Below are 144,179 nucleotides of genomic sequence, written 5' to 3'. Positions count from 1 at the left end.
AATAAAAACAGAAAATGCTGGAAATACTCAGCAGATCAGGCAGTATCTGTAGAGAGAGAAACAGAGTTACAATTTCAGGTCGATGACCTTTCATCAGAACTGGAAAAAGTTAGAGATGTAACAGATTTTAAGCAAGTGCAGGGGCTGGGAAAGGGGGGAGGCGATGGAGATGGAGAAATTAGGAGAATGGAATAGAGTCCTTTCAGGAAGCAGGGTGGCAGGAAGTGTAGTCCAGGTAGCTGTGGGAGTCAGTGGGCTATCGACAAACATCCACTATAAACCCATTAACTCCCACAGCTACCTGGACTACACTTCCTCCCACCCCACTTCCTGTAAGGACTCTATGCCATTCTCCCAGTTACTCCATCTCCATCGCATCAGTTCTGATGATGCCACCTTTGATACAAGTGCTTCCGATATGTCTTCCTTTTTCCTCAACCGAGGATTCCCCTCTACCGTGGTTGACACAGCCCTCGACCGTGTCCGTTCCATTTCCCGCACTTCTGCCCTCACCCCTTCCCCTCCCTCCCAGAACCACGATAGGGTTCCCCTTGTCCTTACCTTTCACCCCACCAGCCTCCACATTCAACGAATCATCCTCCGCCATTTCTGCCACCTCCAGCATGATCCCACCACCAAACACATCTTCCCCTCCCCTCCCCTTTCAGCATTCTTCCGCGACACCCTGGTCCACTCCTCAATCACCCCCAACACCCCCCCCCTTCCCACGGCACCTTCCCGTGCAAGCGCAGGAGATGCATCATCTGCTCTTTTACCTCCTCCCCACTGTCCAGGGCCCCAAACACTCCTTCCAGGTGAAACAGCGATTTACTTGTACTTCTTGCAATTTAATATACTGTACTCGCTGCTCACGATGCGGTCTCCTCTACACTGGGGAGACCAAATGCAGATTGGGTGACCACTTTGCAGAACACCTCCGTTCAGTCCGTAAGCATGACCCCGAGCTTCTGGTTGCCTGTCACTTTAATTCTCTGCTCCAGTCCCACTCTGACCTCTCCGTTCTCAGCCTCTTACACTGTTCCAACGGAGCTCAACGTGAGCTCAAGGAACAGCACCTCATCTTTCGATTAGGCACTTTACAGCTTTCTGGACTCAACATCGAGTTCAACAATTTCAGATCGTAACCTCAGCCCCAATTTTTTCAGATGGCAGCTGTTGATGATTCTGCCATTCCCATTCACACCTCTTCTAGACTCATCTTTTGTTTCTTTACTTGTCCCATTACTATCTCCTTTTGCTATGTACGATCATACCTTTTGTCATTCAATCTCTCCTGCCTTCCACCCTATCACAGACCTTTTGTTCTTTCCTCCCCTCCCCCCTTTCCCTGCACTTGCTTAAAATCTGTTAAATATCTAACTTTTTCCAGTTCTGACGAAAGGTCATCAAAATAATCCAACAACTAACCTGTAAGTAGTTCATGATTCCTTTAAATAGCACTGGTGGGGGATCCTCCATGCCGTTTAACATTGTGTTCAGCTGTGCGAGCTTAAGACAGGGTGTAGGCTGGAGCGTGGTGCTCCAAAATGGCAGTGCTGGGGTCAAATCAGCGTTACACGCTGAATGACATCATAATCTTCCTGCTCTGCATGCTGTTGGCAGTTGTTAAGTGCGCGCCCGCAAACCTCTTTTTATCAAGATGGCCACCGCCGCACTTCCCATCAGAAGTGTGCGTATGTATCCATTTTCGAGCGTTAGGAGGCCTCGTAGCACCTAAAGAACAGCGCTACAGAGCCCTATTTCTCCCCCATTATTTTTACCTATCACCACCCTGAGTGAACCAGCTTGAGGCGTCAGATTTGCTTGAAAAAGTATAAAGTTATGGATTCACGCATCACTCCGGGGCTTGAGCACATGATATAGGCTGTCACTTCATTGCAGTATAGAGAGACTGTTGTATTCTGGGAGGTGTTATCTTGTGATGAGGTATTAATATTGTCTGCCAAATCTGGTTCAGTAGGGTTGCAGCAGCCCAATTTTCGATTCCTCTTCACCGGCGAGCTGCCTGGATTGATGATAATGAGGCCCAAATCCAAATATCTCATGCGCCTCAGGCCTATCCATTCAGGAGCGGGAATTAATCCCTGTGCCCCCTGTACGCCCATTTTTGGACGCGCTCGAATTTTTAGTCTCTTGTTAAAAAAAAAAACAGGCATGTGTTGGAAAATTCTTTCTCCCAAACTCCTTCAGGCACTCTGCGAGTCATGCCAAAAGAGGAAGTAAAAGATAGAAGTGGATTGTCATGATACTGTGCATCCGCCCCGCGCCCCCTTCACCTAACCCTTCAGTCTCCTGGGCCCCATGCTCTGAAACTCCCTCCCTAAAACCCTCTGCCTCTCCCCTCCCTTTCCTCCATAAAACTCACCTCTTTGACCTAGCTTTTGGTGACGTCTTCTAATATTTCCTTTTGCGGCTCGGTGTCCAATTGTATTTTCCGATTACGTCTCTGCAAAGCTTCTTGCGATGTGTCTCTATATTAAAGGCTCGAGATAAATGCAAATTATTATTGTTGTTGTTGAGAGAATAAACTGAAGGTACTAATGGGCAAGCTTGACGAATATTTCAGACTTCATAGAATAATACAGCACATAAGGAGGCCATTCAGCCCATTGTGCCTGTGCCAGCTCTTTGAAAGAGCTATCCAATTAGTCCCACTCCCCTACTCTTGCACCATAGCCCTGCAAATTTCTCCTTTTCAACTATATATCCAATTATCTTTTGAAAGTTATTACACTTAAAGAATATTGCATATGAAAGTTGTTTAATACCAGGTTTTAAGTGTTAATCGATATTAAATAAGTTTGTGAAAAAGGTTAAGTCTTGTGAATATGGATTCCATGCAGACAGGCTCATTAAAGTAGAATAGTATTTGGTATCGTAGATGAAGAAGTCAGAGCCAGATTAGAAGAGTCTTCATCTATAGAAAGCATTTGATATTTGCAGAGCAATAGCAGACAGTAAGACACAGCTAGACCACTTATATAATACCAGTATTAATGTGAGTTAAAAGTAATGAGTGGAACAGAGATGTCCGTTGGTATAATGAAAAAGAAACCAAATCGGGTTGGTCAGCAACAGAACATGGATTGTATTGCAGCAAATCACAGGAGGAAAACTGTCCGGCATATGGCCAAATGTGTATGTGGTGTAAAAAACCAAAAACTTTTTATTGCAATCGGCAAAACCAGAGCAAATCCATCCTCATCAGAAAAGCAAAGGATAGAAAAGAAAATTCACAGAATGGAAGAGCAGTCTGAGTGATGAGAATGAATTTTGTATTGATGCAATTCAGACAGGAGACAACAGAACTTTTGATTTTAAGCTGGAAACGGGAGCCCAATGTAAAGTTGCATAGTCAGGTTACCAAAAGCTAAGTACAAAATTGGGCAAGTCTAATGTAAAGTACTCTGGCACAAAATCAAGTCAACAGGAAAATCTAATATGATGTGTGAATATAGATAAATTCCAAAATCTAACCTTTCAAATTCTGAAACATTGTTTATAGCCTGTGTTTGGACTACAAGCATGCCAAGACTTAGAATTGATGAAAATAATTGATGCAATCACGAACAATAGGTGTATAAAAATGACAGAGACGTATTCTGATGTATTTTAAAGGCTTGGGATGAACTGCAGGAAAGCAGAGCATTCGGCTAAAGCCTGATGTTCAACCAATCATACAATCGGCAATTAAAGTGCCAGTTGCACTTCATGATACAATTTGTGATAATCTGGATAGAATGGATAAACTTGGTGTAAAAAAGAAAGTCAAAGAAGCAAGCCTGGATGTGGGGACTGTAGTGAAGTCAAACAGTGAACAAGTGAAAATAAAGGTGTAAATAAAGCCATCGAAGGGGAACAATATTAAATGCACATCATAAAGAAAGTTATCAAATGCTAAAATCTTTAGCACACTTGATACAAACTGTAGCTACTGAAACGTACAATTGGATGAAGCTGTGCACATTTAATGGACCTTTTGGAAGATCTGTATGTACCAGAATGCCTTTGGGATCACCTGAGTTTCAAAAAATTTCCAACTCTTTGGCCGCGATTTTGTTATTGGATGCAGGTTGGGAGCGGGTCAGGTGGCTTCCGGGTTCCAGTCCCGCCCCCAACTGCATCCGGCCCACGGATGTGATTTTACGTTGATTGACCTTGTTAAGCCCGCCCTGCGGGCTTGCTGGCCAATTAAGAGGAAGCCAGTCAGATGATGTCATTTGATGACGCGTCATCTGCCGGTTTTCTTAAAGGGACCACGCACAATTTTTTTTGACAGCTCATTTCTCAGTGTTTGACAGCATTGAGGTGCTGCAAACACTGACAATGACTGTACAAAGGTGAGCACTTGCACCCAGGCTCTCCAATGACTCCTTCCATAGGCTAGAATAGATGGCAGCTGCAGGTGAGGTGACAGAAGCGATCCGTCACTGGTGAGAGAGGTTCTCCCAATGAGATGGGAATAAACATCGATTTCAAAACTTGTTACCTACAGAAAAGTGTAAATGCATTAAAAATGATTTCCCCAACATTTTCTTACCTCTGAAACTCCCCAGTGCACCATTGGATCCTTCACACCACTTCTGCAGCTGTCATCAATGCAGAAACATTACAGCAGACTCACAACACGCCACCTGGCGTGGTATTCGGAAGTTGGGAAACCCGAGGCAGAAGCGGCAAAATTGAAAAAGAGCCTGTCAACTACTATCACGTACCTGTTAATAGGCAGGTAAGTGGCTTTAATCCTCTTCCCGCCGCTAGGTGTTGGGTCCATGCGCAAATCGGGGACCCTACACTTGGGAAAATTGTTTGGAGGCGGGTTGACGGCGAGTTCGGAACCTGCCGTCAATCAAAACAATGTTAACCCTTGACCCACCTCCAAACCCGCCCTCTCAGTGCCGATAAAATCGCGGCCTTTAAGTCACAGATGCTAGATGACCTTAAAGGAGTGGAAGTAATATACAATATCCTGAGAGAATGACCGGAAACATGACCAAAGGTTAGGAAAAGTCGTACAATGAGTAAGAGAACACAATGTGAAGCTGAATATGAATAAGTGCAAATTCAAAATACAAGAAGTCAGTTACACATTCACTCGCAGCAGGACTCGAAGCTGATGGAAAAAGAGTGGAAGCAATTAAACATGAAGATAACAAGCAGCAAAAAAGAGATGCAATAGTATCTTGGCAAGTAAGCTAGCACAAAATTGCCAAGAAAGCTACTTGGAAAAGGCATAGTGTGGCATTAGTCTGATGAGTGTGATGGGAATCTTCAAGAGCTGCAACATGTAGCAATAGAACACAAGTGCTGAAATACTATAATGCGATCAAGCCGATGTGGATTAGCGTCAACACCTCCAGTTGAGACATATACAAAGTATTACTACAGGGACAACTCAAAGCATCCGCCTCATGAGCATTTAAACCAAATACAGAAAGAACTTTAAGCTATGGTATTTGGGTGCAAATATGTATATTGTAGAAATTTTGTGATGGAGAGTGGTTGTAAATCATTTGGGACAATTATGATAAAGCCACTTCATGAAAACTCATCAAGACTTTAGAGCATGTTGCATCTACAGTTTGACAGTAGATTGATTACACGAGAGGTACAGAGCTGTACTAGATGCTGCATTGAGTCAGAACTATCTAACTAAAACAAAAGGGATAGACAGCAAAGATGACCAAATAACCGTATGCATGGTATAATGTCACAAGCAAGGCTTTGTAAAATGATAACAGAAATTGAGAATTTAAATTACTGATCTTGGAAAGATTTCCAGACACAAAATCCAACAGTATTAGTATTTCTGATGAAATGATTATTGAGGAGAGGTTTATCTTTAAAAGTCACAAAACTTCTTGGGGTGGAAATTCGGTATTGCCCCGTTTGGGGCGCAATTATCGGCCGGGCGCAAAGTTTAGCCTCCGACTGCAAACTCGGCTTTTATCACTCCTGGAGGTGATTGGAGCACTAAATCAGGCGCTGCACACCTGTCTTAAGATGCAAAGGCCGAGGAGCAAGGCGCTAATTCAGAGCGCAGGCGCAGCGCAGGTGCTGTCAGTTATTGATAGAACAGACACACTGGTGCCGGACAGTTCCTAAAGGGGAGGGTCGATCTTGCTCTCCAGCCACACCCTGCTCATTGGAGCCTTGAATCTCGGCCTGGAGAGACCTGTGACTACATTTTCCAGCCAAGGACTATGGCGAGGGTGAGAGAACGAGCTCAGCGCTTCAGCGAGTGGGCCTTGGAGGCTTTGGTTGGCGCGGTGGAGCGCAGAAGATCTATACTCTACCCTGAAGGGTGGCAGGAGGCCTTTACCGCACGACTACAGAAGAGTGTGGAGGGAGGTGGCTCAGCACGTCCCCTCCAGGAGCATGGTGCCCAGGACCCTTACTCAATGCCGCAAAAAGTTCAATGACCTCAGTCAGGTCGTCGAGGTGAGTGGCCTTTTTTCAATACCTCTCCATCCCTCCATTTCAACCTCACTCTATGGCCAGAGGGTCTTAAAACCCCAATGCCCAACACTCATCCAACATCTATGGCCCTCTCATAAAACATACACACGCACATTCCACACCTTGCATACAGTAAGGGCTATTCAACTATGGGAGGCACATCAGGCAAAACGATGGCTGCATACATTAAGGGCTATTCAATTATGGGAGGCACATCAGGCAAGAACATGGCTGTATATTGTAAGGGCTATTCAACTATGGGAGGCACATCAGACAAGACCATGGCTGTATATTTACTCAGACGACGTCCTTTTTCTTGCAGGCCAAGCTATCTCATAACAGCAGCAACGGACGGGTGGAGGGTGGCCTCAGCTGCAACCCCTCAGCGATCTTGAGGCGCGCGTCCACAGGATTGTGGCAAGCCAGGTGATCGGTCCCGTCGCCCCTGGAGAGGGCGACCCCGTTCGGGACAGCAATGGTAAGGTCATCAGCTTTCTCTCCTCTCATTCCACTTGCCTCTCACAACACCAGCCTTTGACATTTTCAATCCAACTTACTAAATCGTTCCACTCCTTCCTTACTGCCTCCCTGCTTTCAGATGGTGATTCACCACCTGAGGAAACGGGCCCTTAAGCTGCCAGTGGGAGCAAAGCCTCAGGCAAGGAGGAAGAGGAAGCCGGAGTATCAGCCACACCCTCTCCCGAGGAAGCCCATGCCCAGACTAGGGCCACGTCTTCCCTGGAGGGGAGCAGGGGGGAAGGGTCTGATAAGGGTGAAGCTCCTGGACCCAGCGGGCTGCAGCAATGCGATGTGGCTGGAGAAGCTCGGGGGCCTTCTCCCCAGAGGGAGAGTAGGCCAGCGAGTCCTGCTGCACTGGACGCAGAGGAGGAGCGGCTCATCGCTGAAATGAACAACCAGGCGGTGGACTTGCACACTCAGCTCATGGGTGCAATGGGAAGGGTGCCCGAAAGCATTGATGGACTGGCAAGGAGTATGGAGCACTCCGCTGTAGCACAGGCTGACGCAACGTAACTGCTTAGCGCTGCAATTCAGTCACTGACTGCCATGATCCAATCTCAGACTGGTCTCATGCAGTCTCAGATTGAGGCCACGCAAGCACTGACTGCTGCCATTGTCGCTGGTTCGGACACATTTCCCCGGGGCTCTCACCGCGCCACAGAAGGCCAGCAATCTGTGCTCCAGCAGATTGCTCCGAATGGTGAGGTGCTGCCCCGTGGGAGTGCCAGTGTGTCGGTTGAGCAGGGAGGTGCTGTCCTTTCTCAAGATGACCGCATTCCTGCTGCCACCACTGTCACTTCCCCATTGCACTTCCACCACCTGTAGGCCAGACTGCTGCCGCCCATGCAGAGTTGGTGCAGTCTGTAGCCGGGCGCTCCAGACCCAGAGCTGACCGAGGCCGCCCTTCAAGGACATCTGTAGTCTCAGGTTCTGACAATCAGCAGCCTTCCACCAGCCTTGCTGCAGCCACTGGGGCCCCATTATGGAGGAGCAGTAGGGTGGGTAGGGGGGAGGGGCGCAAGGGAAGGAGATCGCCTCAAAGGGCAAACATAAAAAAACATAGAAACATAGAAGATAGGAGCAGGAGTAGGCCATTCGGCCCCTCGAGCCTGCTCAACCATTCAACGAGATCATGGCTGATCATCCAAATTAGGAGGTGTGACGAAATTTTGGGAATTTTATTATTAAAGTCCGAAGTTCGTGTTCAAACTTTTGTTTAGTGTTTTGGCCATTATCGCCAGGTTGTGAGAACCAGTTATGTTAATTAATGATTTTTTGTGTTTGTTTCTATTAGTTTGTCATGAAGAAATGACACACGCAGAGTTTGTAAAATAAAAAAGTTTTTGTATTCAAAATGTACAGGTTTGGCCTTTGGAATCATTGCAGCCTTGGTCGGCTTTGGGGTTGCGGGTTGCTTTCATTCATGTTGTTCTCCATGCCAGAAGCCATTTCCTCAGTAGGAGCCTAGAAGCGGCTTGTTATCAGTCGTTGACGGACGGCCCTTGCAGTTTCAACATTGTGGGCCTCCCTCCTGCCTTGGTGCTGCTGCTGATCATCCTCCTCCTCTTCCTCCTCCTCCGGTGGTGCACCAAGGCCTGGTGGCATTGGCTGGATCCTGAGGTTTGCCAGGTTATGAAGAATGCAGCACACAACTATGAAGAGGGAGACTCGCTCAGGCGAGTACTGCAGGGCTCTTCCTGAGTGGTCCAGACAGCGGAACCATTGCTTGAGCACGCCGATCGTCTGCTCAATGATGTTCCTGGTGGCGAGATGGCTCTCATTCTACTGCAGCTCAGCAGGGGAGTTGGGGTTATGGGGCGGTGTCATCAGCCAGATGCAGAGTGGATAACCCTTGTCCCCAAGGAGCCAATCACTTGGCTGATGCGCTGCCTGGAAAAGCTCTGGCACACCATTCTGGCGCAGGATGAACGCATCGTGGCTGCTGCCAGGATAGCGGGCATTGACAGCGAGTATCAGCTGTCTGTGGTCACAGACCAACTGGACGTTTAAGAAGTGGAACCCTTTGCGGTTTCGGAAAACCTCTGCATTCTCATGCGGTGCCCGCAATGCCACATGCGTGCAGTCAATGGCGCCCTGCACCATGGGGAAGCCTACTATCCTCGCAAAGCCCAATGCACGTTCATGCTGTTTGGCCCGGGTCATCGGGAAAGAGATGTACTGGCGTCTCCTTTTATAGAGGGCATTTGTGACCTGCTGGATACAGCAATGGACCGCGAATTAGGAGATATTTGTGATGCCCCCAGTAGCTGCTTAAAAGAAGCTGGTGGCATAAAAATTCAGAGCCACTGTGACCTTCACTGCCACCGACAGAGACATCCTGGTCCTCAGTTGAGGCTGCAGATCTGGCTGCAGCAGGTGGCAGAGCTCAGTGACCACCTCCTTGCTGAAGCGCAGCCTTCGCAAACACTGCTCCTCAGACAAATTAATGGAGGAGAATTGTTCCCGGAATATCCCAGGAGGGTAAGGTCTCCTATGCAGAGGCCTGTTGGCCCTCCTCCGTCTGGTCATGATTGCCACTCTCTCTCTGTGTCTCTGTTGCTTCCGATTCTGCAGGCGCAGGATGACACCCCGAATCAGTGCAGCCCCCATAGTCTCTTGACAATCGAAGTAATGAAGGTCAAATCCAAAAGTACCTGCAAAGTGATGCTCAGTAGCCAAAACTACTTCACACAGCATTGACTCTATGCAGAAGTCTCTCTCTCTCTCTCTCTATCTCTCTCTCTCAGAATCTCCCTCTCTCTGTCCGAATGAGTGGTGCAAAAATGTCTACCACAGAAAAAGGCAGGAAGAGGGCGCCTTTAAATAGCGCCCCCCGAGCCCCTCACCGACTGGGAAATGTTCCAGTCTCCCTGTCGTTGCTTGCGGCAGGTGGAAAGGAGGGGGCACCACTCAATATCTGGTCCGGGACGCCACCAGGGCGTTGCACACTCGACTGACGTCACGATTTCGCGAGTGGCGCAAACATTGCCGCACCCGGGCGCTCGTTGCTTTGCGCCCCAAACGGGAGGCGCAAACCAACAGAATATTTTCCCCCTTGTGCCTGCCAGCCTGAGAAAAGTTAAATTGGGAAAATCATATAACAGCCACCAAGGAATTGAAAAATCTAAAAGGTTAGCCAGATCGCTCTGGTATGTCGGCACAAATTGCAGATGTGGTCAGTCAATGTCCAACATGCAACTCCTACAGAAATAAAGTGTGCAGACTAGCAGGAAGTTGGGATTGATATATTTGACTTCCATTCCAATCAATATTTAATAACTGGACTATTTATCAATTTGCTATTTCAGTTTTCTAGAATCAGTATCATAGATTAAGTAATTTCAGATAATAGTCTTCAGTTTGCAAGTACTGTATAGAGTTCAGAAATTTAGCAAAGCCTTGGAATTCAAACAGATGCCTCATTATCAAAGTATCCACAATCTAATGGGAAAGCTGAGAAAACCCTTCAAATTGCAAAACAATAAATTGTTAAAGCAAGTAAAAGGTCAAAACCCTGCTTAATTATCAACATGCTGGATGGGCCTTAGAGTGCAAACAACACTTCATTCCACAGAACGACTGCTCAGACTAAAAATCATTAAAGGAGTTTCACAACAGCTCAAGCAAGAGTAAGCAGAATATGCACCATAACCAAAGATCTCATCCTTTAAAACACTGCCACCAGAAAATGCAGTGAGAGTCCATGGCCTAGAAATTGGGTTTTGGCTTAGCCAGGGCTTTAGCGCCGGAAATTAGTGCCGGCGCTAAGTCCCCTGCGCGCGCCAAAAATTCAGTGGCGCCGCGCCCAAACGGCTGCCGGCGCTACTGAAGGGTCTTAGCGCCTGGAAAAGGGCGCTAACTGCCGTTTCGCGCCGCAATTCCGGCGCTGCGGCACCCGATGCGGTGCGGCAGGCTGGGGAAGCGCAGGCCTCCTCCTTCCGTTAAGGAGGAGCTGCCTGCACCCGGCCGCGGCCCGCGCAAATCTGCTTAAAAATGAGCCCGGCACCTCGAACAAGTGCCGGGCTTGCATCTGTTCCGGGGGGGGGGGGGGAGAGAAGTCCGGGGAGGGAGCTGCGGGCAGGCGGCCGGCGGGAAAGCGGCCGGCCGCCGCGGGGCCTTTAATGCGCCGGCGCTAACTGCAGTAAGGCACCTCTGACAAAACGCTGGTTGCGGCTGCCACGGGCGAGGCGGCCGCAACTCAATTTCGGAGTTCGGGCGGGTTACCACGGCAACCGGGACGCTGCGCACACCGATGACGTCATCGGTGCCGGCGCAGCGCTACCGGAGCAACGCCGATTTAGGGCCCCAGGGAATTTCACTACTGGCCATAACTCCGGCGCAAGGCCCTCTAGCGCCTCAAATGAGGCGCTAAGGCTACTGAATTTTCAGCCGCATGTGTATTAGCAAAATAAATGGAAATCAGTGACTGTTCTGCATAAGAGTGGCGAGCCAAGATCACATATCGTAAGAGCAGGTGATCAACAGTTAGGGAGGAACAGGTCAGATCTCATCAAATGTCTGAAAGCTGGAGTCAGTACGAGAAGAGTCGATTGAAGAAAATAAAACATTGGAACAACAAGCTAAATCGAGATTAGTGAGTGAACCAGAACGAAGATACCTGAGCAGAATTCAAAAGCCACCTGATTAGATTTATAAAGGCCAATTTTAGGAATGCACGCTCCCAACAGGGATAAATATTGGACGGGTACTAGAACAGGTGAGCAATCCACTCTACAGGTTAGCGCCCAGGCGATGCAGGTGAAATTGAACCCCAATGGCCCTGAAATTCCACATAGGTTCTCCAGGTCTCCTACCGTAACTTCAAAAGTTTTTGTGAGGTTCCATTGGTCTCCCACTGAAGTTACAGCGGGAGACCGGAGAACCCCCACAAAATTTCAGAGCCCATGTGCTCCAAGACAGCAGTTAGCATTTTATAATGAAGTGTGAGACCCAACACAGACAATCTCCTGAGTGTTTATTGTTAAAATAGACAGATCATTACAGATCAGGTGCAAAGCACTCTTATAGTGTGAAAACGGATAGTCACTCATGCAGCGGTTGCCTGTAATATCTTAAAGTGACAGATCATCTCCATGATTCTGCCATGTTAGATTGGCTACTTTACCGATGGAATTATGAGTATTACGACCGAAGAAAAAGATTGAATGTTTTCAGAACAAGTGCTTTTAGAAAGAGCACTATTTGAACATGTAGGTTTTATAGTTTCTATTTATGCCTCAGGTGTAAGCCCTTATGGGGCAACTTTGGAATAGTATAGCTTTAACTGTGGCCGAATTCCAAGGTCAAAGCCTCGTATTCCTTTGGCACGTCACTGTACTGGATTTTTATTTCAACGCTATTCTATTTGTTTTAATAATGACACTTCTTCGTTTAGAATACCATTACCTGCTATGAAGGAAGAAGGTCCATCTCAAATTTCAGTAATGCATGTGTTACATAATTTGTTTTTTCATTAGTACATAATCTTCCTGAAGTGATAAATGACTAGTTCTTATTCCACACTTATGAAGGTAACTATAGATATAAAAAATCAGTTAACTGTGAACTCCATTCACTTTTTATTATCAGTACTTCACAGGGCCTGAGATTTTGTACAATAAGGCCGTCAAAAGCAGATAAAGTTTTTTAAAAAGTCAAAAGGAATCTTTAATGTCAGTTTACGAACCACTGTTTAAAGCAACGAGGGACAGAATAAGGAATGAGCATGTGCTACAGACACAGATATATCTTTCTGATCCCAATGCCTTGTGTGTGATAATTTTTGGTGCATTAATATGAAGAAAAAGTTTTGCTTCCTCCAGGCCAGGGCGCTGGGCTGAGGAAGCTCCCACCTGAAACAAGCAAGTGCTTCATTAGATGATTTAAATGATACAGAAGCAGCACTCTGATGTCTCCAGTGTCTTTTTCTGCTCTTAGAGGGGGACTAAGAAAGGGATGCCATGCAGGTTGAGATGCATGTTCTCACCTGCCGGTACCGACACAGCCAAATCTACAGAATGAGGTGACCAGGTCCCACTTTGGCAGGCAATTAGAGCATATGGATGTTCCAATTCTCAAGGTGGATAGTACCAGCAGCTATAACGGCACAGGTTTTTTTTTTAAATGTCCAAAGACTCTGGGCAATGCTGATATTTATAGATTATCCCAAGTTACCCTGAGAAGATGTTGTTGGTGGGCATTCTTCCTGAATTGCTGTAGTTCTTGTGGTCATAGTGCCCCCTCAATGATGTTAGATAGGGAATTCCTGATTTTGAGTTAGCGCTGATGAATGAATGCTGACACATGTCCAAGTCAGAATATGTCAGCTGTGGCTCAGTAGTGTCCGCGCCTTAATAATACACGGACTGCAGGAGAACAATAAAACAGGTATTTACTGAACAGAGGGTAACTTAAGACGGAAGTACAGACGCCTGCTATGGCTTTATATACAGGGGTGGTCACTGCCGGTACTGCAGTATAGAATCAGTTCTTCTCTTAAAGGTACATACACAACAATTCCTCCCCTTTTAGATAAACAGTACATAACATTCATTTAACAACTAAATAATAACTAATTACAATTACAATTTTCTCTGTACTATATACATCAACTGAAATAATCATTTATAAGTTCAGTCTTTGAGGAGGCTTCCTGATCCTGACTGGATAGCGCGTTTCTCGAGTATCCTGTTCTTGCGGCGGAGTTGATTCTGGCTCATTGTCATTGGTTGGTTCATCAGCTTCCAATACCATTGCTTCTGAGGTAGACGCAATCTGTACTTCGGGTTGATTACCAGGTGCACCTGCTCGTGGTATGGGTTTGGCTTGTTCCTGTGACTCTAGAATCTGGTCAGCATGGCGTCTCACGATGCTCTCTCCAACATCCATTGTGTACATTAGTGGTCCCTGCTGTGTGCATATCGTTCCTGGCTGCCATTTTTCTGTTCGGTAGTCGCGGGCCAAGACGGGTTGCCTATCTTGAAGCTCCTGGTTGGCTTCTCATTTATGTGCTGGAATTGCTTATCCTCAACATCTCGTCTTATGTTTGGTTTGAGCAAATCCAGGCGACATCTTAGCCTTCGGTTGAAGAACATTATGGCTGGAGCTTGGTTGGTGACTGCATGTGTCGCATTCCGGTAAGCAAACAAGAAATTATCCACCTTGTGTTGTAGTGGTATGTCGTCATTATACATTGCCTTTATTGCCTTTTTAAAGGTCTGAACAAACCTCTCAGCCAATCCATTTGTGGCTGGATGATATGGGGCAGATGTGTAATGTTTCACCCCATTATTCCTCAGAAACCTCCGGAAATCCTCGGACACAAACTGTGGCCCATTGTCGGAGCAAATCTGTGCTGGCAAGCCATTCCTGGCGAAGATGGTCCATAGGACTGCAATAGTTTTCTCCGTGGTGGTGGAGGACATTTTGATGACCTCTGGCCATTTCAAATGGGCGTCCACGGCGATTAGGAACATTGAGTCCACAAATGGACCAGCAAAATCAATGTGTACCCGTTGCCATGGAGATGAGGGCCACTCCCATGGATGTAGCGGGGCCTGTGGTGCAGCGTTTTGGACCTTCTGGCATCCTGTGCATCTCTTGGTCATTTCCTCAATTTCTTTATCGATTCCCGGCCACCACACAAATGCCCTGGCTAGGCTCTTCATTTTTACCCCTCCCAGATGACCCTCATGAAGCTCATTGAGCAATCTATCTCTCAACTTGGGTGGAATTACCACTCGGGATCCACACATCAAGGTCCCCCGGCACACTGACAGATGTTCTCTCCTTGGCGAGAATGCTGGCAACAGTGAGTCACCATGTGCTGGCCATCCCTTCACCGTCAAATCATAGACCCGAGAGAGTGTCGGGTCATTTCGGGTTTCCTTCTCTATACTTGAGTTTGTAACAGGGAGACATTCGACTATGGTCGCATGGAATATCTCAACAGGGTCCACTGCAGGTACTTCCTCTACCGTAGGCAACGGTAGGCGCGACAGCCCATCAGCGTTTCCATGCTGTTTCGTACCCTTGTACTCTATGTCATACTGATGTGACTCTAGAAAAAGTGACCATCTTTGCAGCCGTTGCGCCGTCATCACCGGAACGCCCTTCTTCGGGTTAAAAATGGAGACCAGGGGCTGATGATCAGTCAGTAGGGTGAATTTCTGCCCATGCAGATAGTGATTGAACTTTTTCACCCCCCACACCAGGCTGAGGGCCTCCCTGTCGATCTGGGCGTAGTTACGCTCGGCTGAGGTTAACGAGCGCGACGCAAAGGCTATTGGCCTCTCTGAACCGTCAAGGAATTTGTGTGACAGCACCGCTCCGATACCGTAGGGAGACGCATCACATGCTAACCGAATCGGTACTGTTGGATTGTAGTGGGCCAATACTTCTTTTGAAGTGATTAGGCATTTACATTTCTGAAAGGCACGCTTACACTCATCACTCCATTTCCATGTTACTCCAGTTTGCAGCAGGGCGTTCAGTGGGTGCAGAATTGTAGATAAATTTAGCAAGAACTTATGGTAGTAGTTCATCAACCCCAGGAACGACCTCAGTTGCGACACATTTTCCGCTGCTGGAGCCTCAATTTTGTCCGGCGACTTATGCAACCCTTCCTCATAAATCATGTGGCCACAATACGAGATTTGTCTCCTGAAGAACTCACATTTGGGGCGGTTGGCTCGTAGCCCATATTCCTGTAATCTAGTGAGCACCTGCTCCAGGTTGGCAAGGTGTTCACTGTCATTTTCGCCCGTAACCAGGATGTCGTCCAAATAACACTGGGTCCCCGGGATCCCTTGCAGGTCTTGTTCCAACGCCCTCTGCCAAATAGCCGGGGCTGATGCTACCCCGAATACCAGTCGATTGTACTGGTAAAGGCCTTTGTGAGTGTTTATCGTGAGGTATTTCCTAGATGCTTCTTCCACCTCCATTTGTAGATACGCTTGGGCCAGATCAATCTTTGTAAAGCGTTTCCCTCCAGATAGTGAGGCGAAAATATCTTCTATCCGTGGAAGTGGATATTGTACTGTGTGCAGGACTGGGTTCACAGTTACCTTGAAGTCCCCACAGATGCAAACCTTCTTCGGCTCCCCAGGCGTGCTGCTCAATGATTACTTCATTACAAGAACAATGGGTGTGGCCCACTCGCTCCAGTCCACCTTGGACAGCACACCCGAATGCTCCAGACTCTCCAGCTCTGCTTCAACGGCTGGGCAGATCGCGTAAGGTACTGGTCTGGCCTTAAAAAAATTTGGGTTTGCGTTATCTTCGATTTTTATCGTTGCCATTACTCCTTTTAGAGTCCCAAGTCCTTGTTGGAACACCTCTTTCGCGTCAGTTAGAATTTTTGACAGTCGTCCAGGTGTGACGTCATCATCCTTTTTGTCAGTCACAGTTAGCGCCTGAATGGAATGCCAATCCAATTGTATTTTTCGGATCCATTCACGTCCCAATAATGGTGGTCCTCCATCTTGTAGTATATATAGATACAGTTTCTGTGTTTCCTTGCCGTTGTATTCAACTGGCACCCTTATTTTTCCTCTGGGGTAGACTTTTTGCCCCGTGTATGTCTTCAATACAATGGACGTGTCCTTCAAGGGTATGTGTGAGAATAGCCGCTCATAGTCTCGTCGATTCATGACAGTTAGGGCTGATCCTTTGTCCAATTCCATCTTTACTGGGGACGCTGCTATCATGAGGGTGACCCAAATGGTTCGGTGATCATCCTTTGCGATCACGTTGTGTAACTTTAGACAACTTAGTCTCCTGCTCCCGGAGTCCTTATCACTCTCCTGATCTTCCGAACTACTGTCTGTCAATTTCTTTACTTTCTTGTACTTTTCCTTAGTAGTTCTTGTAGTGTTGGTTTTCTTTCCTGACCCGCAGACTCTTGCTATGTGTCCCATTTTCCCACATTGCCTGCATACTTTGTCCTTAAACCAGCAGTCCTTCTGATCATGGGTTGTTCTGCCGCAGCGATAGCACTTTTCTGCTCCATACGCCATTTCGTTAGCGCTGTATTCTTGTGGTTTCTGTTGTATTTCCACAGCTCCTCGTGTTGCTGCTTCATAGGATACTGCCACACTGAAAGACTGTTCTAGCGTCAGGTCCTTTTCTGAAAGTAGTCATTTCTGGGTTCCTTCACTCTGGAGCCCGCAGACAAACTTATCCCGTAAGGTGTCTGCCAGGCTGCTCCGAACTGGCAGTGCTTCGATAACTTGCGTAGTTCCGTAAGATAGTCAGCATTGCTCTCATCTTTGTGCTGGTTTCTTTTATGGAACTTGAATCTTTCTGCTATCAGCAGCGGTGTAGGATTTAAGTGTTCCTGTAAGATATTAACAATCTCTTCAAAATTTTTCTCCATTGGTTTAGCTGGGGTAATTAAATTCCGCAATAGGCCGTACGTTCTCGCGCCCATCAAATTTAATAATACCGACGCCTTCTTTCCATCGGCCACCTCATTTGCCTTGCAGTACACTTCAATTCTTTCCACATACGTGGTCCAGTCTTCCACCTCGTTGTCGAAAGCAGTGATACTGCCACTTTTCGGCATCTTGGGTGATTTAAAATGGCGCCTCCTGCGCATTTCCTTCTTCACCAATGGATTAAAATGGCGCCTCCCGCGCTTTTCCTTCTTCCCCAATGGAATAAAATGGCACCTCCCGCACTTTTCCTTCTTCCCCTTGCTGCCACGCTGCTCCTAGCGTTCTGCAGGGTAATGGCGGCGACCCGCGGCTTCGGCGCGTCTCACTTTTCCTTCCCCTTGTTTTATTTTCGCTACGCTGCCCGGCTCTTGAGCACCGACCGCGCCCTGTGCGCTCCACCCTCCCTCTCTCTCTTTTCCTCCCGACGACGCTGCACGGTCCCTTTGCAGAGCCGCTCGATCGAGCTCGAGCCCACCGCAGTCTGGAAGGGTCAGCGCACTACCTGCTACCAGCATGATTTGCTAGAACACCTTGACTGGGGAGCCAAGCCCAGCTCTCCACAGCCTCTCCTGCAACTCTCCGAACTCCGAGGGATCCTTGGGTGGTTGCCCGCGGTCGACGCCCTTTGCTCTGACTTCGACCTCCAAGAAGCTTCTTCTCAGGGAAAGATCCCCGTGAGGTGATGCAGTACTGCAGGTGAGTTCGAACCTATTCGTCGCCAATGTAGTGTCCGCGCCTTAATAATACACGGACTGCAGGAGAACAATAAAACAGGTATTTACTGAGCAGAGGGTACTCTTTTTGTTTGGATCCAAAAAAAAAACCAATTGGTCTGTAAATAAACAAAAGTTCAACTAAAACTTAACAAATCAAATTAAAATTTGGTTTTCCGAGTTGATAATGCACTCCAGTCCCCGCGGCGCCCACCAGTCGCGGAAATACTCAAGCGCGCCGGCAGACACCGCGTGCTCCATTTCCAGGGCCACCCGGGCGCGAACATGGCCGCGGAAGAGAGGCAGGCAATCCGGCTGGACGACCCCCTCGACCGCCCGCTGCCTGGACCAATTGATGGCTCTTTTAGCCAGGCCTAGGAGCAGGCCCACAAGGAGGTCCTCCAACCTGTCCGCTCCCCTCCGCACCGGGTGACCATAGATCAAGAGCGTGGGACTGAAGTGCAACCAAAAATCGAGGAGCAGCCCCTTCAAGTAGTGAAAGAGGGGCTGCAACCTCTCACACTCCATATAAACGTGAAACACGGACTCCTCCAGGCCGCAAAAAATGCAGGTGGCCTGGGAGTCCGTGAACCTACTTAAAACCTTATTGCATGGGACCGCTCCATGCAACACCCTCCAGGCCAAGTCCCCGATGGAACACGGGAGGACTCCCGCATAGAGAGCCCTCCATTGGGGACCTCCGCCACCGCCAGTCGGCAAGACGCCACGCCAAGGCGTGTCCGGACGGTAGACGAAGATGGCAAAGTGGAGAGTGTGCAGGAGCAGCCCGTACAGGAAACCCCTCCGCGTGGAATGAAAAGGCACGGAGGGTATTTCCTCGAGACGGCTCAAGTTGTGAGGCGCCGGTTCCCGAGGGGAGTTTCGGGGCTGGGCGCCGATGAGGAATTCCGTCCGAACGGGGGTAAGCTCGGACGGGATCGCCCCACGTGCTTGAGCCGCCTCGATACACCTAGTGGAGTCGGGGCCCAGTGCCGCTTTCACCGATTCGATGGCTTCGACTGCGAGCTGGTCATTGGCCCAGGACAGGCGCCACGCCAGCTCCTCCGGCGCCATCCAGCCCGCTCCTCCGCCATCGAGCAGGTCCCCGACTCTGGTCACCTTGCCAAGCACAGCCCTGCCCTCCGCCAGCCGCCCGAACCCGCGTTCATGGAGGTGCGGATTCCTGAGCAGCAGCTCCCAAAGGAGAGCCGCCGCTCCTGACGGGGGAGAGCTCCGCCTGGAAGCGACGTAGTTCCAAACCCATAGCAGTTCCTGGTAGAAGACAGGCAGCTCCCACAGGCCGGCACGCCTGCCGCCCACTTTCGCAAACAGGAGCTGCGTGTCGTAATTGAGGCCGTGCAGCTGGCGGAAGAAAAACGTCGCCAGCGCACACCATCTCGGAGGATTCTCGACGTACAGGTATCTCTGCAGCGTCTGAAGACGGTAAGTCGCAGCCTGGGTGCGAAGGCACACCAGCACCTGACCGCCCTCCCTAAGCGGGAGACACAGAACCGCGGCAGAGACCCAGTGCTTCCTTTTGTCCCAGAAGAAGTCGATGAGCTTCTTCTGCATCTTGGCGACAAATGCAGGGGGAGGGATCAAAGTGACCAACCGGTACCACAACATGGCGGCCACCAGCTGGTTTATGACCAGCACTCGACCCCTGTAGGACAACACTCGGAGCAGTCCTGTCCAGCGTCCTAGGCGAGCGGTGACTTTGGCCTCCAGCTCTTGCCAGTTCGCCGGCCAGGCGTCCTCGGCAGGGCTAAGGTAGACTCCCAAATAGAGGAGGTGTGTGGTGCTCCAGGCGAAAGGCCTGAACTCCTCCGGCAGGGAGTCCACCCGTCACTGCCCCACCAGGAGTCCGGAACATTTCTCCCAGTTGATCCTGGCGGAGGATGCGTCCGAGTAAATCTGCTGGCATTCCCGCATCCTCCGCAAGTCAGCGGGATCCGTGACCATGAGGAGCACGTCATCGGCGTAAGCCGAGAGGACCACCTCCATGCCCGGCCCTTGCAGAGCCAGTCCCGTCAACCTCTTCCGCAAGAGGCGCAGGAAAGGCTCCACGCAAATGGCGTATAACTGACCGGACATGGGGCATCCCTGACGCATCCCCCTCCCAAAGCGAAGGGGCGCCGTCAAGGACCCGTTAACTTTAATCAGACACTCCGCGGCGGCATACAGAAGTCGGATCCGGGCGACGAAATGCATCCCGAACCCGAATGCGTGCAGAGTCCCGAAGAGATACTCGTGATCCACCCTGTCGAACGCCTTCTCCTGATCCAGGGAAAGGAAGGCGACCGACAGACCAGCCCTCTGGGAGTGGTGGACCAGGTCCCGGACCAGATGGATGTTATCGTGGATGGTCCGGCCCGGGACCGTGTAGGACTGGTCGGGGTGGATCATGTGGGCCAGCACGGTGCCAAGGCGAGCAGACATGGCCCTGGCAAAGATTTTATAGTCCGTGCTGAGGAGGGAGACCGGGCGCCAGTTCTTAAGGAGGCGGAGATTGCCCTTCTTAGCCAGCAGGACAATGACCGCCCTGCGCCAAGAGAGGGGCATCTCCCCGGTTGCCAAACTTTCCCCCAGGACCCGCGTGTAGTCGCCCCCCAAGACGTCCCAGAACGCCCTGTGGAACTCCACGGTCAGCCCGTCCAGCCCCGGGGACTTTCCCCTAGAGAGCTGGCGGAGGGAGCCGGTCAGCTCCGCCAGGCTAAGCGGAACATCCAATTTTTCAGCGCCCTCCGGGCTGACCTTCGGCAGGTCCTCCCACAAAACTCTGCGCGCATCCTCGCTGGACAGATCCGAAGAGAACAGAGCCCCGTAATAGGCGCGGGTCTCCGCGCTGATTCCCTCCGGATCCGAGACCAGTGATCCGTCGTCGGCCAGCAGCCCCAAGAGCTGCTTACGGACCCCCCGTCTTTTTTCCAGTGAGTAGAAGAAGGGGGAGCCGCGGTCCAGGTCCCGCAGGAGCTGGATCCGCGACCTCACGTACGCGCCTCGGGACCCAACGAGCTGCAGGTCCTTCAGCGCGCCCTTCTTCTCTTCGTACACCTTCCGCAGGGCTGGGTCCTCGACGACCTGACCGAGACGGGACTCCAGGTCGAGCACCTCCTTCTCCAACTGCCCGACCCGGGCCTCCCGCCTCTTGGTCGACTCCTTCGCGTACTCCTGACAGAAGAGACGGATGTGAGCCTTGCCCACGTCCCACCATAGCCTCAAGGAGGGGAAGCCCCCCCGCTTCCTTCTCCAGTCAGCCCAGAACCGACGAAACGAATCCCGGAACCGCGCGTCCTCCAGCAGCAGTTTGTTAAAATGCCAGTACGCGGACCCCCCCGCGCGCGCAGCGGAGTGAGCTCCGCCCACACCAGGTGGTGGTCCGTGCACGGCACCGGCTGCATGGAAGCCGCCGGAACGCAGGAGACGTACGCCCGGGAAATGTAGAGGCGGTTGATTCTGGATCTTCCTCCCCCAGACCTCACGCGAGTGAAGGCACTGGAGTCAGGGTGGAGATTTCGCCAGACGTCCACCAAGTCGAAGGACCCGACCAGGTCCCTCAACTTCTCCATCACCGCCGGGCTTCGCGGGGGACCCGAACGGTCCCTCGCCTCGAGGGTGCAGTTAAAATGCCCCCCGAGGATGATGCACTCGCCCGCATCGACGGAGCCCAAAAGAGCGGACACTTCTTCGAAGAAGCGCACTTGCTGCGCACCGGTCTGAAGGGTGTACACGCTCACTAGATGGAGCGGCAAGCCCCCCAGGCGAACAGTGACCTGGAGCAGGCGGCCCGGCACGTGCTCCTTGACCCCCAAGATCTCCGGCTGAAAATGCGGGGCCAGCAAGATAGCCACCCCGCTAGAATTGTTGGAGAGGTGACTCATGCTGACCCCTCCTTGCCACTCCAGGAGCCACGTGGCTTCATCTCCCGGAACGGTGTGGGTTTCTTGCAGGAAACACACCGCATACTTCCCGTCCCGAAGGACCGAGAAGTTGTTGAATCTGCGGCGCGCCTCCCTGCTGCCGTTGATGTTGAGGTTGGCTATGGTTATCTTCCTGTCAGAAGCATAGTGCAACCTCTACCTACACCTAACGGGGAGAGGGAGCACAGCCGCTGGTCAGCCGCCACTTCCTCAGCAGCCCATTGAGAAACGTTCTGAGCCGACGCAGCTCGAGCGGGTCCACGCCCTCGTCCGCGCCCATGATTTTAACGGCGGCGCGGACGGAAACGATGAGCAGCGCCAGCTCCGACCACCTGTCGAGGGCCAGCCGGATCTTATTTTGCCGACCCCAGCACGTGGCCATAAAGTCCCGGAGTTCCCTTACGGGAAGGAGGAGCGACTCGGTGAGGGGCACGAGGTCATCCAGCGCCTCGTGGACGGTGGAGTCCAAATCGTCCTCCGTGCCCATCACCGAGTACCCATCCTCCTCCAGGGGGGCGTCACCAGTGGCCGACCCGTCCATCGCGCAGTGCGCAGCGAACGGCTCGGCCGCACCAGCCGGCCCCGCCTCTGCCGGATCCCACCCCCAGGATCGGCGGCAGAGGATTCCTCCCTGGGCTCCTCTAGGGGCGCTGGGCCAGAAGACGGCGGCGGTTCGGAGTCCCCCCCCCCCGCCTCAGACGCCAGAACGGCCAGAGAAACCGGGGAGAGAACAATTCCCAGCTCCTCCAGTAGGTCCGGCACCAGAGACGCAGCTAGGGGGCCATCCTCCTCCCCGCCACCAGCCTCCAACCCAGCGGATGGGGTGTTTTCAATTAAAACCTCTACCGGGACGAGCAGCCCCTGGGAGATGTCCAGGTCGCATTGGGCGAACTCATTTTCCTCGAGCTCGCCCAACCCAGACCCCAGGCCGCCCGACCCGGCGAGGGGTAACGGCACCGATAAAATGTCAATAGCCGCGGGTTGTTCCGCGACCCCCCCCACGGGCAGGGTCCATCCCCATCCCCGGGAGTCATGTACCGGACAGACACGTCTGCCTCAGCCTCCCGAGGGACAGGCGACCCTTGTCAATCGCTGGTGATGACGACAGCGGGGGGGGGGGCGCAGTACCCGCGGCGGGCGACGACTCCCCCTGCTCGGAGGGACCTTCCTCCTCCCAGTCCTCCTCCTCTTCCAGGGGGTCGCGCCTTCTTTTTAGCACAGAGGGAGCGAGGGAGACCTCCATGTCTGCAGAGGCCTCCTCCTCTGCTCCCTCCAGCGGAGCAGGTTTGTCGGGTTCCTCGGGCCCGAGCCCGGCCGCAGGTATTGGCGTTACCGCTGCGGCAGTTGCGGCCACAGGCTTGGGCATGAGGCTCCTCCCACTCGTGTCTGCCCCGATTAACTCCGCGAGGAGCGCGGGTGTAAGGGGCGCAAGGGGCAAGGGCTGGCCATCCACGGGGGGACCCGCCCTAAGGTGTTTATTTTTCCACCGCTCCTTCTTTCCGGCCGGATGCGCTCCCTCCCCCCCGCCGGAGGCCTTGGTGGCATCTGCCCCCGACATCGACCGCGCATCAGACGTTCCCGACGCGCGGGCAGATCCGGGGGGAGGAGCGTCAGCGGCGCCAGCCTCGGCCGCACGAGATGATCCGGCGGCCTTGGAGGCGGGGCAGTTTTTCCGGATGTGCCCCACCTCCTTGCAGGCTTGGCACCACACACCGTCCGACGTCCAGAAGACGCGATAGGCGGTCCCCTCGTGGTGGACGACGAACGCCCTGTCGGTGTCCTCCTCCCGCGCCAGCTGGATAAACAGCTGGCGCCGGAAGGAGAAGACGTGGCGAAGGCTGGCTTCCCAGAAGCCGACTGGGATGGGCGTAATCCCCCACCTCACCTCCCCAAGTTGGCATAAATGGGGGAGGAGGAGCTCACCAGGAACATAGGGCGGGACGTTCGAGATGACGATCCTCTGCGCGGTGGCCTCGAGAGGATCCACCGGCAGGAAGGTCCCACCCACGGTGAGCCCCTTGGCGATGGCCAGGGACACCGCCCGCTCCGACCCCAGGAAGAACACAGCCTTCCCGTACATTTTTGAGGCCGCGACGATGGCTGAGGGGCCGACAACCCCAGCCATGGCTTTAACGCAGGCCTCAATGGTCATAGTGGGGTGAGTGTAGCTCTTCACCCCAAGCTTTTTTGTCATAAGTTTAAAAGGTGACGGGGCAGCAGAAGCAGCGGGAGCAGCTGTGGCTGTGGCTGCTACTCCCGCATAAGTCCAGGCTGGCCCCACCACCGGCAAAGATGCAGTCGCCATTATGGGGTGTTTCTATAAGGGCCACACTCACCCCAAGTCACAGGCCTGAAGGTGTTAATGGCCTCAGGTATTTTTTGGTCCTCTATTGAGCAGAGGGAGCTGTTTAAAATGAAGACACTCCTCTCCCCTTATTGATTGAAATTGGGAGAGGGGCCTTCTCCCCTCTGCTCAATAGGCAATTAATAAAAAGAGATGAAATTGAGGTGCCTCAGAGAAATAGGCAGAGAGAGACAAAGAGAGAGAGAGAGGGGGGTGGGAAGGAGGGAGGCTGCAAGGGCAGGGTTGCCACTCAGGATGGTGGGTGGGTGGGTGTTGGCAGGGGTGCACTCTCCGATGGGAATTTAAAGTCTTTGAAGGTGGTCTTCTGGCAGGGGGAGAAGATGTCTTCACCTGGGAAAGCTGGAGATGCCCCAGGCTCAGTCCCACACCAGGTCTTAACGATGTAATTGGACTTCACCTTGGCAGCTCCAGCTGTCCCAGGTCAGGCAATAGAAGGGGTGCTTATTAGTGGTGTGTGTGGCCCAGTTTTTAACAAGAGCCACACACACACACAGACACCCCTTGATGATCCGGCCTTGTTTCTTCTTTTCTCCCCCCACCTAAAATACAAAGTCTTTGGGAGAGTGCACCAAATAACACCCACCTGAAAGATGATGCTGTTCTTCCCTCCTTCCAAACAGTTGGTGGTTGTTGGTTGTTTCTCTCCCCTCTCTCCCTCTCCTGAAGTGGAGGCCAATTTGGGGAAGCAGTAATGGAAAGGCCTCTCCCCTGGTTGGTGTTGTTGCTGGCCTCCCTTCTCCTTCTCCTCCTCTGTCCTCTCTCTCCAGGTACCTCAGTTGCTGTGATGATGGTGGAGGTGGAGGTGGTGGTGGCCTATCGATATCCTCCTCTTCCTGGTCAGGAGACGACCACTTTCCACTCTCCTGATTTGGCTTCTCCTTCTCCTCCTGCTGACTGAGTCTGACACACTTAAGACGGAAGTACAGAAGCCTGCTATGGCTTTATATACAGGGGTGGTCACTGCCGGTACTGCAGTATAGAATCAGTTCTTCTCTTAAAGGTACATACACAACAGGTAGCACTCTTGCCTCTGAGTCAGAAGTTGTGGGTTCAAGTCCCACTCCAAGGACTTGAGTACAAAAATCTAGGCTGACACTCCAGTGCAGTGCTGAGGGAGTGCTGCACTGTCGGAGGTGCCATCTTTTGGATAAGACGTTAAACCGAGGCCTTGTCTGTTCTCTCAGGTGGACGTAAAAGATCCCATGGCACTATTTCGAAGAAGAGCTGGGGAGTTATCCCTGGAGTCCTGGAAAATATTTATCCCTCAATCAACATAACAAGAACAGATTATCTGGTTAGTAGAAACATAGAAGATAGGAGCAGGAGTAGGCCATTCAGCCCCTTGAGCCTGCTCCGCCATTCAATGAGATCATGGCTGATCATCCAAACTCAGTACCCTGTCCCTGCCTTCTCCCAATATCCCTTGATCCCTTTAGCCTTAAGAAATATATCTACCTCCTTCTTGAATATATTTAATGAATTGGCCTCAACTGCCTCCTGTGGTAGAGAATTCCACAGGTTCACCACTCTCTGGGTGAAGAAATTCCTCCTCATCTCTGTCCTAAATGGCTTACCCATTATGCTTAGACTGCGACCCCTGGTTCTGGACTCCCCAGCCATCGGGAACATCCTTCCTGCATCTAGTCTGTCTAGTCCTGTTAGAATTTTATAAGTTTCAATGAGATCCCCTCTCATTCTTCTAAACTCCAGCGAGTACAAGCCCAGTCGACCCAATCTCTCCTCATACGTCATTCCTGCCATCCCAGGTATCAGTCTGGTGAATCTTCGCTGTACTCCCTCCATGGCAAGAACATCCTTCCTCAGATAAGGCAACCAAAACTGCACACAATACTCAAGGTGTGGTCTCACCAAGGCCGTGTACAACTGCAGCAAGACATCCTTGTTCCTGTACTCGAACCCTCTCGCTACGAAGGCCAACATACCATTTGCATTCTTAACCACCTGCTGCACCTGCATGCTTACCTTCAGCGACTGGTGCACAAGGACACCCAGGTCTCGTTGCACTTCCCCTTCTCCCAATCTATTGCCGTTCAGATAATAATCTGCCTTCCTGTTTTTGCCACCAAAGTGGATGACCTCACATTTATCCACATTATACTGCCTCTGCCATGCAGCTGCCCAATCACCCAACCTCTCCAAATCATACAGGAGTTTCTCGGCATCCTCCTCACAGCACACACGCCCACCCAGCTTTGTGTCATCTGCAAACTTGGAGATATTACATCTAGTTCCCTCGTCTAGATCATTAATATATATTGTGAATAGCTGGGGTCCTAGGACCAATCCATGCGGTACCCCACTAGTCACTGCCTGCCACTCGGAAAAAGACCCGTTTATTCCAACTCTTTGCTTCCTTTCTGCCAACTAGTTCTCTATCCAAGTCAGTACCTTGCCACCAATCCCATGTGCCTTAACTTTACACGCTAATCTCTTATGTGGGATCTTATCGAAAGCCTTTTGAAAGTCCAAATACACCACATCCACTGGTTCTCCCTTATCTATTCTATCAGTTACATCTTCAAAAAATTCCAGTAGATTAGTCAAACACGATTTACCTTTTGTAAATCCATGTTGACTTTGTCCGATCCTGTCACTGTTTTCCAAGTGCTCTGCTATTACATCTTTTATAATGGACTCTAGCATTTTCCCCACTACCGATGTCAGGCTTACCGATCTATAATTCCCCGTTTTCTTTCTACCAGCTTTTCTGAATAGTGGAGTAACATTAGCTACCCTCCAATTCATGGAAACTGTTCCAGAGTCTGTCGAATTTTGGAAGATGACCAGCAATGCATCTACTATTTCTAGGGCTACTTCTTTAAGTACCCTAGGATGTAGATTATCAGGCCCTGGGGATTTATCAGCCTTCAATCCCATCAATTTCTCTAACACCATTTCCCTACAAATACTGATTTCTTTCAGTTCCTCCCTCATTAGACCCTATGTTCCCCGACATCTCTGGGAGGTTATTTGTGTCCTCCTTTGTGAAGACAGAACCAAAGTATGTATTTAATTGGTCTGCCATTTCTTTGTTCCCCATGATAAATTCCCCTGATTCTGACTGCAAGGGACCTACGCTTGACTTCACCAATCTTTTTCTTTTGACATATCTATAGAAGCTTTTACAGTCAGTTTTTATGTTCCCTGAAAGATTACTCTCATACTCTATTTTCCCCCTCTTAATTAATCCCTTTGCCCTCCTTTGCTGAATCCTAAACTGCCCCCAATCCTCAGGTTTACTGCTTTTTCTAGCCAATTTATATGTCCTCTCCTTGGATCTTATGCTATCCCTAATTTCCCTTGTTAGCCATGGTTGAGTCACCTTTTTTGTTTTATTTTTATGCCAAACAGGGATGAACAAATTCTGTAGTTCATCCATGCGATCTTTAAATGTTTGCCATTGCCTATCCACCGTCAACCCTTTGTGTAACATTCCCCAATCAATCCTACCCAACTCGCGCCTCATACCATCGTAGTTTCCTTTATTTAAATTCAGGACCCTAATCTCATTATCACATTGCTGTTTGTGGGAGCTTGCTGTGCGCAACTGGGTTGCCGTGTTTCCCACATTACAACAGTGACTACACTCCAAAAGTACTTCATTGGCTGTAAAGCACTTTGAGACGTCCGGTGGTCGTGAAAGGCACTATATAAATGCAAGTCTTTCTTTCAATGTGTGTCACTTGGTGGGAACGAGGAGATGATGGTATTGCAATGACATTGCTGCTCTTGTTATGGAGGCTTGACTAACCTTCATGCTAGATAATTTTTCATAGTATGTTATATATTACATGATACTACATGAAAGAAGGTGTACCAGGGTGATCATCAGTCAGCAAAGCCTAATTGGCTGCACCTGCCAAGATGCTACCAACCATATTGGCAGGCATTGTTACACCTCCCTATTAACAGAGCTGAGGCATCTGCTGCTAACATGAACCCCAGGGCTGGCATAGCCCATCACAGAGCTGTTCAGCTGCCACCTCAAGCCTGAACATGGGGCTTCCTTCCCCTTAATTTCTGTCTGTCAGTTTTTAATCTGTCAGTTTCTCAGGGCAGTGCCCTAGGCCCAACCATTTTCAGCTGCTTCATCAATGACATTCCCTCCAACATAAGGTCAGAAATGGGGATGTTCGCTGATGAATGCACAGTGTTCAGTGCCATTCAGAACTACTCAGATAATGAAGCAGTCCATGCCCGCATGCAACAAGACCTGGACAACGTTCAGGCTTGGGCTGATAAGTGGCAGGTAACATTCGCGCCACAGAAGTGCCAGGCAATGACTATCTCCAACAAGCGAGAGTCTAACCACCGCCCCTTGACATTCAATGGCATTACCATCGCCAAATCCCCCACCATCAACATCTTGGGGGTCACCATTGACCAGAAACTTAACTGATCCAGCCACATAAATACTGTGGCAACAAGAGCAGGTCTGTGGCGAGTGTCTCACCTCCTGACTCCCCAAAGTTTTTCTACCATCTACAAGGTACAAGTAAGGAGTGTAATGGAATACTCTCCACTTGCCTGGATGAGTGCAGCTCCAACAACACTCAAGAAGCTCAACACCATCCAGGACAAAGCAGCCCGCTTGATTAGCACCCCATCTACCACCTTAAATATTCACTCTCTCCACCACCAGCGTACCGTGGCTGCAGTGTGTACCATCTACAAGATGCACTACAGCAACTCACCAAGGCTTCTTCGACAGCACCTCCCAAATCCACGACCTCTTCCACCTAGAAGGACATGGGCAGCAGGTGCATGGGAACACCACCACCTCCAAGTTCCTCTCCAAGTCACACACCATCCTGACTTAGAAGTATATCGCCAATCCTTCATCGTCGCTGGGTCAAAATCCTGGAACTCCCTCCCTAACAGCACTGTGGGAGTACCTTCACCACACGGACTGCAGCGGTTCAAGATGGCGGCTCACCACCACCTTCTCAAGGGCAACTAGGGATGGGCAATAAATGCTGGCCTAGCCAGCGATGCCCACATCCCATAAACGAATAAAAAAAATCCCTGGCCCCTTCAACCTTGGCAAAGGTTGCTAATGGGTTGAAATGCTTATTAAGTTTTTCTGAAGGCTTTCAGATTCTGCTCCTCCCTTTATGACCCTCCCCTTTAATTGTCTCCATCCCTGTAAATTTGACACACAAAATTTTCCTATCCCACCATATATGTGCTCGATACACTTGCCCTAGTTTGCATCTGGATCAGTCAATAATGATGCAAATGAGTTGACCTAGGAAATTTATGGCTATTAGCACATCATCACTCAGATGGGATTAGCATCAATTCTTAACCTTTTAGATATAACTTGCACCAGCAGAGGAAAATCAGCCCTTCAATATCCAGTGTAGAGCATTGCAAAAGTCACAGGCAGTTTTAAAATTATAAATCTTTTTATCTATGTTACCACCTGAATATTAAACTTCCACAAGAGACATAGGGGGTGAAATTCAGTATCGCCCCATTTGGGGCGCAATTATCGGCCAGGCGCAAAGTTTAACGCCTGGCACTAATTATCGCCTCCGACTGCAAACTTGGCTTTTATCGCCCCTGGAGGTGATTGGAGCACTAAATCAGGCGCTACACACCTCTCTTAAGGCGCTGACAGCGAGGAGCGAGACGCTACCTCAGAGTGCTGGTGAAGCTCACGTGATGTCAGTCAGTAATGGAACACAGACACACTGGCGCCGGCCAGTTCTTAAAGGGGAGGGTCGATCTTGCTCTGTATCCACACCCTGCTCATTGCAGCCTTGAATCTCGGCCTGGAGAGACCTGTACATCAAATCTGCTGGAAAGAACAATGGAGAGGCCCAGGGAAAGAGCTCAGAGTGCAGCCCCCACAGTCTCTTCTAAATCGATGCAAGGAAGGTCAAATCAAAATGAACCTGCAAAGTGCTGCTCAGTACCCAAAACTCCTTCACACAGCGTTGAATCTCTCCAGAAGTCTCTCTCTCTCTCTCTCTCAGAATGTGTGGTGCAAAAATGTCGCCGTCAAAAAAAGGCAGGAAGCGGTCGCCTTTAAATAGCGCTCCCCCAGTCCCTTCCCGACTGCAAAACGTTCCCCTCAACCTGTCATTGCTAGTGGCAGGCGGAAAGGCAGGGGGCGCCACTCAATATTTGGTCCGGTGCGCTACCGGGACATTGCATGCTCGACTGACGTCACAATCTGCGGGTGTAGGAGATCGTGGCGGTAGTGTTCAGCACCGCTGCAAAATGTCTGGTCAATATCGCGAGAGGCACAAACATCGCCGCACCGGGGCACTAGTTACTTTGCGCCCCATTAGCACCCTCTTAGAAATTTTTCCCCCATAGGCTGTGAAATTCCTGTGGACCCACTCCATCCTTGGAAGTGCTGGGCTCCTGGCTACCCCTTGGTTGCAGCTCTGACCCCAGTCCATTACCTGGGGTCAGAGGCATTTAAATATTGTGGGCAAGTGCCAGAGCACCAACTTTATTTGGGGAGAAGGATAATCACTATGAAGCCTTGCCGTGCACCCCAGGGAGTACTTTTAAAATCCCCAAAAAGTGGCTCGTTTTTAAGAATGCCGGTTTCCCTAATGTAATCAACCACAGTGTGGAAAATAACGTCTTAAATATTAAATCCTCTCCAAAGCCCTTAGCATTGTTGGGGACCAGTAATGCATAGGTGTCGCTTGTGCCCAGTATTGATATGGTGCAATTGATGGTAGTTGGACAGAGCGTGTAAATGTAATTCAGGCACTTTTAAAGTAAATCTGTCCTTACTTTTATATAATACTTTGATTTTATATTATTTATAGCTAAACTTACGGCAGTTTGTGAAGCAGAGATGTAGAGTTGGTTGCAGCATATGACTTTGTCTTTGGTGCAGGCTGTGAGATGCAAAACTGAGATGCTATGACAGGAGGGTGTAATTACAGCGTGATGAGTTTACATAGGAATTTAAAATTGGAAAAGGTTGACATAAAAGTGTGACAAAAATGTGACAACAGGAAATTAAGTTCTGAAGACAGGAAATGTGCACAGACGGAGGAATGTTATTAAATTATTATAGTGGTGTTAATTAAAGCAATGATATTTTTTCAGTTACATAGGAGATAAAAATGGTCATCATTACTGATACCATGCTAGTACTGTAATGGGAAATAGCAGGGCCAGTAGCCCAGATGGTAACATTGTACCTTATCATATGATTCCAGTTAACAACCCAACTCTCTGTTTTAATAAATCCCACCACAGTCCAGTTGTTATCATTTGTTCATAGTCTAGAGTATTCAGAATCTCAATTCTGCTCTTGTCCTACCAGTTAATTCAGTAAGAAAGTTCAGAATACTTACCAAAGTGAGGCAAAGTAACAATGTTGAATAATTCACATTTTTAGGAGAGGCATTTTTATTATTAAAAGTGCATAAGAAATTTAGCATACAGGCAAGCTGACAATAGTTTGTAAATATGTACAAATATATTGCTCATTCTTCTGATCGGATGTGGCCCAGTATAAAATGCTGTATTATGTTCTGTACCCTTAGCTGTAACCCTTTACACCACACAAAAGAAAGTGTTTTCTTTGAGGGCAAAAGGTTAATGCAGTGAACTAAACTGATTATCTGGAACCGACTAAACATAGTAAATCCTCCTGGATATGTGAAAAATTGCATATTACCAAAATCAGGTAATATTCAAAGGCTGCTGTATTCCAGGACAAGATGCTTTTTCTCTGGCTTCATGCCCACGTCAGCACACAAACTGCTGATGCTTCCTATTCCAGTCACGCCTCACATTCCTCGCCAATATATCCATCAGAGTCAGAATGTACCATTGTATCAGCACGGCAGTAGCTAGTTGGAAGCAGTGCTTAAATCTATTTATTTCATTTTATTTGTCTTGTACGTGCAAGTATTAATATATAGTAACAGATAAGGAAACCTTAAATATAAATACAGCAGGTTTAGCAGCCTTGACGGGCATGTATTGTTCAGAGAATGAAGATGCTGTGGCTCTCGCTCACAGTGGTGCATAATTTCTCACTTTGGCACTCTTTATGCAAAGCTGCATCCCCCTGAGAGAGCCACTTACACAGCTAATACCAACCCTTTTCACATTTCATCCATGTTTTCAGGCCATTGATGAGTAACCGCATTAAACATAATCACATTTCAATCCCCATTTTTTTTTCACCCCCAGACAAATAAAAGTGCAATTTACTCTGCTGCTAGGGTGTGTCATAAAATAATTGATCTTCACACAGGAAAAGAAAATCATTAGCTCGGAATTCCTTCCAGAAGCAAGAATCTGCCAGGTCAAAGCAAGGAGAATTATGGTCCTGAAATTAACTGGCTCTTCGTGTCCAGCATCTTGAAGCAAATGCAACAGCCCTGTAATCTTTCCCAACACAGTCCAAAAGCTGATTTATACCTTATTCTGGTGGCCAACATAAGCTGCATTGTAGAAAATATCAAATATCACCACAATGAACCTTCTTACATGACTCAGCATTTTAAAGCAGTACTAATGTTCTTACAGTGAATATTTATCACAAAATAATTTCTTCCTATTTACCGCTAGGAAAGATAGCATTCAGACATTCAGTTACAGTTCCATGAATAGTTCTGCTTCATCATCAGAATGTCGCAGAAAAAAACTGGGAACTGCTGCAAAAATGAATCAGAACTAGTAAGATATGCTTGGCTAATGTTATAATAAACTGTTCAAATATTACAGAAGCAGGAAAACTTGCTGACTTTTTTAAAATATGGTAACAATGGCACGTGAACTTTCCATGCTAATTATTTTAATACATATTTTGACATTCCCCTCAGATTTTCCCCTCTTTTCTGTTTAAGATGCTGGGGTACAGATCCATAGACGCAAGATGCCTTACAGTTCCTTGTCCAAGCGGCCATTCTGTGAACGTGTGAACTTACACAAGTGTCAGATGGTTATTTTATCAAGAAGGTACCATAGCTGAGTCCAATCCTTCCTCACCCGGGAGTTGGATAGTGATCAAGAGCAGGAGCTCTGGGTGCTTTTCCCCCATTCTAGTCCAGGAGAATGGAAACCAATTTTAGCACCCCTTGCCTGTTATCAGATAACTCAGCATAGACAAGAACCAAATCTGGAACCTTCCAAGTCTGTATTGTTCAATGTCCCAATGAGCAGCAGCACACTGAACAACTAAACTTTGTAGGTGGGCTTGCTTTGTTTTGGTAAACACATGTTTCAGCAGAGTGGCAGTATGAGGAAAATGTCAATTTGAACTGTGATCATTTGAAATGATTTGACAAAATAACCACAGAGTACTGTAACATCACATCAGCATCTGATCATCATCTTTACAATGCACTCAAATAATTTCTGATTACTGTACTGCTGCTGCACAGTTTAAGATACTGTATTACATCAGAATATTACTGCATTCATGAACTTGGTAGTAAGGCCTTCCTGAAACTGGCTAAAATGACTGCGTTTATATTATCAATGTTGCACCAGAATCCAATTAAATACATAAGGGCATGACAGATTGAGTTCATGTTAAAATAGTGTCCATTAGGGTTGTAAAAGAGTTTTAAAGCCTGCAGGTTCTGTCCTTTCCCCTGGGGTTCCCACATTAAGATTTGTCTTTGTCAGTCTTCTGACCCACTTTTTTGCCCTGAACTTGCATTCCCCACCTACAATTTTGATTCCCTGAAGGATTCAATTTTGTTTTACAGTAACAGCGAACGATTCAAAGCATCGCTTATCTGTGTGGATGAAGCCTCAGCTCCAGTGATCATAGTAAAGTTTGTGACATTTGATGGTAAAGTAAGGTTATTTGTTACCTTTAGACTTGACTATTTCAACGCACTCCTGGCCGGCCTCCCACGATTTACCCTACATAAACCTGAGGTGTTCCAAAACTCAGCTGCCTGTGTCCTATTCACCCATCCCCCCTGTGCTCGTTGACCTACACTGGCTCCTGGTTAAGCAACGCCTCGATTTTTAAATTCTCATCCGTGGTTTCTCGTCCCTCCACGGCCTTGCCCCTCCCTATCTCTGTAATCTCCTCCAGCCCCACAACCCTCCGAGATATCTGCGCTCCTCTAATTCTGGCTTATTGAGCACCCCTGATTTTATTCACTCCACACTTGGTGGCCGTGCTCTAAGCTCTGGAATTCCCTCCCTGAACCTCTTTGCCTCTCTACCTCTCTTTCCTCCTTTAAGACACTCCTTAAAACCTACCTCTTTCTGCCCTGATTTCTCCTTTTCTGGCTTAGTGTCAAATTTTGTTTTAACACTCCTGTGAAGCACCTTGGGATGCTTTACTACATTAAAGGCGCTATATAAATACAAATTGTTGTTGTATTTTGAAGGCCTTTCATATTTTATTGAAGATTAAAACAATGTGGATACAATGATTTTCAACGTGGCTGCTAAATTTTCCATAATGGTTGCACACTATGAGAAGTGCTGCAGATTTCATCAGTACATGATGGGTACACCCAGGATAACAATAAAGTGCTGCTGCATTTGTACTGCAACAGGCTTATATGTCATGAACTTTAATCAGCAAGGTGATGCCAGATAAACACATGAGGGAGAAAGGAATAGAAGGTTAAGCTGATAGGGTTAGATGAAGAGCGGTGAGAGGAGGCTTGTGTGAAGCATAAACACCGACATAGACCTGTTGAGCCAATTGGCCAGTTTCTGTGCTGTAAATTTTATGTCATTCTTTGTGAGGATAAATGTCAATTGTGACAAGAATGTAACGTGTGATTGCTACTGTAAGTAACCTGAATTAATGTAAAAATTGCTTCCAGATCCCAAAAAGGTGACCGCAGTACTAAACAATTCAGAAGGATGTAAAATCTGGCCACTCTGAGATGCTGAATTCTTGGCACCACATAAAATGGTCACTACCTCATCGGCATTGTCCATTGCAGTTTTTAGAATTTGACCATTATTAGTTAAAAAATAAACATAAAATAGTAATGACAGAACCTTTTTAAAAAAAAATCAATCAGGTCCAGGGGATTTATCAGCTTTCAGTCCTATTAATTTCTCCAGTACTATTTTTTTACTAATACTAATTTCCTTCAGTTCCTCATTCTCACTAAACCCTTGGTTCTCCACTATTTCCGGGAAGTTTTTTGCATCTTCTTCCGTGATCAACAACATCACTTCATATCTTGAACTTCTTGCTGCTTCATACCCCCAATATTTCTTAGTGTAAAACACACAATTGGTATGAAAATTAAACTGATGTTTCAGCAGCCTTGTTGTTACCAATAGCAATAGATGCCATAAAACGGAAGTGTCTTTCACTCTCCTTCATCTCAGTGTTCAGAGATGGGGTGTTATCATTCAGCAGCATTCAACAGTACCATTCTTTCTAAGCATCACAAACACTGATGTCCCTTTTATTTAGAAATTCAAATTTCAGACTGAAACAGAATTATTATAACTTACATAAGACACAGAAAGATGCTCCTTGGCTTGCCAGCAGAAATTCTACAATTTGTGCTCTCTCAATAATCAGAGTCAATTCTTTTATTTTGTTCTCAAGAAGTGGGTAAGATTGGCAAAGCCACATTTTTATTGTCCATCTCTAGTTGCCTTGAGAAGGTGGTAGTGAACCTTCTCCTTGAACTGCTGCAGTTCTTGTGGCGATGAGGCTCCCACAATATTAGGTAGGGAATGCCAGGATTTTAACTCCGCATCGATGAAGGAACAGCAATGTATATCACAGTCAGGATAGTCAGTGTGTAGCTTGGAGGGGAACTTGGAGGCGTTGGTGGTGTTCCCATACTGCTCTGGTCCTTCTTTGTGATAAGACGTCACAGGGGAGCGAGATGTTGTCAAAGTAATCTTGGTAAGTTGCTGCAGTGCATTTTGTATACAATACATTCTGCAGCCATAATGTGCCTATGGTTGAGGGGATTGGTTACGGAATCTAGTGGCAGGCTCACCAACCCAGCAAACTGCTTTGTCCTGGATGGTGTCATGCATCTTAAGTGTTGCTGCAGCTGCACCTCTGCAGGTGAGTGGAGAGTTTTCCATTACACTCCTGAGTAGAGTCTAGTAGATGGAGAAGATTTCTGGGATCAGGGGTTGAACCATTCATTGCAAAGTACCCAACCTCCACGCTGATCTTGAAGATATAAAGTCGGAAGGGATAGCGTGAAGGACTATCAGGTGATTCATCTGATTTTTACTCACTTTAGGCAGTTGGTGCTCCAGAACACACAGCAACCTAGCTTGCAGCCTCAAATCGGGAGCCAGGAGGACTCAATCAGAGGTAAGTATATAAAATATATAGGTATATTTTTAAGCATTACAGGCAGGCATGACAAAAATAGGATAACAAAAATAGCATGATGGAAAAAGTGACAGAAAGCATTCTAGGGAATACACTCTGTAGACATGACTTTTAATAGATAGGTATATTAGATAGATTAATATACATGTCCACCAAGTTATATGACACAGTTCCAGTGGGAGGACAGTATTGTACTACTGGCTATAACAAATACCCTTCGCTATATAGCAAATGTGAGATGAATAGTTTCACTGGTGTTTAACTAGGTTACTAGGCCAGGCAGCCCCATTATGAAGAGAAATTCACTGTCAGTGTACTGATCTCAGAGAGGCTTTAGTATCAGTAACTGAAGAGTCTCAGTCTGAGTATCAATGAAAGTGGGAGGAGGGAAAGTGAGTATAACGTACCAACCTTCACACTTTTGCTTGAAGCCCTGGACATGAATAATTATGTGTCTTTATTCAATTTTTAACATGTAAGAAAGTGAAACGCTAGAGTAAAAATTACTTATTCATACTACACGCTAATGAGTACCAGCAGTGCTTAAAAAGCAGAAGTCGAATACTTCGTTCACAGGAAGGGAGGTGTGGTATCAGCAAATGGAGTTTGCATTTACGACAACAGAGGAAATTGGAGGCTTAGATGTCCTTTATATTTCATATATTTCAAAGTCCAAATTCCTCTATTAAAGGGGAATGTCATTGCGAATAGAAATGCACATAAATATGCTTAAGCACTATGAGATGTACAAAGTGTACACTAACACCACATCTCAGTGGCAATCATGAAAAGCTCCTTACTACTAAGACATGCAGAAGTTTCTATTTTAGCCTCATTGCTAATTAGCTTTGCAAAGGCTGGTATAATGTAGTTTAAACACCATGGCGCCTACACAAAAGTCAGTGGCCATGGTAGGTAAACACTACTGAACAACAAATCAACAACAGCACTTCATATATTGAACTTCTTACTGCTTTCATACCCCAGTATTTCATACTGTAAAACACACAATTGGTAAGAAACTAATACTGATGTTTCAGCAGCCTAGATGTTACCAATGGCATTGGATGCTGTACAAGAGTCTTACACTCTCCTTCATCTCAGTGTTCAGAGATGGAATGTTATTATCATTCAGCAGTATTCTACAGCATCTTTTTTCTGAACATCATAAACACTGATGTCCCTTTTATTTGGAAATTTAAATTTCAGATTTGAAACTTATATTAGACCACAGGTAGGTACCAGGTTGCTCCTTGGCATGTCAGCAGAAATTCTACAATTTGTGCTCTCTTAATAATCAGGGTCATTTTTTAAATGTTGTTCTCAAGAAGTGGGTAAGATTGGCAAAGCCACATTTTCATCGCCCATCTCTAGTTGCCTTGAGAAGGTGGTGGTGGACCTTCTCCTTGAACTGCTGCAGTCCTTGTGGCGATGATGCTCCCACAGTGATATTAGGTAGGGAATTCCAGGATTTTAACTCTGCATCCATGAAGGAACAGCAATGCATATCAATCAGGATGGTGTGTGACCTGGAGAGGAACCTAGAGGTGATGGTGTTCCCATGATGTTCTTGTCCTTCTTTGTAATAAAAGGTCACAGGGGAGAGAAGTGAGATCAAAGTAATCTTGGTGAGTTGCTGCAGTGGTAAACAGTGTGCATAATCCAAAGTAATTGTTCTCTTGCCTGAGTGATGTACAGCACCACTTTTCAGGCACTACAGAGGTACCTTTCATCTTCTGGTTATTCTTCAGTGATAGATGGCTGCTCACAACCAACACTGTAGAACAAACACTTAAAGGAACAAACACATAGGGGGAAAAATTTGACCCCTTAGCGCCTCCCGTTAGTGCTAGTAGATGGCGCTAGATCAGTATTGCTGGGGCAAGGTGAATCCAGCGCTGCACACCAAATCCGCCCACCCCCGTAGCACGACTGGTAAGAGGTATCGCCGGGATGTCAACGCCAGATAGATCGTGGCATCAGTGAATGTGCAACACTCACTGACCGCCCGATTTGCAAAATTGATTCTCACCACTTACCTCACCACCTGAAGTAAGCATCGACGGGAGAGCTGGGGTTCAGCACCAAGAAGCCAGCTCCAGGGACAATATTTAAAGGGATCATCAGTAATCACTTGCAGCTATCAGGTTAGTGCAGTTTCAGTGTTTTTTTTGTTAGTTTCATCCACTGCAACAGTTTCATTCAATAATTTAAAGGTTCTTTTGTATCAGGAATCTTCTGGCAACTAAAAAGTAGCTACATTTATTCTTCAAAGATTCAAACTGCTACACTTGGTAACATTAATGGGGGCTGTACTGGTATGCCACCTCGCCCTCCAGGATATACGGCGGAGGGAGCGTAGCAGCCAATTACTCAAAAGACTGAGGTTAAGCGAGTAACTAACAGGCTTTTATTAACAAGAGAATGAAGGTGTGCCTCGAGTGGTCGACCAGTCCAGAATACAGAGGGACTGTGGAGCAGTCACCTTTATACCTGGACTCGTGGGAGGAGTCAGCCGAGGCATGTACAGACATGTACACAGTGGAATACAAATACCCACACAGACAGGTACAACAGTGGTTTACCACATTCACCCCTTGTTTAAAAATGAGTCCGGCGGGGTGAAGTGTATTAAAAGTTTGTGTATTGGAGTCTCTCCGGAGGTCTTGTCTGCCGCTGTGATCGATGTGGCGACGGCAGGGGTAGTGAAGCTTCCGGCGTCGAGTCCCGCGTAGGCTGGGGCACTGGTGTGTAGTCCTCGTGGGTGTCGAGCGGGTCACGGGGCCCAGGCGTGCTGTCTGCTGGGGTTGGATATTTGATCGTGGGGGGGGGGTGGTAGTGGGTAGTGGGTTACTGGGGCCCCCGAGGGTGCGAGGTCTCGTATGGAGACTGTGTCCTCCCGCCCGTCCGGGTACGCAATGTAAGCATACTGGGGGTTGGCGTGGAGGAGGTCGACCCTCTCGACCAGGGGGTCCATTTTATGGGTCCTCACGTGTCTTCTCAGTAGGACCGGCCCTGGGGACGTCAGCCATGGCGGTAGCGATGTCCCCGATGTGGACTTCCTTGGGAAGACAAACATTTTCTCATGAGGGGTGGCGTTAGTGGCAGTGCAGAGCAGTGACCGAATAGAGTGGAGCGCATCGGGGAGCACATCCTGCCAGCGGGAGGTCGGAAGGCCCCTAGGCTTTAAGGCTAGCAGGGCAGCCTTCCAAACTGTCGCATTCTCTCTTTCCACCTGTCCGTTCCCCCGGGGGTTGTAACTGATGGTCCTGCTTGTGGCAATACCCCTAGCGAGCAGGTACTGGCGGAGTTCGTCGCTCATAAACGATGAGCCCCGGTCGCTATGGATATAGCTGGGGAAACCGAACAGGGTGAAGAGGTCGTTCAGACATTTAATGACCGTGGCACTGGTCATGTCCGGGCAGGGGATGGCGAACGGGAAACGGGAGTACTCATCAATAATGTTGAGGAAGTACACATTGCGGTCGGAGGAGGGGAGAGGCCCTTTAAAGCCAACGCTCAGGCGCTTGAAGGGGCGAGTGGCTTTTATCAGGTGAGCCCTGTCTGGTCTATAAAAGTGCAGTTTGCACTCAGCGCAGACTTGGCAGTTCCTGGTCATGGTCCTGACCTCCTCAATGGAGTAAGGCAGGTTGCGGGCCTTGATGAAGTGGAAGAACCTGGTGACCCCCGGGTGGCAGAGGTCATTGTGGAGGGCCCGCAGTCTATCGATCTGCGCGCTGGTGCAGGTGCCACGCGATAGAGCATCCGGGGGTTCATTGAGCTTCCCGGGCCGGTACAAGATCTCGTAATTGTAGGTGGAAAGTTCGATTCTCCACCTCAAGATCTTGTCGTTTTTGATTTTGCCCCTCTGCTTGTTGTTAAACATAAAAGCAACTGAACGCTGGTCAGTGAGCAGGGTAAATCGTTTTCCGGCCAGGTAGTGCCTCCAATGACGCACAGCCTCCACAATAGCCTGGGCCTCCTTCTCAACAGCGGAGTGTCTGGTCTCCGGGCCCTGGAGGGTTCGTGAAAAGAAGGCCACGGGTCTCCCCGCCTGATTAAGGGTAGCGGCCAGGGCAAAGTCGGACGCGTCGCTTCCCACCTGGAAGGGGATGGATTCGTCCACTGCGTGCATGGTGGCTTTGGCAATGTCTTCCTTGATACGGTGGAAGGCTAAGCGGGCCTCTGCCGTCAAGGGAAAGGAGGTGGACTTGATCAGCGGACGGGCCTTGTCCGCATAGTAGGGGACCCACTGGGCGTAATAGGAGAAAAGCCCTAGGCACCTCTTCAGGGCCTTGAGGCAGTGGGGCAGTGGGAGTTCCATAAGGGGACGCATCCGGTCGGGGTCGGGACCGATGACTCCGTGTTCCACAACACAGCCAAGGATGGCGAGGCGGGTTGTGTGGAATATGCACTTCTCCTTGTTATACGTCAGGTTCAGGAGTTGGGCAGTGCAGAGGGATTTTTCGAGGTTTGCGTCATGGTCCTGCAAGTCATGGCCGCAGATGGTCACATTGTCCAGATATGGGAAAGTGGCCTGCAACGCATTTTGATCGACCATCCGGTCCATCTCCCTTTGGAAGACGGAGACCCCATTGGTGACGCCAAAGGGAACCCTAAGGAAGTGATAGAGGCGGCCGTTTGCCTCAAAGGCAGTATACTGGCAGTCCTCAGGGCGGATAGGGAGCTGGTGGTACGCTGATTTCAGGTCAATGGTCGAGAAGACGCGGTACTGCGCGATCTGGTTGACCATATCAGCTATGCGGGGGAGTGGGTAAGCGTCCAGCAGGGTGTAGCGATTTATTGTCTGGCTGTAGTCGATGACCAGGCGCTGCTTCTCGCCGGTCTTAACGACCACAACCTGGGCTCGCCAGGGGCTGGTGCTGCCCTCAATAATCCCCTCCTTCAGGAGCCGCTCCACTTCGGTTTTAATGAAAACCCTGTCCCCGGCACTGTATCGCCTGCTCTTTGTGGCGATGGGCTTACAGTCGGGGGTGAGGTTAGCAAACAGTGGGGGGGGGCGGGGGGTGACTCTGAGTGTGGAGAGGTTGCACCTGGTGCGCGGCGGGCAATTTGGAAGCTGCTGGCTGCGGACTGTGAGTGGGGGGAGGGGTCCACCATACGCCATCGTAACGCTTTTAAGGTGGCACTGAAAATCTAACCCCAGTAGAACGGCAGCGCAGAGGTGGGGCAGGACCAGAAGTTTAAAATTATCGTACACAGTCCCGTCTACTAAGAGTGTCACCACGCAGTAGCCGCCAATGTCCGCCGACTGGGACTCGGAGGCCATAGAAATCCGCTGGTGCGCAGGCAGGACTGGGAGAGAGCAACGCCGCACCGTGTCGGGGTGGATGAAGCTCTCCGTGCTCCCAGAGTCAAAAAGGCAGGTTGTTTCGTGACCATTTACCTTAATGTCCATTGTGGACCGGGCCAGTTGGTGCGGTCTCGCTTGGTCCAGCATAACGGAGGCCAGCGTAGGGGTTGGTGTGTCACTGCGGGTATCAGGTGAGGCGGTGTTGGGGGCCTGCTGCGTCCCGGCTGGCATCCAAGATGGCGGCGTCCATGATCCCCATGTGGCTGGAGGCGTCCAAAATGGCTGCTGTTCCGGTGGTTCGCACATGGCTGGGGAGGCCCAAGATGGCGGCCCGCACGGCCCACACGCGGCGCTGCTCGGGTTCGGGGTGGCTTTGGCCCTGCAGATGCTGGCGTAGTGTCCCTTCTTCCCGCAGCCCGAGCAGATCGCATTTTTCGCCGGGCAGCGTGCTCTGGGGTGTTTGGCCTGGCCACAGAAGTAGCATTTCTGGCCTTGGGACACTGCTGCGGTAGTTGGGTCGTTGCTGGGATGTGACTGGGGTGGCACGGCGCTATGAGACGGTCCTACCGTGTCCCAGGCTGTCGTTCCCCGCGGCGTCCACGGTGCAGAGGAGTAGGCATCCATGCCCCGGTAGGCTGCGTCCAATGATAGTGCGAGTTCAGAGGCCTTGTTGAGGTCGAGGTCACTCTGCTCCAACAGTCGCTGTCGGGTGTAATTGGACCTGTGGCTCGCTACAAAAGCGTCCCGGATAAGTCCCTCTGTGTACACGGCGGCCTTTACATCCTTACAACCACAGGCCCGGCCAAGCACAGACAGTGCCTGAAGGTATTCCTCGGTCGATTCCCCAGGTTGTTGTTTACGACCCCCCAGGAGGTGCCTGGCGTACACCTCGTTCACTGGGCGCGTGTACTGGTCCTTGAGGAGCTTGAGAGCAGCCGTGTACGAGGTCGCGTCCTGGATGACCGAGTACGCTCGGTGGTTCACTTTGGAGGTCAGGACATCCAGTTTGTCCTCATCCGATTTGACCGTTGCAGCGGAGGCGATCAGGAATTTTTCAAAGCACCTAAGCCAGTGAGCAAACTTGGTGGATGCGTCCGCCTCCCGGTGGTCTAAGTCCAGGCATGCTGGTGTGAGGATCTTCTCCATTATAAAAATCTTGTTAATAAAATTGATGCGCTATCAATTACTCAAAAGACTGAGGTTAAACGAGTAACTAACAGGCTTTTATTAACAAGAGAATGAAGGTGTGCCTCGAGTGGTCGACCAGTCCAGAATACAGAGGGACTGTGGAGCAGTCACCTTTATACCTGGACTCGTGGGAGGAGTCAGCCGAGGCATGTACAGACATGTACACAGTGGAATACAAACACCCACACAGGCAGGTATAACAGTGGTTTACCACAAGTTTCATCCACTGCAACAGTTTCATTCAATAATTTCAAGGTTCTTTTGTATCAGGAATCTTCTGGCAACTAAAAAGTAGCTACATTTATTCTTCAAAGATTCAAACTGCTACACTTGGTAACATTAATGGGGGCTGTACTGGTATGCCACCTCGCCCTCCAGGATATATGGCGGAGGGAGCGCAGGCAGCCAGAAATATGGGAACATGTGCGCAGAGAGATGAGGAGGGACATCAGTGCTCTCACCAGGAGGCCTTACCCTCCGAGGGTATTCCGAAAGCACTTCTCCTACCTTCAATTAAGTGAGGAGCAGTGTATTAGATGGCTCCACCTCACCTAGGGAGTGGCCACAGAACTCTGCCACCTCCTCCAAACAGACCTCCAGCCTCACACCAAGATGAATTAAACCCCAGATCCCCGTTGCTCACCACATCCCCATCATTCCATCCCTCTCGCAGGCAATGTCATAGCGCAAAGCTGAAATGAGACACACCACAAAAGAATGGTAAATGAAGTAATAAATTTATCAAAAAGTAGTGGACACCAAAATATTAACCCTTGTCCAATGCCTTAGTGCCTCCCGTTACTGTGCCTTTGCCTACTCTAGTGCTCCTACAAAGTGTTGGCCCAGTGGCTGCAGCACAACTGGTGGAAGGCTGCTGAGTGTCCGTGCGGGAGACTTCAGATGGCCTAGCAGGACGTCCTCAACCAGCTCTGGGCCTGGAAGGCACGGCTGTAGACTGCACCACCTCAGCATGGGTGGCAGCAGTCTGGGCTGGCTGGATGACAGGCAGTGACAAGGGCAATGGTGAAGTGGCAGTGGTGGGAGCAGTAATGCTGTCATCCTGATAAGAGGACAGCAGGTTCCTGCTCCACTGACCCACTGCCACTCCCCCAGGGCAGCACCTCAGCATCCCTAGCAATCTGCTGCAGCACAGATTGCTGGCCTGCTGTGACACTGTGGAAGCCCTGGTCAACGGTGGTAGACCCAGTCATGATGGTAGCAGTCAGAGCTTGCGTGGCATCAAGCTGAGACTGCATGAGAACAGTCTGAGTTTGTATGCCAAGCATAGACTCCATTGCAGAACTAAGACGTTGCGTTGCTTCCGCCTGTGCTGCAATGGAAGCTGCCAGATCGCCCATCACACGCCGCACCAGGTCTGGGTCGCCACGGTCTCTCTGGGAGTCTACCAACCTTTGCAAACTGAAAATGATGGGCTCCATGGTGTGCGCAGAGCCTGGTGCAATGTTGGAGGTGGACTCCTCCACGCTCCTTACCATTGCCAAGAGGCTCTCAGGCACCCTTGCCATTGCACCTATCATCTCCGTATGCATGCCCATCATCCTTCTTTTAAAGGCCTCCCCATCGAGGTCATCATCTGAGTCCTGTGCAGCAGAACTCGCCGTCTGGGAAGTTGGCCCCCGAGCTACCCTTTCCCCCGGCCTTTCTGCAGCCCACTCATCTCCGGTGCCTCACCCTGTGCAGATCCCGCTACTATACCAGCCTCTAAAGAACGCATAGTGCCAGTATCTGAGCTGGTGTCTGCGGGTGAGAGATGCAGTGATGTGGTGTGTTCTTCCTCCTCCTCTTCTCCCACCTCGCTCTCTACGGTGCCCTCAGGGACAGGCTGCTCAGGTGCTTGCTGATTATCTGAAAGCATAAAGGCACAAGAGTCGGGTTAAGGCTGAGGGGAGGGGGGCAGGAAGGGAGAAAGGCATGCATACAGCATGATTAGCTGGAAAGTGCAAAATGCTTGTGGGGTGAGGGGGAAGTGGGATGTGAGAAGGAGTAGGGATGAACATACCATTGTTGTCCCCAAGGGGGTCAACGTTGCCGGTGGCCACGGCACCCAATGATTTGCAGCACTTGATTCTCCAGCGCAGACAGTGGTTGGATATCGGCTTGTTCCCCGCCTGTGCGCTCCTGCTCCCTCCTGTTGTGCGCCACCTTGGCCTGCAAGAGAAAGGAAAGTGTTTGAGTGTGGAGCAATGTGTTTGGGTGATGTGCCTGCCGTAGTTGAATAGCTGTCATTGTGTGCAAGGTGTCAGATGTGGGTGTGAGTGTTGGTAGGTAGAGATTGTTGGTGGGTGAGTGCTGGGGGTGTGCTGCTTTGGCCAGTGTATGCAGATTGTGGTACAGATAGTGGTATGTAGCATTTGTTGAAGCATTCACTCATCCTGACCACCCAAGTGAGGTTGTTAAATTTCTTCCTGCACTGTATGTGGGTCCTGGGGACCACAGTGCTGCCCAAGATGTGCTGCGCTACCTCCCTCCACATGGTGCGGAAGACTTGTGGCGAGGGCCTTCTGCCACTTGCTGGGTAGAGCACCGCCCTCCGTCTCTCCACATCAAAAACCAATGCCTCCAATGCTTCATCGCAGAATCTGCGGGCTCTCTCCCTGGGGCATGGATCTGCCATGAGCACACCTGGTTCAGTCCTCTGGTTCCTTCTCCTTGTTCTTCTTCTGCTTGCTGAGGCAACTGCACAGCCAGCAATGCTGAGAATGAGGTGCTACAGCATCAATGAAACTCCCCTTTTAGTAGTGAGAAAAGCCTGTGGCAATGATGAGTTGCGATTAGACTGCACCCGGTATTGGTCCACCCTTTAAGTTTAATGCCAAAGAGCTTGGGTTTTAAGACTTGATTTAGGTCTCCAATCATTTTTTTGAGCAGTGAGCACAAATTTTTCATTCAGTTTAAAGCATTTGTGCCTGGTGCTAATTCTCTAACATTTCTACCGACACCGCCCATTCCTTGGCTATAACTAATTTCTAGCCCTTAATGTTTAACATAGTCACTCCAACTATGCACGCACACACACTCACGCTAGCATTCCATATAAAAAATAATTGCCCTCGGGAAGCAAGTTCCAGTGACAGAATTTCTCTAAATTAGTCTTAATTTTCCCTTTTTTTATTATTTATTTTTGACAGTGAAACTCAGCAGCAGCAAAGAACCCTTGTCTACAGCATAATGCCATTGTGGTCTGTGTGGCTCAGATTGACTGTGAAGTAAGATATTAAAAAAATTGGATTTAATAGGGCAAGACAAACCAGGATTCACTTGTAACACCAATATACAAAGTGGAGGGAATGGGTTAATTCATGCTCTTGAGTTGGACAATAGAAGTCTGTAAAATTGTATAAACCCAGATAAGTTTAAACAAGACTAAGGGTCAAATGCTGAGAGGTTAAAACTGTCAGAACAACCCCTGGAAAGATGGAGAGATGTATGGGTTCGGCCACGCGAGTCGACACCTATGCACTTAAGGGTCTGTTTAGTGTAAAGCACAACAGAGTTCTATTCTTCAAAAAATACTTAAGATTAACTAAAGTGTTTTTGCCTTGTAGAGATGACCCAAGAGAGAGACAGAGGGTCTGCAGATTGCCCGCTTTGGAAAGATCTACTATCTTAGAAAAACACTTAAAAAGACCGCACCATCTGACCACGGCCAAATGGATGGGTGTAAAGTAATTAAGATGAGGCCCAGGGTCACAAGGAGTGACGAGACCAACTGATAACGAAATGTGAGATTTGTAAGCGACTGGAAGGATGGAATGTCACGGTTTTATAATTACAATTTAGCTATAACTCTGTATATGCTAATAAGCTTATCCCCGCCTCTAGGGCAGGGCCTTAATTTTTGTATAACTGTGTGGACTTTGAGAGGCTTGTTAAAGTTCGGTTCAGACGTGATCTGAAGGCTGTCCTCAAGCCTGAGTAAACCGTTTTGACTTCAATTAGCGGTCTGTCTTTCTTTCAACCAGCCAGTGACGTCGACTTTGTATATCACTTAGTCCGCACTTTGGGGGCTTACATCAACTGAATCTGCAGGCTCAAAATGAAAACTTGCATGGCTGTTCATCCATTGCATGTTTCAGCACCGGCTACCTATCACCAGGCGAGGCGATAACTTCTGGAGGCGATGGGAGTGACAAAAGATTGCCAACTTCAGGAATTGTTTACTGAAGACCATGGGGAACTTAAAAGATAACCACCAGTCAGGCTAGTGACTACTCATCTTATGACATCCCAAAACAAACTCTTAGGCCGCAATTTTACCGGCACTGAGAGGGCAGGTTTGGAGGCGGGTCAAGGGTTAAAATTGTTTTGATTGACAGTGGGTTCCGATCCCACCGTCAACCGCCTCCAAACAATTTTCCCACGTGTCGGATCCCCGAATTGCACATGGACCCGACACCTAGTGGTGGGAAGAGGATTAAAGCCACTTACCTGCCTGTTAAGAGGTACTTGATAGTAGTTAACAGGCTCTTTTTCAATTTTGCTGCTTCTGCCTCAGGGTTCCCGATGTCTGGACACCACGCCAAGTAAGTGTGGCATGTTGTGAGTCTGCTGTAATGTATCTGCATTGATGACAGCTGCAGAAGTGGTGTGAAGGATCCAATGGTGCACTGGTGAGTTTCAGAGGTAAGAAAATGCTTGGAAAATCATTTTTAATGCATTTCCACTTTTCTGTAGGTAACAAGTTTTGAAATCGATGTCTAGTCCCACCTCATTGGGAGAACCTTTCTCACCAGTGACAGATCGCTTCTGTAACCTCACCTGCAGCTGCCACCTGTTCTAGCCTATGGAGGGAGTCATTGGAGAGCCTAGGTACAAGAGCTCACCTTTGTACAGTGATTGTCAGTGTTTGCAGCACCTCAATGCTGTCAAACACTGAGAAATGAGCTGTCCAAAAAAAATTGTGCATGGTCCCTTTCAGAAAACCGGCAGATGACGCTTCATCAAATGACGTCATCTGACCGGCTTCCTCTTACTTGGCCGGCAAGCCCGCAGGGTGGGCTTAACAAGGCCAATCAACCTAAAATCACGTCTGTGGGACGGATGCAGTTGGGGGCGGGACTGGAACCCGGAAACCACCTGACCCGCTCCCAACCCACATCCAATGACAAAATCGCAGTGTTTGACTTTTTAAAACTTACCGTTCCAAAAAATGATTTTGCCCATAAGTTGCATGATTTTAAAAACAAAATCAAATTACTTCTGGGCAACATCAGGGAGAAGTGAGCTGCTGGAGCCAGGACTGATATCAGTAGTCATGTGGGAGGGAGCGCTGGGAGCTAGGACTGAGGTCAGGGGTAAGGTGGGAGAGGGCAGCCAGTATCAGGACTAAAGTTGAGTGGGAGAGAACAGCAGGAGCTAGAACTGGTGTTTGTTTGGGAAAGGTTTTTTTGCCGAACAGATAAAGTTGAGCTGGCTTCTTGCTGTGATGAATTAGTTGAGTTGGTTTGCAGAATGTGAGACAGTAACATAGAACCGCTTCAAGAGGAAGTGATTCTGCATACTTTAGCTCTCAATGCTCTGGATCCACCACAGTTTACACTATAAAGAGGATTCCAAAGCACCAGCAGCAATACAAAAACTGTAGAGCAACAGTACTGTAATGTAAATGCAGTATTGGTATGTCTGCTCAATAGTTCACAGGTGCAAATACATAAAATGGCAGATAACAGAATTAAATCTGATTACATCAAGCAGGTTTTATAGGCAATCAATCTCTAGAGATAACTGTTATCTCCATTTACTTTCAGGGTGCCTAATCTGGCAAGTTCAGAACTTAAAGTAACACAAATACTGTACATCACATGCAAGTTTTCCTTCATGAAATCAGTTTTTTTTTGTCATGACAAATTTTAAATAACTAGCAGTAAAATTTAGTTGCCTTAGCTGAAGTTGCTGATAATTCATAAATCTAACAAAATTCAGTTAGTGTGAAGTTTGGGTGAGAACGACGAGAAAGCAGTTTAACATTCAGTCCTGAACCCTGGATCCCATTGAGATTCCCAAAACATGATCAGTGGGATTTTCCAGTCATTCCTTAGAGATTTTGCTGCGGTTTTCTCTGTACACCCAGTTTAGTACGAGTACATCAAGCAAAGTGATATAGGATAAAATAATGAAAATGGAGGCATTTTGAAAAATATTAATGAAGCACATCGTTTATCTCCACTTAATGCATTGTATTGATTTTAGGAGTCGTCACACCTCGGACTTTGCTTCCAGTTTGGGCATGAGTCAAGTTTCTCTGCTTTGGTCTTGTATTTTCATAAAACTAATGTGTTTAATTTAGATTAATTTGCAGAATAAATGTGAAGGAGAGGGTACAGATATCATAAATTGGTCAGTAGCAAAATACTGCAGATGCTGGAGATCTGAAATAACAACAGAAAATGCTGGAAACACTCAGCAGGCCAGGCAGCATCCATGGAGAGAGAAATAGAGTTAACGGGCTCAATTTTGTCAATGGGGAGCTTCTGGAGGTGGGACTACCCACTTTTTGGGTTGTACTCCCACCTCCATCGACTTGTGGCCAACCCACGCTATTTTCCCTTGATTGACCTTGTTAAGCCCGCCCAGCGGGCTCAGCAGGCCAATTAAGGGACACCTGGTTACTGGTGATGTCAGCGATTGACAGATGAAAAATCAGCGTTTGACAGCTCTGTGCAGCTGACAACCACGGACAATCTGTCTTCTAACTTGAGTCCTTCCACTCAGACTCAGTTAGAGAGCTCTCCAGACCAGAAAGCAGAGGCTGCAGCTTTTGACATTTCAGCGGCCATTCTGCTTTCTGTGCCGGTGAGCTGAGGGACCCCGAGAACTGAAGGAAGGAAGCCTGCAGGACAAAGTAAAGGTAAGTAAAACTTATTGGGCCAGAAATTCGGGTCCCCACGGGTGAGTATGCGCTGTGTACTCACGCGTAGGGCCAACGAAGGTGCTGGTTTCGTGCATGCACTGCGCATGTGCTGGAAACCGGAACTTCCGTTCCCTTGAAGGAAGGGGTTCACAGGTCAAATGTGTGCGCCGGAGAGGCGGCGCGTAGACCTTGAACTTCCGTTTTTTTTACAGGTTTCTCCGAGAGGCTAAGTCTCTAGCAGCTGCGCATTTAAAAAGCAGGCGCAAGGCCTGCTTTTAACAAGGTAAGTGGTGAATTAAGTAAAATTAAAACATTTTTTCCACAGGTTTATTATTTTTAAATACTTTAAAGAAAGGTAAGTTTATTTTTAGCCCCATTAAAAACTGTAATTAATTTTTTCAAAAATTTAAATTATTGTTTAAAATAGTTATTTTATGTAATTTATAGTTATTTTAAAAATGTGATTTAAAAAAAAAATTATTTGAAGTTTTAGTTAGGTTTTGGGGCCAATCTCTATTCATAGATTTGACAGGTCATCCTGTCAAATTTATGAATGGAGATTCCCTGCTACGATTGGCTCTCCATGGCCCACGTGTTCCCAAGGGGATGCTTCAAATTAACTGCACCCCTGGGATGTGTGAGCACTGTGCGCTAGCAGCTGGAGGAGGCCCAGGATCGGAATCCCATGCGGGCCCACAACACAATGGCAGGCGCGCTATGTCAGTGCAGGTCGGGGGCTTGCACCTGCGGGAAGCCTCCGACCCAAATTTCTGGGCCGTTAAAACACTTTACACTTACCTCATACACTTACCTCTGCACACATGCACCCATCACTCACCTGCACAACAGACATCTCGACCCCTCCAACCCCTGCAGTCCGACGGTCCGCCTCGCTAACTTGGCATGGTCCGGAGCTGTCGGACAGCCCACACTTCAGGGTTAAAAATAGGGATTAGGCAAAAAACTGCCTGTTAACTACCTGTTAACAGGCAGTTAATTGGCACTAATCCCCTTCCCGCCTTGCGGAGGCGGCTCCCAGCACAGGTCGGGTACCCGCCTCCTAGGACATTGGCATGGAGGCGGGTTGAGGGCGGGATGGGTTCCTGCCCCCCGATTCTGCAATTTTCCCACCACTCCTGCCTCCAAACCCGCCTCCTCGGGGCTTGGAAAATGGAGCCCAACGTTTCAGGTCTGGGACCCTTTGTCTGACGAAAGGTCATCGATCTGAAATGTTAACTCTGTTTCTCTCTCCACGGATGCTGCTTGGCCTGCTGAGTGTTTCCAGCATTTTTTGTTGTTATTTCATAAATTGGTCACTTGTTTGTGCAGTCCGTTGTACTCAAGAGCACTTATTAGCCTTCATGGCAACAGTAAAGTATAAAGCATTCTCCTCTTACACGGAAGAGACATTCTAACAGTTGAATGTGGAAGACTGGCGAAGGAGTCACTTTTTCAGACCCATTTCATGAACACCGACTGGGCCGGAATTTCCTGGATCGCACTTACACTGAAATTATCACAAAATTTCTGCCCGTTTTTACGCTGACGGCAACTTATGCAAAATTTCCTGAGAATCTCATCAACATATGCCTGGAGGTAAAAGCCATTGTAAAGCAAACGGATATCAACATAAACAATTGGGGCCTGAGGACAGCACGCAACATATGCCATCTTCCATCTTTAAGTCGGGCTTTAATTTATTGATGTTATAAAAATTAAATATGAATCCATCAAACCAGCATTTCTGCAGATTAAGCACTGGATGCTTAAGAAAATGCAATTGTGGAAGCTTTTCTCTTTTTAATCTAACAGATTTTGATGTAACAAAAAAGCATTTAAAGATACAGAAAATATAGTGTAGGTCTCAGCAAGTTTTTTTTAAATAGCTGAAGAAAATTGCTATAAAACACCAGAAATGGTGATTTTGGGTCCTGCTGCACCTAAAATTTTGGGAGTAAATTAATATCCATTCAGAACTGATGTAACTGCAGGAAACTTGCGTTCTCTGATCTTTTGCAGGGGGTGGAGCTATGTTAATGAACTAAGTGGAGTTTCAGCAGACAGAACTCAGGAGAAGCACAAATGAATGAAGACATTCGCCTGTAGAGATGTTTTGGCATAAATCGGTCACGTGTGTATAATGACCAGTAACATGTCATTCTAGAATGGTACACTAGATGGAGCTGTATGTTTAGCAGTGGGCTACCCACAAGGCAGTAGTCAAGATGGATACCTGTACACTAGTCCACTTGGCTGAATAAATGACTAGCACAAGCTAGATGTTCATAATGAAAATGTCTATTTATTTATGAACATAACATGGTACCAGGATTGGTGATATCTGCTGAATATTGTGAAACGCGACATGGAGAATTTGAAGCCACCGGAGGGTTTGAAACTCACGGGGAATGTCGACTGCAATTGGTGGACTTTCAAACAACAATTCAAACTCTACATTGCTGCCATCGGGTTCGGTATGATGCCAGATGCAAGGAAAATAGCATTACTGCTCACAGTTGCAAGCCCGCAGGCGATAGAGGTATTTAATACGTTTGTATTTGATCAAGAGGAGGACAGAGAAAAAATGGACGATGTGCTAAAGAAGTTTGATACACATTGTTCTCCCAAAAAGAACGAGACCTATGAGAGGTACGTGTTCCGTTCACGGACACAGCAGCAAAATGAGACTTTTGATAGCTTTGTGACCGATCTGAAACTGAAAGCACAGACATGTAATTTCTCTGAGCTGAAATCATCCATGATTCGTGACCAGATTGTGTTTGGTATTCATGATAAGAAAGACAGGGAACGTTTGTTGAGAGAAACCAAACTAACATTGGAGGATGCTGTGAAAATATGCCATGCCAGTGAGCTAGCTCAACAGCACGCAAAGACTTTCAGTGAAATTAATAATAATGCGACTGTAATGAGTGACTGTGCTGCTGTCAGTGCTGTGTCCTACAAGGGGAAGAAACAGAGGCAGAACAAAATGCAAAGCAATCGGAGGATGGAATTTTAAATTGTAAACGCTGTGGTTACCAGCACCAGCCAAGACAATGCCCAGCGTTTGGAAAAATGTGCACAAAATGTAATGGAAAGAATCACTTTGCCAAACAATGCTTTTCAAAAGTAAAAACAAAGAAAGGACAACAAGTCAATGTGATTGAGGACACTGATTTTTGTGAGACATTTTTTGTAGGAATGGTGCCATGTGACAATATCGAAAAGGATACAGAAAATGTGCAGCCCTCAGGAATGGACAATGCTGAACATAAAGTTAATGCAGTAAAAGAGGACAAATGGTTGATGCCACTGCAGGTAAATGGAGCATTAGTTACATTGAAACTAGACACTGGGGCAAAAGCAAACTTAATCAGTATGAGTGACATTAAAAATATGAAAGAAAAGCCCAAAATACAGAAAAAGTCAGTACTACTGAAGAACTATAATGGACAGAAAATAGATAGCTTAGGTGTTTGCACACTTAAAGTGACAGTCAAAGACAAAGTGCATCATCTCATGTTTTCTGTTGTGGCTGAAGGGCTTGATTCACTACTAGGTGACAAAGCTTGTGAGGACTTAGAACTGGTCAAGAGAGTCTACCGTATAAACTGTGCCATAAGCAGACCAGATGACTCAGTGGATTCTGTAGTGAGTAATTTCCAGGATGTGTTCAAAGGATTTGGAGGTCTACCATTCACTTACAAGATCCAGCTAAAGGAGGATGCTCAGCCAGTGGTACATGCTCCATGGAGAGATCCAGCACCCCTGCGTGACTGGCTCAAGAAAGAACTGGACAGAATGACCACACTGGGAGTCATCAGGAAAGTCGAAGAGCCAACAGACTGGGTTAACTCCATGGTATGTGTAAAGAAAAAGAACAATGGTCTAAGAGTATGCATGGATCCAAAGGACTTAAATGCAAACATAAAACGTGAACACTACCAGATTCCCAAGCGAGAAGAAATCACCAGTGAAATGTCAGGTGCCAGATACTTCACAAAGCTCGATGCCTCACAAGGATTTTGGCAACTAAAACTGGATGAAGAGAGCACCAAATACTGTACCTTCAACACACCATTTGGCAGGTATTGTTTCCTCAGAATGCCTTTTGGGATAATATCTGCATCTGAAATCTTTCATAGAGCAATGGAACACATAATTGAAGGTCTGGAAGGAGTTCGGGTCTATGTTGATGACATCATCATCTGGGGCTCCACACTGAAAGAACACAATGAGAGACTGACTAAAGTGCTACAGAGCATACGCCGGAATGGACTGAAGCTCAACAAAGCCAAGTATCAGTTTGGTGTCCAGGAAGTCACTTTCCTAGGAGATAATCTATCTGGTAAAGGAATAGAGCCAGATATGGAAAAAGTAAACGCCATACTCAACATGCCCCGACCCACTGACAAAAAAGGAGTGCTATGCATCATGGGGATGATAAACTTCATTGGAAGGTTCATTCCTAACTTGTCAGCCAAGACAGCCTGTCTGCGAGACCTGCTACATAAAACAAATGAGTTCGCATGGACAGAAAGACATGAACAAGAGTGGATGAACCTCAAAACAGTGCTGCCAACCACACCTGTACTCACCTTCTTTGACCCAACAAAGAGAATCAAAGTGTCAATGGATGCATCAAAAGATGGCCTAGGCGCAGTCTTGCTACAAGCAGAGGGTGAAGATTGGAAGCCTGTTGCCTATGCCTCCAGGTCTATGACTGATTCTGAGTGTCGATACGCCCAGATTGAAAAGGAATGTCTCGGCTTGGTAGTTGGACTAGAAAAGTTCCATGGCTACATATATGGACTTCCCACCTTCACAGTTGAGGCAGACCACTGCCCACTGGTTGCCATCATTAAAAAAAATCTCAATGAGATATCTCCAAGGATTCAACGACTCATGATGAAGCTGCAAAGATATGACTTTGAACTGATCTACACACCAGACAAACACACAGTGTTAGCAGATGCACTATCCCGAGCACCCACAATGAGTCATGTGAGCTCTACTAAGGAAGACATGGATGTTCATGTGAGTATGGTCACTGCTGCGCTGCCCATGTCAGACACAAAATCAAACCAAATAGCAGAAGAAACAGTAAAAGATACAGGCCTAGAAATTCACTTTGGGGCGCCCAGCTCGCCTGGGCGCCAGAATTAACGCTGCGCACGGAGCCACCTGCGCCAGCAGGAAATTCACTTTCAGCGCCCCAAGTGGAAGCCGGCCGCTAAACAAGGGTTTCGGCGCCCCGCTTGGGGCGTTGAAACTGAATATCGGTGTCTAAAGTGCCGCAGCGCCACCCGCTGCAGCACGGCAGCCTGCGGTACTGCAGGCCTCCCTCTCATTCTTAAGGGGGAGGTGCCTGCAACAGCGCGATCCCCGCTCGCGAGTGCCGGCAAATGAGCCCGGCACCAAGGAGAAGTGCCGGGCTCTCTGGAAACAGCCGGCAATGCCGCGGTGGGGGGTGTAGGAGGCTGGGGAAGGAGGTGCGGGCAGGCGGCCGCCGAAAAAGCGGCCGGCCGCACCTCCACCTTAACTCGCCACACTACCGGCACAGGTAGGCCCCGTGTACCGGTCGCTGTTTGCGGCCGGCGCGGGGGAGGCGGAAGCTACTAAATATGGCCAGCGGGGCGATAGCGGGGCGCTGCGCACACCGATGACGTCATCAGTGGCGGCGCAGTGCTAATGGCTAACGCCGCCATTAGCGCCCCACTAAATATCGTGGTAGGTTTGCACAGTGGCGCAAAAGCCCTCTTTGGGCGCAAACTGGTGGCATAGGTCACTGAATTTCTAGGCCACAGTGTTACAAATAGTAATAGAGACCATTCATCATGGTTGGCCAAAAGGTTTTTGTCCAAAGTACTATCACATAAGGTCAGAGTTGAGTGTTGCAAGTGGACTATTACTAAAACAGAACAGAATAGTCATTTCACAGGCTCTACGTCGAAATATGCTCAAAAGGATTCATGAGGGACACCTCGGAATTGAAAAATGCAAAAGGAGAGCAAGAGACACTGTTTATTGGCCTGGCATAAGTAAGGACATTGAGAACATGATAGGCAAATGTGAGACATGTCAGAAACACCAAAACAAACAAGCAAAGGAACCAATGATAGTAGCTGACTTACCAACAGCACCATGGCAAAAGGTTGGTATGGACCTTTTTCATTTGAATGGTAAAGACGATCTAATAGTGATTGACTACTATTCTAACTATCCTGAGATGGCGCTGCTCTCAAGCACATCAGCAAGCAGTGTCATAATGCATGTTAAATCCATCTTTGCCAGACATGGAATTCCCAGGATTGCCGTTAGCGACAATGGTCCGTGCTTCAACTGTAAGGAGTGGCAACAGTTTGCAGCACATTATGACTTTCAACACATCACATCCAGTCCTCTGTATGCTCAGTTGAATGGTAAGGCAGAGAAAGGTGTTCAAGTTCTCAAACAGCTACTGAAGAAAGCAACAGAAAGCAAGTCTGATCCTTATCTTGCCCTGCTGAGCTATCGAGCCTCCCCTTTAGACTCTGGTTCTTCACCTGCTGAATTACTAATGGGTCGCAAGTTGCACACCACGCTACCCTGCTGTGCAAAAGAAAAGCAGAGTAAGGAACTGAGACAGAGACTTCAACTGTTAAAGCTGAAACAGAAATCACACTATGACAAGTCATCCAAAACTCTGAAACCATTGACAAGGGATGATGTTGTCAGGATTGAGGATCCAAATGCATGGAACAGGAAAGCTACAGTTCTTGAGGAAGTAGGACCAAGGTCATACACTGTTAGAACTGAGGAAGGACAGATTCTCAGGAGGAACCGCTGTTCCCTCCTGAAAACACAAGAAACTATCCAAGAGCAAATCGATGACAATGCCGCAACTGAATCTTGTCACTCACCACCAGAACAATCTAACACAAACACACATACAGGCTCTCATGCAAACACATCAGGCTTACCTGTGCTGAGAAGATCCACACGTGAAGTAAAAAAGCCTGATAGACTTAATCTTTGAGTACAAAGAAAACTATAATAAAAGAATGAAAAGCTTAGAATTCATAAAGGAAAGCTTTGAAAATGTGTTGACTGTTGTGAAGATGTTTATGTCGTTATGATTGATTGATATTGATTGATACTGATTTTGTTTAACCTCTAAGGAAGGGGGATGTAATGATCAGTAACATGTCATTCTAGAATGGTACACTGGATGGAGCTGGGCCACCCACAAGGCAGTAGTCAAAATGGATGCCTGTACACTCGTCCACATGGCTGAATAAATGACTAGCACAAGCTAGCTGTTCATAATGAAAACGTTTATTTATTTATGAACATAACAGTGTGGATTTCAGGGGAAAAGTGGCACAACTCCGCTGAAACATTCCTGGAAATTCCGGGCCACTGTACATAACAAATTGACAAAGAGAGAAATCTACATCACATGGCAAGCAACAAGATAATGGCCACCTGGCTGCAGTCATCAGAAATCAGATCCTCAAGGGAGCAAGAAACAGCTTTTAATTGTTTTTTTAAATTAATTCTCAGGATGTGAAGGCCAGCATTTATTGCCACTCCATAGTTGCCCTGAGAAAGTTGTGGCACAATTGAATGGCTTGCTAGTTAAGAGGTCAGTTAAGAGTCACATACAGGCCAGACTGGGTAAGGATAGCCTGTTTCCTTCGCTAAAGGACATAGTGGGCTGCATTTTGTCAGTGTGGTTGGGCTGGAGCGTGTCAGGTGGAAATCGTGCCAGGACCCCGACTCCTAATTGAAGTGCTGAAAAAGTGGGATTTTCCCCTAATTGGCCAATTGATTTCCTGCGTGTGGGAACTCCTGGCCCAATGAGTCTTTTTAGACAGAAAGTCGCCTCCGATGACGTCATCAATGCTGCTGGATTTAAGGCCTGCAAGTAGCCTTGCTTCTTCTGGAGACTGCAAACTTTATGGCCATTGCTGTCTTCGCCTTCTTCATCAACTATGTCCAGCAGTAGGCCAAAGTGTGCTCCACGCTTCGATGAGCCCTCCCTCCAAGCTCTGGTGGAGGGAGCGAGATCCAGGAAGGAGGTGCTGTTCCCTTCCTCAGGGAGAAAAAGCCACCCCAGCAGACTAAAGCTGTGTGGCTGCAAGTGGCCCAGGAGGTCAGCTCCATCTCGCTGAGCCGCAGAACCTGGCTGCAATGCAGGAAGAGGTTTCATGATCTTCTCCGAACAGGAAAAGTGAGTATGACTTTCCCATCTCCTTCAATCTGATCCCCATCGCCTCTCCTCACCAGCACTCTGCTTTGCCAACCTCTTCCTCCACATTCCATTTGACACTTACATGCCTGCACCCTTACCCATTCCCTCTCTCTCTAAGGTCACATTCACTTAACTATTCGACCATGCAGCCCTCACACTCCCTATCACTGTGATGCCCTGACAACAACAACTTTCAGCACACAGGGAGGGTCCTTTGTATCCTTCTAAGCATCTATGCTATGGATTCTCTACACTCACTCCTTCATTCTCACTCAAACTCCACTTGTGTCCCTCATTGCAGGAAAAGAGAGCCCACAATAAGAGGGAAAGAGCCATGACCGGAGGAGGGCCACCCTCAGTAGCCCAGCTCACCGCCTGGGAGGAGGCGGCCCTGAATCGAGGAGGATTCCCAAGTGGGGGACGGACAGACGGGCGCATCACAGCAAGCTGGTGACAGAATAGTTTGGCACCTCTCTCACTGACAATGCATGAGTCACTGATAATGAATCTGATGCTCTAACAGATTGACTTATGATCATCTGCACTTTTCAATGTTCATGTAACCTTGACCTCACATCTCTAATTCTTTCCTTTACTCCCCCACAGGACCATCGAGAGCCCCCGTCCCCACTGACCAGGAGGAAGAGCCTGAGCTTCCAGACTCCTCAGCGGAAGCTGCAACCTCTGAGGGCGCAGCGTCAGCAGAATTAAGAGCACCCAGCACCAGCGCAGACACTCACACCTCGGTGGGACCTTCGCGAGATAGAGTAGTGTTGTCACCTGGTGTATCACAACTCACAAGTGAGCATCAGCAGATGGTGGAGACAGGGACAGCAGTGGAGAGTCCTCGTTGGAGGGCGCAGGACTCTGCCACCTCGGCTCAGCTGCATGTCGACCCTGTGCCTCTGGGTCCATCCAGAAGGAGAGCAGTGCTGGAACTCCAGGAACAGGTGCAGGAGTCTCTGGCAGGTTTTGTCTCCAGGGTCGCTGCGAGTGTGGAGCGAATGGAGGAGTCCATCGCGAACATAAGCAGAGCCTTTGTGGAGGCATTGGCGCATGAACGCATCACCGCGGAAAGGATGGCAACCTCCGTGGAAAGGATGGCTACCTCCATGGTAAGGCTGGCCAGGGTCTTGAAAACATGGCCATTGTTCAGAATAGACTGGCATCTATTGAGGAGCGATGGGCAGTTATTGAGCATAGAAACCAGACCTTCATGGAAAATCGAGCCCAGTGAGTCTTTTACTTTTACTGACACCAGCTTTTCATTGCCTTTTTAAAAAAACTGAATTCAAATATTCAAACTGCCATGGGGGGATTTAAACTCACGTTCTCTAGCTTCCAGACCTCTGGATTACTAGTCCAATAACATAACCACTACACTACTGCTCAACTGAGAGACCTCAGTGGGCTCTGAAATCAATGAAGCCGAAGAATCACTGCTGTACTGTGCATGAAATCACACAACTGGTGCTGAAAAATTGGAGTCTTTGACGCCTGCCACGGGGAGAACACACAGCTGAACTCAGTGTGCAGGCTGCACTTCCAATCCTTTCATAATTCCAATGGCCCAGGCTTTGATAGTAGTTCATTAACCCTCTGACTAAGGCAGCATTTTCACATAATGTTAATTAGGCCATGACAGCGTCTTCATATAGTTGATTCCAGTTAAGTGAATAACTGACAATCTACTGGTGTGTTTGAGATACGTGAACAGAAACGAAAATGCCAGTATTATTTTCCACAGTCGCTACAGCCTCTGACATTATCTCAAGTCTCCGGTATTGGATTTTAAGGGGGTGCTAGAGAGACTTCTTTAGAAGCAATTCTGATCCAATATTGAATCATTTTATGACAAATGGAGCAGATCATGTGACATCTGTTTGATGATATCATACTGTGAACACAAGGAGGTAAAAAAAGAGACACTGGAAGTCAGTCAGTTTATTTTAAAAGCAGAATGCTGTAAGGGCAAGCTTTCGCCAGGCACAGAAGGAGAATGCAGGAGGGTAGAGAGAATTTGTACTGTTTAAATCAAGCAAGGTGACCCACTGATGTCAGGAAGCGTAGCATGTTCACTATTTTTGTATTATTATTCAGAGACAATTGTACTGATTTAATTAAGTGAGTCGGATCATAGCTGTTGGTCTACACGTTCATTTGCTGTGAAATAAGCAGGCGTTTTCTTGGTCCGCCCTGAAGAAGATTGGAGAGGTGCATAGGACATGTGCAAAAGACATGAATATGCAGATCAAATCACATGGGGATACTACTGTTTTACCCATGAATTACACTACTGTATAAGTATATATCGGACAATTTGAGTCAGGGTTGTGGGACCCAGTTACGGGAGTGACTGGTGCCACTGAACCCAAGAAGATATCTATAGCAGACTCAAATTTGTAACGTCATTGCTATACCTTTGGGAACTGCAAAATAAAGCACCACTTTCTTTTTATTTAGGTTTGCTTGTTAAAAAACATACAAATCTCTTTATTTTTAAACTATCAATTCAATGACGTGAAAAGCTCTGTTAAGTGAATAATAATTGAATGGGCATTCCGTTACATATAATTTACATACTTGACAAACACACACTTTACATATTGAAAACATATTATGGAGGTAATTTTATGAATTTACATTCCCGGCAGAGAACTTTGCCTGCTGGGAAAGCACATCAAGGAATTCAGACACAGACCCCGCAGGAATTTTCATCCATTTCAATTTGTGAAATTCAATCTGGTAAAGATTCCAGGTGGATGCAATACAAGTGCTGCTTAGGGTATTGTTGCGGGATGCGGATTTAGAACATTTCTACTTTTATGTTTACCTGGTTACTCAATAGAAAACTACACCACAAGGTACGATGTTAACCCCCACAAACCAGGAATCTCTCTGGTTCCATACCTAGTCTGTATTGCACTAGCTGATTGCAGATGTGGTAAAAGTAGGGGCACTACAATCAGCTTCACTATCCCAGGGTTCCTGCTTCTGATTGCTAGCCAGCAACCTGCTGGAACATGCAGATGTTGAAGGAGGATAAGCCAGTGGCCCTGAAATTCCTCAGGTCACAATCGCAGCGGTTACGCCGGGACCCTATCCGAAAGTGTCCACCAGCACTGACCATCACCAGAGTTTGCGGGAAGGCACCTCATTGGTACGGGGCAGACAGCACAAGTGCCACCACGGGCACATCTTCAGTGCCTGCTGGAAAATCTGGTGCTTATCTGCCCATGTATCCCAGTTTAGGTTACCCCCTCCAAAAGAGATGGGGAGAAAATTGTTGTGAGTGAGAGTGGGGTGGGGGTGGAGGGGCAGGAATGTTTATATATTGGGCTGGATTTGCTCTCTGATACTGTTATAGGGAAGCTTCTGGAGGAGCAGGGCAACTCGGACAGCAACTTCCTGATTTCCGTATTTAGCTGCACATGCGCAGTTGCTGGAAGTTGCTGTCCGATTTACTCTTTAATAAGGGTGAGCACCGTTAGCCTCACCGCTATTTCTACAGCAAAATCTGGCCCATTGTACATTCTCTGTGAATAAATTTCAGGAAAAAATTCCAGTAATTAGAGCATGATGCATTGTAATCTGCATGAAATATGAAAGTTATTTAACTAAAATTGCTTTGTCTGCAATGGTGTATGTACAGGATACATCAGGGATTGATGGTTTAGAGAAAACGCCACTTACATCATTGTCAATATAATGCATTCACATTATTGAGGCAACATGAAGTAGTTTAGTTTGTACTAAACAATAGTATATATTGTAAAAACTCAACTTATTATACAATAAAAGCAATGCTTTGCTTCATCACGTTCAAGTGCACTTACTGTTTAAATTTGGAACTTGGGAGCATGGGTCAGAGAATCGGGGCTACAATGATGTAACCCTAACTCTTACCCGTAATCTCTTTATCCGCCACTTCCCTGCTGGGAATGTGGGCTCATAGAATTACCACTATGGTGAGGTCAAATTTGTATTCATCACATTCAATTCATGATTGGTGTTAGCATTTCTTAATGTATTTCAATGCCCCATGCGTTGTTGCATGGCATTACTACATCTGTAACAATTGTAGAAAGTAAAGTACTGTCACTTTAAATCCAAGGTGGAGCCTGCTCTCAGGAAATCACTCTTGTTTCCAATGGTTTAAAATGTTCATTTGTGCTTCAATATCAACATTTTCCTGAACTAGACTCAGTGGCTAGTAAATGATGTCAAGCTCACAGTTGAGAGATTGTGTTCAAGAGTTAAGAGCTTGCTAAAAAGTAAATTGGTTATATATTTGAAGAATATTTTATTAAGAATGGTATATTGTCTACCAGGTGGGTCCTTGGCAAACTGTTTTATCTCTGTGACCATACAAAGCACTGGGGCATAATTTCAGAATAAGGGGGTACCCATTTAAAACGGAAATGAGGAGGAATTTCTTCTCTCAGAGGGTCGTGAATCTTTGGAATTCTCTTCCCCAGAGAGCTGTGGAGGCTGGGTCATTGAATATATTTAAGGTGGAGATAGACAGATTTTTGAATGGTAAGGGAGTCAAGGGTTATGGGGAGCCGGCAGGGAAGTGGAGTTAAGGCCAAGATCAGATCAGCCATGATCTTATTGAATGGCGGAGCAGGCTCGAGGGGCCAAATGGCCTACTCCTGCTCCTACATCTTATGCTCTTATGGTAAATTGTTCCCTGAAATTAATCTCGTCAAGTTTCAGCACAACAGGCGATTTTGAAGAACATACAATGAATAAGAACAGAGTCTTGTTGGCATTCATTTCCTTAATTCCAGATTCTGATGTCTGGAGAAGGAGGGGACCCTGTAAAAATAAGATTTTCTTTATGTACATGATGATTCATAGCCAAAAGAGGAAAATATTGTACAGGATAGAGGGACTAGTCAATTACCATCTTTGGTATTGAGATCACAAAAGACTAGAACAAATTGCATTTATATAATACCTTTAACATCATAAAGAATGCCTCAAGGGGCTTCACAGATAAATGTAATAAAAACAATGCCTAAGGAGAGGGAGCCACTGATAATATCAGCTCGTATGGGGGTCAGGAAGGGGAGTTGGGTTGTTAGGAGTTGAATGGGAAAGAGACCAAGGCAGCAGAAGTGGGTTTTATGAAAGTTTACCTCCTATGTTTTTTTTAAAATTGCTAGGATACAAAATGGAGACTACCCTCTTTTCGCTAAGTTTCAAAATGGAAGACAGGAGACAGTCAGTCAGCAGATAAAGCAGCCATGTGTTTTGTTCAAAAATCAATTGAGATAAAGATACATTGATAGCTAACAAGAACAGACAAAATGTAATTTTCAATTACTGTCAGGTATCAAAACAGGAAAGCTTTTATGCATCAGGAAGCCAGCAGTTACAAGCCGTTATGACTTTTGTCTGTCAAAGAGTAAAGACTGTTAACAACTTGGTAGCTTGTCTTCTTCAAAACAAACGTCTTTACATCAAAGAAGTTCCACTGCAATTCTGTAAATACTGCAATTCTAGCAGCTAGTCTTCAGTGTTAAAAATCCTGATACGCTGCTTCTGGGTGTATCGGAATGTTTACCCCCTAGGTTTGGCAACGACTCAATTTTAAAATTCTCATCCTTGTTTTCAAATCCCTCCCTATCTCTGTAATTTCCTCCAGCCATACAGCCCCAAGAGATCTTTGTGCTCCTCCAATTCTGGCCCCTTGCGCATCCCTGATTTTAATCGCTCCATCATTGGCGGCCGTGTCTTCAGCTGCCAAGGCCCAAAGCTCTGGAATTCCCTCCCTAAACCTCTTCGCCTCTCTACCTCTCTCTCCTCTTTTAAGACACACTGTAAAATCTACCTCTTTGACCGAGCCTGTCCTAATATCTCCTTATGTGGCTCAGTATCAACTTTTGTTTGATAATCGCTCCTGTGAAGCACCTTGGGACGTTTTACGATGTTAAAAGCGCTATATAAATGCAAGTTGTTGTTGTAATTGTGAAATAAAAGTAATGAACCCTGTGGGTGTTAGGAGTTCACGACTTCAATGTGTAACATTTTATCCTGAAGGACTATGAAAGAGCAAAAATATATTTTCATCCAAAGCAGCTGTTGCTTCTCAAGAGGCTGTAAGAAGCAGCTTTCTGGAAAAGGGCATATTAACCCCTTGTGGACTCAAGCACTGTACTGAATAGTTTATCGCTGACCTTTGTACTTCTGTATATTATTGTATCTGTACAGAATCTGAACAAGTAGTACACAAAAATCTAGTGCTATGCTGTTTTTCTGAGAGAACAGCAGAACATTATGGGCACCCCATGTATTCTCCAATAATTTGAGGTTAATTGTATGAGAACCCATACACAATAGAAAATACAGTTTCATGTTTTGGTTCAAGGATGTTTGGTGCGTTTACAGAAACTGTAGTCTAGCCAGAAACACAAGAAAGCTGCTGGGAAAAAGCCTAAGCTACAACAGGACTCTTCAAGGGCTATAGGAACCGTCAGTGACAAAAAGGTAAATTCACTCTGGAGGAACATTGAGCATGGCATCTATGATTGATGACTGGACTTTTCGGCTGTGTTCTTTAATTCATAAATAATTACATTGGGACAATTTTCCACTACTGTCCACACCATTTCCTGGTGAGAATGAGACAGTAGCAACACGAAAATGAGATTCACATCCCACTGAGATCTTGCCAGCGGCCCGCCCAATACCATCTTCAGGCTGGCCTTGAAATACCGTTGCCCAGCACTTCCGCCCAAAACACAGAGAAGCATTATTTAAATATTTAAATGGGGTCCATTGCATGACCCCAACGAGATTTTCTTGGACCAATGGGCAAGGTGTCACACACCTCGCTCATTGGTCCCTGGAGTGGATCGGCCTAATCAGCATTCCTTAAAGGGACCACATCACACCGCTTCAAAAATAGTGAGGAAAAAAAAATGTCTTCTTTGTGAGGCCAGGGGGCGCAGGCCAATTTCCCACCTTCCCTCAAGAGCGTGAGAAGGTAAAGCTTCTGTACATCACTGAAGCAGAAAGCAGACTTACAAAAAAAAACATTTTTTAAATTCCAGTGGTGCTCTTAGGAAGCATTAATCCAATTATACAGAAATGTTTTGATTTTAATACAAGCTTTTCTTTAATTTTCCCATTTTCCTTCTTCTGCTGCAGAGAATGGCGTGGGGGTGCGTGGATTTTTTCAGTTCGGGTTACGAACATCATCTGTGATGGCACTGTGTTTTATGCCTTTCTGAAATGAATATTACTGTATGGTACTGATGTCAGACCACGGCTTGGGGCACACTACAGGTAACAGTCTCAGATTGATCCACATAGTGCCAAGCCAGAAGACCTGAATGATGTTGCCAATTGCACATCCCATGGAGCTCAGCAACAGGGAGTTCCATGTATGTATGTTTGGACCGTTTTGTCATCACTGTAACATTCGAAAAAGATTTCCAAGCTGGTTAGCCATGCTTGGTATACGATGAACTTCACGGACATTCAAAGCTGGTTCAATGTTTGATGTCTTGGGCCTTCTTCACCAGAGAGGAGGTGTTGAGGGACCAGGAGAGGTCTTCCGTGATGTGGACTCCGAGGAACTTAAAGCTGGCCACCCTTTCCACCTCCGCCCCATTGATGTGGATGGGGGTGTGACTTCCGCCTTTCGACTTCCTGGAGTCCACGATTATTTCCTTTGTTTTCTTGGTGTTAAGGGCCAGGTTGTTGTTGGCGCACCACTTCACGAGATGCTGGACCTCCTCCCTGTAGGCTGACTCATCGTTGTTGGTGATCTGGCCTACTACTGTGGTGTCATCTGCAAACTTGATGATGGTGTTGGAACCATTAACAGCCACACAGTCGTGGGTGAAGAGGGAGTAGAGGAGGGGGCTCAGCACACATCCTTGTGGGGCCCCCGTGTTCAGGGTCAGGGGGGGGGAGGTGTGGTTGCCTAATTTGACAGACTGGGGTCATGGTTTGTAAACATGTGTCATCTTTGGCATATAAGAAATTCTGAATGGAATTGTTTGAAATAGGATCACCCAAACAGTGTTGTAAACATAGTTAATAAGGCTAAATCTTTTGCCAGCAGCAGTTGCCAAGTTTGGATCAAGATTTGAGAGGATTTATGCACTCAAAAGCTGCCCTAACATTTGATCTATGCTTTCTATTATTTCCATCTATTTACATTAATCCATCCACTTCATATGTGCCAGTTCAACCTTTACCTAGAGGCCTAATAATGTGCTCTTGGCACAGTGCATTAGAGTTCACATCCTGCTAGAATACAAGGTTAGCTCATTTGCATAACTGTGGCACTCTCACACAGTGCATGGCACACTAGTAATGTGCTGGAAGGATGCAAGGGTCAAGCTGTGGGTTATCTGGTGCTAGCAGTCCTTGAAAGGTTGCTGGTCACCCTTATAGCTGCCCTGCTGCTGACAGGGAGAAATGGCTATGGCAAGGCAACAAAGTAGAATAGCACCTTTCAACCAAGCAACTTTGGAATCTTTCTTCAGGGCGATGTTACCTCCGCAACACCGCCCATCTCCACCCCTGCCTCAGCTCATCTGCTGTTGAAACCCCCATCCATGCCTTTGTTACCTCTAGACTTGACTATTCCATGCACTCCTGGCTGGCCTCCCACATTCCACCCTACGTAAACTTGAGGTCATCCAAAAATCGGCTGCCCGTGTCCTAACTCGCACCAAGTCCCATTCGCCCATCACCCCTGTGCTCACTGACCTACATTGGCTCCCGGTTAAGCAGCGCCTCGATTTCAAAATTATCATCCTTGTTTTCAAATCCCTCCATGGCCTCGCCCCTTCCTATCTCTGTAATCTCCTTCAGTCCCACAACTCCACCCCCCCCCCCGAGATATCTGCACTCCTATCATTCTGCCCTCTTGAACATCCCTGATTATAATCGCTCAACCTTTGGTGGCCGTGCCTTCTGTTGCCTAGGCCCTAAGCTCTGGAATTCCCTCCCTAAACCTCTCCACCTCTCTATCTCTCTTTCCTCCTTTAAGACGCTCCTTAAAACCTACCTCTTTGACTACCTGCCTTAATTTATCATTATGTGGATCGGTGTCAAATTTGTTGTCTTAAAATACTCCTGTGCTGCGCCTTGGGACGCTTTACTACGTTAAAGGCGCTATATAAATACAAGTTGTTGTTGTTGTCTTGCAGAGAAAGATGATTGTTCTTGGAGCTGAAGGACATCCTCTAGCCAACAGCGGTGCCAAAGCAGGCTGGATGAAGGTGACTGACAGAGTGAATGGTATCTTACTTATGGACTGAACCTGAGAGCAAGTGAGAAAGTAATTTACTAGTTTCAGGATAGTTACCAAGCCATACATATTCATATTTTGTATCATTTCATAATGTTGCCTCACATTGCATTGTTACAAATTTTGGGTCTGCCTTAGACATGGTCTCAGGTACAGCTATGTTGGTTACTCTTGTAGGTGGTCCGACGTCTTCTGGTCAGGGCTATGCCCAATATCTAATCATATGATAGCGTAATCCAGGGGTGTAACAATAGTACCCCTTTGTGATAGTGAACTGGATATTGTGTCTTTCACACATGCCCTTGTGCACTTCTCCAATCTTTCAGTAGGTGGACTGAAAACACTGGTGAGATGAGAACAGGTATGAATCTTTATGCTGCTTTATTTTACATATAGCAGGTAAACTGACTAACAATTCTAATCAAATCTCATTTACATTGCTTAACTTCTGCACCCTTTACGTACATAAAAGGTATAATGGAGGAATTCTCTTCTGCAAATCTGCCTGAAATAAGGCAGGATCACAGTGGAAAATGACGGAAAACTCAAGTGGATAGATGTACCACCACCTCACCGCCCTGACCAGAAATTCCCTGCCATTAACCAGAAGTTTAACATATCAATCTCATGGGTACAAGAGCAGGTACTCTCGATGAGTGGCTCACCTCCTGACTCTCAAAATCATTCCACCATCGAGAAGGTTCAAGTGAGGAGTATGATGAGTACTATTGAGAAGGACAAGAGCAACTACGTGAGGGGAACATTCACTTCCAAGTTCCTGTTCAAGTTGTACCATCCTGACATGGACAAATATCGCTGTTCTGTCATCATTGCTGGGTAAAAATCCTGGAATTCCCTACTTAACACCATTGTGGGAGTACCATCATCACAAGGACTGCAGCAGTTCAGGGCAACGAGGGATGAGCAATAATTGCAGCCTTGTCGGCAATGCCCACATCTTATGAACAAAAGAAAATTAGACGTCAGGAAAAGCTGATAATGTGATTACTGCAACATTAACTTGACCAATATTGATGACCCATCCATTAAAGAAATGAATTCCATTTACAATGTAAACTGCTGATGTATCAAACACCAGTATCTCTTGAACACGTTTTCCTTGAGACTTCTCTAACTACGACTGCCAAATTTCACTGTGTTTATTTTGAAGGCAGCGTTATGCTGAACATTCACTCAAATAGGAACTGGATTGAGACTATGAATTTTGCTCAGATTTCTATCCTGTCTCAGAAGGTTTGAACCCAGATACCAGAAATGAATAGAAAAGTGGGAATGATCAATCCATTGTATAATTATTAACATATTAAAGGCACATATGCACATGTTCAGTACACCAAAGTGAAACACCACAGGACAGTTTGAAAACTGCAAACAAAATCGCTTCTCAAACCTCAGAATAGATCAATAGCTTTTGTTGCTGACAAAGGTACTTCAATACCAGACACACAAATTAAAGTTCAATAATTTTGGGACCAAATTCTCAAATGAAAATCAATAGTACGTACAGTTACGATGAACTGGAGATTCACTTATCTTTTTCAATGTACTAATTAGGTTTATTAAGGTTAGAAATGATGCTGCTACAGAATGGAAAGAGTTTTGCTCTTTGCAGTTAATGATGCCATCGAGGCTTTCTGTCACAGGTCAGATCTAACACACGAGTTCCTTGTTTATGACCTATAATAATAAACTCCAAGCCTCTTGAGCACCAGTATCTCTTGAATGCGCTTTCTTTGGGATGTCTCTAACAGCGACTGCCAAAATTCACGGTGTTCATTTTGAAGGCAGTGTTATGCTGAACACTCACTCGAATAGGAACTGGATTGAGACTGTGGATTTTGCTCAGATTTTCATTCCGTCTCAGAATATTTGAACCCAGGTGCCAGAACTGAATAGAAAAGTGGGAATGATCAATCCACTCAACCACCAGGACATCCTCCTATTCTAATGAAAAGTACACACTCTAAACATCATAATTTGTCTTTTCTCTCTATAGATGCTGACTGGCCTGTATTTTTGCAGCCTTTTCTGTTTTTATTTCAGAGCATCCTCCTGCTAGGCTTCTGACTTCGCCCTCACACAGGTACTAAGAATAGCTCGACAGTGACATCGCAACCAGTTAGAGGACAGCTTCAGCAGCTGAACTGCAGAACCTGGCCACCCGGCTATTTATGCTGCAGCTGTAATAACTCCATGGTAAAAGTCCCAGCTCATTGCATTCTTTAATATGTCTGCAATTTTACACAGAGTATTCTGGCTTCATCTGAAACTTATGGGCCCAGAATTCATGGGGAGGCTTTCTGCGTATGTGGTAAGAGCAAATTTGGATTTCTATGTGTCAGCCATGGCTCAGTTGGTAGCACCCTCACCTCTGAGTCAGAAAGTTGTGGGTTTCAAGTCCCACTCCAGAAACTTGAAGCACAGAATTCTAGGCTGACACTCCAGTACAGTACTGAGGGAGTGCTGCACTGTCAGAGGTGCCGTCTTTCGGATGAGACATTAAACTGAGCCCCCATCTGCTCTCTCAGGTGGATGTAAAAGATCCCATGGCACTATTTTGAAAAAGAGCAGGGAATTCTCCCCAGTGTCCTGGCCAATATTTATCCCTCAACCAACATCACTAAAACAGATTATCTGGTCATTATCACATTGTTGTTTGTGGGAGCTTGCTGTGTGCAAATTGGCTGCTGCGTTTCCTACATTACAACAGTGACTACACTCCAAAAGTAATTCATTGGCTGTAAAGCGCTTTGGGACATCCAGTGGTTGTCAAAGGCGCTATATAAATACAAGTCTTTCTTTCTTATGTACAACTTTGGAAACTTTGGAAAGTTCATGGTCCCAAAATTCTTGGGACCAGAAGCAACGAATTAGTGGCACATTGGCGGGGGAGATGGGGGCTGGAGTTGGAATTTGGAGCGGAACCCAGATCCAGAATGGTCCACCCTTTTAAGGGAAGTTGGAAATCCTGGTATTTTTGGAGGCAAGTCCATAGTCTACCCGCCCACAAATGGGTGGGTGCATTATAATAACATTTAAATGAGGGAAATGTGTCATACAACTTATTTCCCTCAGTTATGCTCTCAGTCTGTGAATCCCTGGTGTCCAGTGTTGCTAGGGCCACAGAGTTTAAAAATGTAAAGGCTGCTTTTGCAGTGCAATCGATTGCAGAGAGATTGATTGTATTGCCAAAACCGGCAGAAGAAGAACCCATTTCTTTTAAAGATTTGGGCTCGACTGGAGCTCCGTAGGCTGGCCCACCGTGGCAAGATAACACAGCGAAATTCCCTCAATTCCCTGTTCTTGTGAACACTTCAATTGTGTCAAAGCTCCAGTGCCGGACTGAGACATTCAAATTGGCTGACTCCAAGATTTCAGACAGAGTCAGAAACGTTGTGTCGGGACAGGTGGAAGTTTGCCCTCTGCATCAGACGCACCCCTCCCCCACCCCCCACATACACACAAAGCCTCCCCATGAATTCAGGGCCCATAAGTCACCAAAGGGGATGACTAGAATTTCCCATTTTCAAATGTACGATGTCCTGTTAAGTTGGATGGCTGGCAATTTCTTTCAGAAATTAGAAAGGGAGGTCTACTTTTCCTAGATTCGGTTTTGGTGCCTTATCTTCTCTATTCATCTGCCATAACAAGGGAAGGGAAGGAGCTAAGTCCAGCAACAGACATCGTCGTTGTCTTTATTTACACGAATAGGAAGTGAAGAATGTAACCGCACAGCAGCAGAATGAGAGGGAGTGAGTGGACACTGAGGTCCAAAATGGTAGATTAGGAGAGGCAGGTCAGCAGGAAGAATTGAGTGTTGTAAACGAGAGAGATAGGTCTAGAAGGAAAGGCAAGGGAAACTGAAAGCAGCAAAACAAGGCTGACGTAAGAAAACTACTAGGCACTTGGTCTAAGCGTTAAACAAAGCTTTAATCAACTGTTTTACAACATGGAGGTCTAGTTGTGTCCTTCACCAGTTCCTGTTAAGAATGTCCTGCGCAAGCTGGGCCCGTGCCCAAGTATTTATACTTTTCCTGGACAGCGCCACCCGCAGGCCGCTCAGTTGATTCATGTCAAAGACCAAAAGACCCGAGTCCAAAAGCTCGAGCATAAGCGCCTCATCTTTCGATTAGGCACTTTACAGCCCTCTGGACTCAACATAGAGTTCAACAATTTCAGATCATAGCCTCGGCCCCTATCATATTTATATTTTTTATCCACACTTTTTGTTTGTGCTTTTTTTTCTTCCCTCCCACATGGCAGTTGTCTTTCATTCTGCCATTCTTAACCTGTCCCATTACCATCTCCTCTTGCCTTGAATATCTCTTAGTGCCTCTTTACTTCTCCTGCCTTCCATCCTATCACAGACCTTCCCTTTTGTTCTTTCATCCCCTCCTCCATTACCCAGCCCCCAATCTTGTTCTGATGAAAGGTCATCGGCCTGGAACATTAACTCTGTTTCTCTCTCCACAGATGCTGCCCTGGCCTGCTAAGTTTTTCCAGCGTTTTCTGATGCTATTTCAGATTTCCAGTATCCGCAGTATTTTGCTATCGTATTGCTTTTAAACCTGCTCCATTTCCTGCTTTTTTCCAGTTCTGACGAAAGGGCTTCGACCTGAAACGTTAACTCTGTTTCTCCATGGATGCTGCCTGGCCTGCTGAGTTTTTCCAGCGTTTTCTGTTGTTATGACCCGAGTCTAGTGTTGCGAGTGAGATTCAAAGTGACATACTCTTTAGTGAGCTCTTTAATAGTTCACATGAACTATTACTAAAAATTAAACGTACGAGGTCTGAATTTCCTATTCTACCGCCCCTCGCCCTGCCACTAGTCAGGCAGAGTGCGTCCAAAATTTATCGACCTGACTTGACCAAACCCACATTCACAGATTCAGATCATTAGCCTAGGCCTAACATACCGCAGATAGAGGCCAACACACCTTGAAAAGGATGCAGAATGTAGGTGCGGCTGTGCTAATGGCCGCCGATGTTGTTGCCTACTAGCTCCAGTGCTCATCCCTGTGCCTGAAGAAAAAGAAACTTACCTTGGGTCCTCTAGGCCTCCGTGTGGAGAGGGGCCGGGCACTAGGACTGAGACCCACTTCTTCCAGGCTCTCCTCAAAATAGCACCTTTCAGACATTGGGTGAGAGAAATGAGGCTGGATAGCTGGGAATGCCTCTCCTACCTAAATAGCATGGGCGCCCTTTGACAGCACTTCCACACTCCTCAGGAATAGCCCCAGAAATCCCAGGGCAACATAACGGGGGACGAAGACCCGGAGCCAAGGATCTCCAGCCCACTTTCCTCTCCTCTGCGCCTTTCAGCTGTCATCAGGCACACCCGATACGATGATCAGCCCTTCGATTTTAAATTATTCTATAGGGGTAGCTCTTTGATCTCCTGGATCGGAGCCTCATCCGCTGAGAGCAGAAATCAAGAATTCTGGCATGTGCTGGCCCTGGTTATCCAACCCTTGTTTTAAACGGTTGGAAGATCATGTGCAGTATGCATTGGAATTTCCAATATGCAGTTTGAGCAAGCTGGGCTCCCCACCGTGAATTCATATTGAAAATGGTCCCTTATAAGTCATGGTTACTTTGAATTTACATTTAAATTTATTGTGTTTACTATGAAATTTATTCCGAAAATGCAATTACTGAACCACAGATTTTTTTAATGTCTATTTCATTAACAGCACATTATATATATAAGTACTAAATTTGAGCAGCTGCATGAAACAATGAAGAGTGGAATGCACGTCTAAAAACCCACCCTTTAAATATTTTATTTAAACTTATTATATGAGGGTTTGTAACTTCAAAACAGTTGGCAGTTGTTCAAGTCCAATGTGGTTGTTGATATTGCAAGAGGAGTGAAGAGAGGCTGGCACCAGTGTGGTTGAAGCTATCAAGGCCGCCTGCTTAAGTCCTAATGACAGGACCTGCTGTATATAGTTATCAGAGTCTGCATGACCTAGAAAAGAGATTCAATTCCTGTTGATGTGTAGGGTATGAGCACTGGGGCGCAAAGTTCTAAGTTGCTAGCACTATTCAGGTTCTGTCAATCATCAATATGTGTGGAGCCTGTACTGAAACATTCATTGACCACTCTTAATTGATCTCTTGGTCTTCGTGCAGCAAATCTGGATGGATTCAACATTGAGAGTGAGTCACAAAGTGATCATGCACTAAGGCATTAGTGCTTCGGCTAGCTCTAAGATTATCATGTTTAATCCCTCCCACTGTTACTAAAGCATAGCCCTGGATGATGGTCATGATGCTCGTGGAGGCAACCTGAATCTGAACTTACTTCCCAAGTGTTGAGAACAAAGAGCATGAAAGTAGCTTTATTCATATGGAGAAGTGGATAGCCAGAGATAAAAGGGTGGGGCCTCAATATAAATAATTTTCCTCGATGAGGATTTCTTGGCAGTGGAATTATTTTTGGGTGTCTGCCCTCTTTAATTCTAAAAATGTGTAGGTGTAATCGGCACTTACTCTTCGGCCTTCACGGAAATTTCCAACAGTACTCAGCTTGCAATCCGGTGAGGGGGGCCAAAGACAACCTTTGAGTCTAGCTGAGGTGGAAACTGTTGTTTGTTTTGTGCACAAAATGCAAAAAAGGACATAATAAGGAAGTCATAAAATTACAATAACGGAAACCTGTGATGGGAGTGATTGCAGGACAGCAATATCATCAAGAGGCTCCAAGCATGTCGAACTATAATCGTGAGGTGCAAGGAGTTTATAACCATCACCATATCCTCAACAACACCCTTAAAATTACTCCAGGAAAACTTATTGTACAGATTGTGCATTGTGATTATTGAAATTAGGGATAGCACAAGATCGAAGGAGAGGACATATAAATTGGCCAGAAAAAGCAGTAATCCAGAGGATTGGGAGCAGTTTAGGATTCAACAAAGGAGGACAAAGGGATTAATTAAGAAAGGGAAAATAGAGTATGAGAGTAAGCTTTCAGGGAACATAAAAACTGACTGTAAAAGCTTTTATAGATATGTGAAGAGAAAAAGATGGTGAAGTCAAGCGTAGGTCCCTTACAGTCAGAATCAGGGGAATTTAAAATGGGGAACAAAGAAACAGCAGACCAATTAAATACATACTTTGGTTCTGTCTTCACAAAGGAGGACACAAATAACCTCCCAGGGATGTCGGGGAACATAGGGTCTAATGAGAGGGAGGAACTGAAAAAATCGGTATTTGTAGGGAAATGGTGTTGGGGAAATTGACGGGATTGAAGGCCGATAAATCCCCAGGGCCTGATAATCTACATCCTAGGGTACTTAAGGAAGTGCTTAGACAGGTTAAGTGAGTGGGCAGAGATTTGGCAGATGCAATATAATGTTGGAAAGTGTGAGGTTATGCACTTTGGCAGAAAAAATCAAAGAGCAAGTTATTATCTAAATGGAGAGAAACTGCAAAGTGCTACAGTACAAAGGGATCTGGGGGTCCTGGTGCATGAAACACAAAAAGTTAGTATGCAGGTGCAGCAGGTGATCAGGAAGGCCAATGGAATCTTGGCTTTTATTGCAAGGGGGATGGAGTATAAAAACAGGGAAGTCTTGCTGCAGTTATACAGGGTATTGGTGAGGCCACACCTGGAATACTGCGTGCAGTTTTGGTTTCCATATTTAAGAAAAGATATACTTGCTCTCGAGGCGGTTCAGAGAAGGTTCACTCGGTTGATTCTGGAGATGAGGGGGTTGACGTATGAGGAAAGGTTGAGTAGTTTGGGACTCTACTCATTGGAGTTCAGAAGAATGAGAGGTGATCTTATCGAAACATATAAGATTGTGAGGGGGCTTGATCGGGTGGATGCGGGGAGGATATTTCCACTGATGGGTGAGACTAGAACTAGGGGGCATAATCTAAGAATAAGGGGCTGCGCTTTCAAAACTGAGATGAGGAGAAACTTCTTCACTCAGAGGGTAGTAAATCTATGGAATTTGCTACCCCAGAGAGCTGTGGAAGCTGCAACATTAAATAAATTTTAAATGGAGATAGACAGTTTCCTAGCAGATAAGGGAATTAGGGGTTACGGGGAGAGGGCAGGGAAGTGGACGTGAGTCTAGATTCGGATCAGCCATGATCCTATTGAATGGCGGAGCAGGCCCGAGGGGCCGTATGGCCTACTCCTGCTCCTACTTCTTATGGCCCTAGAAATAGTAGATGCATTGCTGGTCATCTTCCAAAATTCGATAGACTCTGGAACAGTACCCATGGATTGGAGGATAGCTAATGTTAAACCACTATTCAAAAAAGGTGGACAAATGTAAGAAATCACACAACACCAGGTTATAGTCCAACAGCTTTATTTGAAATCACAAGCTTTCGGAGCGCTGCTCCTTCATCAGGTGAAGTGGAGAGATGCATAAAAACACAGCTTATATAGTCAGAAAATAATGTCAGATGTTTACAGGTAATCTTTCCAACTGCCATTTATCAATCTCGGCAGAGAGATAATCACAGCAATCAAAGGTGCGAATGGTGTCCAAACAGGTTAGTCAGGAAAACATTACATCAATGAACAATGAGGTGGGGTCACAAGGGGTCAAATGTTGCAGATGCTGGGGTCTGTATGAAAAACAAAAAAAGACAAAAAACATTTTTTTTGCTGGAAATCACAGCAGGTCCGGCCGCATCTGTGTGGAGAGAACAAGCCAACAACGACTCGAGTCTGGATGACCCTACGTCAGGTGGGGTTACATGTAGTGTGACATGAACCCAAGATCCCGGTTGAGGCAATCCTCATGGGTGCAGAACTTGGCTATCACAGTCCAACACCGGCATCTCCACACCATGGCTTCAAAAAAGGTGGTAGAGAGAAAACGGGGAATTATAGACTGGTAAGCCTGACATCGGTAGTGGGGAAAATGCTAGAGTCCATTATAAAAGATGTAATAGCAGAGCACTTGGAAAACAGTGACAGGATCGGACAAAGTCAACATGGATTTACAAAAGGTAAATCATGCTTGACTAATCTACTGAAATTTTTTGAGGATGTAACTGGTAAAATAGATAAGGGTGAACCAGTGGATGTGGTGTATTTGGACTTTCAAAAGGCTTTCGATAAGGTCCCGCATAAGAGATTAGCGTGTAACGTTAAGGCACATGGGATTGGGGGCAAGGTATTGACTTGGATAGAGAACTGGTTGGCAGATAGAAAGCAAAGAGTTGGAATAAACGGGTCTTTTTCCGAGTGGCAGGCAGTGACTAGTGGGGTACCACAGGGATCAGTCCTCGGACCCCAGCTATTCACAACATATATTAATGATCTAGACGAGGGAACTAGATGTAATATCTCCAAGTTTGTAGATGACACAAAGCTGGGTGGGCGTGTGTGCTGTGAAGAGGATGCCGAGAAACTCCAGTATGATTTGGACAGGTTGGGTGATTGGGCAGAAGCATGGCAGATGCAATATAACGTGGATAAATGCGAGGTTATCCACTTTGGTGTCAAAAACAGGAAGGCAGATTATTATCTGAATGGCAATAGATTGGGAGAAGGGGAAGTGCAACGAGACCTGTGTGTCCTTGTGCACCAGTCACTGAAGGTAAGCACGCAGGTGTAGCAGGCGGTTAAGACGGCAAATGGTATGTTGGCCTTCGTAGCAAGAGGGTTCAAGTACAGGAACAAGGATGTCTTGCTGCAGTTGTACAGGGCCTTGGTGAGACCACATCTTGAGTATTGTGTGCAGTTTTGGTCGCCATATCTGAGGGAGGATGTTCTTGCCATGGAGGGAGTTCAGCGAAGATTCACCAGGCTGATACCTGGGATGGCAGGAATGACGTATGAGGAGAGATTGGATCGATTGGGCTTATACTCGCTGGAGTTTAGAAGAATGAGAAGGGATCTCATTGAAACTTATAAAATTCTAACAGGACTAGACAGACTAGATGCAGGAAGGGTGTTCCCGATGGCCGAGGAGTCCAGAACCAGGGGTCACAGTCTAAGGATAAGGGGTAAGCCATTTAGGACAGAGATGAGGAGGAATTTCTTCACCCGGAGAGTGGTGAACCTGTGGAATTCTCTACCACAGAAGGCAGTAGAGGCCAATTCATTAAATATATTCAAGACGGAGTTAGATATATTTCTTAAGGCTAAAGGGATCAAGGGATATGGGGAAAAAGCAGGGACAGGGTACTGAATTTGGATGATCAGCCATGATCTCATTGAATGGTGGAGCAGGCTCAAGGGGCCGAATGGCCTACTCCTGCTCCTATCTTCTATGTATCTATGTATGTATCTATGTGATTGGTTCTGTTCAGCTATAGGCAGATTTATTTTGACGAGCACGTGCAGTAGTGGATGCTGGCCATCACTGTATGTTGCAATGTGAATGCATGGGGTCAGTAGAATCCTCCTCTTCAGGGCAGAGTTCCAGCAGAGTGAATCTTCCACCCATCCCTTCATATCTGCCCCAACCTGACCCATTTTTCTGAGTCAGGGTTTCATTCCGTATGCACAGTAGACTCCCGCCGTCAAGAGGGAGCCCATGAATGCAACCAAGGCAGTGCTGCAGCCAGGACAACACTGCAGCATCAGAAGAGGTGCCAAGCAACCTTAAAAGGTGGAGAAGCATCCTGGAGATGGCAGCAAGGCTCCTACTGAAGGCCTCAGATAAGACCAAGGTCTTCAGTAGGTAAGTGCTGGGCCCAACTTGGAGGGAGAGTAGGCAGCTATTCCAAGCTCTCTCCCTCCATTGGGGAACGCAGAGCCTTTATCACCTCTTCCCAGGCTCTACCGCCACCTCCCACATGGTGGTCCTGGGGAAGCAGCAGTAAGTCAGGCGAATGGGAGGAAAATCCAATGTGAACCCAGGCCCCAACCCCCACTGCCATTAACATGTGGCAGCTGGAGAAAGAGAGCCCAACGGTAGTGCCAGTGAGGGTGGGGAGGAGAGAAATCCCAGTCACAGTGGTGAGGCAGGAATAGGCCTCACTGCCCGAATTGTTCATCACTCTGCACCATGTTCTCGGGCAGGATCGCGGAGGAGAATTCTCCCAATGAAGTGGACACATTAAAGCCTGATTCTGCTGTAATTCAGTGCAAGATTATTGAGTGATATTCAATCATTGATTACTGTGAAATAACTAATAAATATGTTTTTTAATATAAAGCTTCAGCAGTCCATAGTAGTTGGACGAGAATCCTTACGTGAAGCAACAGAGCAGTACAGCCATTTGTTTGTGGTGGGGGGGGGGGGGAGTGGGGGCTGGGGGATATAGACAGCCAGGGGATGAGCTTGGAGGACATTCTTTCCCATACGCCCCCATATACACTTGGTTCTGGCCTACATGTCTCTTAAAGAGATCTTCCTGGTTGGATGAAGCGGTTACCAGGGGTATGTGAAATACAGCAAGTAAACAACGACAAACATAATAATATTCTGTTTAAAAATCTGAACCTAGTCTTTTTGCCAGCAAAAAAGATGGGAAGATTACATAATGTCAACTGTGAAAGGATAAGCAGGATTTTTCGAATTTAATCTTCATCGAATGCAACTCAAAGGTTAGAATGCATTATAAATAGTTACATTCAGTTTTAGTTTAATCTCCAAAACGAATCAGAAAACTCTGGACATGGTTCTTATTGAAATGCTTCCTGAGCTACGGCAGCATTGTTCCACCATGTCAAAAAAACGAAGGTGGTTATTGTTATGTTGTAGTGGCAACCACTTTCTTTCTCCCGCTTCCATTTTTTACAATTTATATAAATGACTTGGATGAAGGGACAGAAGGCATGGTTGCTAAATTTGTTGATGACACAAAGATAGGTAGGAAAGTAAATTGTGAAGAAGACATAAGGAGGCTACAAAGGGATATAGATAAGTTAAGTGAGTGGGCAAAGATCTGGCAAATGGAGTATAATGGGGGAAAATGTGAAGTTGTCCATTTTGGCAGGAAGAATAAAAAAGAAGCATATTATCTAAATGGTGAGAGATTGCAGAGCTCTGAGATGCAGTGGGATCTGGGTGTCCTAGTGCATGAATCACAAAAGGTTACTGACGTAAGAAAACTACTAGGCACTTGGTCTAAGCGTTAAACAAAGCTTTAATCAACTGTTTTACAACATGGAGCTCCAGTTGTGTCCTTCACTGTTAAGAATGTCCTGCGCAAGCTGGGCTCGTGCCCGAGTATTTATACTCTCCCTGGACAGCGCCACCCGTAGGCCGCTCAGTATTATTTCATAAGTCTTTCTTTCATGAATGACTGATTCATGTCATTCTTCCCGCCTGAAAGATTGGTAGTCCGGCGACTTCCCTCTATTGGATTAATTGGACTACAAATAGCCGCAGTCGTTTGGATCTCCGTTTGTGGCTGGAAGGCACATCTCCTCGGATTGTGTCGGGGTCCCTGGGCCGCTTGGTTCATACCGGTGGGCTGGCAGAGCCCGTGTCGCCTCGATCGACCTGAGGGGGACTGGGGAGATCGTGACTCCGGGTGCGGGCCCCCACAGGCGCAGAGCTGGCTTCATCCTGCTCAGTAGTCGGTGATTGACCGGCGTCCTGGCTTCAGTGATCATCCCGCGGGGAGCGCTCTGTTCCCCAGGTTGATCCGGCGGAGTAGCCGGCAGATCCCTTGACGTCCCGGGTAGGGAGTCATCCTCGGAGGAGCGCAGAGTATTGGCGTCGTTAACACGGATCCCTCTATTGATTGGGTCCGTGGGACCGGTAGGGCAGGGAGCCAGATCCCAAAGTGAAACTGTAGACTCCCAGCCATCAGGGTACCGCACGTACGCGTATGTAGGATTGACATCCGTTAGTTCCACTTCGCCGACGAGGGGATCACTCTTGGAGGATTGGACGAATCTTCGGAGCAGCACGGGGCCAAGAGCTGCCAACCATGATGGTAGGGACGTCCCATGAGTGGAGCGACGCTGGAACTTGAAGAATCATTCATGAGGAGTAACATTGGTGGATGTAGAAAGGATAGACCTGATGGAATGCAACGCGTCAGGGAGCATAGTTTCCCACTGCTGGTCTGATAGGTTGTGTGACCTTAGTGCAAGACGAACAGCATTCCAAATGATAGCGTTGTATCTCTCAACCTGTCCGTTTCCAATAGGATGATACAATGTAGTTTTACTTGTGGCAATTCCCCATTGGGAAAGATAACTTTTGAGTTCGCTTGACATGAAGGAGGGACCCCAATCAGAGTGGATGAAATTGGCCATATCGCAAAGGGAAAAGACCTGATTGAGGCATTTGATCACTGTGGAAGTAAGCATATTGGGACAGGGGAAAGCAAAGGGAAAGTGTGAATATTCACCCACCATAGTAAGCAAGTAGGTGTTTCGCGTTGAAGAAGGCAGTGGCCCTTTAAAGTCAATGCTGAGTTGCTGCATAGGCTGTGTAGCATGTCCAACGGACATCCAACGGACGGAAGAATTGCAGTTTTAATTCCACGCAAATTCTACAAGTGGAGCATGTTCTTTTCCCGTCTTCCGTAGAAAATGGGAGATTTTTAGATCACACAAAGTGTAACATATGGGTAACGCCAGGATGGCATAAATCAGTATGAAGATCCGCAAGAGTCAAAGTTGACATGGAAGAGCAGAATGTACGTGTGAGGGTATCCGGGGCCACATTATCTTTGCTGGGTCGATAATGTATGGTGTAGCCAAAGGTGGCCAATTCCATTCTCCAGAGCTGTATCTTGTTATTCTTGACCTTAGTGCGTTTCCGGTTATCCAGCATAAAGGCCACAGAGCGCTGATTGGTTATAAGCGTGAAATGGCAACGAGCGAGAAAATGACTCCATTTACATACTGCTTCGATGATAGCCATAGCCTCCTCCTCAACAGGAGGATAATGGAGCTCGCTACCCTGCAAAGTTCTGGACAGAAATGCAACGGGTCGACCACCTTGATTCAAGGTAGCCGAGATCGCCACCTCGGATGCATCGCACTCGATCACGAAAGGGAGATTTTCATCGATGGAACGAAGCATGGCTTTTTCCAGTTGTTGCTTGAGGAGGTCGAAAGCTGAAATAGCCATTGCCTCCAACGGAAATTACTTTGTGTGAAGCAGGGGCTGGATCTTGTCGGAAAAGTGGGGTATCCACTTCGCATAATAGGCGAACATGTCGAGGGCCCGACGAAGAGAGCCGAGATTCGTCGGGAGAGGGAGCTCCTGAAGCGGACGAAGTCGTTCCGGATCCGGTTTGATGACACCATTGCCCACCCAGTAGCCAAGGATGTTGATTGATGGTACTGATTTCACGGATTTGGACTCATTTAAGGTTAAGTTGCGATGACAGAGAACGTCAAGAAATTTCTGGATGTTGGCATCGTGCTCCTTCTGGTCATGATCAGCAATGGCGATATTATCCAGATATGGAAAAGTGTCCGTTAAGTTCTCCTGTTTGGCTAGGCTGTCCATTGCCCGTTGAAAGACGGCCACCCCATTGGTGACCCCAAACGGAAGGCGACAAAACTGGTAAAGCCGACCGTTGGCCTCAAAGGCCGTATACTTCCCGTCAGAGTTCTTTAACGGTACTTGATGATATGCACTCTTTAAGTCAAAAGTTGAAAATACCCTGTAGTTGGTAAGGTTATTGACCATGTCATCGATGCGTTGTAGTGGGTAGGCATCCAGGTCAGTATACTGGTTAATAGTTTGCGAGTAATCGATGCAAAGACATTTTTTGTGTTGCTTCAGAGGATTTTTAACAACGACGACTTGAGCCCGCCAGGAAGATGAACATGGCTCAATGATACCGTCCACTAGAAGGCGGGAGATTTCTGCCTTAATAAAGGATAGATCATCTTGACTGAAACGTCATGATTTAGTGACTATGGGCTTACATCGGGGGGAAAGATTGGCAAACAAGGAGGGCTTGTCGAGCGAAGCCGGTGAAAGCGCACAAAACGGTACTTTGGAAATAGTAAGCTCCGGCTTTGACCCTCCAAACTCGAAAGTGAGTCTTTTGTGTTGCTTCTGGAAATCCTGTCACAGGAGCACATCACTGCATAGGTTTTTGAGCACCCCAAGCCGGGTGGAAAAGTAAGTGCGGCCATTGAGGATAAGGTCGACAAGACAAAAGCCAGAAGAGTTGGTGGTCAGTGTCATCAGAGCCATTGCAATTTCCCTGTCCGAGGGGTAAATATGCAGTTTCCAACTTACTGACAGCCTGCTCACTGATGAAGCTGTCAGAGCTACATGAGTCGATTAGTGCACTCAAAATGTGTCCATTTACCGAAACCTTCGTGGCTGCATGGGACAGACTTTGGGGAAAAACAGCTGTGTTGGGAGGAGGGGCAGTTATATACTTGACAGCTGTAACATTAGTAGTGGCTCTTGGGGGAGGAGCAGTTTTATAGATGACAGCTGTAACATTAGTAGTGGCTCTTGGGGAAGGAGCAGTTTTATAGATAGCAGCTGTAACCCTAGGAGAGGCTCTTGACTGACATACTTAGGAAAGCGACCTTTTTTACTGCAATGATTGCAGGTTGCATTATGAGCAGGACAAAATTTCCGATAGTGAAATGCACCTCCACAGAAGAAACACTTCTTTTTAGATTGCCAAGATGCCACTAGGGTAGGGTCGTCATCAGCTAGGATAGAGTCGTCATCAGTGAGGGCTTCCGCCTGAGGCTTATTGGAGGAGTCACTAAAAGTGATAGCAGCAGTCCGTGTATGTGGTAAAAGATAGGCATCTGCATTTTTTTTTGCTAAGTCCAGAGAATATGCCTGGAGGGTTTTATTCTCCAACAGATGCTGGCGTATGAAGGGAGATGCAATTCCATTAATAAAAGAATCACGAATTAATTCCTCCTGGTACTGCTCAGCTGAGACAGCTTTGAGATTAAAGTCTTTGCTGAGCCTGCGAAGCTTTTGAAGGAATTCGTCAAGTGATACCCTGGGTTGTTGTCGAGTTGTGGCCAGTACGTGCCTAGCAAAAATTTCGTTTGGGGCCTTAACATATAGTTGCTGCAGTATTCGGATAGCGGAGTCATAATCTACACAGTCTTCGATATAGGCAAACACATGAGGAGCTACCTAATTGGCAAGCATTTGTAACTTATCAGGAACATTCTCACCACAAGCCCCGAGGAAGTTGCTGAAGGTATGATACCAGTATTTCCATACCTTAGCAGTTGTAGGTGAATTCGGGTCCAGGTCACGATGGGCGGGTCTGAGTAGTTTCTCCATGATGGCTTGATTACTACATCTGGTTCCCTTCTACCGTTTGAGTCGTAGCCGTCTGTTCCCAAAATCACTCAGAGCGTGGAGCAAGTTTCAGTTGATTAAATTGACGTAAGAAAACTACTAGGTCTAAGCATTAAACAAAGCTTTAATCAACTGTTTTACAACATGGAGGTCTAGTTGTGTCCTTCACTAGTTCCTGTTAAGAATGTCCTGCGCAAGCTGGGCCCGTGCCCGAGTATTTATACTCTCCTTGGACAGCGCCACCCGTAGGCCGCTCAGTATTATTTCATAAGTCTTTCTTTCGTGAATGACTAATTCATGTCAGTTACTATGCAGGTACAGCAAGTAATTAGGAAAGCTAATAGAATGTTATCGTTTATTGTGAGGGGAATTGAATACAAAAGTAGGGAGGTTATGCTTCAGTTATACAGGGCATTGGTGAGACCACATCTGGAGTACTGTGTACAGTATTGGTCTCCTTATTTAAGGAAGGATGTAAATGCGTTGGAAGCAGTTCAGAGAAGGTTTACTAGACTTAATACCTGGAATGGGCAGGTTGTCTTATGAGGAAAGGTTGGACAGGCTAGGCTTGTATCCGCTGGAGTTTAGAAGAGTAAGAGGTGACTTGATTGAAACATATAAGATCCTGAGGGGTCTGGACAGGGTGGATATGGAGAGGATGTTTCCTCTTGTGGGAGAATCTAGAACTAGGGGTCACTGTTTAAAAATAAGGGGTCACGCATTTAAGACAGAGATGAGGAGAATTTTTTTTACTCAGAAGGTCGTGAGTCTTTGGAACTCTCTTCCTCAGAGGGAGGTGGAAGCAGAGTCTTTGAATATTTTTAAGGCAGAGGTAGATAGATTCTTGGTAAGCAAGGGGGTGAAAAGTTATCGGGGGTAGGCGGGAATGTGGAGTAATCAGGTCAGCTATGATCTTATTGAATGGCGGAGCAGGCTCGAAGGGCCGAGTGGCCTACTCCTGCTCCTAATTCATATGTTCGTATGTATTTTCCTCTTCTCGCCCTTCCTGGGGTGGGGGTCATTTTCTAACTTTTCACTCCCACGAGGGATCCCTGCCCACCAGCAGCGCACATCAGAAATCTGGGCACATGCTCTGCACAACTTTTCAACCGTTACTTGAAATGATGGGAAGATTGCGGGCAGCACGAGTCTGAATTTCTGATATGTGCCGCCAGCAGGTGAGGCTCCCGTCAGGAGTGGAGAGTTGGAAAACAGCCCGCAGTGACTTGTCCCAGAGGACAGTACAGGTAATTCGCTCAACCAGCCCTTCTTTGTGTGCAAGTGTTGACAACCTCTGGCGGGGGTGAGGGGAGTGGGGTTAAATCGCCACACCCAAGCCTGATTATATTGTATCCTCAATTTCAGCAGGGCCCACTGAATAGTCAGCGGGAATAGGGATCCTGGCTGATTTTTTCACTTCCTAGCTAAGGGCTGCAGAGGCTAACTGAAAAGAAAGACAGACTTGCATTTCTATAGCGCCTTTCGCGGCCTCAAGACGTCCCAAAGTGCTTTACAGCCAATGAAATACTTTTGAAGTGTAGTCACTGTTGTAATGCTAGAACTGCGGTGTCCACATCATTGCCTCAGCTGAGAGCAGCAAACTCAGAGTAGGTCAGTGGTCAATCTTGGACTGTTCCTGCTCTATGCGGCTCAGTGCCATACTCTGTTGTGCATTTCACAAAAATCACAAAATAGATACAGATCAGGAATACCATTCGGGACATTCCAGCCCATTCTTCCAGATTTTAAAAATCTTACAGTCTCCACCCCGCCCCCATTACAACATCCGACTGATTTTGAAATGACTCGAAGGTTTTTGTTACCATTCCCCAGAAAGCTCATTCCAGGGAGGTAATTTTCTGACTTTGCACTCCCAGCAGAGAGAATCTCCCACTGAGAGCTCATATCAGAAATCCCAGCTCTCACTGTGCACAACTCGCTGACCATTATGGTCGGAAAAAAACCATGCACGGCACTCAGCAGAATTTCCAATACAAGCTCTCAGCAGACGCGGCTCCCCGTTGGGAATGCAAAGTTGAAATATTAACCTCGTGTTGAAGAGCAATTGCGCGTGGAGAAAACTTACCGACATCAGTCCTGAATTTGCCTTGCATCAGTTTGAGCCTGTAGCCTTTGTCCTACATAATGGTTTAGCTTGCAGTAGTGCTCCTGGTGTACATTTACTACTTTGCATGCTCTCTCTGAAGTGCCTTCTTAGTTGCCTTCTATTGAGGCTGAAGAACCTGACACGTGGAACCAGCCTCGTGGCTCTTCTCTGCACTATGTCTCCCTTATATGTCAGTCACCAAAGCTGAACATATTACTCTGGCGAGGTTCAGTTCAGAGCATGATACAGTTTTAGAGATTAAATCCTCCAACTTGTCTGCTTAGCTCAGTATTCTATTTGCTTTGTCGATTGCTACTCTGCAGTGACTAGAAATGTCTTGTGCCAAGTCTACTGACACCCAGCACCAATTTCAACTCTGTTATTGAAACACCAGTGAGTACATTTATCTGCCATTTTTTCTTCCAATATGCTATACATTACACTTATCCACATTGAATTTCCCATTGACAGACAGCGTTTTGTGCACAGTGAATGCTTAGCTACATTCACATATGAAAATCACCAGTGTTCCCAGTCCCACCTCAGCATTATTTTTGCCTCCTACCTACTGCTACTCAAGGTCAGAAATGGGGATGTTCGCTGATGACTGCACAGTGTTCAGTGCCATTCGCAACTCCTCAGATAATGAAGCAGTCCATGCCCGCATGCAACAAGACCTGGACGACATTCAGGCTTGGGCTGATAAGTGGCAGGTAACATTCACGTCACAGAAGTGCCAGACAATGACTATCTCCAACAAGTGAGAGTCTAACCACCACCATCTTGACATTCAATGGCATTACCATCGCCGAATCCCCCACCATCAACATCCTGGGGATCACCATTGACCAGAAACTTAACTGGACCAGCCACATAAATGCCGTGGCAACGAGTGCAGGTCAGAGGCTGGGTATTCTGCAGCGAGTGTCTCACCTCCCGACTCCCCAAAGCCGTTCTACCATCTACAAGGCACAAGTAAAGAGTGTGATGAAATACTCTCCACTTGCCTGGATGAGTGCAGCTCCAACAACACTCAAGAAGCTCGACACCATCCAGGACAAAGCAGCCCGCTTGGTTAGCACCCCATCTACCACCTTAAACATTCACTCCCTCCACCACCGGCGTACCTTGGTTGCAGTGTGTACCATCTACAAGATGCACTGCAGCAACTCGCCAAGGCTTCTTCGGCAGCATCTCCCAAACCCGCGAACTCTTCCACCTAGAAGGACAAGGGCAGCAGATGCATGGGAACACCATCACCTCCAAGTTCCCCTCCAAGTCACACACCATCCTGACTTAGAAGTATATCGCCGTTCCTTCATCGTTGCTGGGTCAAGATCCTGGAACTCCCTCCCTAACAGCACTGTGGGAGTACCTTCACCACACGGATTGCAGCGGTTCAAGAAGGCGGCTCACCACCGCTTCGAGGGCAATTAGGGACGGGCAATAAATGCTGGCCTTGCCAGCGACACCCACATCCCATAAATGAATAAAAACTCACAGCAATCAAACACTGCTGCATGCTGTGGCCAGGAATTCCTTTTGCCACATAACTATCATGAGACTAACATGCGGTAGCTTTTGATCACAGGGCTATGGGAGAGAGCAGTGTAGTGGGATTAGCTTTGGATTGCTCTAGCAAACAGCCTGCACAGACATAAAGTGCTGAATGGCCTCGTTCTGCTCTTTAAACATCTATGGTTCTATGGGGAGATAAAAAGAAACTTTTCAACACAAAGAGTTACTGAAATATGGAATGCTTTGCCACAAGTGGTGATCAATGCTAAGTTGATTACAGCATTCAAAAAGGTGCTAAATATTAACTTAAAGAAGAAAAATATAGAAAGGTATGGGGAGAAAGGAGGAAATGGGTCTATGTAAAATCAGCCCCTGTAAGATTCCTAAATTCAGCAAAGGCAAGAAAGGCTAAATGGCCCCCTCCTGTGCTAAAAATTGCTTTGGCCCTGCAATCCTCTGGGGGTTCTCCCGGTCTCCTGTAGTAATTCCAGCAGTACCACAAAGAACTGGCATAAACGGACAATTTCAGCTGTTGCCACCGTTTCCCTGGGCGTTCCACCATTCTCCAGAGTTATAGTGAAAGACTGGGAGACTCATGCAGTATTTTCAGCACCATTGTTTCAGAGAGTGCCAGTAAAAACTTAAATGGGATGGGGGTGGGGGAGGAGAGGGGCAGGGGTGGGGTGGAGAGAAAAATAGTGCCTTCATGAACTGTAGATAGGGGAAAGAAGACTGCCTCTGTCATTGTGGCAATCACAAACTATTTTAAAATAATGTAACAATCAGATTTAGCAATAAAGGGTATCAATACATATCCACAATAGCCCATAATAATCTCTGCAAGAAATGAGGGGACATCCCCACAGTTTTTCCCACAATCTTCCACTATACAAGTGATGGAATGTTGTGCCTGCAGCTCCACTGATGGTTCAGTTGGGCAAGGGCAAGGCCTAGTGTGGAACTGAACAATGCCGATGAGGCAGAGTTGTGTTGGGTTAGCTGGTCTCAGCTGGCAAGAGTAGGATTGTAACAACTTGCCAAAGATTAGGGGGGTGGGGGAATCAGTCAGGGTTCCCACACCTGATCACCATCCAGTGACTCCTGCTAGAAAATGCATTTGTAGACAGAGCCCTCCTTTTCAAATGAATAGCTTGGTGACACACTGTCCGGGTTCACACCTGAACAATGGCCACTTAGGTCAGGTACCTGAGGGCAACTGGGATCCATACAACCATATCCCAGCATGCATCAACATTTTCTGGCGAACAAAAATATTTTTTTTCAACGAATTTGAGAAGAAGCTGCTTAAGGGGTTCTTAATCTGTACAGATTTTCTATAAAGTGAAATTCCTCCTTAATAGAACCCCCTCATGCACTGCAATGCTGACCAATAACTCTCAAACGTATACATAAACTAAGGCTCTGTACAGTATTTTTAAAAACATGCACACACAGATTGCGTGCAAGGAAGCAAGATTGAATGCCCTGAACGATTTCAGTGGAAATAAAGTAACGCCCTAACAAGGTCTCAGGAGGCTCCCAGAAAGGAAAAATTCACAGAGTGTCAAACGATACTTGCTCGGGTTGAAGAGTTAAAGGTTGTGAGGAATTCCAGGATGACTCCTTTGATAAATTATATTAACTGAAAGCAATCTGATCTTTCAGTCACTGCATCAAACACTCAACGTACAAGCAACTGATCCGACTGATAAAAGCTCAGAGGCAGCATAGTATCTGGCAAACAGCCAATCATTTGATCCCATTGAGAAAAAGAGAAGAGTAGGCACCACGCCAGGTCCCAGCATCCAACCTGTCCAACAAAATCTTCATAGTCATCAGGACAGCGGCCTGGACATCAATCTGAGCACATTAGACTCAAATTATAATCAAGAAAGACCATGCTGAAGGCAGCCTGTTGTACATAAACATTCAATTCCTTATACAAAAAAAATTCAAATTTAACTATGGGAAAGTAAATTAAAATAAAGGCTGCACTAAATCCATGGAAAAGATTTAGGTTTCAATTTCTTTTGATGGAAGCATTATACAATTAAATAGGTACCTGGTGAAAGTGAAGGCAGTACTTCAGCAGATTTATAGTTATAGATACTGCACTGAGATGGAAGGAAGATTTAAAAGAAGCTCTGTAGATATAGCAGCCAATGTCAGAAAGAGACTAAAAGGAAAGTCGAGTTCCTGAATTGTCCCATTATCCCATGCTATAAAAGAAAATATCCACACACTTACCAATGGCTCTCAGTTTCCTCTTATACTCCTGTTTTACACTTTAGAACTACTGGTTCGAGGCATCCTGAGAACAGACATTTTTTCATACAAATTCCCTTCATTTAATATCACAAGGTTCTGATCTATGACCTCAAACCACTGCACTCATTCATGATGTTGTGGAATGGAACTTTAGGCTATTACAAAAAAGCAGTTGTACTAAATCATAGAAATATCTATTTCCAGACTGCCTCTACAAAGCTGTTCTAAAGTGTAAAAGAAGAGGATAACAAAAGGTGACTGAGACACACTTGTAACTGTACCGGTATCTTCCTTTGTAACTTATAGGTGTTTGACAACATTCAGTAGCTTTAATTTATAGGAACATAAGAAATAGGAGCAGAATTGGGCCATTTGGCCCTTCGAGCCTGATTTTGAGTTCTTGTGCACACAAAACTAGACTCCTTAATTCAAAAAAATTGTGGAGCTATTTGAGTTTGTTTTGTTCTCAGTCATTTGTTTTTGCAGGAGTACTTGACAAGAATCAGAAACAAACACCCCAGGCTGTTTACACTGTTTATCCAGGGTTTCTGCAGTTCTTCTGCCAGAGTTTAAAAACAGCGCCAGAGTTCAGGAGAGGCCCCACAGCAGCAGCGGAGGCGGCGGCAGTGCGCAGCTGCGGGAGACTCGGGAGACTCGGCAGTTTAAAAGGCGCCAGAGTTCAGGTGAGGCCCCACAGCAGCAGCGGAGGCGGCGGCAGTGCGGACCTGCGGGAGACTCGGCAGTTTAAAAAGGGCGCCAGAGTTCAGGTGAGGTGTACCAGTCTCTGTTGTGTATGTACCTTTAAGGGAATAACTGGTCTTAGACTGCAGTACCGGCAGTGACCACCCCTGTATAAAAGGCCCTAGCAGGCTTCTGTAGTTTCAGTTTCAAGCTGCCTCTTGTTCAGTAAAGTACCTGTTAACTGTTCTCCCGAAGTCCGTGTATTATTGAGGCGCGGACTTTACAGTGGCGACGAGTAAGTTCGAACTCGCCTGCAGTGTGACATCATCTCACGGGGATCTCGCCTGAAAGGAAGGTCCTGGAAGGTCGTAGTCTGAGCAACGGGCGTCGACCGAGGGCAACCGCCCAAAGAATCCATCGGTGTTTGGAGAATTGAGGGAGAGACTGTGGTTGCAGCGAATCGTGCTGGTAGTAGGTAGCACGCTGACCTTTCCGGACTGTGGCAGGCTCAAGCTCGATCGAGCGGCTCTACAAATCGGGCCGCGCAGCGTCGCCAGGAAAAGAAAACAAGAGAGAGAGGGTGGAGCGCACAGAGCGCGGTCAGTGCTCGAGAACAGGACAGCGGAGAGAAACTAAACGGGGGGGGGAAGGAAAGCGAGATGCGCCGAAGCTGCGGGTCGCCGCCATTACCCCGTAGAACGCTAGGAGCAGCGTGGCAGTAAGGGGAAGAAGCAAAAGCGCGGGAGGCGCCATTTTAAATCGCCCAAGATGCCGAAAAGTGGCAGTATCACTGCTTTCGACAACGAGGTAGAAGACTGGACCACATATGTAGAAAGAATCGAAGTGTACTGCAAGGCAAATGAGGTGGCCGATGGAAAGAGGGCGTCGGTATTATTAAATCTGATGGGTGCGAATACGTACGGCCTATTGCGGAATTTAATTACCCCAGCTAAACCAATGGAGAAAAGTTTTGAGGAGATTGTTCATATCTTACAGGAACACCTAAGACCTGCACCACTGCTGATAGCAGAAAGATTCAAGTTCCATAAAAGAAACCAGCACAAAGATGAGAGCAATGCTGACTATCTTACGGAACTACGCAAGTTATCGAAGCACTGCCAGTTCGGAGCAGGACTGGCAGACACCTTACGGGATATGTTTGTCTGCGGGCTCCAGAGTGAAGGAACCCAGAAACGACTACTTTCAAAAAAGGACCTGACGCTAGAACAGGCTTTCAGCGTGGCAGTATCCTACGAAGCAGCAGCATGGGGAGCTGCGGAAATACAACAGAAACCACAAGAATACAGCGCTAACGAAATGGCGTATGGAGCCGAAAAGTGCTATCGCTGCAGCAGAACAACTCATGAGCAGAAGGACTGCTGGTTTAAAGACAAAATATGCAGGCAATGCGGGAAGATGGGACATATAGCAAGAGTCTGCAGGTCGGGAAAGAAGACCAACACGACAAGAACTACTAAGGAACAGTACAGGAAAGTAAAGAAACTGACAGACAGTAGTTCAGAAGATCAGGAGAGTGATAAGGACTGCGGGAGCAGGCGACTAAGTTGTTTAAAGTTACACAACGTGATCGCAAAAGAAGATCACCGAAACATTTGGGTCACCCTCATGATAGCAGGGTCCCCAGTGAAGATGGAATTGGACACAGGATCAGCCCTAACTGTCATGAATCGACGAGACTATGAGCGGCTATTCTCACACATACCCTTAAAGGACACGTCCATTGTATTGAAGACATACACGGGGCAAAAGGTCTACCCCAGAGGAAAAATAAAGGTGCCAGTTGAATATAACGGAAAGGAAACACAGAAACTAAACATGTATATACTATGAGATGGAGGACCACCATTATTGGGGCGTGAATGGATCCGAAGACTACAATTGGATTGGCATTCCATTCTGGCACTAACTGTGACTGACAAAAAAGATGATGACGTCGCACCTGGACGTCTGTCACAAATTCTATCTGATGCAGAAGAGGTGTTCCAACAAGGACTGGGGACTCTAAAAGGAGTAAAGGCAACCATAAAGATTGAGGATAACGCAACCCCAAAATTTTTCAAGGCCAGACCGGTGCCATACGCGATACGCCCAGCTGTGGAAGCTGAACTGGAGAATCTGGAGTATTCAGGGGTGCTGTCTAAGGTGGACTGGAGCGAGTAGGCCACACCCATCGTTCCTGTAATGAAGAAAGCATTGAGCAGCACGCCTGGGGAGCCAAAGAAGGTTCGCATCTGTGGGGACTTCAAGGTGACTGTGAACCCAGTCCTGCACACAGTACAGTATCAGCTTCCGCGGATAGAAGATATTTTCGCCTCACTATCTGGAGGGAAACGTTTTACAAGGATTGACCTGGCTCAAGCGTATCTACAAATGGAGGTGGAAGAAGCATCTAGGAAATACCTCACGATAAACACTCACAAAGGCCTTTACCAGTACAATCGACTGGTATTTGGGGTAGCATCGGCCCCGGCTATGTGGCAGAGGACAATGGAACAAGTCCTGCAAGGGATCCCGGGGACCCAGTGTTATTTGGACGACATCCTAGTTACGGGCGAAAATGACAATGAACACCATGCCAACCTGGAACAGGTGCTCACGAGATTGCAGGAATATGGGCTACGAGCCAACCGTCCCAAATGCGAGTTCTTCAGGAGACAAATCTCGTATTGTGGCCACATGATTGATGAGGAAGTGTTGCATAAGTCGCCGGACAAGATTGAGGCTGTAGTCAAGGCTCCAGCAGCGGAAAATGTGTCGCAACTGAGGTCGTTCCTCGGGTTGGTGAACTACTACCATAAGTTCTTGCCGAATTTATCTACAATTCAGCACCCACTGAACGCCCTCCTTCAAACTGGTGTAACATGGAAATGGAGTGATGAGTGTAAGCGTGCCTTTCAGGAATGTAAATGCCAAATCACTTCAAAAGAAGTATTGGCCCACTACAACCCAACACTACCGATTCGGTTGGCATGTGATGCATCACCTTTCGGCATTGGAGCGGTGCTCTCACACAAATTCCGTGACGGTTCAGAGAGGTCAATAGCCTTTGCATCGTGCTCGCTAACCTCAGCCGAGCATAACTACGCCCAGATTGACAGGGAGGCCCTCAGCCTGGTGTGGGGGGTGAAGAAGTTCAATCACTATCTGCACGGACAGAAATTCACCCTACTGACTGATCATCAACCCCTGGTCTCAATTTTTAACCCAAAGAAGGGCGTTCCGGTGATGACGGCACAACGGCTGCAAAGATGGTCACTTTTTCTAGGGGCACATCAGTATGACATAGAGTACAAAGGTATGAAACAACATGGAAACGCTGATGGGCTGTTGCGCCTACCGTTGCCTACGGCGGAAGCACCACCTGCAGTGGACCCGGTGGAGATATTCCATGCGACCATAGTCGAATGTTTGCCTGTTACAAACGCAAGTATTGAGAAGGAAACCCGAAATGACCCGACACACTCTCGGATCTATGATTTGACAGTGAAGGGATGGCCAGCATATGGCGACTCACTGTTGCCAGCATTCTCGCCAAGGAGAGAACAGCTGTCAGTGTGCCGGGGAACCTTGATGTGTGGATCCCGAGTGGTAATTCCACCCAAGTTGAGAGATAGAGTACTCAATGAGCTTCACGAGCGTCATCTGGGAGGGGTAAAAATGAAGAGCCTAGCCAGGGCGTTTGTGTGGTGGCCGGGAATCGATAAAGAAATCGAGGATATGACCAAGAGATGCACAGGATGCCAGAAGGTCCAAAACGCTCCACCACAGGTGTAGGGGGTTTCTCTTGCTCGTTCTGGTCTCCTGCCAGGTTTCATGCAATAATTACCCTTGAGTGGTTCGACCCACTCCCCCTACGGTTCTAGACCTTGGACGTAGATGCAGAGAACAGTAATGCAGAGAAAGAACTCAATAGACCAGGTTGAATAGCACGAAATGGATGCTTTTATTTTTAAACAGTTTGAAGCATTACAAAATACATGTCATAGGCACAGATTAAAGTTACTACAATCATACACAAATTTATGAACTTAACTCTATGGAAATGGGGAACACACGGCACATCGTAAAAGGGGAAACACATTACGAATACCCTTAACTCCCTCCCCTATACCTAAACTAAGTTTCGACCTGGGGAACTTGGGATCATGCTCACCACTCTCGAAATCGCGAAAAAGGGGGTTCGCAGCCTTTTGGCACCGCTTTCCGTCGTCACGTGGATTTGGAAGCTTCTGGCGCAGTCGATATTTTCTCTCCCTCGAGGCGGTGGGATAGACACAGCCTCGATGAGCGCTCGTCAAGGTTGAGATCCACTATTTGTCGTGGATTTTTGTTCATGGAGTAGAACAACAACCCAATGGGATGTTGAGACACGGAAGTGTCAGGCCCGGAATGTCTTCTCTCTGGCCTGGATCGTCGGTTTTCCTGAGGGTGTCTTCTCCTTCGGCCTGGGTCGTCGATGATCTCCCAACCTCAGTACCCGGGCCACCCTCGTCATCTTCTCATCGTGGCCGAGCCTTGTTTGGCTGAACACCGACCACGTTGTCTTTTCACCGAAACCGTCCGTCTTTAAAAAGACGAAAACGTTTTCATCGATTCTGCATCTGCCGAAGTGGAAGAGGCGCCGATCCTGGCACCGTCCGTCCTTCGTTCGTTCCTTGTAGAAGTCCTTGAAGAAAAGTCAAGTCTGAAGTCGTCCAAGAAGAAGAAGCAGCCGCCGTCCAGTCAAGTGAAGTAGTTCTCAAGTAACCCGAAGTCCGAAGCCTTTCAAGTCCGAAGTCCGAAGTAACTTAGATGGACTTTCAAATCCATAGTTATACTCTTTTGGGACAGTCTTATCTCCCGCCAAATCATAGTCCTGTCTTTGTATTAATTTTGGCAGGCAGAAATCTCTGCAGGGGCGCTTTGTCTTGTAACGGAGCTGGTGATAACTTAAACTGGCCTTCCTGGCCGATAATGTCTTTTAATGTCTTTTTCATTGTCACCACGGCTCGGTTCGCATATTGATCGGTCCGGAGATTTTCCTTGATGGCTGCTAAACGGTTTTTCCTTTGTACAATAAATGGGTATAAGTGTTTTTGCATTGTCCGCCCATATCTTGATGGGCCCCATCCTGTACTTAGAATCCATTGAATATGTATGCTGTTTCTCTGAGTTTCAGTTCCCAGATACTGGCTTTCGTGGGCTTACTGTCTTCAATCCACAAGCCTGTCTGGCTTGCAGTAACAGAAATAAAATGGTTCAGAAACTGATCACGGGGCCTGGCGGCCATTTTGTATGCCCTTTTATCAAAGGTTTTTCTGTGCAAGCTTACTTTGGTCAATAAACAGTCTTATTTCATCCAGTTTTCTTGCGTGATTTTTGCGGAAAATTTCGAATCTTACAGGCCCCCCGTGATACTGATAGCTTGCTTAAAGTATCAATAATCCTTGGTGAGCAAATTTTCCCTGATTCCCCACATCCAAACATTCCTGGCACTTAACTATCTATGACCCTCACGACACATGCAGTTCCCATTTCCGAAGAAAACGAAAATTACCTTTTGCACATTTGGACCATCATAGACAGCATATCTTAAACTATAACACATTCATCTGTCAGATGTGCGGGGGTTGATACCCCTTTGCGTCATCTGTATACACCTTTTATTAATCCATAACAATACTTAAGAACGACTAATAACATAACAATACTTATTTCCTTATAACCCAAAACAAACACAAAAGAAAACGCGAATGGTCAGAAAAGAGAAAAAAAAAAAAAAATTTAAATGGAGGGATGCTTAATCTTATACTAGCAGCTTAAAGTGGGGTGTCTTCTTCCCCCATTCGTACATAGCGTTCTCTCCATTCTCCTGCGTTCTCGTGCCTCTGGAGGCGTTTGCCTCTCTTGCAATGCACGTAGAGCAAAAATATCACAATTAAAACCTGACACACTACTAGGATGTGGGATGCTATTCTAATCCAGGCTGGGACCTCTATGTTGGTGAACAAGTCCCACCATGATGGGATGGTTATGTCCAATATGTCTTTTCCTATCTCTAAAGTCTTCTGCTCCAGTGTGTAGAAATGTTTCTGTGAAACTATAACGGCTTTTAAAATCTTTGTGAGGTGTTCGGGAAGAGGGGGAATGACATAACCAAAATGCGTGACAAATCGCTGTAAGTCTGTGAAATTCTCTTTGATAGTGATGTGAACGGTGGAGGGCGCAGGAATGGGGACAATTCGTTGTTGTGCCACTTGAACCTCGGCCCTGGGTTTGAAACAGAAACTGCTATCACCGATCGAACACCACTCGTGTTGTCCGTATCGGTACTGAGGCGCTGCAGTGGTGACGCAGTATGTCCCACCCCCAATATACGCTACCTGCGGGGGCACATGGTCCTCTGCCATGGCCTCCATGGTGCAATTTACCGGCTTTGCGCTAGCAGTTCTGAACCCGCACTGTGGTTTCAAAAAGGCATTCAAGTGCTGGGGACACAAGATGATGTGTGCTCCCCGGCTCCGACATCCCGAGAGGTCGGTGCCTGTCATCGTACGCTCCCATCTGATGACGTAAGGCGGGACCACTGCGTAACGAATGTGTGCGCCCCCCTGAATGACTCCAATGTTCTCTACTCTGTATACCGGGGCGGGCTTTGCTGCGGGACCCAACACCGGCATTCTTACTACTATTCCCATGATAGTGTGATTTGAATGTCCGCAATCCACTGGGACTGGGTATGCTTCTACGGCTAGTCTGAGCTGGCACGGGCTTAATGCATTCTCAAAGGGGTGGAGCGCTTGCAAGTGCTTGTTGCTGATCCAGGACGGGACCAAACCCTGTTTTAAATCCTCAAGATTACTGCGGCCCTCGCCCAGTAACCACGCCCCGTACAGCACACAGGCCTCGTTTTGCGCAGCTTGATCGGACGCATTCCGATCCTCTTTAATGAGCGCATTTACCGTTCTCGCGTGTTTCTCCAGCTCAGCAATTATATCCTTAAAGTGTAGTGTCATGGCCTGGTCCTCATGCAACTCAGAACCCACTACCTTATTTTCGTCTGTCAGTATGTTCCTTAACTGGGCCTTTAAACCGTTGATCTGTGTCTGCAGCTCCACGTTATCTAGAGCGTTGACAACAGATGTCCCGGTATTAAAAGCAGTGAATATGTCATTTACAGTACCCCTTCTTTGCCTCCCGACTTGATCCAAAACTTCTGGCGGTGTGGTGTATAATTTGTCTCTGTCGATGTCGGCAAAGTCAAATTCGTAAAATTGTCTAAACATTCGGGTTAACAGGACCTGGTATAATTGTTCCGTTTCTTTGGGACACCACTCCGGCAATCGTACCTCAGTGAGATTTAAAATCACTGAGGCCACCGTGTAGTGTACCCCTTGGTACAGCACCTGACCGGTGGGTACCAATACTAAACCGTTCCCGGGTCCCTTGGTGGTGGTTGGGCACCCTCCTTTCTGGGCTAGTGCTACCGGAAGCGTGGGTAGGGGTTTGCGTGGGCGGGTGATAAGTTCAGTGGCAGTTACCGGGATAGGGGAGTATGGTGCTCCGCACGCTCGAGTGCTGACATCCCATCTCATCCCCTTTCCTTCATCCTGCCACTGCCTCTGGAAGAAGATGGATACGCCCTTGGGACACACGTGTCTCGAACCCCACATACAGACATATATTCCTTCATCTGGTTCCCACCATTTGTCCCAACACACACGTAATTGTCCGTGAGTCCCCGTAATAGTCCGATGGGTATTATTACCCAGTCACTCCCACTCGACCGTAGTTTCTCATGTCCTTTCCCAGCTTTCGTAGCCACCACCATCACCTTAGTGGTATGTTCCCATTGCACACCAGACAAATCCTCTTTTCCACGGTAACGCTGACTCTGGGTGCAAGGATCCTCACCCGAGGGCACGTTAACGAAGTCTCTTGGTAGGCAAAACCGAAATTGCTGGAATATTCCGTAGAATTCATTCCCAGCCAACCTGGCCATCTCCCTTGGTGGAAGTAGGTGGCGGTTTCCTTAACCTCTCGCTCCCCTGTCCCAGCCGTTGCGATGGGGGCCGTGTCCCCGGAGCACCCGAAAATAATGACGTCCTTGGTGCGGCCTCGGTAGGCCCACCCGCACCCGATCGCCATGAACGCGATGAGAATCTTTTCCATCATATCCCAGGTTTCTGTAACCAACAAAATGATGTAGCCGGGCTCCCAATAGGTGCTGGCCTAATTAACTGGATGCGCGGGTTCCTGGACCCCGCTCCCAAACAAAACACACATATCGGGCAGACTTTGAAAATCATACTCTTAACACATCTTAACGCTATATACATTTCCTTAAATTATCGCCATAATTGCCTAACTTAACTTATGTACAGCGCCGCCCTCCGCGGGGCGGCTTGCCTAATCCCTGTGAGGTCTGTCGTGCGCCACACCCTGCGGTGGGGCTGCACTGATCTTTGGCTTTGATCCCCCGCAGCCTGTCGCTGCTGAACGGGGACCATGCCTTCCTGGGGCTGCTCTAAGCCGTGGTTGGGAAAGATGGGGAGAATCTGGCCAAAATTTTCTGGGCTGGGGCGCTCGAGCCGACCTACGAGGGGCTGCTTTGGGTTGGGCTCCCGGGGCCGATGGACCGGGGGTTGGGACTGCCACCGTCACAGCCTGTGGTTCCTCCACAGCTGCCGGCTCCAGCTCCCCTCCCTCAGGCTCCGCCCCCCCGGGGTCGGGATCTGTGGCTTCCGACTCCACCTCACCTGTCCCTACAGGTAATGAGTCTCCGCCCCCATTCCCTACCTCCCCCAAGCTTGAGTCGAGGGCGGGATCGTCGTCCTCTGACTCTTCCTCCTCCGTGATTGGGTCTAAAGCGAGGTTGAGCTGTTCGGGCTCTCTCCTGCCTAAATCCCATTCAAAAGATGAGACCTCCCACTCCAATGGGATGGCCTCTCCCTTCACGCAGGCTACTGTTCCAGCCTGTGTGGTCTGTGACTCTGTTACAGGCTGAGGATCTTTGTTCTCAGACCTGGTCCCCTTTGATGGCCCTTGTGCACCCGGTTTAAACAGTTTACACTGGTTGATGTGAAACCATTTGGTACGTCGGGGCATCTTCACTGCATAAACCATGGGGCTGGCCTTGTCCACAATGCTGTAAGGCCCCATGTACAGTGGTTCAAAACTCCCTACCCTGGCGTAGTTTCGGACCATGACCTCGTCTCCGACTACCCACTCTTGTTGTTTCCGAGGTTCCAACAGCAGTTTATTTCCCTGGTGCTGTCTTCCCATGTTCCCAGCCGCCTGCCCATAAATCTGTCTCAGGCGCTCCAAAAGGGTTTGGGCGAATTTATCCCGTTTCACCTCTCGGGGCTGGCCCTCAGTGAGCACCGGGGCTAGTACATGGGTGGGTGTTCGCATGATCCTTCCAGTCATTAATTCGTGCGGGGAATACCCCGTACTTTTGGACTGGCTGGCTCGGATCCCCATGAGGACTAAAGGCAGGACCTCCGCCCATTTCTGGGGCGAGCCCATTGTCTCTTTCCTCAGCTTTTCCTTGAGGGTCTGATTCATACGCTCAACAATCCCGGATGACTGGGGATTGTATGCTACGTGCCACTTCCCCTCAATGCCCAAGAGCATGAGGGCGTTCTGCATTACTTGACCGGTGAACTGACTCCCTTGGTCGGACTCTACAAAACGGGGGAGTCCCCACCGTGAGAACACTTCCCGAATCAAGATTTTAGCAGTACCCAGTGCCGTAGCTGTTCTGCACGGGGAAGCTTCTACCCATTTGGTGAACACATCTACCAGGACAAGGCAGTACTTATAGCCTCCCTGGGCGGCGGGCAAGGGCCCTATGTAGTTGGCCTGAATCGACTGCCATGGTCCCTCTACCCTCCTGATGTGCCCCATGGGCACCTTCCTTTTGTGGGGGTCTGGGTTGTTAGCAGCGCACACAAGACAGCTTGTGCAGAACTCGCAGACATCGTCCCGAAGTCCCGGCCACCATCCCGCCTGCTCTACCCGTTGCCAGGTGACCTCAGGCCCGGGGTGTCCCGCTCCTGGACCCTCGTGGGCCAATTGCAGGAATTCCCTCCGGTGCTGCTGTGGCACAACCCACTGCTCCTCTCGGAACAGCATACCTTCTTTGACTGTGAGGGCTGCCGTACTGTACGGACCTTCTACCTGTTTGCCTTCTGTGATGGCTTTTAGGACTGCTTTTAGGGCGGGATCCAGGGTTTGGACGGTCTTTAGGTCTGGGGGCGGTGTCACCCGTGTTCCCTGGAATTCCCTGCCTGCCTTGGATCGCCGCCACAGGTCCGGGTCCATAGGGGTCCCAGAGAATGTCGTTGCGGGCACCCTCCCTGGCTAGCGCATCCGCCTGCTGGTTGCCCTGGCCGCGGGGTTCTGTGGTGGAGTGAGCCTTCACCTTATGGATGAACACCTCCCCTTTCTCCCCCACAGCTGCTAGGATCTTTTCCAGCAAGGGCTTAACTGTTAAAGGTCGTCCGTCCGCGGAGGTGTACCCGCGTCGGGACCAGATGGCGAGGTACTCTGTACACGAATTGCAGGTGAACATGCTGTCTGAGCAAATCGTGTATGGGGTTGGGAAAATCTCGGGGTGGGTAACCACGTACGCCACCGCGGACAGTTCAGCCTGCTGTGCGCTCATAGTGCTGGGGAGCTTAATTGCCAGGGCAATGTTTGCCGCAGGGTCATAAACTCCACACCCTGTGAGTCGTTTGCCGTCAGATACAGTGCTAGAACCGTCTACGTAGATTTTGCGGCCTGTGGGATGTATCCCGGCCCGTAAACCTATGTCGACTTCCCATACCCCTTCTACGGAACATCGATGGGCTGTCCCGGGATATGCCATATTGGCTGCGAGCCTTGGCGTGCAGAGGCCTTTAACTTTGAGATCCATCTGGGAAAGGAGGAGGGTCCAGCGCGCAATCCGAGCGCTGCTTACGGTCCCATCCTTAATCCTTCCATCCAGAAGCATCTTTGTGGGGGGTGTGATGGGTGAGGAGCGTGATGGGAGAGGTTCCTGTGAAGATCACTGATCTGTTCACAGCCCAATGCGTGGCCAAGAGATGCCGTTCGCAATTGGAGAAACTCCTCTCCACATCCGTGAGCACCCTGGAGGAATAAACTACTGGTCTCAGCTTGCCGTGCCGCTCCTGGAGCAACACTGCGCTCAGGCTGTCCCCACTAGCGGCTACCTCCAGAAAGAACTCCTCTCCCCCATCTATGGCCCCTAAGGCTGGCGCGGTCTGCAGATCCCTTTTCAACTTCTCGAATGCTGCCTGGCACCCCTCATCCCAAGACCACTCGACTCCCTTGTGTAAGAGTCGGAGTAGCGGGGCTGCTGTGGCAGCATAGTCCTCGATGAAATCTCTGCAGTACCCGGTCAACCCCAAAAAGGACCTTACACCCATTACTGTGTTGGGAATCGGCAGATCTTGTATTGATTCCCTTCTGGCCTTATCTATGGCTCTTTCTCCAGCGCGGATGGCCAGACCTAGGAATTTGACTTCCTGCTGGCCGATCTGGGCTTTCTTTGGGTTTACTTTGAAACCCTTCCTTTCTAACAGTTCCAACAATTCGGCTAATAGTGGGCCGTGCTCCTCCCTCGAGTCCGTGAACAGGAGTAAGTCGTCCACATACTGTACTATCTGGTTGGGCTGGCTAAACTCTTTTAAACTCCCCGCCATGCATTGATGGAAAATGCTGGGGCTGTTGTGAAAACCCTGTGGTAAGCAGTTCCAAGTGTACTGTTGCCCTTTGAAAGTAAAGGCAAACTTGTACTGATCCTCCCGCCGCAGCGGGATGGACCAGAAACCGTTCGAGATGTCCAGCACCGTGAACGTGGTCGCCGATGCTGGAATGCTCCCTATTAGGTCTGCAACTGCTGCTACCGTGGGCGCGCAGGCTGGGATGTTACTATTGAGGACTCTGTAGTCCACAGTGGCTCTCCAGGAATTGTCCGGCTTCTTTACCAGCCATAATGGGGAGTTCACGTGAGTGGCTATCGTTCTCAATACGCCCTGCTGCACCAATGAAGATATTGCTGTCTCCATGTCGGGTTCTGCCTCCTTGGGGAAATTATACTGCTTTTGGGGTCGGATCATGGGGTCCCCGTCTACGCTGACTTCAAACCCAGTGACTCTCCCACAGTCGTGCTTGTGGGTGGCAAACGCGGTCAGATTTTCCGACACACACGCCTGCAAGTCCGTTGGGACGTTCGTTACCATGAGCTCGAGATCGTAACCTCCTGACGGCTTCATGGTACATAGGGCCCCCTTTTCTTCCTTCCCTGGGATAACGACTACCTTACCTAAACCGCTCTCGGCTCCCCAGAGACAGTGATTTCTCAGGTCCACGAGGATCCCGTGTTCCACCAAGAAATCAGCCCCGAGGATGCCTTTTCCACCCCCCTCCTTCCACTTTAATAGGATGCACGTCCATGTGGTGTGGAGTGCTCCCAACTGAATGGAGAGCGGGATGGAGTACGCGCCAGCCTATTCTCTGCCTGTGAAACCCGCTACTGAGTATGGAGCCTGGGCGGACAGAGGTGAGGCGAAAGGTTTATCTGTGTGGATCACGGTACACGAAGCTCCCGTATCCAACAGGTAACTACCCTTTTGCCTTTCCACCTCCATCTCCACCACAGGTCTTCTCCAGGCGTCATAGCGGAGCGGACACAAGTAGACGGGCTGCGCGGGCGTCAGTCATTTAGGTGCTTCGGTTGGGGTCTCGGGAGCGATAGGGCTGTTGGCGACCGCTACCTTCCCCTGCCAGGTCATCAGAGACCGCATAGCCTCTAAGACTGACTCGATCGCAGCGGGATCCACAACCGCACCACCCCCTTTGGTTGGGGCGGGGGCCACGGTCGGGTTCTGGACTGGTGTTGGGGCAGCGGTCTGCACTTGTGCTTGTGCTGGTGCTGGGTAAACGATCGGACCGTGGGCGACTTGGGCTTGGGCTCAATCTTGGGCTGCGGCGAATGCTCTCTCTCTCTCTTATCCTTCCATGGATTCCTACAGTCCTTGCGCCAATGACCCTCCTTCCCACACCCGTAACAACTGCTGTTGGCTTGGGGAGGGCGATTTCCCTCCTGACGCCATTCCCTTTTAGCAGAGGCTGCGGGCCTCACCTCATGCACCTTTCCTTTTACAACAGGCGTTTTCTTGCCCTTGTTGTTTCTATAACTGATCGTGAGCTGGTCTAATACTAGATCCTCCGCGGAGCGGGCGTTAGTGGGGTCAAACCATGCTTTGGCCTGCTCCCTTACTACTGGCAAGCAACCTGCTACCAGGCATCGAAGCCAATGAGCTCTCTGTTCACCATCCAGCCCGGCCCGGGCCGGCCCGCCCGGGCAGCTGCGCTGATACACTGGCCACAACCTGTCGGCGAAAACCCGTGGGGGTTCCCCCTCTAGCTGCACTGTCTTTTCTAAACGGAGGAACGGAGTTCCGTCCCCCTCTCCCATGATCTCCAGAATCTCATCCCGTAGCAACTCATAGTCCCTGTGCCCTCTCTTGCTCTCGTCAGGGAGACACTGGAGGAGCGAACTGTCCAGGGAGAACAGCAGCATTTTAGACTGTTCAACCCCATCGCAGTCATTAACTGCTGCGGTCTGCTCCACGTCCCTGAAATGCACGGAGGGATCTCCTGACTCGGAGAGTTTTGGGATGTGACTTATCATTTCTCTTAGCTGTCGTGCGCTATGGGGCATTACGATCTGACTCTCAAGGGGTCCGTCATCGCCATTCGCTTCATTTGGACCGAGCCTCCGGTGTCTCGTTGGACACATCGGCGCCGGCCCTGACTCTACTATCTGGGGTTGCTCTACCTCAGAACTCTCTTCCTCTACCGTCTCCGTCTCCTTTCCCGGAGTCCAAGACTCATCATAAGCAGGAGGCGCAGAGGGTTCGGGAGTTGGTACCCCAACTGCCTCTTGTGGGATCGGTCTTTTGGATTCCTTGGCTAGCAATAGCTGACTCGCTGGTGGATTTATGAGACACACCAACCCGTTTGCCTTGGCTAGGGCCGTTCTCAGGTCCTCTTGCTCCCGGCGGCAAGCGCTGTGGTCGGTGCTCTCAGATCTATCCTCCATGGCCATCTTATATGCTGCCCTGGCTCCCAGAAGTTTTTCCTCTTGGGCCTCTATTTGCTTAGCTAGACGGAAACACCTCTCTCTCATTCTACCTTCACTGGCCTTGGCTTCAATGACCTGACATTTTATATATTCTACCCGGGTCTCGTGGCAGCGAATTATGGAGTGGCGTTCCTGATTCAGCGCGTTAAGCGCTTCAATCAGTTGCCGCCCTCCCGCAACCTTCTCCTCTACGTCTTTAAGCAAACCGTTGATCTGGGCTGTCTGTGCTGCAACGACCTGGTCCAAAATCTGGACTTGCTTCTTGTAGCACATCAGCCAGACCGCCTTCTCTACAGATTTCTTATGCTCTTTACCCGCTGTCCACTTGATGGCTGCGTCTAGCGGGCGCCTATCTCTCAACAGGTCAGATATCCACTGCTTTGTGAGGTTAACTTTTCCAAAAACATAATCGGCTATTCTTTCGTCCATCACATCTCGTTTATTCAGACCTTGATCTAACACACTACTTTCCTGCTGCCAAGGTCCTGCCGCGGTCGCCATTTCTGTAGGGGGTTTCTCTTGCTCGTTCTGGTCTCCTGCCAGGTTTCATGCAATAATTACCCTTGAGTGGTTCGACCCACTCCCCCTACGGTTCTAGACCTTGGACGTAGATGCAGAGAACAGTAATGCAGAGAAAGAACTCAATAGACCAGGTTGAATAGCACGAAATGGATGCTTTTATTTTTAAACAGTTTGAAGCATTACAAAATACATGTCATAGGCACAGATTAAAGTTACTACAATCATACACAAATTTATGAACTTAACTCTATGGAAATGGGGAACACACGGCACATCGTAAAAGGGGAAACACATTACGAATACCCTTAACTCCCTCCCCTATACCTAAACTAAGTTTCGACCTGGGGAACTTGGGATCATGCTCACCACTCTCGAAATCGCGAAAAAGGGGGTTCGCAGCCTTTTGGCACCGCTTTCCGTCGTCACGTGGATTTGGAAGCTTCTGGCGCAGTCGATATTTTCTCTCCCTCGAGGCGGTGGGATAGACACAGCCTCGATGAGCGCTCGTCAAGGTTGAGATCCACTATTTGTCGTGGATTTTTGTTCATGGAGTAGAACAACAACCCAATGGGATGTTGAGACACGGAAGTGTCAGGCCCGGAATGTCCTCTCTCTGGCCTGGATCGTCGGTTTTCCTGAGGGTGTCTTCTCCTTCGGCCTGGGTCGTCGATGATCTCCCGACCTCAGTACCCGGGCCACCCTCGTCGTCATGGCCGAGCCTTGTTTGGCTGAACACCGACCACGTTGTCTTTTCACCGAAACCGTCCGTCTTTAAAAAGACGAAAACGTTTTCATCGATTCTGCATCTGCCGAAGTGGAAGAGGCGCCGATCCTGGCACCGTCCGTCCTTCGTTCGTTCCTTGTAGGAGAAGTCCTTGAAGAAAAGTCAAGTCTGAAGTCGTCCAAGAAGAAGAAGCAGCCGCCGTCCAGTCAAGTGAAGTAGTTCTCAAGTAACCCGAAGTCCGAAGCCTTTCAAGTCCGAAGTCCGAAGTAACTTAGATGGACTTTCAAATCCATAGTTATACTCTTTTGGGACAGTCTTATCTCCCGCCAAATCATAGTCCTGTCTTTGTATTAATTTTGGCAGGCAGAAATCTCTGCAGGGGCGCTTTGTCTTGTAACGGAGCTGGTGATAACTTAAACTGGCCTTCCTGGCCGATAATGTCTTTTAATGTCTTTTTCATTGTCACCACGGCTCGGTTCGCATATTGATCGGTCCGGAGATTTTCCTTGATGGCTGCTAAACGGTTTTTCCTTTGTACAATAAATGGGTATAAGTGTTTTTGCATTGTCCGCCCATATCTTGATGGGCCCCATCCTGTACTTAGAATCCATTGAATATGTATGCTGTTTCTCTGAGTTTCAGTTCCCAGATACTGGCTTTCGCGGGCTTACTGTCTTCAATCCACAAGCCTGTCTGGCTTGCAGTAACAGAAATAAAATGGTTCAGAAACTGATCACGGGGCCTGGCGGCCATTTTGTATGCCCTTTTATCAAAGGTTTTTCTGTGCAAGCTTACTTTGGTCAATAAACAGTCTTATTTCATCCAGTTTTCTTGCGTGATTTTTGTGGAAAATTTTGAATCTTACACAGGCCCCGCTACATCCATGGGAGTGGCCCTCATCTCCATGGCAACGGGTACACATTGATTTCGCTGGTCCATTTATGGACTCAATGTTTCTAATCGCTGTGGACGCCCATTCGAAATGGCCAGATGTCATTCAAATGTCCTCCACCACCACGGAGAAAACTATTGCAGTCCTAAGGACCATCTTCGCCAGGAATGGGTTGCCAGAACAGACCTGTTCTGACAATGGCCTACAGTTTGTGTCTGAGGATTTCCGGAGGTTCCTGAAGAATAATGGGGTGAAACATTACACATCTGCCCCATATCATCCAGCCACAAATGGATTGGCTGAGAGGTTTGTACAGACCTTTAAAAAGGCCATCAAGGCAATGTATAATGACGACATACCACTGCAACACAAGGTGGATAACTTCCTGTTTGCTTACCGGAATGCGACACATGCCGTAACCAACCAAACTCCAGCCGTACTGTTTTTCAACCGGAGACTAAGATGTCGCTTGGATTTGCTCAAACCAAACATAAGACGAGATGTTGAGGATAAGCAGTTCCAGCACATAAATGAGAAGCCAACCAGGAGCTTCAAGATAGGGCAACCAGTCTTGGCCCGCGATTACCGCACAGAAAAAATGGCAGCCAGGCACGATATTCACACAGCAGGGACCACTAATGTACACAGTGGACGTTGGCCATGCTGACCAGATTCTAGAGTCACAGGAACAAGCCAAACCTGTACCACAAGCATGTGCACCTGGTAATGAGCCCGAAGTACAGATTGCGTCTACCTCAGAAGCAGGGGTATTGGAAGCTGACGAACCAACCAATGACAATGAGCCAGAATTGACTCCACCGCCAGAACAGGATACTCGAGAAAGGCGCTATCCAGTCCGGATCAGGAAGCCTCCTCAAAGACTGAACTTATAAATGACTATTTCAGTTGATGTATATATTATTGAGAAAATTGTAATTGTAATTAGTTATTATTTAGTTGTTAAATGAATGTTATATACTGTTTATCTGAAAGGGGAGGAATTGTTGTGTATGTACCTTTAAAGGGAATAACTGGTCTTAGACTGCAGTACCGGCAGTGACCACCCCTGTATAAAAGGCCCTAGTAGGCTTCTGTAGTTTCAGTTTCAAGCTGCCTCTTGTTCAGTAAAATACCTGTTAACTGTTCTCCCGAAGTCCATGTATTATTGAGGCGCGGACTTTACAGTCTCCAATCCCCGAACTCAGAGGGAGGGAGAGAAGTAAAAAGTAATTGAAGTGTGACATCACCAGAAAGCAGATAAGTGATTGGTTGGTGAGTATTTCTCTCTTTTAAACTTAAACTCCGTGGTTTATAGTTACTAAGGTCTCTCTGGTGTAGTGGGGACTGTTGGTAAACCATTTAACTGTAGTATAATTAGTGGGATTGATTGATTTAATTTAATTTCAAATAATTAAAGGGTAAGTCATGTCAGGACAGCCCGGCCACGTGGCATGCTCCTCCTGCGCTATGTGGGAACTCAGGGTCACTTCCTGTGTCCCTGACAACTACGTGTGCAGGAAGTGCATCCAGCTGCAGCTACTGACAGACCACATTGCAGTGCTGGAGCTGCGATTGGATGTGTACTGGAGCGTTCGCGATGCTCAGTACGTCGTGAATAACACGTTTACAGAGTTGGACACACCGCAGGAAGAGGTTGGACAGACAGAAAGGGAAGGGGTGACCAACAGGCAGAGTACTAAGCACAGGCAGGTAGTGCAGGGGTCCCCTGTGGACATCCCCCTCTCAAACAGATACACCACTTTGAGTACTGTTAGGGGGGGATGGCTTATCAGAGGAAGCAGCAGCAGCCAACTTCCTGGCACCAGGGGTGGCTCTGCTGCACAGGACGAGAGGAAAAAGAGGGGTAGAGCTATAGTAATAGGGGATTCTATTGTAAGGGGAATAGGTAGGCGTTTCTGCAGCCACAAACGAGACTCCAGGATGGTGTGTTGCCTCCCTGGTGCAAGGGTCAAGGATGTCTCAGAGCGGCTGCAGAACATCTTGGAAGGGGAGGGTGAAAAACCAGTTGTCGTGGTGCATATAGGCACCAACGATATAAGTAAAAACCGGGATGAGGTCCTAAAAGCTGAATATAGGGAGTTAGGAGGTAAATTTAAAAATAGGACCTCAAAAGTTAGTAATCTCAGGATTACTACCAGTGCGACGTGCTAGTCAGAGTAGAAATAGAAGGATATTTCAGATGACTACGTGGCTAGAGGAATGGTGCAATGAGGAGGGATTCAAGTTCCTGGGACATTAGAACCAGTTCTGGGGGAGGTGGGACCAGTTCAAACTGGATGGTTTGGGGGAGTGTTTGCTAGTGCTCTGGGGGAGGGTTTAAACTAAAATAGCAGGGGGTTGGGAACCTGAGCAGGGAGACAGAGGAAAGGGAAACAAGGATAAAAGCAAAAGATAGGAAGGAGAAAAAGAAAAGGGGCAGTCAGAGAAATCAACGGTTTAAATCAAATGTGGCCACAGTAAATAATAATTCTAATAGGTCTAAGAGCATTAAAAAAACAAGCCTGAAGGCGTTGTGTCTTAATGAGAGGAGCATTCGTAATAAGGTGGATGAATTGGCTGCGCAAATAGAGGTAAACTAATATGATTTGGTTGGGATTACGGAAACGTGGCTCAAGGATGGCCAAGGCTGGGAACTCAACATCCAGGGGTATTCGATATTCAGGAAAGATAGGCAAAAAGGAAAGGGAGATGGGGTAGCATTACTGGTTAAAGAAGGGATTAACACAATTGTAAGGATAAAAATAAACCAAAAAAGGTGACTCTACCGTGGCTAACAAGGGAAATTAGGGATAGCATAAGATCCAAGGAGAGGACATATAAATTGGCCAGAAAAAGCAATAATCCTGAGGATTGGGAGCAGTTTAGGATTCAACAAAGGAGGACAAAGGGATTAATTAAGAAGGGGAAAATAGAATATGAGAGTAAGCTTGCAGGGAACATAAAAACTGACTGTAAAAGCTTTTATAGATATGTGAAGAGAAAAAGATTGGTGAAGTCAAGCGTAGGTCCCTTGCAGTCAGAATCAGGGGAATTTATAATGGGGAACAAAGAAATGGCAGACCAAATAAATACATATTTTGTTTCTGTCTTCACAAAGGAGGACACAAATAACCTCCCAGAGATGTCGGGGAACACAGGGTCTGATGAAAGGGTGGAACTGAAAGAAATCAGTATTTGTAGGGAAGTGGTGTTAGGGAAATTGATGGGACTGAAGGCTGATAAATCCCCAGGGCCTGATAATCTACATCCTAGGGTACTTAAGGAAGTGGCCCTAGAAATAGTAGATGCATTGCTGATCATCTTCCAACATTCGATGGAATCTGGAACAGTACCCATGGATTGGAGGGTAGCTAATGTTAACCCACTATTCAAAAAAGGTGGTAGAGAGAAAACGGGGAATTACAGACCAGTAAGCCTGACATCGGTAGTGGGGAAAATGCTAGAGTCCATTATAAAAGATGTAATAGCAGAGCACTTGGAAAACAGTGACAGGATCGGACAAAATCAACATGGATTCACAAAAGGTAAACCGTGCTTGACTAATCTACTGGAATTTTTTGAGGATGTAACTGATAAAATAGATAAGGGAGAACCAGTGGATGTGGTGTATCTGGACTTTCAGAAGGCCTTCGATAAGGTCCCGCATAAGAGATTAGCGTGTAAAGTTAAGGCACATGGGATTGGGGGCAAGGTATTGACTTGGATAGAGAACTGGTTGGCAGACAGAAAGCAAAGAGTTGGAATAAACGGGTCTTTTTCCAAATGGCAGGCAGTGACTAGTGGGGTACCGCAGGGATCGGTCCTTGGACCCCAGCTATTCACAATATATATATAAATGATCTGGACAAGGGAACTAGATGTAATATCTCCAAATTTGCAGACGACACAAAGCTGGGTGGGCATGTGTGCTGTGAGGAGGATGTCGAGAAACTCCAGCATGACTTGGACATTTTGGGTGATTGGGCAGAAACATGGCAGATGCAATATAATGTGGATAAATGTGAGGTTATCCACTTTGGTGGCAAAAACAGGAAGGCAGATTATCTAAATGGCAATAGATTGGGAGAAGGGGAAGTGCAACGAGACCTGGGTGTCCTTGTGCACCAGTCGCTGAAGGTAAGCATGCAGGTGCAGCAGGCGGGTAAGGCGGCAAATGTTGGCCTTCGTAGCGAGAGGGTTTGAGTACAGGAACAAGGATGTCTTGCTGCAGTTGTACAGGGCCTTGGTGAGACCACACCTGGAGTATTGTGTGCAGTTTTGGTCGCCTTATCTGAGGAAAGATATACTTGCCATGGAAGGAGTTCAGCGAAGATTCACCAGGCTGATACCTGGGATGGCAGGAATGACGTATGAGGAGAGATTGGGTCGATTGGACTTGTACTCGCTGGAGTTTAGAAGAATGAGAGGTGATCTCATTGAAACTTATAAAATTCTGACAGGACTGGACAGACTAGATGCAGGAAGGTTGTTCCCGATGGTCGGGCAGTGCAAAACCAGGAGATACAGTCTAAGGATAAAGGGTAGGCCATTTAGGACAGAAATTAGGAGGAATTTCTTCACCTAGAGAGTGGTGAACCTGTGGAACTCTCTACCACAGAAGGCGGTGGAGGCCAGTTCATTAAATATATTCAAGAAGGAGTTGGATATATTTCTTAAGGCTAAAGGGATCAAGGGGTATGGGGAGAAAGCAGGGACCGGGTACTGAATTTGGATGATCAGCCATGATCGCATTGAATGGCGGAGCAGGCTCGAGGGGCCGAATGGCCTACTCCTGCTCCTATCTTCTATGTTTCTATGTAAGTTACGGTGGATGAGCGGAAGGGTCTCCATGTGTCTTGATTTGCACACTTTGTACAAAAATAATAAATTGCAGGACAAAGGATGTAGTGTATGTACCTTTAAGAGGAACTATGTTTTTGAAGCCCCTGTATACTGTAGTACCAGTAGTGACCACTCGGGTATATAAGCCTGTGTCCGGAGGGAAACGTTTCACCAAAATTGACTTAGCACAGGCATATCTACAGATGAAGGTTGAGGAGGCCTCTAAAAAGTATCTCACGATAAACACACACAAAGGCCTGTACCAGTACAATGGACTGGTTTTCGGAGTGGCATCAGCTCCAGCTATCTGGCAAAGAGCTATGGAGCAAGTCCTGCAAGGGATTCCGGGGACTCAATGCTACCTAGACGACATCCTGGTAACAGGAGAAAACGACAACGAGCACCTTGCCAACTTGGAGCAGGTGCTCACGAGGCTGAGAGAAAGGGGCCTACGAGCAAATTGCCCCAAGTGCGAATTTTTCCAGAAACAAATATCATATTGTGGCCATGTCATTAACGAAGAAGGGTTGCATAAGTCACCTGAAAAAATTGAAGTGGTCGTAAAGACCCCAGCGCCTGAAAATGTCTCACAATTAAGGTCGTTCCTGGGATTAGTAAATTACTATCATAAATTTTTACCAAACTTGTCGACGGTTCTGCACCCTCTTAACGCACTGCTACAAACGGGAGTAGTTTGGAAATGGAGCGAAGACTGTAAACGTGCCTTCCATAAATGCAAAGGCTTGATCACGTCCAAGGAAGTGTTGGCTCATTACAACCCATCACTGCCAATCAGACTGGCGTGCGATGCATCCCCTTACGGCGTGGGAGCGGTATTATCGCATAGATTCCCTGATGGCTCGGAGCGGCCGATAGCTTTTGCATCACGCTCATTGAACTATGCCCAGATCGACAGGGAGGCACTCAGCCTGGTGTGGGGGGTGAAGAAATTCAACCATTACCTACACGGACAAAAATTTACCTTGTTGACTGACCATCAACCCCTCATCTCCATATTCAACCCTAAAAAGGGCGTTCCCATTATGACAGCGCAAAGGCTACAGAGGTGGTCCCTTTTCCTAGGGGCACACCAATATGACATAGAATATAAAGGAACAAAACAGCATGGGAATGCTAACGGGTTATCGCGCCTACCGTTGCCAACGGTGGAAGAGGCGCCTACAGTGGACCCAGTGGAGATGTTCCACTCAACCATAGTGGAATGTCTACCGGTGACAAATTCTACCATTGAAAAGGAAACGCGAAATGACCCGACTCTCTCACGAGTCTACGATTTAACGGTGAAGGGATGGCCAGCACATGGCGAACCACTGTTGCCAGCATTCTCGCAAAGAAGAGAACAGCTGTCAGTGTGCCGAGGAACCTTGATGTATGGATCCAGAGTGGTGATTCCACCCAAACTCAAGGATAGAGTGCTAAAGGAGCTTCACGAGGGGCATCTGGGTGGAGTGAAAATGAAGAACTTAGCCAGAGCGTTTGTGTGGTGGCCAGGTATCGATGGAGACATCGAAGAAATGACCAAGAGCTGTCTAGGATGCCAGAAGGTCCAAAACGCCCCACCACAAGCCCCTCTACATCCACGGGAGTGGCCCTCATCTCCATGGCAAAGGGTACATATCGACTTTGCTGGTCCATTTATGGACTCAATGTTCTTAATCGCGGTGGATGCACACTCCAAGTGGCCGGAGGTAATAAAGATGTCCTCCACCACCACGGAAAAAACCATCACAGTATTAAGGACCATATTCGCCAGGAATGGGCTGCCTGAACAGATCTGTTCTGATAATGGACCGCAATTTGTATCCGAAGAATTCAGGAAGTTCTTAAAAAACAATGGGGTTAAGCACTACACGTCCGCCCCATACCATCCCGCCACCAATGGATTGGCTGAAAGGTTTGTCCAGACCTTCAAGAAGGCCATAAAGGCCATGGGTAATGAAGACATAAATCTACAACGCAAGGTAGATAACTTCTTGTTTGCGTACAGTAATGCAACACATGTGGTTACAAACCAAACCCCCGCCATGATGTTTTTCAATAGAAGCCTAAGATGCCGGCTGGATTTGGTCAAGCCAAATGTCAGAAGGGACGTAGAGAACCGGCAATTTCAAAGCATGAATGAAAGGCCAACTAGAACCTTCCAGATAGGTCAACCAGTTTTGACCCGGGACTACTGTACCGAGAAATGGCAGCCTGGAACTATTTGCACATGACCAGGACCGCTGATGTATACCGTGGACATCGGAGAAAGCATAGATCATAGAGTCATCCGAAAAAGGACAACCTACACCACAACTCTATACACCTAGTGATGAAGCAGAGATACCCATAGTATCTACCTCCGATCCGGTGATACTGGAACCAGATGAACCCGACACTGGCATTCAAGCTGAATTGACCTTGCCAAAAGAACCTACTACACCACCGAGGCGTTATCTGGACCGAGTCAGGAAGCCTCCAGAGAGACTGAATTTGTAATTGATTAACTTCAGCAAATGTGTATATTATTGTTCTTGTAAAAATGTTATTTAATGATTACTTAAAATGTTATGTATTATTTATCTAAAAGGGGAGGAATTGTAGTGTATGTACCTTTAAGAGGAAATATGTTTTTGAAGCCCCTGTATACTGTAGTACCAGTAGTGACCACTCGGGTATATAAGCCTGTGTAGTGTCTTGTGTAGTTAGTTCACCTCCAGACTTTGTTCAGTAAACACTTGTTAAATCAACTCCTGCATTCCGTGTCTCCATTAACACATGGATCTGACAAAGGAGTATTACAGTTTAACTCTTTTATTAAGCATTAGGTCTGATGATCTTACTCATGGCAGCACCCGTGCATAAAACATGGCATTAGGACCCCTAGCCTGGGTCTTCCAAACAATAGTAGTCCTTACAGATGCCTGCAGGCCAATGACAACTCAGCATGCGATCACATGTGAATATAATAGGTATTCCTTACAGATGCCTGTGGGCCAATGATAATTCAATATGCAAATGTTACATCCCCTTTCTTTTAAAAGAAAAATGTTATGCATTACTTTTAAACCTTTCTTCTACATAATGTTCTCGGTTGCATAAACATATAAGTAAACTCAGCATTTAACTAGCACTGAAAACATCTCAACGTTTCAATAACGATGTACAGTTTTTTTTTAGGGCAGCAATCCGCCTACACCCTTTGACAGTTCACAAGTCAACGATAGCTCTAGGCTTGACCTCTCGTCCCAACCTTGTGTGGTATGGAACTGGGCATGCTCCTGAATCGGTCAACAATTCAGGTTCAGGTTTAGGTTCAGGTAAGTATGATATGTTTTGTGTATTGCTCTGTTCATCACACTCTGTTGAACTGATCCTCTCGTCGGAATGACGGTGTTGTTCCTTGGTGTTCAGGAGGTGCCTGCGATTGCGGCGGTACACCTGTCCTTCAGGGGTGCGGACGTGATACGATCGCTCAGTGTCAGCTGGCTGGATGACGACTGCTGGCTTCCAGTTGTCATGCTCCTGGATTCTGACGGATTCTCCATTGTGTAGCGGCGGCAGTAATCTAGCTGACCTGTCATAGTATCTCTTTTGGTGTGCTGTCTCTGTAGACATTTTGCATGCACTTGCTTGCAGCTGACGACCTCTGGCTGCAGCTGCTGGTTGGTGCTTGGAAGGATTGAGCGAAGTCTGCGGCTCATCAACAGCTGTGCTGGCGACTTGAAGTTGTCAACCGGAGTGTTGCGGTACTCCAGGAGACTGATGTAGGGGTCTCCTTTGTCTGCTTTGGCTTTGTCCATGAGTGTTTTTGCAATCTGGACAGTTTTTTCAGCAAGGCCATTACTTTGAGGGTAATGTGGGCTTGATGTGACATGTGTGAAATCCCATGCCTTGGCAAATGACTTGAACTCTTTTGATTTGTATTGGAGGCCATTGTCTGAGACTAAAGTCTCTACCATGCCATGCCTGGCAAAGGCTGCCATTAGTTCGTGGATCACAGCTGCAGATGTGGTGCTGTGAAGCTTGTCCAGTTCAAAAAAATCTGCTGTAGTAATCAACAGTCACTATGTAGTCCTCGTTGTTCCATGTGAACAGATCCATTGCCGCGATCTGCCAGGGCCTGTCTGGGATACGGTGAGGTATCATGGGCTCTTTGACATTTGATGGGCGGCGTTTTAGACAAATGGAACATTTTCCGACAATGTCCTCGATGTGTTTGCACATTCCGGGCCAAAACATAATGTCACGTGCTCTTTGTTTGCATTTTTCCATGCCCATATGTCCAGCATGAATTTTTGTCAACATCTCTTCTCCGAGACTGGTAGGAATGATAATTTTCTCCCCTTTGAAGATGATTCGGTTGATTTGTGACAGTTCATCTTCGTCTCTGTGCTTCCAGAATTCAGATATGCTCTGAGGGCATTTCCTCCTTTCCTCAGGCCATCCTTCATGTATGACTTTGCCTAGCAGTGTGAGTTGTGCATCTTTCTCTGTTCCTGCTCAGATCTCCTTCAGTTTTGAGTCACTCACAGGTAAGCTGTTGTACACCATGTGCACCTGCACATCCATGCCTTCACTGAGGCTGCTGTCCTGGTAGCTAAGAGACTTTTTGAAGAGTGTGTCTGCGACAGGAATGTCTTTGCCTGGACGGTGAATGATTGTGAAGTCGTACTTCTGTAGCTGAAGGATCATTCTCTGTAGCCTTGGTGGGGCTGCGGCTAGTGGTTTCCTCATGATTGACTCGAGGGGCTTGTGGTCGGATTCCACAATGACTTGTCGGCCATAGACGTACTGGTGGAAACGCTTACATCCAAACAGAATTGCATATAGCTCTTTCTCGATTTGAGCATAGTTGATTTCACTATCTGAGAGATCTGGAAGCGTAGTCGATGGGCTTTCCTTCTTGCAGTAATACTGCACCTAGTCCGTACTTTGACGAGTCCACTTGTAGTCTGAGCTCTTTGTTGGGGTTGAAGTAGGCAAGAACTGGTCCTGGTTCTCTGGTGATTAGGTCTTTCATTTTCTGAAATGCTGTGTCATGTTGTTTGTCCCACAGGAACTCATTGGATTGCTTGAGCAACTGACGCATGGGTGCGTTGATTTCGGAGAGGCTCGGGGCAAACTTGGCTAAGTAGTTAACCATGCCTAGTACTGTCTCTAGCTCTGCGCGGTTCTTCGGCGGCTCCATCTTCTTAATGGCGGAGATTTTCTCTGGATCTGGCTTAATGCCATCAGTTGAGAGGCGATGCCCGAAATAACTGATCTCGGTGGATCCTATTATGCTTTTCTCAGGGTTGAGCCGGATACCTTTCTCCCGTGATCTTTGTAGCATCGCACGGAGGTTCCTGTCATGTTCCTCTCTATTCCTGCCATAGATGAGGATGTCATCTACGATTGCGACTACTCCGTCGAGGCCTTCATAGGTTTCGGCGATCTTCCGCTGGAATTCATCCTGAGCTGAGATCAGACCAAATGGTAAATGCAGAAATCGGTAGCGTCCAAATGGTGTGTTGAACGTTGTTAGCTTAGATTACTCTTCCGTGAGCTTGATAGTCCAGTATCCAGATCGTGCGTCCATTACACTGAAGTAACATGCTCCCACTAGCTTGGGTGTGGTGTCATCTTGCATTGGTCGAGGGTAGTGAGGGCGTTTGATAGTCTTGTTCAAATCTCTGGGGTCGAGACAGACTCTGAACTTGCCTGTACGTGGTTTCTCAACCACTACTAACGCGTTGACCCACTCTGTCAGTTCTGTTTCCTGGACGATGATTTCTGTATTCTTCATGCTCTGCAGCTCCTCCTTCAGGTGACTACGTAGAGCAAGGGGTATCCTTCTCAGTGGGCAAACCACAGGGGTTGCTGCTGGGTCAAGGTGAATAGTGCATTCACCTGGGAATAGTCCGATTCCTTTGAAAATGTCAGCAAACTCCTCCATGACTGTCTGCTTCTCAACTGGTGCTGTCAATGATAGCACTAGCTTGACGAGGTCCATGTCTAAACATGCCTTTAGGCCTAGCACTGGAGGTTCTCGAGTGTCAACAATGTAAAAGTCCAACATCATGTCGCTTTCTTTGTACTTGCATTTCATCACGCATGTGCCTTTTACAATGAGCTGCTCACCCCCATAGCTGGTCAGTCTGCATGAGGTGGGTTGTAGCTCACACTCCTCCTTCAAGCTGTGATACTCACTCAGAGGAATTACGTTAACCTGAGCTCCAGTGTCTAGTTTAAACTTAAGCTCTGTGCCCTGTTTTCCTATCTCAATATCTGCAAAGGCTTGTTCAGTCTCTGAAATCTGTTTTTTCTGTGACACAGAATCAATAAACAGTTCCTTTGCATTTTGCTCTCTATCTGGCATTTGGCTGTCACTCACTGTGTGTACTGCTTTCCAAAAACAGTCCTGCAAACTTTAGCAAAGTGGTTCCATTTACCACATTGCCTTCCTTTGGCAGGGCATTGCTCCTTTTCCCCATGCAGCTTGTTTCCACAATATCCACAGTTTTTGAAGCGTTTTATGTCTTTGTCGCTCATTTTTAGAACTCTCTTTGTTCTTTCTGTTCTGAAACACGCTCTCTGGGCGGTGTTCTTTGGTGTCTGTCTATTAACTGCGTGCACAGTCTGTTCACATGAGCTGCTCGTGGCGCCGGTTATGGTTTTCAACTGTGCTTGGGCTATCTCGTGCAATCTAGCTATGTCCATAGCTTTGTCCAGCATTAGCCCAGACCCAACATTCAAAAGTTTCTCTCTCACTTTAGCTGAATGTATTCCAAACACAATGCGGTCTCTGACCATCTCATCTTTTACCAGCAGTTTTAACTCAGTCACAAACTGTTCAAACGACTCACTAGCTCCTTGTACTTTCTCCTGAAACTTGTACCTAGCGAATATTGTATTTGTCTTGGGCATCACATATGATTCAAAATGGTCAAAATAACTTTACAGTACCTTTGCTTCATCCGCGGTGAGAGACCATGTGTTAAAAATGTCTCTTCCTTTTTCCCCGATCCACAGGAGTAGGTAGCTGCATCTTTCTTCCTCCCCTTTGCTTTTCAGCGGACCCGAGAACATCAACTCCACGTGTTGCTTGAACTTGCGCCATTCTCCACATAAGTTCAAAGGTCCCCAATCCATTCGAGGCAAGGGAGCTCCAACGATGTCCATTTCAAATCCTTGTTCTGACACCATGTCTTGTTTTGCACACTTTGTATAAAAATAATAAATTGCAGGACAACGGAGTATTACAGTTTAACTCTTTTATTAAGCATTAGGTCTGATGATCTTACTCATGGCAGCACCTGTGGATAAAACATGGCATTAGGACCCCTAGCCTGGGTCTTCCAAACAATAGTAGTCCTTACAGATGCCTGCAGGCCAATGACAACTCAGCATGTGATCACGTGAATATAATAGGTATTCCTTACAGATGCCTGTGGGCCAATGATAATTCAAAATGCAAATATTACACCATGGAATTCACCCATCCCATTTTAACCAGCACTGATGAAAGATTCACTGAACAGCAAGTATGTAAACCAAAACAATTTCCCTTTTCCCAAAGTACTTATCTTTGAAACATCCATTAGCAAATTAGCACCCTCTGCTTCAGTATGTTTTAAATATTACTAATGCATGAGATACAGTGACTGCTTCCACAAATAACTTGCAGATACATTGCTACCTAACCATGTTACATTTTAATCCTTTATTAAAAAAATTATTAAAAACCTCCTTATAGTTTGCTCTGATTTTTCCTTTCACCATAAGGATGTGGAGGTGACAAGTCTCCAATGCTGCTCTTAACCAGTGACCAACAGGTACGTTTGTATAACCTGGGATAACTCTTCCCATCAGTTTTGCACTGTGGGAGGCACAGAACCTCTGCGCAACACTTGATTACATACAGCTTGGGGGGAATCAAATCTCCATCCTTAAAATGGGTGATTCTATTGATACTTCAGTCTACTAAAAGGACACTGTCATCATGAAACCTAGTTCTTTTGGAAAGGGAGAAGAGTCAAATATCATTTTCATCACGCACATGTAATGTGATATTGCAGTTCCGTGTGATTTACATAATTTTTCTGTGTCTGCAAATAAAAGTGGTTTGTCAAACAACTTTAATGTCGCATACCCTCAGCTGTGCTCCTTCAGATAATAAATGGAGGTCAGGTTTTGTCTCAATTTTTAAAAAATTCTATATTTAGACATGATGAAAACTACTGCAGGGATGGATTTCATTCATTCATAGAAAAAAGCCTCATGAATGATTTATGAGCATCCGATACTACACTTACTGGCAGAAGAGCAGACAGAGCTGCTGCTCAGACATTTCAATTGAAGACATCCGGTAATGCTCATAATTTCCTGACAAAAAATCTAACTATTTTAAAGGGAACCAAAGTCTGTGTGGCATTAACGGGCATTATCTTCCCAAGTATTTGGCAAAGCTTTTTTCTATTCATTTGCAAAGGTGGGCAGATTCCCCATAGGATTGGTCATGATAATCAGATTCCCCATAGGATTGGTCATGATAATCAGAATCCCCATAGGATTGGTCATGATAATCAGAATCCCCATAGGATTGGTCATGATAATCAGATTCCCCATAGGATTGGTCATGATAATCAGATTCCCCATAGAATTGGTCATGATAATCAGATTCCCCATAGGATTGGTCATGATAATCAGATGCTATCTTGTTTTAGAAGGACAGGAGTATTATGTTATTAAATATATAATGTGTTATTCTGTTCCTAAGGTGAAACTGTATCACTTTAAGGCCACAAAGAGTAATCAAATGTGTCCTTTAACAGACGCACATATTCATATGTATATACACACAAACACATTCATAAGGGTAATGGTGGTTGGATCCTATGCATTATTTTTCTTACACAGAGATTTCAAAAATAGTCATTGGTAACATAAATATTTACTTTTCTCTGTTCAAAGATTAAAATGCGTCTTCCCTCGCTCTCTATAACGTGCTTGTATTTCCAAAATATTTCAAAACAAGCGGCATCACTGCTGATCACTGGCTAGGAGCAGCATTAGAGACTTGTCACCTCCACATCCTTAAAACTGACAGACGAATCATACCAAACTATAACGAGGTCACACCCTTAATTTTTTTACTCAGAGTACGCCATCGTAATCCTTTTGAACTGCCCTGCAAGTTCCAGATTTCTGCATGTGCTTGCGCATGTGCAAAATCCGGAACTTGCAGCCTGTCAACATACACGTTGACAGGCCATCCGTGGGGGCTTCAAAAAAGCAATCGCTGGCGCGGAGTTGGGCTATTTGCCCAGCAACTAACCACATAAGTCTTATGGTTGATGCAAGCAGGTGTAGGGCCTGTTTGCATCAGCTTAAGGGGCTATCTAAGGCTTAAATTAAACATTTACATGTCCAAAACTATGCACATATACTTTATTAAATAAGTTTATGCAAATATTGGCCCGGATTACAGTTTTAATGATGTGTGAAATTATCAAAAAATTATTTTTTTATTGAGTTTGGTGGAATGAAGATAATTATGATTAAAATTAAAATTCTGTTAATTGTATAATTTTTACATTTCGGGATTCCATTGCATATCATTAGAGGATTCCCTTCATAAATAACTGCAATGGAATTCTCCCTTATCATTGGAGGACCGGGGTACTTCCGAACCGCCTGCGTCCCTGGGATCCGTGGGCCATTACGCTGCCCTCCACCTCGAGGCCTGAGACCGCAGTTTTTGCAGCCTGGGCGCCAGGAGGTACTTTCTGAATTGTTTCGCAGGCCAGAGGCGTACTTCAGAGGTACGCCTCCAACCGCAATTTCTAGGCCAATGTTTCGACTGAAATTCAAAGACAGCAGCACTTGAGTAAGGGAAATGCTAATTATTTATTTTCCAAGAACCAATTTAAAAAAACACTTATTTCATTGCCTCTGGGGAAAATGCCAGGATGTTTCTTTCTAAATTATTTCAGTGGATATGTATGTTTATCCTCGACTTCCACAGTTCAGCACATGTACTTTTGAATGTTTGATGTGGTATTTTAAATAATAATGTACATACTATAGATTGTTTATATATGTAACTTAGCAGCAATGTATTTATTTACTGTCCGTATTTAAAAACATGAATTTATTTATTTTACAAGGAGCGATCAAAAATCACTTGCTTAAATATCTCAGGGGAGATCTCTTACAAACTTATTTTCATATTCTTTCTCCATCCACCAATGCGGTCAGGTCTGCCCCTCCCTCTATGTTGCCAAATCCACATTCCACCTCTCAGATCTGCTGCTGCTGAAAGTGATAGGGTGAAGTTTGGCTGCGATGCCTCCAATGGTTAAATGGATTCACTATCCAGACTGACACATTAATAATGGCCACTTTGGCAAAGTACCAGAGAGCAACCAGCACCTGGGGAAGCATGCCACTGCAATGACTCAATACTGTACCTCCTCAAGATGACAACAGGCAAAGGGAGAAAAACTGACGGATAAAATTGGCAGGAAAATAAGGAAATAAAAAATTAAGCAAACATATAACCCATCACTGCCTAATTTGCAATTCATGTTGCCATAAGGAAACAAATGCATGACTCTTGGCTCTTCAAACATTTGCCATTTTCCCCATAAAGATAACGGAGGTGAATTTCTGTGGGAGTTCTCCTGCTCGTCTGCTGTAACTTCAGCGGAAGAGCAGTAGAAACTCTGGGAAACGGCTTAAGTGGTGGTTATGTCTTTTCGCCGAAGTTACGACAGATGAGGAGACCCCCACCCCACAGAATGTCACCCCCAATGCCTCTTTAGGTTATGTTGAAGGCAGCAACACTATTTAAACTTTTCATCTGATAAATGCAATGTTGCCCGTGTGAGTAGAAGGACTTGTCTTTAAGTTAAAAATAAAGTATTTCAAAACTATTCTTTGTTCATAGACATTCACCCAATGCCCCTCAGATGGTTTAAATGGTTCTTTTATACAATTTGCACCACTTCATTCAATGATTTTCACCCCAGTTGCTTTCATTTACAGCAGGGTGTTTGGGTTTGTTTTTCTTTTCCAAACACAGCAGATTAAATACTCACGGGCAAACTGCAATCTTTGAGATTCCAGAAAATTACACGTGTTAATGATTTTTATGCATTTTCCTGAGTGTATTTCTTCATCTTATATACAGCAGTGCTTGCCATCCTTCTTTAGCGTTACATATACAATCCCTTGTTACACTAATTCATTGGTCCTAATTTTCCCAAGCATGTATACTAATGCTATTGTGTGTGCAAACTGGCAGAACACTTCGGCACAAACATATGGTTTCTCGTCACGGTAAGATGCATATTGTGCACTCACCGATCAGGCATCTCATGCAAATTAGATGCTCCGTTATCAATGTATGCATTGCAGCCTGCCATAGAAGGCAAACAGAAAACAATCACAGAGGCCAGATGTGCTGACATAGAGAGAGCGAGGAAGGAAAGATGTACAAGAAAATATGCCTTATTGGGGAGAGGATCTAAAAAAAAATCAATGCTCCTCGACTCCAAAGGGCTCAGAAAACTGAATTCTACCTCAGATCAAAAGGGGTTGGGTAGAGCGACAGAAGCAATCTGATTATGTGAACAGGAGGGCCGAAGATCAGCTGTTATAAATGAATTGGTTCTTGAAGTTCAATGCTAGTAACCAACCTACTACTAGTAGGTTGAACTATACCAAATGAATACAGTTGGATTAGGTGTGAAGATTAAAGATGGTTCAGTTAATAGGAAAGTTGCCCGTCAGTAAAATGGTTTTACTACCACAAACTTATACAGACTCGCTACAGCCACTTGAAAAAGTAGCAGCGCCCAAGAAATAGCCAATGTTTGTGACTTATAAACAGCTGTGAACACGCAGTTGTATTAAATGTCGGTAACTGCTGTAGGATCTACACTGCAATATAAATAGGGGGGTTTCTACAACAACGGGATCTGGCACTGATGTTACAGAACAAAGCTGTTATAGGAACATTAGGAAGAGGAATAGGCCATTCAACCCCTCGAGCCTGTTCTGCAATTCTATTAGATCATGGCTGATCTGCACCTCAACTCCATTTTCCTGCCTTACGAACATACGAACAATGACCAACAGGAAAAGACCCTCTGATCCATCCAGCCTATCCCACACAACTGTGATACCTTGTGCCTTTGCTCCATATCCCTCGATACGGTTACCGAACAAAAATCTATCGATCTCAGTTTTGAAATTTCCAATTGCCCCAGCACCCACATCCTTTTAGGGAGAGTTCCAAATTTCTACTACTCTGTGTGTGATTAAGTGTTTCCTGACTTCGAACCTGAATGGCCTAGCTCCAATTTTAAGATTATGTCCCCTTGTTCTTGCTTCCTCCACCAGAGGAAATAGTTTCTCCGTATCAAATCCATTTAATATTTTAAACATCTGGATCAGAGCAATCATCAACCTCCTATACGCAAGGGAATACAAGTAAATTTTATGCAACCTGTCCTTGTAATTTAACCCTTTAAGCCCAGATATCATTGTGATGTCAAGATTGGACAAATCCTAGCTGTGAGATTTTCAGTGGTGAGCTGTATACACATGAAGCTCTAATCTTTCTTATTATAACCTGCCTAACAAACCTTGTTAGTGTCATTGCCCAGCAATTCTCCCCGTCTCTTCAGTAAACCAGGGGGAAGGGAGACCGGCAGAGCGCCCAGAGGAACGCACAGAAAGAAAGAAAGACAGACTTGCATTTATATAGTGCCTTTCACAACCTCACGTCTCAAAGCGCTTTACAGCCAATGAAGTACTTTTGAAGTGTAGTCGCTGTTGTAATGTAGGAAACGCGGCAGCCAATTTGCGCACAGCAAGATCCCACAAACAGCAATGAGATAATGACCAGATAATCTGTTTTTTAGTGATGTTGATTGAGGAATAGATATTGGCCAGGACACCGGGGATAATTCCCTTGCTCTTCTCCGAAATACTGCGAAAATTTGTGTCCACCTGAGAACAGATGGAACCTTGGTTTAACGTTTCATCCGAAACACGGCACCTCTGACAGTACAGTATTCCCTCAATACTGCACTGGAGTGTCAGCCTAGATTTTTGTGCTGAAGTCTCTGGAGTGGGACTTGAACCCACATCCTCCTGACTCAGAGACGAGAGTGCTACCCACTGAGCCACGGCTGAAACGGGCGGGAATTTCAGAACCGCCTTCTTTAATTTCTTGTATGTAGCAATGTAACACCAGCTGTTGCCTTCAAAAAAATCCACAATATGTATGGCCCTTTCTTATGCAAATACATGCCTAAACTACATAAGTCTCCCTGTGTGCTATATTGGGACTAGCAGCAGGAAAGAAGAGTCAGCAAAGCATCGGGAGTCTAGGCGAATGTGGAGACGGAGCAGCACCAACATTTTGTTTCACCATATTGCCTTTGGAAAGTTGCTTAAGTTTGCATATAGATTTTTTTTCATACCAACAGGTTGTGTCAAGAGTTGTGGTCGCCACACGATTTCCCCCCCCCTCCACCCGCCCCCCGCCCCCAGGCCAAGATCTCAATCACTGCAGGCCCATCAAGGTGACAAAAATAAGTGAATACAAATGACATCCAATTCTGTGAGTCACCTATTTGAGGCTTTGGAGCCAGGCATCTGCCTGTCCTCTTGGTCAGGGAATGGTGGTTTGCACTGGTGGAAGGGATAAAAGATGCAAAAAAAAAAAAAATGCTTTCATTTTTTGGTTAAAATGTTATTTGCTGCAAACCAATAATTAATAATTTTGGGACCTCATTTCTGGATCATGCTATAAACTAATCATTTTGACTATCAAGTTAAACATTTCCAATTCACTCAATATTTTGAAAGCTAACACTGCATGTGTGTTACTTTACCAAATGGAACCCTTGTATAGCAAACTCAGATAACAGTTCAACTCTGCATATGGCCAGAGCCATCATTTCTCATGTTGTAATAAAATATCCCAGTGCCTCAATAAACCTATCACAAATAAATGGAATAAAATTTCTGTTACAATAAAAATACTTACAATGAAAACATCTGCATTACTTGAATTCAACCTTATGAACCCCCTATTCATTTTTTTCTAATGTTCCTTCAGTATCTCTCTCAAGCTTTGAATTTTAGTTCATTAATTATTTTGTTTTTTTCTGCCCCAAAACAATTTTCCTCTGTTCTTCAATTTTGCCTACAGTTTGTTCTACGATGGTGGAGTTCAACAGACAGAAAACCAAGAGCAGGACATCCACGATTTTTGGATAAGTCACCTCCTGTGTGCAAGGTCCCATCGGTGGTGCCAGGTCTCAGAAAATGTCATCTCATCCTTAAATTAGGTTCCTTCAGCAAGCTCATGTTTCATAGATACATAGATACATAGAAGATAGGAGCAGGAGTAGGCCATTCGGCCCTTCGTGCCTGCTCCGCCATTTAATGAGATCATGGCTGATCCTTTAATTCAGTATCCCGTCCCCGCCTTCTCTCCGTAACCCTTAACCCCTTTTGCCCGTAGAAATATATCTAATTCCCTCTTAAATATATTTAATGAGCTGGCGTACACTGCCCTCTGTGGCAATGAGTTCCACAGGTTCACCACTCTCTGAGTGAAGAAATTCCCCCTCATCTCTGTCCTAAATGGTTTAGCCCTTATCCTTAAATTATGTCCTCTAGTTCTGTTCTCACCCGCCAAGGGAAACATTCCTTCTGCATCCAGTCTGTCTAGACCTGTCAGAATTTTATACACTTCTATGAGGTCCCCTCTCAATCTTCTAAACTCCAGTGTGTACATCCCTAAACTACATAGTCTCTCCTCATAGGTCATTCCCGCCATTCCTGGTATCAGCCTGGTGAATCGCCGCTGCACCCCCTCCATGGCAAGAACATCCTTCCTCAGATGAGGCGACCAAAACTGTACACAGTACTCGAGGTGTGGTCTCACCAGTGCCCTGTACAGCTGCAGCAAGGTATCCCTGTTCCTGTATTCTAACCCTTTTGCTATGAAGGCCAGCATACCGTTTGCCTTCTTGACCGCCTGTTGCACCTGCATGCTCGCCTTCAGTGACTGGTGTACAAGAACACCCAGGTCTCTCTGTACTTCCCCCTCTCCCAATCTATTGCCATTTAAATAATAATTTGCCCTCCCGTTCCTGCACCCAAGGTGGATAACTTCGCACTTGTCCACATTATAGTGCATCTGCCATTTATCCGCCCAATCGCCCAGTCTGTCCAAATCGCTCTGGAGCTTCCTGGTCTCTTCCTCTGAGCCCACCCCACCTCCTAGTTTAGTGTCGTCTGCAAATTTGGAAATGCTGCATCCGACTCCCTGATCCTGCTATGTGTTAGCAGCTCCTCCAAGCTATTCCTTCACTGGTTTCATTAACACTTACTATTTGTAATTGCGTAAATAAGAACGTTAAAAACCAGATTGACAGGAAGGGGACTGGGTATTGTAGTCAATTCACATACTTTTAACTCTGCAAGTGGAGGTTGAATTCAGAAATAAAAACAGAAAATGCTGAAAATACTCAGCAGGTCAGGCAGCATCTGTGGAGAGAGAAAGAGAGTTAACATTTCAGGTCGATGACCTTTCATCAGCCTCAACTGATGTTTCCTCCAACTGCAAGAGTTCAACGTAAAATGAGTTTAAGCAATCTCAAAGCAGTTCATAGTGGGCATGAGCCTGCAGCATTAAAGTGCACCTAGCTTGGCAATCTCGCTCTGAACGGACTTGGGAAGGTTAGTGTGAAAAAAGCAACACTGATGCAGTAGGGGCTACTCTTCCCTGGTTGAGAATAAGACAGAATACAGGAGGCTTTCTGTAATGTATATACCTTTAAGGGGGGGAACTACTTTTACAGCTCATGTATACTGTAGTACCAGCAGTGACCACAGCTGTATATAGCACTGAGTAGTAATCTGTACAGGCAGTTCCACGGTGAGCCACGTTGAGTAAACACCTGTTGTACCATTTCTCCTGCAGTCTGTGTCTTATTATATCCAGACACAACATTAGCGACAAGGCAAGTTCGAACCTACCTGCAACTCTGCATCACCTCCCGGGGATTCGTTCCTGGAGCTCAGTGGATTGGAGGTCAAGGCCAGAGACTCGGGTGTCGACCACGGGCAACCGCCCAGTCATCCAGCAGAGACTCGAGAATTGCGGGGGAGGCTGTCGAGAGCCAGGCTTGGCTTTCCAGTCAAGGTGGTCCAGCGAAACGGGCTGGCAACAGGTAGTGCGCAGACCCTTCCCGGACAGCGGCGGGCTAGAGCCCGACCGAGCGGCACAGCAAAGGGCCAAACAGCGTCGACGGGGGAGAGAGAGAGAGAGAGAGAGGGCAGAGCGCACAGGGCGCAGCCGGTGTTCAGGGGCCGAGCAGCGTCGGAGAGAGAGACGCGCAGAAAACCACAAGGCGCCGCCATTGCAAGAGGACCGCTGAGAGTGGCATTGGCAGCAGCGCAGGAGAAGATCGCGAAACCTACAGGGCGCCGCCATTGCCACGAGAACCACCGGGAGTGGCGTTGGCAGCAGCGGGGGAAGGAAGGAAAGCGCGGGAGACGCCATTTTAAGCCATTGGGAGACACCATTTTAAACCACACCCAAAATGCCGAAGAGTGGCAGTATCACCACATTTGACAATGAAGTCGAAGATTGGACTACATATGTCGAACGAATAGAGGTGTACTGCAAGGCAAATGAGGTGTCAGATGACAAGAAAGCGTCGGTATTGTTAAATTTAATGGGTGCAAAGATGTATGGTTTATTACGAAATCTAGTAACCCCAACGAAGCCAATGGAAAAGAGTTTTGAAGACATAGTAACGATACTACAGGAACATTTAAACCCCACACCGCTGCTGATAACAGAAAGATTCAAGTTTCACAAACGGAACCAGCATAAGAATGAAAGCAATGCTGATTATTTAACAGAACTGCGCAAACAATCGAAAAACTGCCAGTTTGGAGCGGGACTGGCAGATACCTTAAGGGACAAGTTTGTGTGTGGGCTTCAAAGTAAAGGAACCCAGAAACGGCTTTTATCTGACAAGGACCTTACGCTGAAAAAGGCTTTCAGCATTGCGGTATCATATGAAGCAGCAGCATGGGGCACTGCAGAGATACAACAGAGACCGCAAGAATATGGCACAAACGAAATGTCATATGGAACAGAGAAGTGCTATCGCTGCGGCAGAACAACACACGACCAGAATGATTGCTGGTTCAAAGACAAAGGCCTAGAAATTCAGTTGGTTGCGCCAGCAGTTAGCGCCTTAAGAGAAGTGAATTTCGGGCGCTATGCGTGTAGCGCCCGGGCGCAGCGCAGTTTGCGCCTCGCCCCAAATTAAGTGGACCCTTAGCGCCGGCGTAAAGTTTAGCGCCCGCCCGGCTGCGCGCGCAGAAAATGACGTCACATCCTCGTGCAACGCCCTTTGCGCGCCCCGATTCCAAACTTCAGTCGGACCGCCCCATTGTGCGGCTGGCGGCCAGAGCGTTTGTAAAATGGAACGCAACACAGCCGACGCGGGCCCCGGGGAGCACAAATTAAAGGGCACGTACCCTGCAGTATAAAGGGCAGCCATTTTGCAGCAAACACTCTTGTGCAACGGATTTCTGGACACACAACAAGGAGGAGAGCTAACTGGTTTCGTGCAGCAATAGCTCAGGTATTTTTGGACTCAGGCCAAAGCGCTGCAAGTGCCCTGTTGGAAATTTGACTGTTTGCCAGCATTTGATGGGGGCTGCATGGGGTGCCAACGCGGAGTTTCAGCACCATGTGCGTAGGGCTCGCAGACGCGGGGTCAGAGGGGCAGCCCTGGCTAGAGGCAGAGGGGGCAACAGGCGTCGGCAACATAGGCCTTACCCAGTCAGGGTATACCGCCAGCAGCGCTCCTACCTCACCATGAGTGGCGCGCGATGTGTAAGAAGGCTGAGATTCCGAAAGGAGGTGGTTGCAGAGATCTGCCACCTGCTTCGCAGAGATCTGCGTCCAAAGCTCAGGTGCAGGACGTCTCGGTTGGTGGAAGTGAAGGTGACGGTGGCATTGAACTTCTATGCCACCAGCTCCTTCCAATCCACTGTTGGGGACATAGCGAACATATCCCAGTTCGGCATGCATCGCTGCATCCGCCAGGTGACCGATGCCCTTTTCAAAAGGAGACGCCAATTCATCTCCTTCCCCATGGCCCTGGAGAGCCAGCATCAGCGTGCAGTGGGATTTGCTAGACACGCGGCCTTCCCCTTGGTGCAGGGCGCCATTGACTGTACGCATGTGGCTTTGCGGGCACCTCTGGAGCATGGCGAGCAGTATCGCAACCGGAAGGGCTACCATTCTCTCAATGTGCAGCTGGTGTGTGACCACAAGCAGCGCATCCTGGCTGTCAATGCCTGCTTTCCAGGCAGCTGCCACGATGCCTTTATCCTGCGGCAGAGTACTGTGCATGACATGTTCGAGGCACAGCCTCCCCCAAGAGGATGGCTACTCGGGGACAAAGGCTATCCTTTGTGTACCTGGCTCATGACCCCGCTCCGTGCGCCCAGGACCGCTGCTGAAGAGGCATACAACGAGAGCCAAAGGAGCAGAAACATCATTGAGCAAACTATTGGGGTCCTCAAGCAGCGGTTCCGCTGCCTTGATCGTTCCGGCGGATCTCTGCAGTATTCGCCGCAATGGGTCTCCCAATTTGTCGTAGTTTGCTGCATGCTACACAACCTGGCTCTCCGCAGGATTCAGGCACTGCCACCTGACGTTGGACCACCACCTCAGGAGGAGGAGGAGGAGTACGTTCCCAGGAGGGAGCGACAAGGTCCAAGGGCCGTCCGTCGCCAGCTTATTGAATGTAACTTCTAAGCCCCCTGTCAGGGAATGCCTTGTGGCCATGAAGCAAGATGAATGCAGCCGCTCCACAAGCCCTCAGCCGGCGAAGGCAACAAAGACTAACAAGAACAACCATGGACACTGTCTGAATAAAGATAAATTTATATTTGACAAAAATGAAACCCCTTCCCACATGAATCCCAAAAACAATCAACGGCCCCCACAAAAAGTGCAACAAACGACTCACTCCCACAACCTGGGGAGGAGTAACTCCACATTTGAACAAACCAGGCCTCAACCTCGGCCTTAACGCAAAAAACATACCCATAAACAAAACAACCATGGGCAAAATAAAGATGTCCACCGCCATATAAAATGAAAGCTGGCCACACCCTCTACTTAGTGGCCCGCGAGGGCGAGACCTTGTCCAGCCTTTTGGCGCCCCTGCCCGGCCTGCTGCTCCTCCGCAAGCTCTGCCCAGTGGCTGCTGCGAGGCTGGGGGAAGGCGCCTGAGGGTCAGATGTCCTTCCGCCAGATGGCCTTGGGGGGCGGCCTACACGGGCTTTGGGCCTCGAGGGGCCGGCTGTTGATTGGCGCACATGTGCATGGCCACCATCAGCTCCAGCCGCTTGCCGTTGACGCTCCACTGGGGGAGTGGCGGCGACGGATGGCGCAATGTGGGCAAGCTGGCGTATTGGAGGCGCTGGCTGGTGATGTCACACGCTGGCACTCGCCCGGGCACGCACTGCACGATCCGTACCAATCAGCCGAAGGGCGGATCGCTGTGCTGCTGCACCGCGGCGGGTGTCCTGGCGATGCCTGGCTGAGGCAGCGCGTGTGGCAGCAGTGAGTGCCCCTGTTGCCCTGGTCTGCGCCCGCATCACATCCGCCACTGACTTGACGGCATCAGCCAGCGACTCCATCGCCGGAGGCATCCGTTCCACTACCTCCATCATCATCCGGCCACTCTCGGCATTTGATGCCCCAAACTCCCGCACACTGGTCGCCAGCGACTCGATGGCCTCAGGCATCCATCCCACAAACTGCATGAGCTCTGTGTGGCGGCGGTCCGAATCCTCGGACATTTGCTCCAGCTGGCGCACCTCCTCCGAGGTGAAGGTGGCCGGACTGGAGGCGGGACTCTCCCGCTGGGGAGCAGGGGTCCGAGCTCGGCGACCCTTGGCACGTTGCTGGCGCCGAATGTCCGCAGCAACTGCACTCCCCTCCGATCCTTCCCCCCTCTGGGGGGGGGGGGGAAGGCCGCGGCCCACCCGCAGCCCTCCTGGGTGGCTGGACGCCACTGGTCCCAGCAGCTGCACTCCCCTCCGAAAGTTGCTCCAGGCTCTCGTCCAGGGAAGACGTGTCCAACACTTCACCCTCTGCTGCGGGACCTGAGTCCTCGCCTGATGGTCCGGGTTGCTCTTCCTCCTCCTCCTCCTCCTCCTGTTCGGAGGGGCTGTCACTGGCAGCTTCAGGGAGCTCTTCGTCACCAGCTGAAAGCAGGAAGGCACAAGAGTAGCTTCAGAGTGAGGAGAGGGCGTCAGCGAGGGAGTCATGACTCGTGGCATTCAGTGCATTGGTGGCACAGTGGCAAAGGAGGTAGCTCGGATGCGCAAGTGTGACGAGAGAGGGCCAAAAGGCGAGGTCCTTACCATTGCCGGGCAGCGGAGGGTCGGCTTCTCCGCACGCTCTGGGCACAATCACGCGGCCTCCCATGAGGCCACTCACGCGCTCCTCCAGGGGAGTGAGCTTCTGGAACTTGGCGCGGCCTCCCCCGGTGATGTCGCGGCGCTTGCGATTATTCGCAAGTTTAGCCTGCAAGAGAAAGGATGGGCTCTAAGTACGGTGTGTAGCCCTGATCTAGTGTGCACTGCCTCTCATGGTGGAATGGCTTGGCCAGAGTGTAGCCCTGATCTAGTGTGCACTGCCTCCCATGGTGGAATAGCTTGGCCAGTGTGTAAAGTGCAGAATGTGCAATTGATGCTCATGACTGTCCCAAAGCTGCTGGCTGAGGGCTGCCCATTAAGCCTTTCAGGTCCCTTTGCCCATCATGTCAGGTGTACATGCAAGAATGAGGAGGAGAGTGGAAAGGGTACTCACCCTGACAATCCTGGTCAGGTCATTGTATTTCTTCCGACATTGCACTTTGTCCCTGGGGGCATCGCCGTAGGACGACACCCTGGTGGCGATCTCCCTCCAGGCTTTGGTGTAGACGCGGTGGGTGGGATTCCTGCCATTGTCTGGGAACAAGATCCTGCACCTCTTCTCCAATGCTGTCAGCATGATATCCAGATCACGCTCTGAGAAGCGCAGGGCACGCTCACGGGCCTTATCATGCGTTGCCATGGCTCCTTGGGCTCAGCAGCAGTGTTGAGGCCTAGTTTGAAAGCTGCAGTGTGCAGTGCGTGGCAGCAGACCAAATCGCCCCTTCCCCCTTTAAGAGCTGGCCGGCGCCACGGGGTCAGCTGTCAATCAAAAAATGATCGCACCCGCGCTGCGCCCCGCCTCGGCGCTATCCCTCTGCACCGCCGGCTTAGCGCCTAAAGATAGTCGTGTAACGCCTCTTTTAGTGCTCCAGCAACCTCTTAGGGCGAAGCAACTGAATTTCGGCGAAGGGGGCGCAACTTTGGGCGGGCGCTAACGTTAGCGCCCCAAAACTGGCTATACTGAATTTCTAGGCCAAAGTGTGCAGACAGTGTGGAAAAGTAGGACATTTTGCATGAGTCTGCAGGTCGGGAAAGAAAACCAGCAATAAGAAACCTACCAAAGGAAAGTACAAGGTACATAAGATGACGGAGAATAGTTCAGATGAACAAAAGAGTGATAACGACTCCGAAAGCAGGGAACTGAGTTGTCCGAAACTACATAATGTGATCACAATGGAGGATCACCGAACCATTTGGGTCACTCTCAAGATAGCAGGAGTCCAGGTAAAGATGGAATTGGACACAGGATCACCCCTAACAGTCATAAACCGACGGGACTACGAGCGGCTATTCTCACACATACCCTTGAGAGACACAAAAATTATTTTGAAGACGTACACCGGGCAAAAAGTCTACCCCAAAGGAAAAAATAAGGGTGACCGTTATATATAACGGTAAGGAAACACCAAAACTAGACCTGTATGTATTGCAAGATGGAGGACCACCATTACTGGGACGTGAATGGATCCGGAAAATACAACTGGATTGGCATTCCATACAGGCACTGACTGTGGCTGACAAAAAGGATGACGACGTCACACCTGGGCAACTGTCAAAGATCCTAACTGACGTGAAAGAAATGTTCCAGCAAGGACACGGAACACTAAAAGGCATGACAGCGACGATTAAAATTGAAGAAAACGCAAGCCCAAAATTTTTTAAGGCCAGACCGGTACCTTATGCGATCCGCCCAGCCGTCGAAGCAGAGCTGCAGAGTCTGGAACGTTCAGGTGTACTGTCCAAGGTAGACTGGAGCGAGTGGACTACACCCATCGTCCCTGTGATGAAAAAGTCATTGAGCAGCACGCCTGGGGAACCAAGGAAGGTTCGCATCTGTGGGGACTTTAAGGTAACAGTGAACCCAGTCCTTCACATCGTACAATATCCACTTCCGCGGATTGAAGATATTTTCGCCTCGCTATCTGGAGGGAAACGCTTCACGAAGATTGATCTGGCCCAGGCATATCTGCAAATGGAGGTAGAAGAAGCATCAAAAAAATACCTCACAATCAACACCCATAAAGGTCTCTACCAATACAACCGGCTGGTATTCGGGGTAGCATCAGCTCCGGCTATTTGGCAGAGGGCAATGGAACAAGTCCTGCAAGGGATCCCAGGGACCCAGTGTTATTTGGACGACATCCTGGTCACGGGCGGAAGTGACAGTGATCACCTTGCCAACCTGGAGCAGGTGCTCACTAGATTGCAGGAATATGGGCTCCGAGCTAACCGTCCCAAATGCGAGTTTTTTAGAAAACAGATCTCGTATTGTGGCCACGTTATCGATAAAGAGGGGTTACATAAGTCCCCAGAGAAGATTGAGGCAGTAGTCAAGGCTCCAGCACCGGAAAATGTGTCACAACTGAGGCCGTTCCTCGGGCTGGTAAACTACTACCATAAGTTCTTGCCAAATTTGTCTACAATATTACACCCACTGAACACCCTACTGCAAACTGGGGTGCCATGGAAGTGGAGTGACGAATGTAGATGAGCTTTCCAGAAGAGCAAAACACTAATCACATCGAAAGAGGTATTGGCCCATTACAACCCAGCATTACCAATTCGATTGGCATGTGATGCGTCACCCTACGGCATTGGAGCGGTGCTATCGCACAAATTCTTGGACAGCTCAGAGAGGCCAATAGCCTTTGCGTCACGATCACTAACCTCAGCCGAGCGTAACTACGCCCAGATTGACAGGGAGGCCCTCAGCCTAGTGTGGGGAGTGAAAAAGTTCAACCACTATCTGCACGGGCACAAATTCACCTTGCTGACTGATCACCAGCCTCTTGTCTCCATTTTTAATCCGAAGAAGGGCGTTCCAGTGATGACTGCGCAACGACTACAAAGATGGTCACTTTTTCTAGGGGCGCACCACTATGAGATTGAATATAAGGGCACGAAACAGCATGGAAATGCTGATGGGCTATCACGCCTGCCACTGCCTACTGTGGAGGAAGCACCAGCAGTGGATCCTGTCGAAATATTCCATTCGACTATAGTTGAATACCTACCGGTAACTAATGCTTGTATCGAAAAGGAAACCCGAAATGACCCGACACTGTCTCGGGTATATGAATTGACGGTGAAGGGATGGCCAGCACATGGCGACTCACTGTTGCCAGCATTCTCGACAAGGAGAGAAAAGCTGTCAGTGTGCCGGGGGACCTTGATGTGTGGATCCCGAGTGGTAATTCCACCCAAGTTAAGGGATAGAGTGCTCAATGAGCTTCATGAGGGTCATCTGGGGGGGGTAAAAATGAAAAGCCTAGCCAGGGCTTATGTGTGGTGGCCGGGAATCGATAAACAAATCGAGGACCTGTCCAAGAGCTGCTCAGGATGCCAGAAAGTCCAAAATGCACCACCACAGGCCCCTCTGCACCCATGGGAGTGGCCCTCATCTCCATGGCAACGGGTGCATATTGATTTTGCTGGTCCATTCATGGACTCCATGTTTTTAATAGCCGTGGATGCGCACTCGAAATGGCCTGAGGTCATCAAAATGTCCTCCACCACCACGGAGAAAACTATTGTAGTCCTACGGACCATTTTTGCCAGGAATGGCTTGCCAGAACAGATTTGCTCCGACAACGAAGAGTTCCGGAGGTTCTTGAAAATGAATGGGGTAAGGCATTACACATCCGCCCCGTATCATCCAGCCACAAATGGATTGGCTGAGAGGTTCGTACAAACCTTTAAGAAGGCAATAAAGGCTATGTACAATGACAACATTCCGCTGCAGCACAAGGTGGACAATTTCCTGTTCGCCTACCGGAATGCGACACATGCAGTCACCAACCAGGCCCCAGCCATGATGTTCTTTAACCGAAGGTTAAGATCTCGCCTGGATTTGCTCAGACCAAACGTACGAAGAGATGTTGAGAGTAAGCAATTCCAGCACATCCATGAGAAGCCAACAAGGAGCTTCAATGTAGGGCAACCAGTCTTGGCCCACGACTACTGAACAGAAAAATGGCAGCCAGGAACGATATGCACACGGCAGGGCCCACTAATGTACACAGTGGACGTTGGGGAGAGCATCGTGAGACGCTATGCTGACCAGATCCTAGAGTCACAGGAACAAGTCAACCCCATGCCTCGCCCATACGTACCTGGTGATGAACCCAACGTACAGGTCGCATCTACCCCAGAAACAGTAGCATCGGAAGCTGATGAACCAACCGACGACAGGGGGCCAGAATCGCCTCCGCACCAAGAGCAAGACACTCGGGAAAGGCGCTATCCAGAAAGGATCAGGAGGCCTCCCCAAAGACTGAATATATAAATAGACTATTTTCAGCTAATGTTGCATGTTAAAAGTGTTAATTGTAATTAGTTTGATATTTAATTGTTAAATGAGTGTTATGGTACTGTTAATCTAAAAGGGGAGGAATTGTAATGTATATACTTTTAAGGAGGGAACTACTTTTTACAGCTCATGTATACTGTAGTACCGGCAGTGACCACACCTGTATATAGCACTGAGTAGTAATCTGTACAGGCAGTTCCACGGTGAGCCACGTTGAGTAAACACCTGTTGTACCGTTTCTCCTGCAGTCTGTGTCTTATTATACCCAGACACAACACTTTCCTTTGCTGCTAGCTCATACTGTATTCCATATTCAAGAATGATGCTGACAATGAGTTTCTGAAATGGGAAAAATGCTTTCTTTCTCAGCAATAATGTCCTTTACCTTTTAATAAGCATACAATTCACCAGAAACAGTTAAAAAAAAGACCCAATAAAATGAATATTGCCCCAATCCGTTGTTCTTTACATACTATAACACAGTTTACTCGTCTATTCCTGTATTAACTATCTACAAGGGCTTACTTACAATTTGAGGAGGATGATTTTGGCCACTGAGTATTAAGAACAAAATCATAAACACAATTAAAAAAGCTTTCATAATTTTGTGACTCGTAGTGGACAGAGGAAATCTATTGCATTGAAATTTTACAAAGATGCAACACAAGGGCAACAATTAAGACAGTTATTTCTCTCAGTGATGGACACAGGTTTCAAGCCTTACATAAATGCACAATGCAATTCAGCACAGATGATTCCACATACATTTCTGCTGTGCAAATCAGACAACTCTCAAAAGGGCAAATATACAAACCCAGCTTTTGTACAATGCTACAGGCTATATAGATACAACTGTAAGTTATTTAATTAACTGCTATTAAACAACCATTAAAATTTCACCCTGGCTGCAAAAGAATTTATGCTGGTATTAACATTCACAACTTTACTTTGCAACATCAGAATCCCTAAAGTAATTATAGTACCTCTCACTCGCCCACATTTAATTACATAAACATGGCAACAGAGAATTTTATGTAATTATCAGTTGGTCCTGTAGTAAATAAACATAACTGAAATTAATATTTTGGGCAGGGGAAAAACAGGAAGAAGGAATACGATTATTTTTGCACCACAATCCTTTAGTACCAATAGGTTGACCTCAATTTTGAATTGATTTTGTTTCTGCTTTTACCTCAAAACAATACATTTTGCTGTTCCATCTATCAAATCGGTAGGAGATTGCTGTTACTTAGATCAACAGACAAAATTACAATGAAATACACAATTGGATTGCAGAGAATCAGTCTTATTCAAAATCTATTTGCTGTAAAGTATAACCATGTTTTTCAATAACATACTTTTTAGACGTTTGGTATAATAGCGCAGGACTTTACTGGAAAGACAACAGCAATATGTTAAGCTATTTGAAGTGTCAGCAGATGTATCACTTTGATTTGTGTATATCCATTTTTGTCTACTGTAGTGTGTTATATCTAAATCACCCTAGGGCATAAAACTACTGTAAATAAGCTGTTAAGCTTAACTGAATCATGTATAAATACCTCAAATAAATAAGCTCTTTTTTTTCTTCCTGTTGGACTTGAATAGGTCATCAATATGAGAGTCCTAGTCAACATTTCTAAAGCAGTGTTGTTTCAGTGGAAGACTGTAATTAGGAATATATGGCGTGCTAAATATTGGAATGCATCTTGGGGGAAAATAAACTTACAGGCTCCTAATGGCTCAGTGGATAAATGCATTATATGGTTTGCAACTGAACTGTACAGATAAGCTTTAGTTCCTGATATGTGCCGAGTTAGCTGGAGTATCAGTAGGGATGCTACAATTAGCCTCGACATCCTGGGCATGAGAGGGTGAAAAATATTCACCAGGGTTCTTGATCCTGATTGCTATCCAGTGACTTCTGCTGCAAAATGCAAGCAGAGACATCACCATATGAGAATAGGGTCAAGCTTCCTTCCCAGGCAACAATCACCATCCATACTTGCACGTAATTCTATTTAATTATCCCTGCCAGAGAGTGCATGTAAAGACATCATATGAGGATGCTCAATTGTTGCCCCCAAGCCACATTCACTGTCCGCGCTCACACATGAAGAGTGCCCTTTTGGAGCAAGGTACTGAAGGGCAGGCAGCATCTGTAAAATCGTAATCCAGATAGAAGTACTTGGGTCTAATTTTTTATTCCTAGCATCTGTTGTGCAACGGTTCTCAAATGCAGAAAAATAGTAATTATTGGCAATATTCCAGATATAAACAGATTTGTACAAAATCTTCAACTCCATTCATAACCAGATATAAATTTACCCTGACTTCAGACGTGTTACACTGACAAAGTATTAATTGCTTTAGATGGAAGTCTATTCTCCTATGCATTACTCTGGGAGGGGGGGGGGGGGGGAGGAGGAGGGGAGAAATTGGTTCTAACATCAAGTCTTGCCTAATGAATGTTTGCAAAATATTTTTTGAGAGCTAATTGAAATGCATATAATTATCAGTTGTGTGCATTAATAATTATAGTCAGTCTTCAAATCTTTCTCTGCTGCACTTTTATGCAGCCTTGGCTCAATGGTAGCACTCTCACCTCTGAGTCAGAAGGTTGGGGATTCAAGCCCTACTCCAGAGACTAAGTGAGTGCTATGCTGTCGGAGGTGCTGTTTTTCGAATGAAATGTTAAATCGAGGCCCCATCCGCCCTCTCAGTTGATGTAAAAGATCCCATGGTACTATTCGAAGAGCAGGAGAGTTGTCTTGGTCAATATTTATCCCTAAACCAACATTACAGAAACAAATTAACAGGTTATTTAAAATAACAACAGAAAATGCTGGAAATACTCAGCAAGCCAGGCAGCATCCGTGGAGAGAGAAACAGAGTTAACGTTTCAGGTCTGGGGCCCTTCATCAGAACTGGAAAAAGCTGGAGATGTAACAGGTTTTAAGCAGGTGCAGCTTTGCGGAACACCTCCGTTCAGTCCGTAAGGGTGGCCCTGAGCTTCCGGTCGCCTGTCACTTTAATTCTCCACTTCACTCCCACTCTGATCTTTCTGTCCTCGGCCTATTACATTGTTCTAATGAAGCTCAACGTAAGCTCAAGGAACAGCACCTCATCTTTCGATTAGGCACTTTACAGCCTGCCGGACTCAACATAGAGTTCAACAATTTCAGATAATAATCCCTGCCCCCATTTTTCATGCAGTGTGATTTTGCCATTCCCATTTGCAACATTTTCACAGCATGTTCTTTCAATTCCTTCCTCTCCTCCTAACCCCCCTCCCCCCCCCTCTGCCCCCCCCCTCTGCCTCCCCCTGCCTCGCCCCCACCCCCCCCCCGCCCCCGCCCCTGCCCCGCGCCCCCCCGTCTCTGCACCTGCTTAAAATCTGTTACATTTCCAGCTTTTTCCAGTTCTGATGATGGGTCCCAGACCTGAAACGTTAACTCTGTTTCTCTCTCCACGGATGCTGCTTGGCTTGCTGAGTATTTCCAGCATTTTCTGTTGTTATTTCAGATTTCCAGCATCCGCAGTATTTTGCTATTATAACAGGTTATTTATCTCATTCCTGTTTGTAGGACCTTGTTATGCACAAATTGGCTGCTGCGTTTCACTAAATAATAAGTGACTACACTTCAAAAGTATTTCATTGGCTGTGAAGCATTTAGAAATGTCCTGAGGTTGTGAAAAGTGCAATATAAATCCAAGTTCTCAACCATCTTTATTACTTCCCTTTGTGTTGCAGTTGCACATTGAGTATATCAAAGTACTCAAGAAAAGTGATTTGTAACTTACTTTCATTGGCATCAGTGGCTTCTCACATATATGGCAGCCTCCATATATGCTGGTCTATGTATATTCTTGCAGATATTCCTCTAGCCTCTCCATATATGTGATCCTGAAATGAGTTCCAGGGCAATAGCCTCCCAAACCTGCATTTACCCTCTGGGTATTGGGTGAGTTTCTCTTCCACACTGTACTTCTCCATGCCTTCCAACCATCAACTATCACCTGCAGAATATTGCTGGTGAATCTATGCTTTTGTCCTCTGAGATCTTCCTTCATTTTACCCAGACACTACACACTCAACAGCTGGATTGACCCAGAGTGTGCTACTCATTGGAGTTCAGTGGCTATTCCGCGAAGCAGCATTCTTGCAGGTGCCTTCAAGTCAACCACTCAGCAGTACATTTGTTTTGACACTAACGTCCAGAAAGTTCATAAGGTAATGGCCCAGATATTGTATTGAGAATAACGGTGAGGCTATCAGCGCTTACCGTTATGGAGTAAATCAGACAGCACATGCACAGTTAAATGCGGAAATCCAGAAGTTACAGTCCAAGTTACCCTGCTGCTGCACAGGCTGCACTATAACAGTACCTTGCCGATAGAGTTGGCATTGAAATCCATTTAAGGGCATGAAGTTGCAGTACTTACCCACTACACACGCCAGAAAAAGTTAGGGCTGGTGTATTCAGGTGTAAGTGAATCTTTAACGACGTGATAAGTCATAATTACTGCCAAACAACCTCTCTGGCCCTAAATAAATTATTTTACAAGTGTGGAATCTCATTCCTTCAGAATTGAATTAGTGTTGGAGATTTTTTTTTAATTAATAATTTTTTTTTACTTTTTCTTTTATCACACTCTCTTAATCCCATCTTTTTTTCCCTCTCTTTATTTCTTTTTCTGCACATGATTTAAATCTAATTTATACTTCTTGGTGTATACTTCCTGTTTAGACTCTGCATGTCTCAGTGAGGATTCTTCCATCTGATTGGTAGAAGAGTCACGCTGTTGCTTGTCCTGCTCACACATGCCACAGATCTCCTGTAGAGGGCACTGTGCTGGATGATCTTCTTCTTAGGCAGTCCCTCAGAACCGAGGATGACTTGCTTCCACATTAAAAATGAGTTCGTAGGTGACTGATGAGTCCAATGCGGGACCTACAGTCTCTGTCACAGGTGGGGCAGACGGTGGTTGAAGGGGAGGGTGGGTGGGGTGCTTGTGTTTGGCTTCCGCTAGCTCCTGGCAAAGAGACGAAGTGTTCGGTGCCTTCCCGGATGCTTCTCCTCCACTTTGTGCGGTTTTGGGCCAGGGATTCCCATGTGTCGGTGGGGATGTTACACTTTTTCAAGGAGGCTTTGAGGGTGTCCTTGAAGCATTTCCTCTGCCCACCTGGGGCTCTCTTGCCGTGCCAGAGCTCCAAGTAGAGCGCTTGTTTTAGGAGTCTCGTATCGGGCATGCGGACAATGTGACCCGTCCACCGGAGCTGATTCAGCGTGGTCAGAGCTTCGATGCTGGGGATGTTGGCCTGAGCGAGAACACTGACGTTGGTGTGCCTATCCTGCCAATGGATTTGCAGGATCTTGCGGAGGCAGCGTTGGTGGTACCTCTCCAGTGCTTTGAGGTGCCTGCTTTACATGGTCCATGCCTGATGAGAGCAAGTCTCCGCTCAAAAGCCTGTGGAAACTGGGCAACTGTCAGTGTGGTGAACGGCGAGCGCCGTTCCTTCACTGCTACTGCAAAATAACTGTGAGTTCCTGCAAGTATCAAAAGATGCACTACGTGCTAAGAGGAACCTAACTCAAGAATTTTATAACACGACTTACTGCTTCCATATCTTTGTGATGTCTGTGCTCTTTAGACAAACATTGATTCGAACTTTTAAAATGCTCTTAGCATTTTTTCTCGATACCAATGTTATAAAATGATCACTTTTTTTTGAATATCCAGATAACATTTGCACTCCTCTAGTTCTTAGATACAGCTCCAATATTTGGGGAACTGCTAAAACAACAACAGCTTGCATTTATATAGCGCCTTTAACATAGTAAAATGTTCCAAGGTGCTTCACAGGAGTGTTAGCAAACAAAATTTGACACTGAGCCACATCAAGAGATATTAGGACAGGAAGCTTGGTCAAAAAGGTAGGTTTTTAAGGAGCTTCTTAAAGGTGGAGACAGAGGTGGGGAGGTTTAGGGAGGGAATTCCAGACCTTAGAGCCTTGGCAGCTGAAAGCACGGCCGCCAATGGTGGCACAAAGAAAATTGAGGATGAGCAAGATGCCACAATTGGAGGAGTGCAGAGATCTTGGAGGGTTGTGGGGCTGGACGATGTTATAGAGATAGGGAGCAGTGAGGCCATGGAGGGATTTGAAAACAAGAATGAGAATTTTAAAACCAAGGCATTGCTGGACTGGGAGCCAGTGTAGGTCAGTGAGCACAGGGGGGATTGGTGAACGGGACTAGGTGTGAGTTAGGATATGGGCAGCATAATGAAGACCTTACCTATTTACCCTCTCATTTCCTTGAGCATTCTGTGGTGTATACCATCTGCTCCAGATGTCCCATAGCTATTTCATTCCTTTATAGTATTCACATCTATTTGTTTCTTTTCCCAAAATTGATTCATAATCCTAAGAATAATATTAATACAACTAAATTTAGTGAATGAATTGTCAGCTTGTAAAATGTCATTTAAATCCAGGCAGTGGATGCATTTAAAAGAAACTGCACCTTAGGTATCAGCATAAACAACCTTGCACACTGGGATTTATAGAATGATTTTGAAGGATTTTGAGGGAAATTGCTAGAGTCTATAATTATGGATATGGTAACTGAACACCTTGAAAATTTTCAGTTGATCAGAGAGAGCCAGCATGGATTTGTGAAAGGTAGGTCATGCCTGACAAAACTGATAGAATTTTTTGAGGTGACTAAATTAGTGGACAGGGGAATGTCTATGGATGTTATTTATATGGGCTTCCAGAAGGCATTTGATAATAGTCTCTTTTGTGGGACTTTAACTAAGGTAGAAACCCATGGAATTGAGGGCAAATTATTGGTCTGGTTGGGAAATTGGCTGAGTGGCAGGAGACAGAGAGTAGGGATAATGGGTAAGTACTCAAATTGGCAGGATGTGACTAGTGGTGTCCTGCAGGGATCTGTGTTGGGGCCTCAACTATTCACAGTATTTATTAACGACTTAGATGATGGCATAGAAAGTCATATATCCAAATTTGCCGATGACACAAAGATAGGTGGCATTGTAGGCAGTGTATGAAAGCATAACATTACAAAGGGATATCGATAGATTAAGTGAATGGGCAAAACTGTGGCAAATGGTTTCAATGTAAGCAAATGTGAGGTCATCCATTTGGACCTAAAAATGATAGAACAGGGTACTTTCTAAATAGTGAAAGGCTAAAATAAGTGGAGGTCCAACGAGACTTGGGGGTCTAGGTACACAGATCTCTAAAATGTCATGAACAGGTACAGAAAATAATCAAAAAGGCTAATGGAATGCTGGCCTTTATGTCTAGAGGACTAGAATACAAGGGGGTAGAAGTTATGCTGCAGCTGTACAAAGCCCTGGTTAGACCACACCTGGAGTACTGTGAGCAGTTCTGGGCACCACACCTTAGGAAGGATATACTGGCCTTGGAGGGAGTGCAGCGTAGGTTTAACAAAATGATTCCCGGATTTCAAGGGTTAAGTTACGAGGAGAGATTACACAAATTAGGGTTGTATTCCCTAGAATTTAAAAGGTTATGGGGTGATCTGATTGAAGTTTTCAAGGTATTAAGGGGAGCAGATAGGGTAGATAGAGAGAAACTATTTCTGCTGGGTGGGGAGTCTAGGACTAGGGGGCATAGTCTAAAGATTAGAGCCAGCGGTAGAAGTTTGGAACTCTCTTCCGTAAATGGCAATTGATGCTACATCAATTGTTCATTTTAAATCTGAGATTGATAGCTTTTTGTTGGGGGTAATAT

The sequence above is a fragment of the Somniosus microcephalus genome, chromosome 9 (genome assembly GCF_052327205.1).
Source record: "Somniosus microcephalus isolate GS21.2 chromosome 9, FLI_Smic_1.0, whole genome shotgun sequence".
NCBI classification, from domain to species: domain Eukaryota; kingdom Metazoa; phylum Chordata; class Chondrichthyes; order Squaliformes; family Somniosidae; genus Somniosus; species Somniosus microcephalus.
The sequence above is the reverse complement of the archived record's forward strand: the minus strand, read 5'-3'. Positions refer to the sequence as shown.